The following is a 121896-nucleotide window of genomic DNA, read 5'->3' as shown; positions in this document are numbered from 1 at the left end:
GTTGGCTTGCAAAGCTGCTCACGACAATCAGAAAACCCGCATCAAAAACAGAGCAGCTTCGGTTCGGCGCTCATCAAGGCAACAATTAGTTTCAGTGAGTGGCAAAGTGTTTCTCCGGCACGTCGCATTAAATGTAATTTACTGAACAACATGTCACAAGCTGGATGGGAAGAAATTTTCCAACTGTGAAAGCTGTGGCGAGTGGCAAACGCAATAGCTAAACAGGAAGGTTTAACCGAACAAGATGGGAATATCGAGTGATAACAAAAACACAACACCAAAGGTTCTTTTCAGAACCATTAACATATTCATAAAGAGTAAACAGTAAACTAATCCATTTTTCAGGTAGATAGGTAGGTATTCACGTAGGAGAAGAAAATAAAACAATATATTTAAAATATATATTTAACTAAAGCTGTCCCTTTTGTATAGTCCTACGTCACTCCGGTTATGTCCCCGACATTACCCACCCGTCTTTTTTACTTCTATTCATCTGAACAAAAGTCGAATGACTTTTCCCCTGGCGCCATCAACTTGCTGTTTTCAGCAGAGCCGTCAAATTGAATGTCAACAAACTGTCGGCAAGACGCACTTTTCTACCCATTGCAGCGGCTGCAGCGATATATCGCCATTTTGCGCGTTTTGCATACTGGAAAATGTCAGTATGGTGGATTTTTGGTGGTTTTTGATGAAAAATCAAGCCGCAAAGCATACTAAAAGTGTAGTGAAGTGAAGTGTTCAGTCGGACCAGCAGTGTGAAGTGAATTTTATCAGCTGTGGTCATTATCCTAGTCGAGTAGTGATAGGAATATTGCGTTTCGTGCGTGTGTGGAAAATAGTGCTCGAAGGGGTGGCTAAAAATAATTACATTGAAAAACAATTGAGGAGTTCCCTGATTTTATCGCCGCACCGGTTGCGAAAGGAAAACATTCAAAATGATGTTCACGGTAAGGAGTTTTTCGTGTAAATGTTTTGAGTGTTTAGGTGATTTATCAGAATAAATAAAATAGAAATCATTAAGCATTCGATACTGAGTATTACGTAAATTGTTTTGGAAAAAGTATAGTCTGAGAAAAAATATTTAAACATGATTTTTCTGTTCAATTTATCTTACTACAAGTAGACATTTGAGAATGGAATAGCATTTTTCTAGTGATAAATGTACGTTGTCTTGTTGAACATAATATTTTACCTATCGTTATACAGTGCGCAGGTATCCCATTTCTTGAGAAGAATGAGGGGCTTCCAATTTTTTTTTTGAGAAATGAGATTGAAATCGGTTATTGATTTAGAAAATATATTGCCATTAGTTTGGTTTTTGTACATTGATTTCAGGGGTTACTTTGTCATCATATTTGACTGAAGCTTCCCTTATATCCTGGAGGTAATCTAAATTTGAAGCAATCAAAAGCAATGCTTTCAAAGTTTTTCGTTAGTGATTGTAAATATAAATGAAATTAAATAATCATAATCGTGTTATTTCTTCGTAGGGAACCAATCAGCAGCAGGACACCCGCTTCAGCGATAAGGAGAAGAAGCTCCTTAAACAGATGAAGTTCGGTGATAGCCTCAATAAACGCGTTGACATGTCGAAGGTGAAGTTAGATGTGCTACGACCGTGGATAAGTAAGAAAATTACCGACATGCTTAACATCGAGGATGATGTTATTGTAGAATTTGTTTACAACCAGTTAGAGGAGGAAAAGTTTCCGTGTCCGAAGAAAATGCAGATAAATATGACCGGTTTCCTAAACGGAAAGAACGCGCGTGTTTTCATGGAAGATCTCTGGGCGCTGTTGCTTTCCGCACAGGAGTCTGACTCCGGAATACCGGCTGAGTTTATAGAACAGAAGAAGGAAGAGATAATGAAGAGGGAGGAAGACTCCAAACTTCTAGATGAAGTAAGGTCACGAAGGTCTCGCAGTCGAGGTGGAAGTCGCGACAGGGATGACCATAGAAAAACTAAGAAGGAAGTACGTCCAATGTACAAACCCGAGCCAGAGGAGTACCTCGATGAGGAGGAAAAAATGATTGAAGATTTCATCGAAGCTGATGTTCCAATTTCCAAGGACAAGGAGGCAAAGAAAATCGTCGAGGAAGTAAAGGCTCCCGTTGTGAGAGATGCCTCACCGGAACGTAACTCGAAAAAAACACCGGAAAGATCGAGGGAAAACCACAAGACAACTGATAATTCGGACCGAACTCGGCGTAAGTCTCGTGAGCGTTCGCGTTCCCGTGAGCGACGTAGATCTCGCGATCGGCGTTCATCGAGGGATAGAAAATCTTCCAGGGATCGGCGGCGCTCGAGATCCACTCGACGATCTGCGGATCGTGCAAGGAAGAGGAGTCGTTCACCTAGGGATAAGCGGGACGGACGGTAAGTATTATTTCATTGCTAGCAGACTCAGCACAAAAATGATTTTTCAATTTAAATAACTCCGACCTGACCGATAACAATTATTGTTTGAATGGAACATTTCAAATTCAATTGAATTAAAAGAGTTTGAACGATTTATGTATTATGTCGATTGGCGTGGTAGATTACGTTTTTGCAACTAAATGTACTAAATAAGTCTGAATTTTCGTAATTTTCAAAGTTTCGGTCATTTATACATCATGGTTCTTAGAGATATGCGGACGGGAGAATTGTGAAATGATCAATGTTGGAATTTTCCTCTGAATCTATCGCTTCTCTCAAGTGTACGTACTCTTTGGACCGCAAATTTGTTTGGTTGAATCTGATGAACGATTTATCACAATTTTAGCATACATGTCGAACTGTTGGAACAATCGACGATGTCGCAGCAAATGGTTATCAACATCATCAAACGATTTGCATGTGGCAAATATATGCAACGGCAGTGGTGTTGAACAGATATATATACTTCAACCGTTGATCTGATGTATAAGATTCTTTGTGGATCTCATGTATGATGATGATCTGAGACCTTAGTGGAAGCACAAAAAAGTGCTCCGTTTAAACGAAAACCAGCCGCCCCTGGCTGGGACGAACAAAATAACTTTTAAAAAATCTGATGTCTCTAAAGCGTGGTTTGCATAACTCGAGAACTAATCAGGCAAATTGAACCAAAATTTGCATGTGGAGGTTTTAGGAGGCAATAAATGTTTCTATGGTGATTCGACACACCTACCCCATCTCTAACGGCAAGGGGGGAACTGATCAAGCAAATGGAGCTAAATTTGGGTACGAGAAATTTTTCTATGATGGTATGACACCACTCCCTCCTCTGGAATGGAGAGGGGGTCCCATAATAACAATACACATATCAGAGTGGCCACCCGTTCGGGAAATGTGGGAAAAAGTCGGGAATGAAAATCTATCGGGAAAAATGCGGAAAAAGTCGGGAAATGCTTCATGAAGTCGGGATTTTTCTGCTCAGTGTTTTTTTGCGATCTAAAATGATACTGTATGTTAGCGTATGAAAACGTCCCACAAGATACAACAATTCTCTGTCTTTGATGTACTAAGATGAATAACTCTTTTTTTTTTCATCAAAATTTGTTCCAAAATTTTAAGCGCAGGAACGTAAAAAATGAAGATGTGGGCTGATGCCCAGCAGCCTTGAAAACCCAGAAAATTAGAAAGAAAAAACATAAAACTACCCTATGATCAGAACGTACCGGGAATTTTTAAAATAAAACAAAATAGAGTTAAATATCAGGCAAATTTATTTTATCTCCTTCAAAATGAGGGGCTCAAAATGAAAAGGATGTAAGTGACATCATCCATTTCCCTATATCGACTTAGCTGCAAACACATTCTTAGCAGTATTTGATAATCTGGAAGATAGGTCAGAACCCAATCTGTCGGATTCTATAGCAAACTCAAATTGGAACGTTTTTGCAGTTGAGTTATTAACTAAAGAGAATGTTTGATAAGTGAAATCGATCAAGTCACTTACCCTCCTTTTCTTCTGAGCCCCTCAAATATGATCCATCTGAAGCAACACACATGTGCCAACGCTTGACCCATTCCTCCATGCACTCCTGGTAGTTTTTTTTTTTTTTATTCTTTATGGGCTGGTTCGCCTACATTCCTGGTAGGCAAACGATGGGATGGCCTTTAGTTCCCTCGTCGCATTCTCTTTAATCATCTTGATCGTCTTAAGGTCGTACCAACATAAGAAAAACAAATAAACTGGTTTCCGCACGTTAAACAAAAAAAAATCCAGTACTTTCTGATCATAGTGTTTTAATTCACATTCTTTTCTCTTATGGTTTTCTTATGGTATCCAATAGAAACATTCGTATCTTTGAAAAAATAATGGTTGGTAGTCGAAATGTAGATTCAACATACGGGCCGAAACAAGTTCTTAAAATAAATCAAGGTTCTGGAGTAAAAATGGGACTTTCAGAGAAAAGGGAGTCAGATTCAGTATCATTGAAAAAGTCTCATATGCCCCTATTCCTGCTATTCCTGATAGTTAATGAAATAATTGAGTTCGGGTTATTACTTTAACCCCTTGAACGACAATTTATTTTCAGTCAGCTCTGCTCTGGCAGACGATTTAATTTTCTTAGTTTTAAGAGAAGAGATTGCTATCGAAACTCACGGTTAGTAATTCAATTCAGTTCAAAGCGTTTCAGGTCTTAGATGCATATATTTCAGAAACAATCTAGTCCGTATCTCCTGAACCCTACATCTAACCCAAAGTCTGTTGCTGAATAACGCACCGTCCATTTTTTGTCACAGGCGGACATGCGAAATATTTTCGCAATTCGGCTTTCGAAAATCAATGTTTAACTAATGATACAATACTTTAAAAATTTTATTTTTGAGAATCGGGAATTTCGTGAAAACGTGCTGAAGGAAAATGGAAAAGTTCGGAGAATTCAATTCGCATATGTTCTACAATTACATATTGACAAGCGTTTTTAGTCCATTTGATGTTTGCGCTAACGAAATTGATCTACGTTCGAAAATGGAAATAGTTTTTAATGTAATAAAACACACTCCTATTTCGTCTTCTATCTATATAAATAAAAATGGATCGCCGAATGTGTTGATAAGAGCAAAACTCGAGAGAGGAATTGTCCGATTTAGGGCTGTCTTTATTATATCATATTTTCTGTATCAAAAATTTGTTCCACGTAACGGAGAAACATGTTATTTGCAAGCGGTTGAAAAATCTTGAACGAGAATTGTGTCTGAAAATATTCTGATATTATAATGACGAGTTTTGGTAGAAGTACTAGGAATTTTATAGTCAAAGGTATTTTTTTTCAATCAATGAACAATTCTGTGATTAGAACCATGAACAGCGCTTAGTAAGAAAACGTGGATGTGAAAAATAAATTTTGAACGGGACGAAGTTTTCTGGGTCAGCTAGTATTAGTGTTAGTGTTAAATAAATAAATTTAGGAATTTTAGTCTGTTGAAGTACAAATCACATACAACGTGTTTTTATATACCCAGGTTTTTTTACGCGGATTTTCCAATTAACGCGGTTTTTTTAAGCGGATTTTCGAATTAACGCGGATTTTCCAATTAACGCGGTTTTTTTTACGAAGTACGTATCCCCCGCGTAAAAAAACCAGGGTGTATATACATTTCAAAGAACGATAACGGTTTGGTCATAATCGAGGCTGTGACGCGTGTCATTTGGTACCGAACAAATATTTCGATTTTCCTAATTTTCAAAATCAATGTTGGCCACCAATCGTATTTTCAATGCACAAAATTCTACATGTTCAAAACTCTTCAAAGCTGTGCTGCAGAGTAAATCGAGTTGAAATTTTTCGCTAGATGTCAAAACAAGGCATTGGAAGATGAACTTTACAATAGAAGAATATATTTTTTTTTTTTTTTCTTATTTAGGAATCGTGACGACGCCCGCAAACGTTCCCGCAGTGTAATTCGTGCTAAAAAGGCGGATATTAATGAAAAACCAGCTGGTAAATGCTTCATGAACAGTTCATGAAATGTTGATGGTTTATCAATGAATCGCTTTCGAAATATTTCAGACAATGGATCGATTTCAAAACTGCAGACGAAGCTGATGAACCTAGCTGAAGGTAAAAAGGTTTCCCCGGCAGCAAAACGACGCAGTCGTAGTCGCTCAACTTCGCGCTCACGCTCTCGTTCATCGAGCAAGAAGAAAAGTGTTAGTCGATCCCGATCGAGATCCAGATCAAGATCTAAATCCAAGTAAGAACAAAAAAGTCAGTGAAATAGGGGACGGGTTTTCAAAAACATATTTGCATTTTAGGGGGCGAAAGAACAGAAAGTCGCGTTCGCGCTCAAGGCGCTCTCGGAGTTCCAATTCTTCCGGATCATCATCCAGCAGTCGCAGTGGAGATCGCAAAAAGACAACTAGTAGAAATGCTGGTGGGGCTAAGAAGAGAAATGGAAAAAGTCGTAGTCGTAGTCACAGCCGCAGCCGTCGAGGTACATCACGTTCTAGGAGTCACTCGGGCAGCAGCCGTTCGTCATCTCGACCTGCCAAAGGTAATGATTTCGAGATACAGAAGAAAGAAAACAGCATCCAGAAGAAACGACACTACCGGTCGAATAAGGATTCATCAGAGTCCGAATCCGATCGCGATAGCCGCGCAACCGCGAGGAAAGGCGATCGTGGTGGTCGTGATCGTCGATCTCATTCTCGTGGGAAAGCGAATGCATCGAGAAGCAGGAAGGATCGCTCACGTTCCAAGAATCGCTCCAGGTCACGAAATCGTTCGCGCTCTAGAAATCGTTCCCGTTCGCCGAGACGCTGGTCTCGATCACCCAGAGGCAGAGGAGGGCGTAGCAACCGGTATGTATATTCATTTTCTATTGTAATATGTTGTTGTAAATTGTCTTTTATGATCTCGAGTTGAACACTGCGCATTATCTATTCGCATATGTCTAACTTTAAACTCTCAAATGAACCATCATTTGATCTTGCTCCTCGTTTTTCTTTCTCTTGAAAGTGTTTCCTTAAATGTGCGACCCTCTCACTTTCCTCAGTTAGAAAAGAAAAAGCAGAATTCATGTGTATGCAGAGCGCAGATCGTGCACAGTTGGTTATGGCCGTTTGTCACCATTGCTGGTGTTTTGGGTGTCCATCTGCCAACTGTGGCAAACCGAACGCTTGATTTATATTCATCCCTGCTGGCTGCTGGTATAGCCTTTAGTGGTGGATGACACTTGTTCCGGACTGCTTGAAAGAAAACCTAAAACCATCCGAAAGGAGACCGCATTCCGGGACCGTGTGCCTAACACATGCATGTTCGTGGCGTGTTTGTGACCTCTTGATTTTGGATCCACTTAGGAACATCCGGGACCGCGACCGCTGGTTATGGTTACTGATGACATTATGTTCCGGGATGCTTCCTTTGATGACCAATGCGGTGCCATCGTGGACGTGTACTTTACACACTGCTGCCTGCACGTTATCATATCCGAAAGACAATCCTCCAAACTATCACATCCGGCTCCCAACGATCAGCCACAGCTCTGCCAAAGGTCTACAATCTACGAGCGCGACGATGTTTACGTGGAGCGGCCACGGTTCACCTCCCCCTGCTGGTTCAATTGCTCTGCGATTTTCCACTTGATGATTTTGTTTGAAGATTGAAACCATACGAACAAAATCCTCGCCCCATAATAAAGAGACACAGAACAGATGACGATGAGAAGAGGAAGAGGTAGGCGAGTAAGTTACGCTCCTGAAGGAGCAACATTTTCTTTGTTCTCTTAGACCTAACAAAACGAATGAAACGTACAAATCACATAATTCTTCTGTCGGAGCAGCAACTGTTTGATATCATAAGCTTAACACACGTCGAACATAAATTATTGGTTTAGGTATTTCATCGGAAAATCGTTCATCGGCGATTGACCCCAGCAGGCGAGTTGGCGAGTGGAGTTCAACGCGATCCAGTTGTTGGTCAGAGAAGAAATTATGGTGGAAGTTGAGGGATAATATGGTTTGAATAACGTACCCCGTAATAATGTTGCTGCCGCAAACTTATTGTATTCATTCACCAATAATCAAGTTTTCGGTACATCGAGCATATCAGAATGTAAAGATCACCTTAATGACGAAGGAAACATTCATATATCCAATGACAATTAGTGGAAAATTAACTTGTTTCGATCACATCCTGAAAAGTGATCATATTGTTTCGTGTCATTCTATAGATTCGGAATTTTATCACGTTCCCAAAGCTTCCAGTAATTCGTGTTTACAAGAAGTTCATATTGGCGATCTAACGCAAAACGTAAACGATCGGTGAGACATCTGGATTTTGTTTTTTAACTAAGAAAATGGTGATGAGGTAACCTAAAACTCAAAAACAAATCTCGTATATTTTACTTCCGGCCTTTCCAAGGTAGGTCTCGCATGCAGGAACCATGCATTTTTCAACTTGTTTTTGATTGTGCTCTCGAATTTCCTTCTTTGATTCATCCATTGTCAACATTTATACAATTTTCACTAATGAAAGGTATGGTAAGAAGGTAAGAAAATAACATGTTATATATAAAATTGCGCAGAATTAAATTTCTTCCAAACTCAACGCAGTCAAATAATCTTTTATGATAATAACGTTGTAATTTATGGAAAGAACTACAAACCTCCCATGAACTCACATGGCAAAATTTAAAACCATCATCACTTTCACCGCAGCGTCGCCTAGGTATAGATTTGTACGTTAGATCGCCAATAGAAAACGCAAGTTTATTCATTAAAATAGAATAATCTATTTTTTTCAAAGCCCATCATATTCATATTAGTCATTTCACAGAAATGTATGTATGCCAAAAATTTCCTTTTTTAGAAGCATCAAGTCATTTTCTTGCAATTTTGATTCAACATCAAACCATTTTCCTAGAATTTTGATGCTTGGATTGGCCTATGATCCTCAATGCTTAGGACTCTCGAAATAATTATCTACGACCAACATTCGATGCAGATCTATAGAAGTGTCCCTCAAAAAATTTATTGTTGCAGCAAAACACAACCAACACAAGTACAAAGATCAACGTATTCACGTACTCTTTCTCCTTCATTCCTTGCCTTCATTCTAGATCACTTATCTTTTTATAGTATGGCAGAGTAGCTTTTCAATACTACTTTTTTCGAGCCTTCGTTCATTTCTTCATGATACCCACATCTTCTTTAGGAACACTATGTTCCATTCGAAACTATATGTTTGCACGTACTCTGATTTGTATTTGATTGACAGACCTATGTCAAATGTTTCACCTTGTTGCTTTTCGATATTATATACATGAACAAGATGCTCTTAATTCCGATCTTAATTTATGCAGAAGTACGAGGTCGCGAATTTTGAATTTCCGCGGGTTATTCGTTTTTGATTTTTTTGGTAGCGCTAAGTTGGTACCCATGTCTTTCACTTACAAGACATGTTTCGAATTTTCTGCTTATTTTTTACAGCTGCTTTGCTTGCATGTTTCCATTTGGGCGATTGAGCTTTGATTTCGATGTTATAACCATAAACCCACAATTCGTCGACCCTTATGACCCTCAGGAGTAAATTTTGGTCGTCGCGTCAATGTTTTCATCTATTGTTGACGAGCTCGAGCTTCCGGTACGCAGCTTCATCTTTTGAGAACACTTTGTACCACCGATGAACCTTGCTTCAGTCCGAAGTAGCTTCACCGTATGCAACAGTTGAAATTTAGAATGTGTCCGCCCTCTTAGTTTTTTTTATCTCACTTGTTTATTTGTTTAGGCTCATTAGCACTTTAGATGTAACAGAGCCGGATTTTAATCATGTGATATGTTTTACCGTATCTATAAATTGTACATTACACAGCAGCCATTTTCATGCGCAAGAGTATTCCTTCTGTTCTTCCAAAAATCGAAACACGAGCCAAAACACGTGCGAACAAAACAACTGTCAAAAATTTGCGGAAAATTCAAGATGGCCGAATTTGTTAGCATAAGTGATGAAGTTCATGCGAACTCGACTGGCCATTGGCAGCACCATCTCAGATTGCACTGAAACGTGAGAGAGTCATGTAGGAATATTAAGAAGTGATAGAGCGGATACTGCAGCTAGGTCAGTGGAACACAGAGACACTGCAGAACCATACGGTCTTACCCTAGGTTGCACCTTGTTTGAAGCTGAAAATGAAATTAAACAACAATGGAACATGAATTACAGATAATTTCGTAGAATAAAGGAAGCAAACTTTATGAAATTATAGATAACATTAGCCTAAAACCATGGTTTAAAATTTATCACTTCGGAACCAAAGACAAAACCACACTTTCCAGAATAAGAACCTTCCATACTGCTACGAGAGGAAGAATGTTTCAATGGAACCTAAATAATTCAAGTCTATGCGACATCTGCGACCAAGACGAAGATTTGGGCCATATTTTATATACTTGCTCCAAGTTGAACCAGATTAGAATAAAATATGTCATACTTTATAATAAAGTCTATCTAAAAACATTATTTGCTAGGAAAAATCAGGTGAAATATGAACAGTTAGCCAGTTTAAAGAGTTTGAACTGAACTAGCAAGCGATATTTTTACAATTTAAATAAAATTAAAAAATCGAATACTTGAAATATAACCAAATTAGCCGACAGAATTGTGTTACCTGCTCGCGTAGAATATCTTGATATTTCATTTTGACTTGGCAATTATGGATCAGTAGGAGTGTGCCAACGAGCAAAGAAAAAAAAAATGTGAGTGTAAAGACATTGGTCATTTAAGCAACATTGCATGCTTGAAATCAAGGTGCGTATATATATTTATGTAATTCATCTTAAAAAAATTATATGAATATACATGAATAATATAAATATATATTAATTATATGAATATGAATGGAGGTTCCTGAAAAAAAAGCTTCTGGCCATAACATCTTTGTGTATAAATTTTCGCGTTCGATATGCTCTTGACATGTTTTTGAATGGAAAAAAAAAATTCAGAACATGTCAATCGAGATTTTATCAATTTTTATGAGTAAAACATTAGCAATATCTTTTAAAGAAAACATGAAAAAGACACAGACAAATACCTGTAAAAGTGCCCATCTTTCGATGTGTGGATGACTTGTAGGTAATTTTATGGGTTATTCATATATTTTGACGTAGACTACGTCTTTCATTTCTGTACTAGGGAGTAAATTCAAAGTTTGGGAACAAGAGCGTTACGATTTTTTTTATCCCATTTATTTATTTAAGGTTCATTAGCAATCTAGCTGTAACAGAGCCGAATTTTAATCGTGTACATGTCACATGGTTATCATATCTATAATTAGCACATTACACAGTTGCCATTCGCCAGTATTCCTTCTATACATATGATACATTCACACAGTAGCCATTTAGGCGTAAGAGTATTCTTTCTGTTCTTCCATTATCCAGTTGAACCACCGGACAGCGGAGACAGTTGATTGATCATTGTTGAGTTATTTAAAGAACAGCAGCCCGATGTGTCTTGCAGAGCAGAGCAGTTGTATGGATGAATCGATCTTATTTCGACCGTGGATCGTTCTCCATCGCTGATGATTGTTGCGTGGACGTAGCTATTCTGTAACAACACAAAGATGGTCAATGAGGGCCCTGAGTTTTGAACTCACGATCGATCACTTACTAAGCGAACGCGCTTTGAAGCTTAAACTAGCGAAAACAATGCTTGGATAATATTCGAGATCGATTACGAGCGAATTGTGTCAATAGCGATGAGTCAAATAGCGGTCGATATGGACGGTTTGATTACGGAATGTGATAGATACTATTTTACCATATCGTAGAGTCCACATTATTTCGCTGGTGTACATTACATATTCATATTTCTGAAACCTACACAGTGCGGTGTCATCAGAAGACTATTTTGAGCGCTACTATATCTTTGCTATAGTAGCGCTCTTTGCTTTGCTGACCGAAGTGCGGAAAAAAGAGGAAGACGGGAAGAAGGAGGTTTAATTTGCGCTGGTTATTTTTAAAGAGGAATTGATTCCTGCACCGGAGATTTTGTTGGACCGCTGGTTTGTATATCAACGCTACCGAACACTTCGAGTGGATCCGTGCAAAAGCTTGGAATCTCTGTAATTTTAGAAACATTGTCTTCATGGTTTATCCTCAAATATTCGTACTTGTGAAACCAACACAATTTTATCAAGGGACTTTTTCATGCGTTGATACGGAAACTACTGAAATCCCGAAAATCTAGATCTGTCATGATTGTTCGATGGACCAATTATGCTCGCTCTGGCCAATCGTTGAGAATAGATTCAGGTGCAGTTTCAAACAACGGTAGTCCTACGCCAACATTGTGGTTATTTCACTGGTATAACCAGAATTGCCAATTATAATTTCCAAAAATCAGGGAAAATGAAAATAAAAATCAGAATTCCTTTTTTCATCGCTGGTCACGATTTGGTTCAAAATGTCATTTACTTGCGTTTTTGAAGGGGGTCACAGAATGAGATGTGATCCATTAAAGATTTTGCGGTCAAATTGTGTGGCCGCAATCACTGATTTCTGCCGATCCTCTTCAGAATCGCCTCTTCTTACGAAGGCAACTGATTTGGAGGATTGCCGTGGTTCGTGAATAATGAATGAATTTAGCTTCGAGATCGATTTCTAAAGGTTATGCAGGTACACAAAAATGGTGTATATTTATTACGGATAATTTGCCTTCCGGAAAATTAGAAAGTGCAAAAATCAGGAAAAATTAGGATTATTTGAAAACAGCAGGCAGAACTGAGTGTTTGTCAGGATGTCAAGGTACGTGTCAAAAAGTTTGGGAAATCCTGAAAAATCAGTAAGGAAAATATGTTTTTAAGAGAAATGAATTTTACTTTTCGGAAAAAAATCTTTCGATGTGTGGATGACTTGTTGGTTATTGTAGGGGCTATTAATATATTTTTGTATTAGGATATTTAAAAAATACGTTTTTAAGAAAAATGAATTTCGATTTTTAAAACAATTTTTTGTCTGTTTTTTTTGGGAAATTTTATTATATTTTTTTTCAAAAACAATTAAGTAAACAATTTATTACATTTAATTCTATGATCAGAATTTTGTAGGTCTTATAGTTTTTGAGTTAGGAATTTGGTAAAAATTTAAGAAACTTTGACCTTTTTCCAAAAAGTGGTCATTTTTTATATTTCAAGTATGCAAAGTTGTTTAAATGTTGTTTAAACTCCTAAGTTGGTTTGAAATTCGTTAAGTGAGAAACATGAGAACCAACATAACGCCACAAAAATAAACTAAAATCAATTATGTGTAACCCGTTGGAATTCAAAAGTCGCGATACTTTTTGAGCAGATCTCATATATATAGGAGATACTAGGGTATCATTTAGCCTAGACATATTATTACAACATTATTACATTCAGTATTTTCAAAAAAAACTTTTAACCAGTTGAAGGAAGATTTCATTAAAAATTATTAGTCCAGAAATAGAGAGAAATAACGCTTACAGGGACCTACATTCAAAGTGGGCGCTGCTACACGCGTACTAAACGGAAAACGTGTTTTAGTAAACCGCCAGACGAATGAGTTAGACGAATAATTTGAAAACTGTTCATTATCCACTTTACTAACCACACATTTCTAAATACCTACGTTTACTGTTTATTCTAGGATCCATCGGTGAGACGGTAATTGTTAGCGTTAAGAGATTGCATTTACATAGAACATCAATTATGACATTTATCTGTCACCATCCTTATCGAACTCGTTTGTTCTTGTTTATCGTTACAGTGGCAAATTTGCTGGTGGTGGTAATAGTGGTAGCGGTAGCGGCGGCGCCGTTGGCGGTGGAGGCGGCCAAAGTGGAGCCGCTAGTAGTGGCAATAACACCAGTGGAGGCAGCAGCGGTAACCGCCGTCGATCGCCAGCTCGTGGCGGTCGCGGTGGCTTCTTTCCGCCACGTCGTGGCGAAAGCCCGTCGTCATCCCGTGAGTATAACTACAATCGACGATCGTCCCGGGAACGCCAGGGTCAGTGGCGACGTTCAGATGAGCAACAGCAGCAGCAGCAGCTACAGCAACCTCAACCCGCTAGTCGTCCGCCGATGGGCCCTCCCGCTTCTAGGTTTGATGAAAGACGGCCCGGGAATGCGGCGAACAGTCGCCAGAGTAGGGAACGCAGTAGCAGTAGTGATGTGAGGAAGAAACCCGTGGAAGCTCGTGGTAATTGGGATGAAGATAAAAAGAGCTCCGCATCTAAAAATGGAGATAACACTTTGGATTCTGGAGAATTTTGGGATGATGGTGGCAGTGCCCCACTTCTTTCCGAATTCAAAGGGTCCGAGCGTAAGTCGTCCGACCGCAAAGCGTCTGAGCGTAAGCCATCCGAACGCAAGACATCTGAATACAGGGCATCCGAACATGTTGTTTCGGAACACAAATCTGCCAGAGAAAAGAAACCCGATATTGTTCCTGAAGAAAGCCGCAAAGGAACTAGAAAACAAGAAGTCAAAAAGGTGGTGGAACCGGCGAAAAAAGAAAGCGTTAAGGTTGAGGAAAAAAGACCTATTATAAGATCGAGGTACAGTAGCAGCTTGTCGAGGACTCCCTCGCCATTCTTGAAACCACATGAACGTTTGGCGGCTGCCACTGCTGCTACTTCCTCTAGTACCACTTTGGCGGCAACTTCAAACGCAACTCAAAAGGATGATAAGTCTCTGTCCAGATCTACGGCCACAAATGCTGTACCTAAACCCAAAGCTAAGGTTAGTAATAACAAAAAGTATTCGAGCGATAGTGAGAGCAGTGATAGCAGCAGCGATTCGGACGAGGAGGAGAAATCATCTCGCAAAAAGAAATTGAAAAAGAAGCAGTCGAAAAAACGTCGGCAGTCAACATCCTCCAGCGAAGATGATTCATCGGATGGTAGTGATAATGAGGATGAACCTCCGAAGAGATCTGCCAAACAGGATGCAGAAGAACGCAAGAAAAGCAATGCACTCAAACTGGAAAAAGAAAAGGAGAAAGAAGCTGCGGCGGCAGCTGCCGCGGCCGCTGCTGCTGCTTCTGCTGCCGCCGCTGCTGCTGCAGTAGCGAAGGCTAGAGAGGAAAAGGCGAGAGAAGAGAAGGCAAGAGAGGAAAGTAACAAGAAACGTAAGCGTACAACAAGTTCTGAATCTCACAACGCCGATGAAAAGAAAATCGCTCCGAAAGATGTTAAATTGAAAAAAGTCGTCGAGAAACCATCTTCGTCATCATCTAGTGATTCTGAGACTGACCGGGCGAAGAAAAAACGTCGCAAGGATAGAAAGAAACGGGAAATCTCGGAGGGTAGTTCTTCCGACTCGGACAGTACTAAGAAGAAAAAGCACAAGAAACACAAAAAGCATGGCAAAAAGCACAAGAAGCACAAGAAACACAAGAAGAACAAAAGCAAACATCGCGACAGCAGTTCGTCGTCTGATGATGATGAGGACGTGCGAGGTCCAGGAGGGACGGTTGTCAATGATGATTTGGAGAAACAACTACGTGAGCGGGCACTCAAATCGATGAAGAAACAGCAAAGTATATCGGACTGAATGTATGAAACTCAACACTATATCATGTTGGGTAACAAGTTTCACAATAATTGAATTTCAAACACGATTGGTCACGCTCCCTTACAATTTTGTTAGTTGTAAAATAAGGATAAATTATAGGTTCAAACTACTAGATATTATATTATTATAGTGACTGTCAAAATTTATTGGAAATCCTTCTTGATACAATACATAATACATGAATCCAAGCGCTGAAGAAAAAAAAATCTTGAGCTACGTTACGTATCAAATTCAATTGATCAGTGCATGTTGTTGGTTCAATCTGATAACATTTCGTTGAAAATCCGTAGACGTTATGGTTTTATCATGTATTCATGGACAATGAGCGTTTTGACATAATGAGTTTCGTTTTATGATTTAAAACCCAAATTCAAAACTTGTATCCGAAACAGGAACAGCATATTCTACCAACAAGAGCTGTGCTATATAACAAATGTTTTCACAGAGGTGACATTTCTTCATGAATCCAATAAAATAACCGATTTTTAGCAAACAGTATGATATGATTGCTTAATAAATTCAAAACGTGAAAATAAATGTAGATCATAGGTTTTTTTTATCCGATTGAATTGCCCTCATTCACGCATGCTATCCCTTTTTTGCCGAACATCTATATCTTTTGTCAATTAGGATGCCTGGTTATTTTAGTGATTACATGCATATCATACAGATTCATTTCCCAAGCGAATTTAGGACATGACAACGAAGATGACCCATCGGATAGTAATTGAGCATTTCCTTAACCCATTAACGGCCACGTTGTATATATATATTTTTTTTTACGAGTCATTGGGGTAATTTTGATCATTTTTTGATTTTGATCATATCCTATTCCAGTACACGAGTTTCATTGAAATGTTTTATTTGGTAGACTGAAGAGACTTCTGTCACTTTATGATTAGTAATGTCAGATATGAGGACATGTTTTTATTTTGAGTAAAACAACAAACATTTTTAAAATTGATCAATCGATACTCTTCTTAGTGCCGAAATACTAAAATCATGAAAGAAGGAATGAGATTCATATATATTTTGGTTTCATTGATATTTTTTCTACCAGCATATGGTTTCATCACTCAGACGTTTTGTTATTATGGATTTATTGAAGCCAATGTTTGTAATCAACGATTTATCAAGAAAAGTATCAAATCTATATGCATGTATTTCCATTTACAGATATACAATAAAGTAATCTACGGCCTTATTCTGCGTGGCGTGTGAGGTGAGATGACAATTGTCACTTATGTCACGCGATTCCACCAGGCGTATGCCGTGAGAAATCTCACTTGAATGAACTCTCACTTTATTCCCGCTCTCAAATATACGTGACGATTGTCACATGAACTGGGATTTCTAGGTGACAATCGTCGACATGTCTTGAGGTGTCGACAGTGCATGAAAACAAATGAAAAAAGGAAGAGGAATAATAAGTGTTTTTTTGGGTCGTATAGAATCGATAGTAATGGTATTATATGTATCAATAAATTCAATTTATCTTCAATTTTCACAGTACGAAAGACAAATTGCAAGTAGTTTGTTTTTTTGTGAAAGCGGTAGTGAGTCTGTTATTCCTCAATTGGACGAATAAGCACACCGAAATTATTTTCATTTCATGAAATCTATTTATTTTCTCTAAAATATATCTATCATATGGGTCTTGTGTTTCATCTATCTATCCGCGAGTCATCGTCACCGAACTGCATATCCATTTCAGAAGCCGTGGTATATGCCCGAGCCGGAGCCAGAGCAACAATTTAACACTGAGAGTGCAGAGAGCAGCAGCAACTACGACCAAAACAAACAAAAATGCTAAACTTTACAGGATGCAATCAACTGTTTCACCAAATCTAAATCAAATACCTGCAAATTCGGCAGAATGTCCTGATACACTAACAACAGGCCAGGTTAAATCAGATCTATAGATACGGTACTGACTGCAGCAAAACAAATATCTGACCTCTCTGAGCGAAACAAATAGAATTCTGGGATGCCAGATGTTTTTTCTCAAATATATGCGATAAAAATCTGAAATATTTGTAAATATGTGCTAATGTCTGACATACTGACCAGCTTCGTTTATCATATGGAATCAATAATGTTTTGTCACTATTTTAAATAGCCTGCAGCAGGAATAAAAGGTTATGATAAAAGTTAAATGTCTACAAATTCGTGAACACATGTGCGAATGTGGCATCTCTGATCAGATTTGGCAACCAGCAGAATGAACGCCTTGTCACTTGCTGTTCATCCTCTCACATACATCAAATGAACCTCTCACGGCATCCGAAACGACTGTAGGAATAGAGTGAGGAGAGTTGCGTGATGGTGATGTGACAATTGTCATCTCACCTCACACGCCGCGTAGAATCAGGCCGCTAGTTTTTTCACATTCATAGTAATAAACTTCGAAACATTTAGGTACGACGAATGAAACGCATTGTTGTAAAATGTAAATCAATAGAAAAAAACATTGGCTTATTAAAAATGCACAAAATTTAATTTTGAATTATTCATTTTCGTTCAATATGATGTGAAAAAACTTTTCGTGTCGTGTTTCGTGTTAATTTATTCAAAAGTCATCTGAAATCCCTGGATATGAGTTCAATGTTTACATTTGATTATGTTGTTCGGAAGTGGCCCATTTGAAAGTCTGTAAAATTTTACAATTACTGAATTGAATTTGATTGTAGCAGTTGAAAATATGCATTGCTTATGCAATATTAAGGCGGATTTCGACCTATTCAACATGATACATGCTACAAGTTAAATGTAAACAACAATGGATATGATACTTGCGCGTTTTTTTAAATTTTGTTTTCACCTCAGCCACTACACAGTAATGTGCGATCGCGCACTGCTCCAACATATGTCTTGATGTTATTGTTTTTATAATCAATAATTTTGTTGTTCCATTATTCTGGTGAATTATGATAATCGTCAATAAATGATGTAGTTGCCCCAACATTGTGCTACACACGCCGCACCGATCCGCAAGCCATTGGATAAGGACAACATCGCTCAACAATACCAATTATGTCATAGAATGATACACTTCAATAAGCAAGAAGCATTGACTTGTAGCATGCATCAAATCGAATAGGTGGAATCCCGCCTTTAGTTAAGCCGTGGAACAATTTTTGAAGATAAATGCGTAACAGAAGAATAGCAATGCTTTAAATCAACAAGGTGGACAAACACATCAAACAAACTAGATGATTCTACGACGACATCGGCGAGCGCGGCCAAACGGTCGTCGAGCCAGACGAGCTTCTCGTCTGTTTTTATTCGAGCTTGGCTTCTGGAATATGAAAACAAACGAGATAAGCGCTCGTCTGCTTGTCTCGTCTGCTCTTCTCGTCTTCTGGGATAGGGTCCTATGTTTGTTGGGCGATTTTGGAATTCACGAAGAACACAGTGTGCGTTACGATTAGTTCTCCATTACTACGCATAGAAAACGAAAGGGAAAAAAGCTTAGCCTATAAATAGGGAACTGAGATCAGGCTCAGCCTCCTTTTATCACTATCGGTGATACAATACGCAGCAGCAGCAGAAATAAATTCCGTGTGAAATATCAAAAGTGTTTGAAGTATAAAACGCGTACTTTTCTTCCGTTTGGCACATACGGGTCGCCGAGAGTTCTTTCACCCAGTAACCCGGAAAAGTCCGACACAATGTTTTTTTTCGTATCTGGGTAATCTAAATTTTATATCATCAGGTTTTTGGTAGAAACATTAATAATTTTAAGTAGAATCAAGACACCGATCAGTTCTGCATTGCAAAATGTTTGCCTTTATATACTCGGAAAGTCGTCCGAAGACAAATTTGATGTACAATCTATATAAATATAAATGTAAGGCAAATGTGTTGCTAAGTGCGAAACCCGAGGAAGGAATCGTCCGATTTGAGCCATCTTTATTTTGATGTATTCGTCTCTGCCCGTATATCAATGTTCTGGAGAGAAAAATCGGAAAAAATTCGGAAAACTCTGAAGAAAGGTCGGAATTGAAAGTGGAAATGGATTTTCAGGTGAAATAACGCACTCCTATATCTTCTATCTATCTGTCTGATTCTTAAGGACCCGGAAACTACTGAACCGATCAAACATGAAAACTGGTAGGGGTTTTTGGGGCCGGGGAAGGTATTCGTGATAGTTTGAGACCCCTACACCTTCTCTAAGGGGGGGGCTGCCATACAAATTAAACACACATTTCTAAATTACTCGGGAATTAATCAAGCAAATGAACCGAAATTTGACATATGGAGGTTTTAGGGTGCAATAAATGATTCTATGGTGGTTAGACTCTCCAACCCCCTCTCTAATGGGGGGCTGCCATACAAACGAAACACAAAACTGCATAATTCGAGAACTAATCAAGCATATTTTGGGATGTGAGGGTTTTTGGGTATGATAAATGTTTCTATTATGGTATGACAACCCTCTGGAATGGAGAGGGGGTCCCATAAAAATATTACACATATTTCAACCAAAAATATTCCAACCAAACATGACAATTGATAATTTTCGGAAAACTCTGAAGGGAAAATTCGGAAAATTAAATTCCTCACAGGGTCGATTAGAAGATCAATCAATGAACAGTTTTGCGATTGGACCCATGAACTTGCTCATAGTAAGAAAACGTTAATGTTTGAAGGTATTGACAACAAAAAACAAATTTTGGTCGGGACGAAGTTTGCCGGGTCAGCTAGTATATATATATATATATATATATATATATATATATATATATTCTACCCATAGAACAATGTTATGATAAAAAGTTTAGAAATTTGTTCTAAAGAACTCATATCAAACAATTATTTTGGGCGGGACGAAGTTCGTCGGGTTTAAAATATAAGGATTAGATAAAAACCCGTTTTTTCATGGTCACCTTAATGTAACATAGCAAAAAAACTGATTAAAATACCTGAAGATACAACATTGTCGAACTATGTTTACCTCTATCTATAGAGGTCAACATTAAAATGGGCGCTCCAACATATGTACCAAGTTAGTTTTCGTCTAGACTCCAGAGAATAACGATCTTCGACAATGTTGTTTTTAGAGCTTTCTATCTAAGTTGCATAAGGGTAACCATCATGTAAAAAATGTTTTTTTCATCCAACTTTTATATTTCAAAATGTACATCAAAACTGTCTTCGGACGACTTTCGGAGCTTATCAAGACAAATTTTTATAATGCAGAACTTGTTAATATCTTAATCCTACCCAAAGTTATTGATATTTTTTTTACCCAAAAACTCATGGGGGTCTCCGTAGCCACATTGGTTGCGCATTCGCTTAGTAAGCGATCGATCGTGAGTTCAAAACTCAGGACCCTCATTGACCATCTTTGTGTTGTTACAGAATAGCTTCGTCCACGCAACAATCATCAGCGATGGAGATCGATCCACGGTCGAAATAAGATCGATTCATCCATACAACTGCTCTGCTCTGCAAGACACATCTGGCTGCTGTTCTATAAATAACTCAACAATGATCAATCAACTGTCTCCGCTGTCCGGTGGTCCAACTGGATAATGGAAGAACAGACAGAATACTCTTACGCCTAAATGGCTACTGTGTGAATGTACCATATGTAATGGTATGGTAATGAGCCTTAAATAAATAAATGGGATAGAAAAAAAGACTCATGATTTCGAATTTAGTTTACTAAAATACAAAAAATAACATAGTTTTGAAAATATCACATGTAGAGTCAAATATGCCCTTTCAAATACCGCTAAAGAACATTTTTATGTTTGTCCCAGAAAGAACGACATACAAATTAAGAGCGTATTTTTTAGGGAAACACATCGGAAACATTGAGTAGGATAAAGATATTGACAGTAAGATTTCTTCTGCATCGTAACCCCCAAAAGTCTTCTGAAGGCAGTTTGCATGTAGAATTTTGAATATAAAAGTTAGAGGAAACAATTCGTTTTTTTCATGGTGACCCCACTGCAACTTAGAACAAAAGCGCTAAATCGGTTGTATTAAAAGATAGAAAAAACTTAGTTCTACAAAGTCGATAAAATAACTGGGGCTATAACATTGTCGAACTATATTTACCTCTATCTACAAAGATAAAGGTGCTCATACATTGTTTGGCCGAAGCTAAATATTTGACTCTTCTTGGCAGATAAAATTTGATCAACGTGTACTGATCAAATATCGGTGTCTGGTATCAAAAAATGGTTCGAAGAACGTCTGACTGTTGATCGGTAGCGAAGATCCGGAGAAAAACCGTTAGGTCAACGAGAACGATCACAAACGTGTGGTTGGGGCCTTTAAACGGAAACCGAACGCCGCAGTTCGAGATGTGACTAAAAGTTGCATGTGAGCAAAACTTCTGTGCAGAATACCAAAACTCGAGTTGGACTACGTATGTTTGAGGTTCAGGAGTCCCAAAACTGTGACGAGAAACAGAATACGGTCGCACAAAGCCATGCCCGAAAGTTGTACGACCAGAAGTTAACGAAATCACACTGCTGTGTAATGGATGACGAGACTTATGTGAAGGCGGACTTCGACCAGATTTTAGGAAACCTGTATGTGACTGCCAAGTATAGGTTGGATGTTCTCGAGAACCTCCGGATAAAGAAGATATCGAAGTTTGCCAAGAAGTTCTTAACTTGGCAAGCGATGTGTACTTGCATCTTTTGTTACCGCAAGCACCATGAATGGACAGGTATATTTGGAAGAGTGTATTTAAAATCGGCTTCTCCCTCTCCTGAAGGCTCACTACAGTCCGACGATCTTTTGGCCGGTTTTGACATCATGCCACTACACGAAAGACGTGCCAGAGTGGTCTAAGGCGAATTGTGTAGATTTCGTGCTGAAAGATCTGAATCCCCCAAACACTCCGGAACTGCGCCCAATAGAAAAATACTGGGCCATTCTGAAGGGACACCTTCTAAAATGACCTGAAGTGATGAAGAATGTAGAAGAGATGAGGAAAGCATGGATTAATATGCAAAAAACTGTCGATTCTGGGGTTGTTCAGAACTTATGGCTGGGGTTAAGGACAAGGTTCACGGATTCGGATATAAAGGCGAAATAAATTAAACGAATGATACCAAAACTAACTTTAATTGTTTTTTTTACTCTCAGAAAATTTGGTGATAATCTTGAGCTTGGGCTTGGGTAGACTGTACAATTCGTAGTTGCTCTCCGTGATTGACCTGACCCAATCAAATTGCACAAAGAACACACAGAACGACGCTTAGGACTAGCAAATCATTCTCGTTGTGCGTTTTTCGGCGATTCAAGCTTTAAATGGTCATTAACGACGCCTGCCACGTCCTTACAGTCACCAGGGTAAGGGAAGGAATGTTAGTATGATATTCGCCGTCCGAAGGCCAGAAGGGTCTCCTCTATAGCGTGGTTCCCTAGCGAATATCATGGGAGGGATTATTGCTAGTGGGAAGAGGTATGAATCAAGATTCACTGAGGTAAGTGATGTGATTATGTAAATGCTAACTATCAACCAAACGACGAAACGAAATTGCGAAAATATTATGTTTCACAACATTCATCACGTGTTGAATGCGCATCTTTTTTTTTAGAAAATTATTCTTGGGAAACCTGACAAGGTAACCCAAAAAATTCTTTCAAAATTAATCGAACTGACAATATATTTCGTTATTTGTCGTGCCTACTCTTCATCAAACTCTCATCGGCGGAAATTATTCTTTGGAAACTTCAAAAGGTAACCGGAAAAAACCTTCTAAAATTAATCGATCCGGAGGTTTCGGTTTCGTTATCTATTGTGCCTACTCTTGATGGAACTTCAATCGCGGTGGGAGAAAATTATTCTTGGGAAACCTGACAAGGTAACAGAGAAAATTAATATTAATCGGATCGGGGATATATAATATTTCGATATTTATCGTGCGTGCGTTTCATCAGACTCCAATCGCGACGGCAAAAACTATTCTTGGGAACCTGACAAGCTAACCGAGGAATTATTTCTAAAACTAATCGAACCGACGATACATATCGAAACTTGACTAGGTAACCGAGAAAATTCTTCTAAAATTATTCTGACCGGCAATATATTCCCTATGTTATATTATTTATCGTACCTACTTTATATTGAACTCTAATCGCGACGGCGGTAAAGATTTGAGGAATTAAAATATTTAACAATTAAATAATTTAAATAATGCGTATGGAAAAAAACTAATCTGTCGCCAAAGTTCTAAAGCAGGGAAATAATGGATTTTTATGTGACGGTATTCCGGTATGTTGACTAAGCTTCACTAATTTCTAAAAAAAATTGGTGATAATCGAATAAAAACTCACATTTTGAGAATGGATTTTGTGTGTGCGGATTGTAAACGGTACACCCTTCAGTATCGACAAGGCAGTGGAGGAGAAAATGCTGTTTTTAATGTATTTCTGTATTTCTCTGGCAACAATAATAATTATGGTCCCGGATTCTTTCTGCCGGTTCAGTTCTTACAGCCCGTAATATTCAGTACAGACACAAATGAACTTTGCAGTGCAACCATTTGGAGCATGAAAAGCAATTGTCCCCAATAATCACAATCCTACGTCAAGCTTCTATCCGTGCCTCTAGACCCCACATAAAAACTAAATAAATAAATAAATCTTCAATTAACTGTTTATTATAATTTTTATAAAAAAGTTTTTATACGTAATCTTTCGTAACAACGTTCAATACAAATTTCTCTATTTTCATATGGGCAGTCATAGCGAGTCTACCACAAATAGTGGACATGCACCGTAGATTTTTCAAATGACAATACATTGAAAAAAAAAATCCATCAGATAACCTTCAAGATTCCCATGACAGCTCTGATATTATTGTTCAAAAACATCTGAGTAAAACGGCAATGGTAAGTCCCACATTAAGAATGTACGAATTTCAGGATGATCACCAATCGAAAACAAAAATTTTGGAAAAGTGGTGATTTATTTTTCAACATAGTCTTCTTTTAACTCGATACACTTGATCTAGCAATGTTCCAACTTCTTCAATCCATCTGAAAAATACGTTTCCTCGAGGTCTGCAAAGTAGGCCTCCGTGGCGGCGATGACCTCTGGGTGGCACCACAAGCTCTAATATTAACCTGGCTGATATCGCATGTTATGCCTCACATATCCCAAACATATCCCACCTTTTTTATGCATATACTTGATGCACACACACCCACGTTACCCATATCCAGTCATACAGGAAAAAGCATCGCCCCATTTGACTTACCAACGGCAACGAAAGAGCGTGTTGGGTGATTCCTCCGTAATAGATGTCGCACAACCTCCTTATTCTACTCAAATTTCTGCCTGGCGAGTGACTTTTTTGAGTTTGGAAACAAAAAATAGTCGCACGGGGCCAAATCTGTGGAATACGGTGGATGGGGCAGCAGTTCGTAGTGCAATTCGACCGTGGCGAAGGTGGAGGTGTGAGCCGGTGCGTTGTCATGGTGGAAGAGCACCTTTTTCATCGCCAAATGGGGCCGTTTTTTCTGTAATTCGGCGTCGAATCGGCCCAAAAATTCGGCATAAAGGGTGTGTCACATCAAATTGCATCACGGAAAAAACGCTGTAGAAATTCGCCCAGTAGACCGATCCTTTTGAAAATTTTAGACAGTAAAATAAAAACTATTAAACAACTTTTGGCATTTTCTTTTTATTCATACTTTGAGCCCAAGCCCGTATGCTCGCACCTTCCTCTTTACCCCGTCCATAAGGTTCTGTACAACGTCAGGTTGTAGTTTTTTTTTTAACAGAAATTCATGTTCTCTTGAAGTCCGCCTCCGATTTGACAACTTTTGGGTTCTTCCGGAGGGCCTGCTTCATAATCGCCCAATATCTATTGGGCGAAGCTTCGGCGCGTTGGGCGGGTTCATTTCCTTTGGCACGAAGGTGACCCCGTTGGCTTCGTACCACTCCAACACGTCTCTTGAATAGTGGCACGAAGCGAGATCCGGCCAGAAGATGGTCGGGCCCTCGTGCTGCTTCAATAGTGGTAGTAAGCGCATCTGTAGGCACTCCTTAAGGTAAACATGCCCGTTTACCGTGCCGGTCTTCACGAAGGGGGCGCTCCGCTTTCCGCAAGAGCAGATCGCTTGCCACACCATGTACTTTTTGGCAAACTTGCATAGTTTCTGCTTGCGTATCTCCTCCGGAACGCTGAATTTGTCCTTTGCGGAGAAGAACAAAAGGGCCCGGCAGCTGACGAAAGTCCGCTTTGACGTAGGTTTCGTCGTCCATTACCAGGCAATGCGGCTTCGTCAGCATTTCGGTGTACAGCTTCCGGGCTTGCGTCTTCCCCACCATGTTTTGCCTTTCGTCGCGGTTAGGAGCCTTCTGAACCTTGTATGTACGAAGGTCCTCCCGCTGCTTGGTCCGCTGGACGAATGAACTTGACAAATTCAGCTTATTGGCGACATCCCGGACCGAACTTCTCGGATCACGTCTAAACTGCTTAACTACGCGCTTGTGATCTTTTTCACTGACGGAGCATCCATTTTTGCTGTTCTTCACCTTACGGTCGATGGTTAGGTTCTCGAAGGATCGTTTTAGTACTCTGCTGACCGTGAATTGGACGATTCCCAGCATCTTACCGATGTCCCGATATGACAACTCCGGATTCTCGAAATGAGTGCACAGGATTAATTCACGACGCTCTTTTTCGTTCGACGACATTTTTCTAAATTTACGAAAAATTGACAGTGAAGCATGGCCAACGTGATCTATACACTCTTATCTGATTATAAGCGAAAGCTGAAGATATAATTCCTAAAAATTAAATTTCTACAGCGTTTTTTCCGTGATGCAATTTGATGTGACACCCCCTTTAGTAGAACCCTGTGACCGTTTTGCCCTTCTCGAGGTAGTCGATGTAGATCACACCTTGTGAATCCCAGAAAACGGTGGCCATCACCTTTCCGGCCGATAGGACAGTCTTCGCCTTCTTCGGAGCACGTTCGCCGGGTGAAATCCTTTGTTTCGACTGTTCCTTGGCGTGTATCAGTGGATCCATGTTTCGTCGACGGTTACGAAACGACGCAGAAACTTCTTTGGATTGCGCTTAAACAGCGTCAAACACTGCTCTGAAGTGGTCTCACGGTTGCGGCACCCATTGCTCCGACAGCTTTCTCATTACCAAAATTTCATGCAGGATATGATCCACGCGGTGTTTTGAGATGCCTACTGTTTTAGCTATCTCGCGCAATCGGCGGTCTGCCAATACGAGATTGTGGATTTTTGTCACGTTATCCTTCGTGGTAGCCGTTTTCGGGGCCCCTGGGCGTGGCTGATCAAAAACTGACGTGCGACCACGTTGAAAGTCGTTGTTAACGCGTTACGTAATTTATGGAACTATTACTGCTTGAAATCATTGTTATCGATATTGTATCGCCGGATGTTTCAATAATTGCCTGTGTAGTAGTTTTCCCGCATTACTATAAAAAGCCAAACTGCACAGTAGTCGATCTCTTAGTGGTGAATAAATTCGCATACGCATCACACCGAATATCGTAGTACATACTTATACTCGGCGGAGCAATAAAGCTAAGTATTTTCGCAACGCTAATCTAGAGTACTTATTTCCTATTTCGCAAAACCCGAAGAATCGCGGTTACATTAGTTTTTGGTCCTTCGAACCGGATAAAAGACTCTGTTGGAAATAGTACTCGTGATTAGCTATCGGTCGGTTCGGAGTGATATAGTGATAAATCGTATTCTGTGGATCACATGTGTGATCAAATATCGACTGTCTGAAGAACTGTCTAAAAAAACTAAAGTGATAGAAGTAGAAAGAAAAAATTGAAAAAGTGAACTTGAAAATTGTACAGTTAAAACGAAGTGTTCAACCAGAAAACTGTAAACTGTACCCGTGGTTGTGTATTGCGGAGAATCCTCAAAATTACGGAGTGGCGCGTTCCATCTATATTGCAAAAGTTGTCGTGCAACAGGCGTGTGTATCATCATTTCCCATCTATTGTTACACCCGAACGGCTTGGTTTGGGTAGCGTGGCTGGACAGCGTGCTCAATACCGTAGCGTGTTGCGGTTTGGTTCGACGCGATAATCTGCGAGACTGTAGGTACAATTCTCGCGTAACTTTTGAAAAGGTCCAATGTAACATTTTCGTCAACTCGAGAAAAACGAAGTTGAAGACCCGAACATTAATCTGCGAATTGTATTGAAAGGTATCGATCTCTATCGCTACTTTCACCACTAGCAGTCAAGAATAACTCTGAAAAATCAATCGTAACTGTTGTTCAGTGATTTGAGCTCAAATTTGAAGCCTAGGAACGAAAAATGTTACATTGGACGTTTTGACTGCCGCGTTTGCACATTGGACATATTACGTTGCACGATGCGAATCTGAAACTAACTACTAAACAGCAATTCAAATATCAGTATTTCGTTCTAAAGACATATTATTGTTGTTATCACTCGTTGAATTGCACTGAAATCGCTAACAACGCCTGTAAGAAACAAAAACCCAAAACGACCGAAGTACGACTTTGTGTTGTTTTGACTGCTTTGTTACTTCGGACGTTCCGAGCGTCGGAGGAAAGTGGCGTCCGAAGTAACAGCCGAGTGCTTAAAATACGAATCTGCACATTGGATATTTTTTGTATCGGCGATAAAAAGATGAAGAAGATAGATACATGTATTAGAGGCGAATGAACTGCAAAGTTTAAAGCCTCTTAAAAACAAAGAAAGAAAGAAGATACATGAACTAAGAGCGTGCATCCATTAACTCGATTTGTTTACTTTTGTTACATAGGACCTATTCAAAAGTTAAGCGAGAATTGCATGATTTTTTAAGGAATTACTGAATACTAACCAACCGGCTGGATCACTGATTTTTGCATAACGAATGAAAAAATTAAGGTGAGATTTTTCTGAAAAGGTTGCATAGTTTGGTTGGCATTTGACAGACACGTGGAGTCTATTGTTCTAGCGCTATTGTTGCAGTGGAATCTATTGTTCTAGTGTATTGTATGTAATCCATTGTTCCAGCGATATTGTTGTAGTGAACTCTATTGTTCGATAAAAGCAATGGCTTCCGATTTGAGAAGGCTTACAAAACAAGAGCGTTTTTGTTCAGATTCACTTAAAACGCTTGACCGCGTGATACAAAATTATTCGATAGATACTGATAAGGACAAGCTTGAAGTTTGGAAGGAAAGATTAGAAAATATTTTCCAGCAGTTTGTAGAAATTAAACTTGAATTAGAGCTTTTGGAAGAAGATGATGAAGACGAACAAACGAAAGAGTTAGATGTTATAAAACAGAATGCACGTGCGGAATTCGAGCTCAATTATTTGAAATTGAAGAGTTTTCTTGTTTCTGAAATTGGAAGGATCAAACACTGTGACGAACAAAGAGCCAACAATCAAATTAATCATTCGTCTGTGTTATTACAATCTCGCGTCAAATTGCCCGAGATTAAGCTGCCTCATTTTGACGGTTCAATAAAAGAATGGATGACATTCAGAGATGCATTTATGTCCCTTATCGAATCAAATAATCATCTTACTAACATCGAAAAATTTTCATACCTGATATCCTCATTGTCTAGAGATGCAAAGCGTGTGGTTGAGGCTATAGAAATAACCTCAGACAACTATTCAATAGCATGGGAGCTATTGCAACGTCGGTATGAAAATAAATATCTGATTGTTAAATCATATGTAGAATCTCTTTTCGCTGTGGAGCCTTTGCGAAGGGAATGCTATGAGTCGCTGAATCGTCTCGTCGACGAATACGAAAGAAATCTCAGAATGCTTGAGAAGGCAGGGGAATCTCCAGTTGAGTGGAGTACACTGTTAGTATTTATGCTGTCCTCTCGTCTCGATTCCGCTACATTGCGTTACTGGGAGACGCATAGAAAATCATCTAGCGTTCCAACCTATACAGAACTTATCGATTTTTTACACGACCACATCCTAGTTCTTCAGTCTGTTGCTGCCTCGAAGGCGCGATCAAATGATACGTATCGCCCCAGTGCTACGTCTCGTTCTAGTACTACAACAATTATGAAACCATCATCGGTTAATTCAGCAGTCACTAACCTACACAAATCATGTCCGTTTTGCAAGCAATCGACACATTCTCCCTTCCAATCCGAACTATTTCGAAAAATGTCTCAAACACAACGGTTTGAAGCCACCAAGAAAAATGCTCTTTGCATAAACTGCCTCTCATCGTCACATATCGTCAAAAACTGCACTAGCGGAGCATGTCGGATATGCAACCAAAAACATCATACAATGTTACACTACCAACGTTTACCTATACCGCCAAACCAATCGAATAAATCTCAACCTTCGAAATATATTACGTCTGATACAGTAATTCAGAATAGAAACTTACAACCTTTGCAATTGTACAATCCGCAGTCGCGTACTGAGAACCAAACCCCCACAACACCCGCCATTCCTACACAACCAACTACTTCGACAAGTTATCTTTCGATGCCTTTTGATAATAAACAGCATCCAATTAACTCAACCGTAATACTATCGACGGCACTCGTCAAGGTTCTTGACCCTTCAGGATATTTCGTGATGGCACGCGCTCTCCTGGATTCAGGATCACAATTGAATTTCATTTCGGAACAATTAATTCGGAAACTGCACGTAAAGCGAATCAAGGAATTCGTGCCAATCAGTGGTATTGGTTTATCGTCTACCGCATCCTAATACTCAACAATCGTTCGAGTTCAATCGCATCGAGCAGACGTGGATGCTACCTGGAAATTTAACATCTTACCAAAAATTACGATGGAATTGCCACATCAAAAGATTGATATTTCTCATCTTGATATTCCAACTGATATTGTTCTCGCTGATCCTTTATTTAACGAAAGGAGCAAAATCGATTTAATTATTGGAGTAGAAATATTTTATGACCTATTACGAGATGGTCAAATTAAATTTGGTCCAAACCAACCTCTGCTGCAGAACACCGCTTTAGGTTGGATTGTTTCTGGAAGGGTTAGTAGTCAACACATACAGCCATCTATAGCGAATGTTGCTCATGAGAGTATTCCGTTTATCGAACAACAATTGGTACGATTTTGGGAAATCGAATCGTGTCAAACGAAGAGTGTGTTATCTAGAGAAGAATCTCTCTGCGAAGAACACTTCGCCAAAACGACAGCACGAGACTCTTCTGGTCGTTTCGTCGTAGCTTTACCCAAGAAGGAAGCTGTTATCTCCCGCATTGGAAATTCCAAGAATATTGCCAGTCGTCGCTTTATGTCTCTTGAACGCCGTCTCCTCTCCAATCCCGAATTGAAGGAAGCTTATTCGAAGTTTATCCATGAGTATGCACAGTTGGGTCACATGAAATTGATCGATGATGCTAATGAACCTGGACAATCTATTCTTACCTACTACATTCCCCATCACTGTGTCGTGAAACCTGATAGTATAACGACAAAACTGCGTGTTGTTTTTGACGCTTCCTGTTCGTCAGACACGGGAGTTTCACTCAATGATGCACTTATGGTTGGACCTCAGGTAAAAGACGATTTACTGAGTATTATTTTGAGATTTCGCATACCACAGTTTGCTATTATCGCCGATATTGAGAAGATGTATAGGCAAATTCTCGTAGCAGAAGCTGATCAACCGTTACAACGTATTGTGTGGAGAGATTCGCCAACTCAGCCGCTTCAAACGTATCAATTGACAACGGTCACTTATGGTACCTCTGCAGCTCCATATCTTGCAACAAAATGTCTGCAAAAATTAGGAGAAGATGGATCAATAATTTATCCAGAAGCCGCAGTGATAATTCGCAACGATGTATATATGGATGATTTGCTAAGCGGTGCAGATAGCATCAACAAGGGGAAAGAACTGTGCAGTCAACTAATTGAACTGGCAAATTCTGCTGGTCTTCAGTTTCGCAAATGGGCTTCCAATAGCCACGAAATATTAGAATCAATCCCAATACACCTGAGGGATGAACGCACTCTTTTTGAACTTGATTCTTCATGCGCATCGATAAAGACCCTTGGTCTAAAATGGGACATATTATCAGACAAATTTCTTTTCGAGATTCCAAAGCACAGTCGAAATTTGCCACTTACAAAACGTGTTGTTCTCTCGGACATTGCACGACTGTTCGACCCTCTGGGGCTAGTAGGCCCAGTAGTTATTGAAGCTAAATTATTCATGCAAGAACTTTGGAAGGAAGGGAATGACTGGGACGATTCACTGAATGATAATTACCATCTTCGATGGATAAACTTCTGCAACAATCTTAGTGATCTAGCGAAGCTAGAAATTCCACGTTGGATGAAGACGTCATTTACCAACGAGTGCACGGAATATCATGGATTTTGTGATGCATCAGAACGAGCGTATGGTGCATGTATCTACGTTCGCACAATCTCGTCAGACGGTTCCATATATGTACGCTTATTGACTGCGAAGTCCAAGGTCGCCCCAATTGGAAAAACTAAGAAGGACACAACTGTATGTCTTCCTCGTCTTGAGCTTTGCGCAGCCCTTCTACTTAGTCACCTTTACGAAAAGGTCCAATCTTGCATAAAAATGAAGGTAAAGACCTTCTTCTGGACGGATTCAACAATAGTCCTCCATTGGATATCCGGCAGTCCATCTCGCTGGAAAACATTTGTTGGCAATCGTGTTTCCGAAATCCAGCGAATTACCGTCAACAGTGTTTGGGCACACGTGCCAGGCATAGAAAACCCTGCGGACGTAATTTCCCGCGGAATGTCACCTGAACAATTCTCGCGTAACTTTTGAAAAGGTCCAATGTAACATTTTCGTCAACTCGAGAAAAACGAAGTTGAAGACCCAAACATTATCCCGCGAATTGTCTTAAAAGCTTTCGATCTTTATCGCTTCTTTCACCACTAGCAGTCAAGAATAACTCTGAAAAATCAATCGTAACTGTTGTTCCGTGATTTGAGATTAAAGTTGAAGACTAGGAGCGAAAAATGTTACATTGGACCTTTTGACTGCCCGCATTTGCACATTGGACATATTACGTTGCACGATAAGAATTTGAAAGTAACTACTAAACAACAATCCAAATAACAGCATTTCATTCTAAAGGCAGATTATTATTGATATCACTCGTCGAATTGCACTAAAATCGGTAACAACACCTGTAAGAAACAAAAACTCAACACGACCGAAGTACGACTTCGTATTGTTTTGACTGCTTTGTTACTTCGGACCAAGACGGGTCTATGGTACTAGGTGAGGCCGTTTCGTCACTAAGTTGGTTAGGGGAGCGGTATATGAAAACAGTACGGAAGAAAGCAGAAGGGGAATTATTGGCTTGAAGCGTGAAAGAGACAGACTGATCAGGAACGAGCTTCGGCACTAGCGTATTGTGTTTTGTTTACAAACAAAACACAGTAGACTTCCAAGATGGCTGAAGAGTTTTAGCAAGTTTGCCCACCTTAGGATATACTTCTACGCGCCTTGCTTCGGACGTTTCGGGCGTCGGAGAAAAGAGGCGTCCGAAGTAACAGCCGGGCGCATAAAATCCGAATCTGTACATTGGATATTTTTTGTATCGGCGGTAAAAAGATGAAGAACATAGATACGTGAACGATTGTTTTTGTAATACATTCAATGATTGAAAACTAATAGCGTGCATCTATTAACTCGATTTGTTTACATTTGTTACATAGGACCTTTTCAAAAGTTACGCGAGAATTGAAGGAATTCACTATTTGGTGGAACGGTCCTCCATGGCTTTCGCAATCGCCTCGTTTTTGGCCTCCGCTCACTCGTCAAACTGGAGACAACTTCCCTCCAAATGAATTGGAGGAACGATGTGTATTTCTTTACGCCCAAACGAAACCTCCAAATGAGATTTTTTCGTTGTATTCGTCATTCACAAAATTGACACGTGTGGTTGCATTGTTGCAAAGATTTATTCATAATATTCATAATATTCAAAACATATTATCGACTTCCGAGATAAATAATGCCACCCACTTACTCGTAAAAATTGCTCAATCTGAATGTTTCGCTCAAGATATCGCTCAAATCAGACGCTATGGACAAGTTAAAGCTAACTCCTGTCTGAAATCACTCTATCCAATAATTGTAGATGGAATATTGCGTGTTGGTGGCCGGCTGCGCAATGCTCCAGTCTCTTATAATCAACGACATCCGATGGTGCTCCCAGCTAAACACCCTCTCACTGCAATTGTGATGGCATATTATCATAAAAAATTTCTACACGCGGGACCACAATTGCTCACAGCCGTTGTTCGTCAGAGATTTTGGCCGCTTCGTATTCGGAATACAGCTCGTCAAATTGTTCACAGTTGCATCAATTGCTTCCGGAGCAAGCCAAAGATTTTAGAACAACTGATGGGAGAATTACCCCCTGAGCGTGTAACGCCAACGTTTCCATTCATAAGAACGGGAGTGGACTTATGTGGACCTTTTCATTATCGCCCAAATCGGAGAGCCACTCCGATAAAATGTTATGTAGCAGTGTTTGTCTGCCTTGTTACCAAGGCAATTCACATTGAATGTGTCGCGGATCTGTCCACCAATGCATTTATCGCCGCCTTAAAGCGCTTCGTAGCTCGAAGAGGGAAACCGGAAACAATCGAATGCGACAATGCACTCAATTTCAAAGGCGCACAGCGAGAACTCCAGGAGCTTAACAAATTATTTATGTCCCAACAACACCGAGAGCTCGTAGTCAACACTTGCGTAAACGACAACATAAATTTTAAATTCATTCCTCCTAGATCGCCAAATTTTGGTGGGATCTGGGAAGCGGCTGTGAAATCCCTGAAAAAACATCTTCGAAGTACTATAGGCAACATAATTCTCTCAATGGACGAATTGCTTACCATACTTGCTCAAATTAAGAGTTGCTTCAATTCTCGGCCACTTACACAGCTCACTACAGATCCAAATGACTTGGAAGTTCTTACTCCTGGGCATTTTTTAGTACATCGCAATCTGACAGCCATACAAGAACCTAGTCTTGAGACCGAACCATCAAATCGACTAGACCGTTGGCAACAAACCCAAGAGTATGTTCGCAGAATATGGAAGCAGTGGCAGGCGGAATATTTATCCGGTTTACAACCACGAACGCGATGGACACGTCAACGTAACAACATTGAGCAAAACACCATGGTATTGCTGAAGGACGACAATCTTCCTCCACTCAAATGGAGATATGGACGAGTTCTACATGTTTTCAAGGGAACGGACAACAATGTGCGTGTTGTAACAGTACGCACGAAGGATGGTGAATTTCGCCGAAGCATCTCCAAGATCTGCATCTTACCTATACAACAGCCTACGCAGTCATCGAGTGGCAAGGCCACTGAATCAGACGCAGAAATATAAAACGTCAACGATCGCAGGATACCACTGCGCAACGCTGGGAGGTCTGAGGGCCTTCCATCCGTGTAAGTCTTGTTAATTTAATAAATTATGAAAAAACTAATAGAATGTTCCATCTTCCATCGGTCGACGATCGTTTGCTCCAACCCACAACCAAGAGCAACCCCCCAATTGAGAACCAGGCAATAAGGTGCTGCCCTGCTGAGGTGGAACTGTTGCAATATCATCAGAGTAAACTGGAGCAGATACACTTTTCAATCTTCATTCGCACAAATCAGGATCATCGTCCTAAGGTTTAGGACCCGTGGAGGCCGGTTGCCTCCATCCAGTTAAGTGTTGTTTTAATGCTTCATTACTGTTTAAAAAGCCGCCCATGTTTTATTCCAGTATAATCCAGCAACGACGAGCGATGGTACCAAGGGCTCCAGCGTTAATGGTCCAGGACGAAGAAAATCCACCGCTTGATGAATCCCGCTAACCAAACTGCCAAGGTCCATTCATAGGCAACCGAGTGTTCGGAGAAGGAGCCACACCCAGGAGACACACACGATTTGAAGAAGGAGTCAAACCCAGAAGACGATGAACCGATGGAACCCGAAATCACTTGCAAGCAGTAACCAGAATACGAAGAAAGGAGGAGAAGCAGAATTTTAAAAGAAACGTTTACACTCAGTTACTAGAAATGAATTAAGTGGAACTGAAGTATACCGTGAATTTAGACAGATAGATAATTTATAATTGAATTGTTAAAAAGACGCCTTTTTAACGGTGGCCGGCATGTTAACGCGTTACGTAATTTATGGAACTATTACTGCTCGAAATCATTGTTATCGATATTGTATCGCTGGATGTTTCAATAATTGCCTGTGTAGTAGTTTTCCCGCATTACTATAAAAAGCCAAACTGCACAGTAGTCGATCTCTTAGTGGTGAATAAATTCGTATACGCATCACACCGAATATCGTAGTACATACTTATACTCGGCGGAGCAATAAAGCTAAGTATTTTCGCAACGCTAATCTAGAGTACTTATTTCCTATTTCGCAAAACCCGAAGAATCGCGGTTACAGTCGTTAAGCCAATTTTTGACGGTCGCCATCGAAGGGGAAGAGTCACCGTATGTAGCATCCACGCGCTTCTTGATTCCGCTGCGCGATTTCCCTTCCAAAAACAAGAATCGTATCACCGACCGATATTGCTCTTTTTCCATTTTTCTAGAACCCGCGGACACAGTCTCTTGCTTCATTCTGGAAGTCATCTTACTGTTAACTCCTAAAGCCTGTTTCAGTTATAATTTGGTCGCACATTTCTCAGCATAGAAATAAATAATTTCCCTATATCGACCCTCTCTTTTGGTCATTACTTAGCTGTAAGCACATTCCCAGCTGTATTTAACAATGTGGAAGATAGATTTGAACCTGATCTATCGGATTTCATAGCAAACTCGAATTGGAACGTTTTTACAGTTGAGTCATTAACTAAAGAGAAAGTTGATGAAGAGAAATCGATCAAATCACTTAAACCCCTTTCCTTCTAAGCCCCTTAATTTGTTAATTTGCAGATAAATTTGCCCGTAGGTTGATGATTTGTCATGGGATCTGTAGTTGTGGAGAGAAGACAAAGCTTTTCACCACTGAGGCAACAATGAATGGAAAAGTTTACAAGGAGGAGTGTCTTCAGAACAGGATTTTGCCATTCATCCGATTACACAAAGGTCCGGTGAGGTTCTGGCTTGACTTGACAGGTTGTCATTACATTACAGTGGTAATATCTGAAACAGGCTGGTATAATAGAACAGGACACGACTTCGACTTCAAATGACAAACTATAGCCACGCAAAACGACTTCGGAGATACTGTGACTCGAGCCATCTGACGTCATTCGTCGTGCAGAATAAAAGCCAAAGTGTGGTGTATATGTATTCCAATGTCAGGTAAATAATAATTAATAAAAAAAAGTATATGCTGACGTATTTTTCTATTATACTTTTATTTCATTCTCGTTGTTTAGACAAATACAGATTATGTTTTATGACACGTTTATCACATTGAAATCATGCGTTTTCCATTCAGTGATCCAATAGAAGATGTTCGTTACGCTTGCTGGCATTTTGATATATAAAAGTCGATTGTAAACAAAATGATAAGTATATGAACAAAGGTTTGCGGGCGATGTAAGGATAAAGATAACGAAAAAAATAAAAAATAAACAAAATCACAAATCGCGTTGCTATAACTTCGATGAGAATTAGTATATACAACAAATTATACAATAAAAAAATGGGACTAATGGCAGAATGTGGCTAGTAAAAATAATTCAAAACAAAATGTTCGATTGGAATGTTTGCGTTTACACTTACTTTCGCGCTATTGCTGACATATTGTTTCGGTCAATAAATAATTTGCTTGTTTTTCCTCATTACTTACTTCCTAATAACTAAGAAAACATTTATACAAGGTTTTGTCGTCGTGGCTCAGTAGGTAGCAAATGTTAGCCGCTTTCCTTATGCCTTAACAACGGCACGTTTTCCTATAACTTTAGTTGCATGAACTTGATCCCGACTGTTGGTCACGGTGGCGTGGAATCCGGTGGCCCAGTCAGCGTAGTAATCGACCGTGCGCACGTTACCATCGGGTTCCACCAGCGAGTACTGACCTCGTACAACATCACCGTCGCGTTCCTCTTTCTGGTGTTTATGGTCACCGGTCAGCGGATCGTTGACGCCATATTCGAACGCATATCGTGGATGGTCATCCTAGAATAGAAACATACAATTAGGTCAAGCACCTGGAACACATATAATAAAACATTACGTAGTATTCTAGATGTTTCTCAGCTACTGTTTTCACGATGGTTGCAGGTACAGCAGATTTGACGATTGTGGCGGCTGGTGCGGAGATATAGCTAGAGGTGATGGCTGGTGTAGCCGCAGCGTAACGAATTCCTCCGTAATGGGCGGAAGAGAGCCCTGCTCCAGCGTAATATCCATGGGCGGCCCCGGTTGAAGCATAGCTGGCAATGGCGGGAGCAGCAGCATACTTGGCAATAGCAGGTCCAACGGAATAGCCGGAATACGCTGGACCGGCACTGTAGGCTGCTATGGCTGGCGTTGACACGACTTTAGAGATAGATGGAGAACTGACATAGCCGGAATAAGCTGGACCACTGATTACTTTCTCAAAGGCACCAGAAGAACTGTACGCGGATACTGCGGGAGTGACAGCTAACTTCGATATAGCTGGGCCGGCACTGTAAGCAGCGTATGCTGGACCGGTGGTGTACTTGGTAACAGCTGGTGATACGTAAGCAGAAGAAATAGCTGGAGAGGCGTAGGAAGTTGACACTGCTGGTGCAACATAGGATGCGGAATAAGCAGGAACGGATGCAACCTTTGTTACGGCTGGTGAGACATAGGATGATGTCAGGGCTGGAGCAGCATACGATGCTGACACAGCTGGTACGGTAGAGTACTTGGCTACAGCAGGGGCAGCGTAATATGAGGAGACAGCTGGTGTAGAAACGTATTTAGCTAATGCTGGTGATGCAGAGGCATATGACACTGCTGGTGAAGCAGAGGCGTATGATACCGCTGGTGTAGCAACGTATTTTGCCACGGCTGGAGTTGCGGAAGCGTACGAAACCGCTGGGGAAGCAACGTACTTGGCAACCGCTGGTGTTGCGGAAGCGTATGACACCGCTGGTGAAGAAACATACCTAGCGACAGCTGGTGCTGCAGATACATAAGATACCGCCGGTGAAGAAACGTATTTAGCCACGGCTGGGGTTGCGGCGGCATACGAAACTGCTGGTGCAGCATACGCTACTTTAGCGGCTGGAGTATATGAAGCATATGTGGCAGGGGCAGCGTAGGATGCATATTTAGCAGCTGATCCATATGAGGCATAACCATAGGAAGGAGAGGCTACCTTCGCTACGACTGGCGCGGCGTATGATGATGATACTGCAGGGGCAACATAGGATGCGGAGTAGGCTGGATAGGAAGCAACCTTGGCAACAGCTGGAGCTGCAACATATGACGAGTAAGCTGGAGATGATACTACTTTAGAAACCGCTGGAGCAGAGTAGTAGGATGAAATGGCAGGTGCTGCGGAATAGGCAGCAACTGCTGGACTCGAGACGTATTTTGCTACAGCTGGAGCTGCATACGCGACCTTCGATACCACCGGCTGTGCAACGTAGGCAGATGATACTGCTGGAGCATAGGCTTGAGCTGAATATGGAGCATATTTTGTTACTGCTGCCACAGGTGATGAAACGTATGAACTGGAGATGGCAGGAGAGGCAGCATACTTAGTAATAGCAGGAGAGCTATAATATGAAGACACGGCTGGTGTAGCAGCGGCATAAGATACAGCTGGGGCAGCATATGCTACTTTGGTGGCTGGAGTGTATGAAGCATACGCGGCTGGTGCAGCGTATGATGCAACCTTGGCCGTGGAGATCACGCTTGCAACTGGGGCAGAATAAGTAGCAACCTTTGCAATTGGAGCAGCAGCATAGCTGACCGCTGGAGCGCTAACATATTTGCTAACCGCCGGCGTAGAAACATAAGAAGATATGGCAGGGGCTGCCGAGTAGGTCGAAATGGCTGGAGCTGATGCGTAGGATGCTATCGCTGGTCCGGTGGAATACACAGCCTTTACCGGTGGCAGATATTCCTTGGAAACATAAGCTGGTGCAGATGCAACGATTGCAGGAGCTGCCGCTACTTTGGCATAGGAAACCGACTGAGATTTATCAGCATACACAACTCCTGGCGTCGCTGAGACTGATTTTACGGCTGGAACATAACTGGAGAGTTTCAGATCGGAAGTAGTTCCGAAAGCAGAGTAGGCTGGAGATGCTTCGTACGAGCTGTATGAAGGACCAACCGAGGAGTACTTGACAGCACCATCTACCGCATAGGACGAAAAACCAGGTGTAACGCTAACGCTGTTGATTGCTTTTCCTACAGACAATTGTACTTCCGGTGCAGGATAGGAATAGTCATGGCCACCCGGAGGACAGTCTGGGGCGGGATTTCCTAAACTTGGCGCTGCTAAAGCCACAATCAAGATTGCAGCAAAGAGCTGTGGAATAAGGAAAAAAACAATAAGAAATAATGATCACATTTTCAAATGCACAATTATGAAACCGCGTGGAAGGATCCATATTAAGCCTATTACGAGGGGAAAAGGTATATCACGTTTCGAACTTAACTTATCTAACATGAGAAATGTAGACAACCTTGTGTCGATTGCATCATACAGGTGACCGTGCGAGACCCACTGGAAGCGGGTGACAGTGGCATGTTCTGTACTGGTGCACACTGTGGAGCTGTATATTTTTTTCCTGCTGAATGTAAGAATAATACATACCCATCTGTGTGTTGCTAGACTTGGCGATACGAGTTTATGCAGTTTAATGTTTGACATATTTATTAAATCCTGTAGGTGCTGTTTTGTAATTTATAGTTAAATACTTCTCGTTTCATTTAAACTACCTACGTTCTCTGCAATAGTTTCTGCGATCTGTGCATAACAACTCTATATTGTACGTAAGACAGTTTGTCATGCTTTGGGAAACATATGCAGCTACTGTCTCAAAATAAACTTAATAGTTTTTTACAGATGGATCCGTTGATGCCATGTATGGTAATCTATTTCCGTTAATAAATACGGCTTTTGTACGCCTTTCTCATTGGACCGACAGTGGACTTTTCGTTCGGAGAGAGTCGGTACTAGGAGTAACAACAACAATGTTAGAAAACGATTTTGAGAGACCATTCAAAAGAGGCAGGGAAGATGTATAAACATTAAATCATCCAAATTCGTCAAAATTTCCATCGATCTGAAATCGAATCGAATCGAGTTAATTTCGAAGAAATGGAGCTTGACATAACACGTATTTATACAAAAATCGAATACACCACGTGCTAGTGAGAGACAAACCCCTGTGTGTTTTGTTCTCTTTTTTATGGACGTTGTTCGCGCTAAGTGTGTTCTCGTTTGTTTACGATGAAGGTCGCGGAACGGAGTTTTTACCGAGCGCGCGTCTTTCGGATGTTTGGACAGCATCCGAAAAATTGTGTACATGTCACATGATTATCATATCTATAATTAGCACATTAATACAGTTGTCATTTTTCGGTTAGAATTAATTTCAGTGGCATTCAAATGACTACGCAATTTTGGTATGGCTGTGGCTCAGAAAAATTTCTCAGCGTTTAGTTGAACTTCGAAAAACGAGTAAATAGATTGAACAGTTCCAAAAATGTCACACACCGCAGATTCTTAGCAAAATCATGTTGTCTTCATAAGCCCAAAGAGCTGTCCACAAACCCTATGGATATGTTTTTTTTTGTTTTGTTTCCTTAACAAAACCTGAACTCCTGGTGCGGTCGATAGCCTGCGAATGGGACTTCATGAAAACTAAACCCTGGCCTTCCAGTTGATAAAGGATATCATTATTCAAATCTGCAGCTTCTCACCCAAAACGAAAAATCTTGGAATGGGCTATATCTGTGATATACCCGCAAGGTATCCTACGTTAACCTGAGTTAACGAGTTGTATAGGATTAAGATATTGATAAGTTCTGCATCGCAAAATGTTAACCTTGAAAAACTCTGAAAGTCGTTCGAAGACAATTTTGATGTAGGATTTGAAATATAACTTACTGTGTATTAGAGATAGGAAATTGCGTTACGTTGAGAGGGAGTCGAAAATCCGGATTTTTAGCGTTACGTGATTCGTGCACGACACCTAAGTTGCGTTATGGTCTTGGGACAACTTTCAGAGCTTATCAAGACAAACATTTAGCGATGCAGAACTTGTCAATCTTAATCCTATTCAAAGTTATCGATGTTTTTTTCCTAGAAACTCATGATTTCAAATTTAATTTACTCAAATATTACATAGTTTTGGAAATGTCACATTACGTAGAGTCAAATATGGTCTTTCAAATGCCACATTTTTTATGTTTACTTCAGAAAGAACAACAAACAAACGAATTTTTTGGGAAGAAATATCAAGAACTTTGAGTAGAGTTGAGATATTGACATAATCTGCATCGCGAAATGTTTGTCTTAGTAAGCTCTTGAAGTCTTCTCTGGAGACAGTTTGCATGTAAAGTTTCAAATATAAAAGTTAGAGAAAAAACCGCAATTTAGAAAAAGCGCTACATCAGTTATTTGAAAAGATAAAAAAATTGTCCTATAAAGTTACTTACAATAACTTGGGCTACAACAATGTCGAGTTTTGTTTGCCTCTATCTATAAAACTAAGAAAGTTATCTTTTTTATTCCATCGATAAATTTGGTCACTCTATTTTTCACAACACGAAAATGAGCGTTCTATCATATGTAACAATTTTGTTGAAGACAGCTTTCGTCTAGAGAATAACTGTGGAACTCTACATGCTAATTTCCACTCAAATGCACTTCCTGGACCATTGTGCTATGGAACCACAATCGAATAATACTTTTTTATGTTATTTCATAGCTCGTTATACTTTCATGAATAATATTCAGTTGCTTATTTTCAATTAATAACAGAAAAGAAGTCGAATTTCGTTATTTGTGTTGGGGTGTCAAAAATTGCTCTGTTTTGAAGAGGCTGAATTAGATGACTATTAAAACTGAATGAAGATGAAGAAAACACGTTTTTTCATTCAATTATACCCTCTTTTTTAAAAACAACACCAATAAATCCTTAAAAATAGACTACACAATAGCAATATTACAGAGAAGTTCAACTTTCGGTCTAACACCGTGCGCGAGTATACGAGTTATGATTTTGCGCGCGAGTACAGGAGAGTTAATTGAACTTGAAAACTACCGTTCTGAATCATATTTCGGACACTTTGTAATAATATCTTGAAATACCGTTCTGAATCATATTTCGGACTTTAAGGCATATGATGCAGAAAACAGATCTAAGCTTTATGCACAGGTATTATTTGGTTGATAATTTCAATAAATTAGTTCAATATGCTTGTAAACTTTCTACTTTGGTACCTGTTTGATTGAAAACATAAAAAAATCAACGAATAAAATGCTTTTTAAACGAAGCGAATAAGAATCAAACTTCGGACACTAAATCAAATTTCGGACAGATTGAATTCAAATTTCGGACACTTTATTTTGTTATTTTTTCGACGAAAATTACATTACACTTGATTATATTTTAGAATCAACTGCGAAACACTTACCAAGCAATCACAGTAAACTGTTAACGATGATGAGAACTGATGAAACACGGGAGAAATTTAAATATTTATGAACGGGTAAATTCTACGTGCTCACGCTAAGCAAATGTCAAACACAAACGATAATGAGCAGTGTTGTCAGATTTTTGACGATTATGTAATAATTCAAATGTAGTTCTCATTTGAAATGAAAGTGAAACCAGGGGATTACTCTAAAGAAGAAGTTGTGATATTAATTTCATAGTTATATCATCAGTGAATTATGCATTTCAAGATATTAGAGCAAAGTGTCCGAAATATGATTCAGAACGGTATTAAATTATAAAAACTATAAAATTAATGTCACAATTGATTCTCTAGAGTAACCCCTAGCATTTTATATAAGCACTACATTTGAATTATAACATTATCGGCAAAAATCTAACAACACCACTGATTATCTTTTGTGATTGACGTTCGCTTAGCGTGAGCATGTAGAATTTAACCGTTCATCAAAATTCAAATTTCTCTCGTGTTTCATCAGTTCTCATCGCCTTCAACAGTTTACTGTGGTTGTTTGGCATTTGTTTCGCAGTTGACAATAAAACATAATCAACTATAATGTAAATTTCTTAAAAAAAATTACAAAATAAAGTGTCCGAAATTTGAATCGAACTTTTTCCCTACGATTCATATTCCGGACAGTTGAAATTGGTGATACCACAATGTGAGCTTTCAGGCTTATTATGGATGCAAAGCGTAGATTCACATAACGCACCAATTTTTTAAAAATCTTGACCAACGGATAGATATGAAGGAAGCAGAATAATTAGTGTACAACGTGCAACTTCTAACAAAAGAAACGTTGAACCCTCCCTATGTTGACGTATATTCTGGCAACTCATCAACTCAGGGTAAAAGTAAGCATCATGTTACACCTGCAGTGGCCACAAGCGAGTCCTGGGATATTTTCCATACAGAAGTAGCACCTGCGAAGAAGTTGATTGACGAAGCGCCAAAACCTTGAGGAAAGGAAAACAGAAAACTCAGTTTAAAAGGAAAGAAAAAATCCAAACATAAGCTGAGTTAAGGAAGCAGGAAGAACGGATGAAGCAGATAGAAAAGCTTGAAGCATTGAAAATGGCAGAAAATCTGCAAATTCACGAATCAAGAAAGCGAAATTGGCCCAAAAGAAAAATGACAATATTAATGAAACTATGTAAGAATGTTGAAATTGAGAATCAAGATTCAAGCTCTTTAGGTAACCTTGAATTATGTTAGTTCTTTTAACAACAAATAGCTTGAATACAAATATATAATTATCATTTAAGCAATATAACCCTTACCCTATGCTATGAAGCTACAACATTAAGAAACATCAATAAACGACAAGCATTTTGGGGGAAAATAGGGGAAAGGGTCAATGCTTGAAGATATCGTAAAAGAGGCTGTTGAAAGTTATTTCAAGTTAAATGAAAAGAAAACAAGTGGTAAAAGTTTTATTGCAAGTTTACAAGCCATCAATGGTTGCAGACAATTTTCAAATAGGTACCAAAGTGGAAACCTTAAAAGCACATTGAACTAATTTATTCAAAATATCAACCAAATAATACCTGTGCATTAAGTTTAGATCTGTTTTCTGCATCAAATGCCTTAAGCGTACGAAATATGATTCAGAACGGTAATTATTTGTTCGGTATTATTTTTTTTAGGTAACGTCATCAAAAACACCGTGTAACGAGATAACTTATTATCCTCGTTCATGTTTTACTTTCCCACACAATTATTTACCCACATCATAAATCCACATTCCCTCAAGTGCAACCTAACACCTCACCGTCCCAAAATAATAAAACACGGACACCAAACATAACTAACAACATTAGTCACTCAGCGACAAGTCTGTTTATTACTTCCAACGCCTTGCGTAAGCAAAGCGGAAAAGCAATCCAAACATGACCCAGCAGGAAATCATTGCATGCTCTCTCTCTCTTGTTTAATTTTCTTTGCTTATTGTTTGAGCCACGCCTAGAGGCGTGTATAGAATTAACTTGTGTATACTTTATGTTAAAAGGTAAACTAGTATTTAAGACTTAGAGGCCAAGGGGGCAGTGTTGAATAAAATGTACATATGACTGGTCACACGACGTTTTGATTTAATGTTCGAATCCGAAATTCCGCCGAGTGTAAGTTAAAAGTGAGAATTTACTACATGGCGACCGGTGGCAGCGGCTCGATACCCTGCCGAGTGTTTGTTCGCGCGGTATCGAGGAAGTGAATTACCATAAGTGAAGACAATGAGCGGGACTGTTAAACGCAATGAATTAATAAAGTGATTGAAAGAAGACTATTCGCAAAATTTGGAGTTGCGACCCTCTGTGAGGTGAAAGAGTAACATTGAACAGTGGAGAACTAAGCAAATAGCTAAAAGTGATAATGCAGCAAACCAAAAAGTTCGGCGAGAATGCGAATACGAGCCTAACGACAAATTAAAACCCATAGTGCGTGTCTTTTGTGCATTGTGCATAGTGCATAGTAAATGAGAATAAAACTTAAATGCGTGCCTTAAACCCAAACGGAGATAAGAACAAAATTGAACCAAGTTCGTGATCAAGGTGGGCCAATCCACGAAATATAACGGAGAGTGTAACACCAACGAGATGCAATTACCCCAGGCTGCTGACGGCCACTAGCGAATCGGAGCGGAAGATGAGCAGAAGAACAACTGAGGGACAACAGGAAACCGAGAGTGGATAAGTCAAAACTCTCATTTTCAACATATATATATATTTTTTTATTGTATTACGTTTTTAAAATTAACCAAGCTTAGATTAAATTCAAAATTATATGTGTATGGAGGAGTCAGAAATGGGATTATTTAATTCAAAGAAAACCCAGAATAGTGGTGACCCTCAAGTTAACATAGAGAACCATTTGGAGCAACATAACACGCTCCATGAATCGCAGGAAATACTATTAATAATAATACTAATTATTGTGAGCATTCTTGCCTTACTGAAAATCTATAAATTATACCGATTATGTGCGGAAAAAGAAGCACTTAAAGCTGCGCGCTCAATAGCCGCAACGCAAAATTTATGAAAATTGTACACAGTGAATGTTTTTTTTCTTCTCTCCCTCTTTTCTCCTGTATACAGAAATAAAGTAAATCAAATGAATAAATAAACCCAGAGGTCATAGCCCCAAAAATTAAAGAAAAACTTACGAAGCTAAGTGCAATAGAAAAGTCAGTACAGCAGGAAGCTATACTAAAACTTAGGAAAAACACCCAAACACAAAAATTAAAAGAAGCGGAGAGCTTCTACAAGGAAATAAAATCTCTTGCATATGCCTTTCTGGAAGGAAACTTAGCTCCCGATTTTAACAAACTCTTAGACGACGCTAGAACATTCTATATGTCAATTAAATCAACTCTCGAAGCGGCTCAATCTGATACTATGGCAAATTTTGATTATAAAGAGGCTTCGGCCATGGTCCCCATATATGACGGGGCACCTGATGGCCTCGATCGATTCGTTAGGTCAGCTGAACTTTTAAACGACATAACACCAAACGCCAATAAAGCATTGGTCTCAGTTGGTCACACGACGTTTTGATTTAATGTTCGAATCCGAAATTCCGCCGAGTGTAAGTTAATAGTGAGAATTTACTACACCGGGGGTCGGGGGTTTTCGTAGCCTAATTGGTTGCGTGTCCGCTACTAAGCGAACAATCCTGAGCTTATAACTCAGGCCCCTAAACTGACCATCTTTGTGTGTTATTCTAACCTGAGAGAGAGGAGCCAGCTCACGTTTGTTGTGATCACCCTTATGTCAACGCGAACCAGTCACGATGAACCAAGGGGAAGTATTGAAATATGTAGAAAATTTTAACATGAAATTTTTTGGCAAGACATTTTGTGTCAAAATAATTTTGACGTCGGACTACATCTTTCATTTGTATACTGAAATATAAGTTCAAAGCTTCAAAAACGAGAGTGTTACATTGGAGAAACAGGATTTTGAGCAATAAAACCGCTTCGCCGATTGAAAGAAATGGTATGATAACCGCTTCATTCGAAATATAAAATGTCTACGCGTTATAAGTGTGATACTTATTGATCCAAAAACTTGTTTCAATAGCTCAAAAATTGTTTCGAAAGCAAGCTATTGAAATCACAAAAATCTGTATATAAGCAGGTATAGCATGGTAAATATGACGAGAGACTGGTAGGATAATTCTCATTTTCATCCGAATCGTGATCACTACCTGTTAAAAATGCAGACACAGCATCCGTTTTAGTCAACCTATTATTATTTCCATCGGACACAAACAAAATCCCCTCAAAATGCACCAGAGAGAAATCAATGTTAACTCTTTTCATTGGAAGATTAGCACTTATTTAATATATTCCACATACGCTGCATATTCAAATTGCATCATATACAATCATCGCCCACATTGCAAAAATCGATTCATTGAGCTTACAGCAATAGGTCAACCTGGAACCAGTAAAAGAATGAAAGAATGAAAGAATTCGCGAAAACTGAACGAACGATCGGAAAAAGTCACAAATGAGCCAAAAACATCCATAAATTCACACAAGAACTCCACCGACAAACAAATCATAAAAATCAGTTTGCTTCTTATTTGTTTTCTTATTGTTTTAGAAATCATCGAAATAATTCGTTAGGACAACTATATCGAAATTATCAAAGTGAAAAAAAACTTGTTTGAATGGGCCGATGTTGCTGGCAGCCATGATGTGGGCTTACCTGGTACATCTTTTATTATTTCCTACATGATCAGTGTTCAAATTTTTTACCCCTCATATATTTCTGTTAGACGCAGTCCTACGTCAAAAATCAAATCGGGGATAAAAACGCACAAATGTCCTCACAAACAAAGGTTCACGTCAAGTTTGAATACTTTTCTCGTAAATGAATGACAACAACTTGCTTGATTGAAATTGTCAGATTGGAATTTTCTTGATGAGAATGCATAAAAAGAATAAGAAGAAAACAAACTATCTGTCATTCAGCTGGCTCCTCTCTCTCAGATTCTAACTACTACGTCTCATGCATCAATCATCATGGGATGGTGATCCCAGCCTCTCACTCCACATACGAACGATCTGCAGCATCGGTAATTGGTGCTATTTATAAACACAACAATGGAAGCCTCATATCAACAGTCCCGCTGTGTCCAACTGTGAACATTCGAACAATAGGAATATTCTTACGCCGAAAAATGCGTCATATCGATAGAATAGGAATTCTCTAACGCCTAAACGGCTAAAGTTGTAATAGATAAAAATGTGTATCGATGAGATAGGAAAATTATTACGCCTAAATGGCTACTGTGTAATATACAACATGAGGAAAATGTACACGATGAATTCGGCTCTGTAACAGCTGAACTGCTAGATGAGCCTAATAATAAAATAAACAGATGGGATAAAAAAAATCAACACCGTTAGTGTTGGGAAAACGCATTTTTGTTGGTTTTTGACCTAAAAGCATGACCATGCACATTTCCAATGGAATAATCTGTCCAGTTAATGAATATTATCGGTAAAAAGAGGGGCTAGGAGATTTTACGAATTAAAGCATATTTGTTCCATTTGGAAAATGCTTATGTCAATTTTTGCGGACAATCAATCGCTTTCATGAACATTCGTTCGCATAGTCTGACGTGAGCACCAGGTTGCTTCTTCTGTAATTTTAACATTTACATTTCCGATAATAGTCAAAACGTCTCCGTCGATAGTTTCAGTAATTGTCGGATAAAAACAAGTAAGTTTGGCAGAACATTCATGGAATGTGTGGAAGAGGAGATCTGGGTTTGTCGCGAGTCTATGAAGGTTTTGGCACGAAAAGTAAAAATTGAATCCGGTTCAAAGGCCACGATAATATTTTTTTGATTTCTTTACTAATCTGAATATTTTCATAATCACCTTGAAGTTCCAAATGTAGAAACAACATAAAACACAATATTCCTTCTCCAGGTACATCGAGGTGATGTGAACAGAGAATAATAATTATATCAGTAGCGTTTTTTATAGTTTCTTATATTCCCGTGGCCGAGTGGTTAGCGTCTCACATTATCATGCCGGGGGTTCGGGTTCGATTCCCGTTCTGGCCGGGGGATTTTTCGTCAAAGAAATTTCCTTCGACTTGCACTGTGGTCACGCGTATTTTTAGAGCTTGCCCCTCGGAATACATTCAAGGCGTGTTATTTGGCTTATGAAATCTCAGCTAAGTATTAATAAAATGACGCTAGTTAATGCATACGTTGGGACGGCAAAAGTTCCACAGGGAACGTTAACGCTATTCAAGAAGAAGTTATATTCATCTATTAGAAAACGCTAAATAATATGACACTATCATGAAAAGAGCATGTTTGGTGGAAGCTGTATGGAATGCTGTATGTTCAAATTGTGATTATTTGAAAAAGTTTTTTTTTTCAAAATTGCTCAAATGTTTACGAACAAAAAAATGTTTGCTTGCATGTTGAACATACCGTGTTAAGTTGTATAAGATGCGTAGCAACCAAAAAGTCGATTTTGTTCATTTTATTTCTTACGTCACCTGTACAAATATAGGCAGTTCAGTTGATGGTTTGTACACTAATAGAATCGAAAATTCTTTGAGGTTTGTTTGAAATGCTATGCATTGCAATTCTCTTATCGAAAAATGGCTTAACCCTTCGCGGTCGCATTGAATTTAGACATGGGTATCGGAATTATTTTTATACGAGTAGTGATGATTTTGAAAGATAAACAAAATTCATTTATTTTTTTGTAAACTTAAAATAAGTATTTACTAAACAATATGTTTTAATGGGTTATTACACGAATGAGGATTATGACATACAATTTTTATATGAAAACATCTTTCGAAACAGTCCCCAAGATGCAGTCCTGGATTTCGCATGTATCACAAAAATATTTAGTTTGGCCTTTTCAGTGTTTTATATTTCTGTTTTGATACAGAAATAATTTTAATACAGAGCAACGATCTTTGCATCTACACGGTGACACCATACATGGAGTTTTCCATTGCCTATCCTCAAGCATGGGTGACAACTTTTGTTTATACTGAGTACCGTTATTTATTATTTACAGGAGCACCGGTTTGATTCATTAGACATCAAAATTCGTTTAGAAAAAGTCTAAAATGATACATCATTGAACTAAGTATGAGATTGGTATAGTTCCTTGCTGTGGTGGCTGAGAGCAGACAAAAGACCGGAACGGTAAAACAGGTATGGCGGAGCAGACATACGACCACAAAGAGTTAGATTAAAAAGAATTTTAACCACTCCCATTCTCTCATACATTTGTTTTGCGCTTTTGTGTGTTCCTACTCACGGGCAACTAATGTAGTGACGAGGCATAACCTTTTTCTTAAGTCGATGAGCCACTAGTCAACAGTTTTACATTAATCGCTAGCGGTATATTGAGGGCGAATTAACTTTGTAATTTAACCCTTTCCCGTACAACATCGAGTCTCACTCGTGGTGTACTTGCAAAACATTGAGCGCTAGAACGCTCAGCAGAGTAGTAAAATCACTTGATGGGTGACGTATTAAATAATACGGGAAGGGGTTGAAGTTTATCAAAAAGATAGCAAGATAGCAGTAATGGGAGCAGCCGTAGTCCAAATGGCTGCTCGTCCGCTTACCAAGCGAATGATTGTGGGTTTAATCCTAAAACCTCCATTGATTGATGTCCTTTTTTCATTGCTTTCTAGCCTAGCGAATAACCTTTTCCCCACACGATCACGTTGTCCACATAACCACTGGTGCTGTCATAGGGGAAGTGGGAGCATAGTAGTCACTCTAAGGAATATGCCAATTTCCAGCGTTCACATACCGTTTCAATACCCCACAACAGGAAATGCTGTTACTGCTTAGTCATTAATGAATTAGAATGTAGATGAAGAGAATCTATCAGAGGAGATAAGCACATTTGACATGTTGAACTAGAAATAGTACATTTCTCGTCATCAGAAAAAAAGTGAAAAATCGAACATTTTTCTGATCTGGAGTGGTCATCTGATGGAGGTAAAGTGGTCACTCGCATATGAAAATGGTCATCTCGAATTTCAAAACGTTACCCCATAGAAATATTCACAACCTTAAGGGACTTAAGGGAGAGTGGCGTAAAGTGGAGTCTTTTGAAAATCTGTGCTTGTCGGGTCTAGTGTACATGAGAATTGTGTTTTTGAATTGTTTTTTTGATGCCAAATTGCATGAAACAATGTACTTTTTTTTTGACAAAAATCGACACACTGGAATTTTTTTTCGGAATACGAGGCAATACGTATGGTTTAGTCAATCTCGATTTTTCTTATGGAACTTCGCGCGAAATGTTGATTTACACGATAAAATACCCAATGCAAAATCTTAGCTTTATTAGCCCAATACAAAATATTAGCTTTTAGACTTGATTCACTAGCTTCGCAGACGTTAAAGTTTAATTTTTTTTTGAAAACCGAAGAATTACCGGGAATCATCTTTCCAATGCCAAATGTCTTATAATTGCATAAAACGTTGAGATTTACTATTATCTTGATTTTTTTTGTAAAAAAAAATTTTTTGCCCTCGGTCATTTTTCCGTCTGAAAAGTCGATTTTTGACAATTTTTTTTAGATAACTGTAAATCTCGACGTGTCATGCAATTTTAAGACATTTGGCATTAATTTTTTAAAAACCCCGATTTTCGATGATTTTACGGTTTTCAAAAAACTCAAATATAAGCGGAGTCATAATAAACGGATTCTACTGTACATCGGATTATAAAATAAAGTTAGATCTCCAAAGTATTTTCAGAAAGTGTTGTCTGAGCGTAAAACGGAGAGCGATACAGCGTGAACTATCAATCATTTCGCGGTGGGTGTCATGTATATACAGCAGTCACTACCCAGCAAACATTAAATCGTATAATTTTGCACGTGCCAAGTCTTACAAGAAATCCGAATAAATCATAATCGCATATAATATCAATCAAAGTATGTATCGTGTATATTTGAAATCGCATAAAATGTAAAAACTCTATTTTATATACCAAATCAAATTAAGTCGCAATTCGATATAATAAACATCAATTTCATGATGTACATTGTCGTAAAATATATTTAATCCGCATCATATGCGTATATTACGCTGATGCAGTTTGTGTGTCGTATAAGCGTATAATTTAAATCGATTCAGTACTGTAGTAAATCTTGTTGCATGCTGAAGAAAATCATGAAACAGTAAATCATATTCGATCCTAATAAAGAACATATTACATCATATTGAAATGTCGATGATTTTTCTATGCCTGTAATAAATCGTATACGAGTATGTCAAAAGTCGTATTTGGTGCTTTGACAATTCATGAATATATTCATATTAGATCGCAATTCAATTTCAACATAATCGCTATTATAGCCGGTCAAAGTTGCATATTCATCCAAACAAATTCGGTAAGCATTTGCCATGTATGTATATGGCCTCCACTTTTGCATGCATATGCCAGTTAGGCGCATTATATGCCAACCAAATTTTAGGGCATATGATGTTATATATACGCTTGTTATGCGATTTAATGTTTGCTGGGTAGGTGCATCACAGCGGTTGACGCCGTCTAAATGTTTAAAGTGCGCTACACATACAGCGTCACCGTCATCGTCCTGTCAACTATTCTCTAGGACTTATTTTGCGGACGTCAAAGATGCCGGTGATGGTGTATGTGAATGCTACCATACGATTTCCATGGGAGAATATTTGACATTTCATTCCTTTACGTTGACTTTTCTGTGACGGGACGTTGTATGTGTAGCGCACTTAATGCGTATTTCTCAATTTACTCTCTCATATTGCTCCTATATTGCTGTGACATATTTACTATACACAAACTTGCCTCTCGCTTGAGAAAAATTAATTTTGGGTGTATCATATCAAATGAGCTTTCGCACCTAGGGTGGAACGGTCGATTTTATAGGACGTAAATACAGATGTTAGGTTACTCAGAGCAAATATTTCAAATTACGAATTTCACTCCACTATACCGACGCCGGCATAACTTCGAGCTCTGAGCAAATGTCACAAGTAATATTTTAAATTTTCATTATTTCATTTTTTGTTTATTTATTTTTTAAGGATACAAAAATAATTTAACGAAAAAAACTAGCTGACCTGGCAAACCGTCCCACCAAAAATTGATTTTTCAATATTAACACTTTCGTACATTCACGTTTTCTTACTAAGCGATCGTTCGTGGGTTCAATCTCAGAAATATTCATTGATTGATCTTCATGGCTAGAGACGAATGAGCTTTGTAATCGGAAGCTTCAATAAAAGAAAAATCAATCAATCAACAAATTCGCGATGACGAGTGTAAAATGTCGACATCTACGGTGGTGTGGAGCTTGTAACTTTATCAGATTAGCAAGCCTAAACAGTTTCAAATAGTTAAACTTGAAATGAAAATTCTTACTGGATGTTGTGGTATCGTAACCCTACTGAATGTAATACCTCCCTTAGAAATACCTTAGTATCGAGCTTTGAGATTCGTAGGTTTTATGTGTCAATCGTCGGACTCGTCAATAAATGATTTATTCGTGTCAATACTGTTAATGTGATCAAATGTATTTTACTGACTGAGTCTTCGATTATTTTTACAATTTTTTTCAATAAGTTTTCTATGATTTCTTCAAAAAAAGTGACATATTAATATATCATTGGTTTCGGACACAATTCTCGTCCAAGATTCTTCAATCAACACAAAGCTCAGTTTCCTCAATGAAAAAGTTTCCGATTTTTCTCGCCGTAACATTGGTCTACGGGCAGAGACGAATACATCGAAATGAAGACAGTTCAAATCGGACGATTCCTTCCTCGTGTTTTGCGCTCAGCAACACATCTGGCGATCCATTTTTTTATATACATAAAAAAATAACAAGTGTGCCCTGCGTACACGACTTGATCCCTTCTGGTTATTCGAAACAAAAAAAAATGGGTGGATTATATCTATGATATAACCGCAATGTTGACGTGGGACAACCTTAGCTTAGTAATAATTTGTTTGTATTTATTAAACTTTTGATTGAATGAAACAATTTCCGAATTCAATTGAATTCAATATATTTGCGTTGTGAGACCGTGTTAGGGAAACGCACTCTAGTCTACACGAAGGCAAGCGAGTACAAAAGTATCCACAGTTTGCATGTAATTGCAATGCCGATTTCCCCAGACACCTTGGTTTAGAAGTCTTTATAGGTAAACAGATTTCAGTCGGAACAAAAATACTCCCGACCTGCATGAACTTGCAATCCCAATTTCCCTAGACAACTTGGTTCTGAAGCCTGTGTTGAGGAAACATTTTTTAGTCGGAACAAAAATGCCCCCGATTTGCATGAATTTGCAATGCCAATTTTCCCAAGCTTCTTGGATTTGAAGTCTGTGTTAAGGAAACACATTTCAGTTGGAGCAAAAATGCCCCAACTTGCATGTATTTGCAATGCCAACTTCCCCACGCTCGTTGGATTTGAAGTCTGTGTTAGGGAAACACATTTCGGTGGGAACAAATGCTTCCCCTACTTTCATGTATTTGCAATGTCGATTTCTCCAACGCTGCTTGGTTTTGAAGTCTGTGTTGGGGAAACCGTAAAGCGGGCCAATCAAAACGAGGCAGCTAGGGCGTTCAGATAACGCTTAACATTTTACAGTTATTCAATTATTTTACTAATGAAAAATAACATTTTGTTAATTGTGATAGATGCGTAGAAATATTCCCTATCAATTGATGCAAACATCTTTCCGATCCAGTAGAAAATGTTCGAGTTATAAGCACTCGAAATCTTGCATTTTTTCCTGCGTGTTCAGTTTTCATATTACCCCCATATACTCCGGTTAGACGTAGTCCCACGTCAAAATAAACAAAAGTTTCGTAATCAATAAAGACGCCCCTATTATACGAACCTCGGACAAGCAATGCTTCATACGATAGATGAACGTACAAAGAATGTTCGTACCAAATCGGATCAGTAGAACTTAAGATATCGTGTAGGCCAGTTCGGAGAACGTAGTTTCTACACCCAAAATTGATTTTTAGCTCATGTTTTGTCATCCCAATTTATGACAATAAATGAGACATAACATAACAGAAAATGTTATGACTCACAAATACTGGTAAGCATTTGTATAATATACATGGTACAGCAATATAAAATTAATACGAGCGAGCGAAACAAAAGACAAATAAGCTTTGCCACATACACGGCCCAGACCGAGATAGATATTGTTCTCCTTCGTGCGCTCCTTTTTTACTCTTATAGCGAATTCGTTTTTAAAACTGAGTCAGTGCCAAACTGACTCTGTAATAAAAAAACGTTTTCAGTTTCACGAATGCGGTGGTTTGTTGGTGTGCGTTATATAGTTTGATTTGTTTATATTTGCTACGACAAATGTGCAGTATCGACATCTGGTGACGATATTCGTGCTTGGGAGGTAAATTATTCTCTATCAGATCAGAAGGACCAAGTGCAGTGTAAAAATATAAAAGTTTTAATGAAAATTTTTACTTCATATTGTTTGATTCCCTAACACATGTAGTTCTAACACTCACTTAACCATTTGTCAATGCATTTCCTGTTTGATCCACAAATAATTACTATTATAATATAAAATCATCATTAGATCATGATTTTGAAAGCAGATTTATTCCACCTGAATATCCATCATTATTTCCGCCTCCCAATGAAAGAACACGTAGCTTAATGCTGTCTACTCGAGTATACTCTTCAAAATCAGAATCCGAATTGGATTACGATTCCAAAAATACAAAAGCAAAAGCAGCAGGTTTTCCATTTTCATAGTCTTTATTTTCAGATTTTCCAAAACAATACTCGGAACTTGACAATTCAGTATAGTTGTATTGGTGAACCCGAGTGCCAACCCGTGAAACATCTCAGTGCGAAACTAACAGCTTTCGGGGCGAACTAGTGCGACACTGAGTGCGAAACTGAGTGAATAAAAAAACGTTTTGACAGCAGTTAGTGCGGCACTAGGGTTGAAACTGAACAAAAACGAATTCGCTATTAGAAAACACTTTCCAACTTCATTATATAATCAGGTGCAATATTATTACGTATTCGCTGAACAACTACTGAAGCATCATTAGCCATGTGGATAGCGTGGTCGTGTAAAATAGCTTTGCATTCCAGCCGGCCCTGGTTCGATCCCTATTGAAGTCGCATAGACTTTTTTTAGGCAATCCCAAATGAAATGAGAAAAGAAAGCAGAAAAAGATGTCTGCACGCTTACATACAAAACAATTTTTAAGCTTTCAAAATAGCTCATTATTTGCACATTTGACTCAACAGCACACGGAATGGCATCATTTCTGCCAAAGATGACATGTTTTCTGCCAATGCTAGTTTGGGTGTAGATAAACGCCTTCAAAGTTTTGAATCAAGGACGTAATAGATCAGATTCCGAAAAATCCATCCAAAGACATATTTTGGAGTGTCTAAACTTCAGCAATATGAAGAGAAAAATTTGTTTTCGAGTTTTTGGACTAGAACAAATCATTAATAAGTTTACTAACTCTGTCTGATTTGATCATATGCATAAAACATTTTCCTCGAATATAACCATCTACACTGCGTTTCACAACTATAGAACCACTTATTTTTTCTAAGTTTCCAGAGATATGTAAGAAGTTGGATGAATTAAAGTATATAGTGTAGGATATAACAACTATCTTCATTCAAAAGACTGGCCATTTGAACTTTATTGTTGTGTTCAGGCGCGAAACATTCAAAAAACTAAAATTCCAGTGTTTCATAACTATAGAACCAGATGGAAAAACTCTCACTCCTTTAGAAAATTAACGTCAACTTCACATGAATCACAATGAGTTTCTAATTCGTAGGTCATCTTTAGTTCTCAAGCAGTTCAAATGACCCATTCGGGGTGGTTTTGACAAAACTGCGTCATGTTGTAGTGTGTATCTCGTTTTGCGCAGAGGATACTGGTCCTTTAAGCTCTTCAAATCACTCATACTGCTTGTAAACTGCATCTACTATTCGTACGATCACTCCTCATAAGTTCTTGATAGGGTTTTTATATGGTAATTAAGCTGACCAGTCCAGAATCTGAAGCCCCTATTCAATAAACCAAGCCATGACTTTCCGGATTTTATGAATTGATGCCAAATCACCCAATTATCACATTGTTGTTGATGTAAAAACAGCATTGAATTACTCTGAAGTACTTCTTTGCACTTTTGACTGTTCATTCGTGTTGATGGTAAGCTATCTAAACCAGGACATTCTGAGAAAATTCTCCCCAAACCATAAAAATGCAATCTCCAAAGCTGTGGGTCCAAAAACTAATGTGGAAGCTAATGTCATGGGTTTCACTATTTCAGGAGAACTTCTAAAAGAAATCCAACTTGAATAGAATTTCTTCATGCTGAAAGGACTTACGGAACGTGTCGTGCAACTCTTCAACTCGTAATTTTGCAGGCGGCAGTTTGATGGTTTGAGGGAAAAATCTTCAAAACGGCCTGGTTCAGATAGCTTTTCATCAACACCAATGTACAGTCAGAAGTGCAGTGAGGTACTTCAGGATCATTTACTTCTGTTTTTGCATCAAAAACATCGTGATAATTGGGTAATTTGGCATCAATTCATAACATCCGGAAAGTCAAGGGATGGTTTATTGAATAGGGGCTTCAGATTCTGGACTGGTCAGCTTGTTTACCAGATCAAAACCCTATCAAGAACTTATTAGGAGTGATCGTTCGAATAGTAGATGCAGCTTATGAGCAGTATGAGTGATTTGGAGAGCTTAAACGAGTAATATCCTCTGCGTAGAACGAGATACACACTACAACATGGCGCAGTTTGATGAAAACCACCCTGAATGGGTTATTTGAACTGATTGAGAACTAAAAATGACCTACGAATTAGAAACTTACTGTAATTCATGTGTGGTTGACGTTAATTTTGTAAAGGAGTGAGAGTTTTTCCATCTGGTTCTATAGTTATGAAAGACTGGAATTTTTGTTTTTTGAATGGTTCGCGCCTGAACAAAACAATAAAGTTCAAATGGCCAGTCCTTAAAATTAAGATAGTTATTATTATTGTGTCACATTTACTCGAAACCCACTCACCCGAATGACAGTTACCCGAATTCCACTCACCCGAATGTAACATCTACCCGAATTGACACTTACCCGAATGCGACATTTATCCGAATGCAACAATTACCCGAATGTAACATTTACCCGAATGTAACATTTACCCGAATGCGACAGTTACCCTAATGTAACAATTACCCGAATGTAACATCTACCCGAAAGCGACACTTACCCAAAAGAAGGATATATTCAAATAATACACAAATTTTACTATATTTGTATTTGTATTTGTATATTTAATTCTGATCAGTGTTATATAAAGATCATATTTGTCTCATACTTTCATTTCCATTCAAAAAGTATTTTTCGTGGGAAGTACAATTCGAGAAATACTGGCATTGAATAAAATCCTATTCAAAATAATGAAAAGTGAAAGAATGCTGTTTTATAACGTATTATTAAGTCCATCCATTCTTATGGATGACGCAGCCTGTTTACGAGCGTCGGACGCCATACGTTTATCTGGTGCATCACGTTTGCAACCAGGCAATCAAAATGCATGACATGCATAATTAACCGGGCAAACGTAATGCACCAGGTAAACGTATGCAGTCCGGACCTGACTAAAGGATCGTCTCCTATGTTTCAAACAAACCGGGCAATCGGTGGAACACAGGTTTGCTTGCGAGAGACCGCCGCTTCCGACGGCGGGTTGGCGGCCTACTCGGATTGCGTCACCTCGGCGGCTTGGTGCCGTCTCGATTCCTTATCCTCGTTAAATGGGGACCTCGCCCCCATTACATAGATCTCAAAATAAATTTCATCACGAAATAATAAACTCATGATAAAAATTGCGCTGCGGTGGCAAATACGTAAGTACCATTTTTTCTTATTTGTTCCTTTCACATTTTCATTAAAAAAATTTATGTTAAAGTTACCTGTTTAATTTTCGGAATATTTCATAACCCATGCTCATTTCTGAATGATCTCTTGGTTTTAAAGAGCAATACGGAACGGAAAGAAGACAGCATGTCAATTGTGTCTACACTAATTTCTAAAAATGACACAGCGAAGTCTCCAACATCTTTTTCGAATTTTCTCATTACAATTTCTCAGTTTACTTCGTAACTTCCTAACAGCAGATTCGACAAAACTCATGAACTGATTTGTCGGAATTTTTCCTTCTTCATTCGGGTAAACATCCCATTCGGGTAAATGTCGCATTCGGGTAAACGTTGAATTCGGGTAAATGTTCATTCGGGTAAATGTCCATTCGGGTATATGTTGCATTCGGGTATTTGTTATATTCGGGTGAATGTCATTCGGGTAGGCGTTACATTCGGGTAAATGTGCTTCGGGTAAACGTGTTTCGGGTGAATGGGACACAACCAGTTATTATATCCTACACTATATACTTCAATTCAATCGACTTCTTACATATCTCTGGAAACTCAGAAAAAATGAGTGGTTCTATAGTTGTGAAATGCAGTGTATAACACCTTCAAATATTCGCACTGAATAATTTAACACTATGTATAATTATATTCAGATTTTTAAGTACATTTGACTTATCGTGGAATTGTTATTTTCTCTTCTGAATTCCTTTTTCTTGTGAATGAGCGGCATGCAACTTTTTCCGGAAACTAAAACTTACCACCAGCTAATAGCTTCTCATGCGTTAGTCATGTTAAGTCGAATAATTTACATTCTGTATTGTTCTCTTCGACACCGTTTTAATCGTTCTACAATCTCCCATCGAATCACTCGGTAATCACCAATAAGACTAGGCTGTTTTGCGGCAGTTCTCACGGTAGCAGTAGTTCAATTATACAAAAGTGCATGTAATTTATTCATTTATCTGTATGTCACCACGTACTATTAGATCACACTTGAATGGGTGGTAAGTAAAAGGCGCCGTCAATACGACTCATTCGCGTATTATTATTTTTCATTGACTTCGATCCCGAGTTGGATTCTGCAGGCGGAATATATTACTGTGCCAACTTGCTGCAACAAATTTGCGGCAGTATGATTTGCATTTCCCGTTGCAGTCCGTTCTCGTACCTGTTTCAGGCAGGTTCTAGAATCGCCGCAGGGCGTGTGCTTGCTACACCAAACTTCTCGTATGGTTACGGGGCCTATTATAATCATACCGACTGCGTTAGAACCTCGGAGCCATACGTGAAGCGGCGTTTGCGATTCCGAGATTGGTCACAGATCACTGTAGCGCATTCTCGTTGGGCATGTGTCCGAACCGCGGCATGCTTGAAGCACACAGGCACACATACATACACACATACAACACACAAGCACACCATACGACGTTCTCTTTTGTGTCTGTCGGTCACTGGGTCGCTCTATTTATGGTCTCTTCATTGCATATTGATACGCCTGGTCACCCAGCTGGTTTCCGAACGATAATCTTAAATGGGTTGTCAGCATTGGATGGGTCGGATGCCAGGGTGGCGCGCATAGATCAACAATCACTTTGATTTTATTTCGTTGCCTTGCACCGATATGCTAGGCGACCTCAGAAGTTCACTCGTGCGGTTCACTTGTTCAGATGTTCCTTCATTATGTAGATCATTTTGCTGAGTCACTACCATGTTATCTCCAAAGTTGTTCGTGCCACTTATTTAATGTAGTCCACTTATCACACTTTTGGCCCCAAATTATTCAGGGTGTTGAATGTTAAAGTTGAAGGTTCTATAACCATTGTTTTTATATTCACAGCGCGTGGCAATCGTTTCTATATCCACATAATGTATGAACAAGCGTTTGCACTAGTAATGTTCCGAGTATAGTTCCTTCTGCATTGTCCTTGATTACTATCACTGAATCCTTCCATTCTGCCCGAACAAATTCTTAGTGCCGGTATTCCTTGACACTCACCTTCATTTTAAATTTTCGAAAAATTCACTAAATTTTCCGCCGAAATGAGAGCAACACGCACTTTGCACGCACGGTAGTAAAACTTCACAAAAAGGATACAACCGATCGGGTCACGCAACGAGCGATGAAATTGCTCTACATTAACGTAAAGCGACCTAAAACTACTACTGATGGCTCAGCCTAGCCCTCTAGTCTCTTATATATGCTGTAAACCGTCGCCGGTTCGTAGTCGAAATATGCCGCCAACTGTGCGCAACGCCTCGCAGTCTGCCATCCGCCCAGAATGTCCCCTTTGCGCACACACGCACACGAGATCACCCTTCTCACGCGGGATACTCCGAGGACCTCCGCAACTCTCGGAGATTGCATCTTTTTGCTATGCTCTAGTTGCTCGGGTTTTCACGCGCAACGCGATCATTCTACACTACACCACTTGTTTACCCCGATCACACGCCAAATAGATCACGAGCCACACGAAGGAGGTATCCTTCTCTCTTTTCTCCCATTAGACGCAGAATTCTGCTGCACCGGCAGCGCCGCTCGCGGTGGTATGACAACACCCCGTGCTACGAACACCAACGGCGCAAAGAATGTCCCCACCTTACGTGTTGAGAGCGCGAGATTTGATACACTTAATAAGTGCTGCTGCTGCTGCTGCTGTTGCTACTACCCTTCTTACCGCACTTGAGAGAGCTCAAACGAGAGTGAAAAGGAGAACGCGTTGCAAACCACAGAAGTTGCACTGTGGACGTGAAAAAGGGTAACAGATACACCACTGAGACGCAGCATCAGTAGTAGCAAGTAGCACAAGAACGATCGGAACCGACGCTTTGTGGAAAAAAAAGATTTTTCTACTGAACTGATCGATTGGAAATTGAAACGGCGAAAAAGCAGTTGATTTTCTTCGCTATCGCCGGTTTATTTTTGATGGGAGGATCCCCAATTTTGCATAGCTTGTTATTTACTGAAAGCTGGTACAAAAGCTGTGATATTCCGCTAACGACTTAATTTTAGATAAGAAAAAAATGCATTCCAAATTAGTCATCTCAAGAGAGTACAAAAAACAAAACTATTTGTTGGGTAGCAATAAATTGAGTTCAATGCTAATTTTTTTTTAATCAGCACTTTTATTTTTTTCTTTCACCACTCATTTGGTTGCTTTTTTTCTTTGATCAGAGCAAAAACTTGATCATGTCGCGACCATTTCGCAGTAACTTTCGCAGTAGAGTTCTCTGTGCTTTGCTCGTGGAATATAAATAATAGCTTGCCAGATTTTTTTTTCGTCGTAAACAGCTATCTTCGGATTTGACCCCGTGGCCGATTGGGAACAATATTTTGCACAACTATTCTGTAAATATCGTACGTAGTTTTCTCGCTAACATTCAGTCATGTTTACCAGAGCGTCATTTGTGAGAAGAAATAAATGATTTTCGTTCATCGTTCATCGTTCTTCAATTCATCGAAGTTTTGTATTTACAAAATAAAGTTAAAATTTGTAAATCAGTTAGCTCTATTCCATGATAGCATTAATAGAACAAATTTGTTTGTTGTTTGACGCGTGGATGAACACATACAACAAAACTTAGTATACTATAAGTAAAAAATGAAAATGTGTATAATTGAGGTTCACAATACCATATCAATTACATAGTATACTATTGTGAACCTCAATTATACTGTTTAAAAAAATATTCCAGTATTTCATTTTTCAATACCTGAACTAAGCAAATAAAATTTTCAAAATCTCTTCGCACTCTGACATCAATTGATATTTTGTGTTTGGTTCTTTCTGTTGTTGTTTCTCGGCAATAGTTGTTATTCGCTTTTTTATTCGAGACTAGCTGACCCGGCAAGCTTTGTCTCACCCAAAATGGTTTTTTGTTATAGATACTTTCAAACATTCACGTTTTCTTACTTAGCGAACGTCCATGGGTTTAATCGCAGAACTGTTCATTGATTCCTTCCTCGAGTTTTACCCTGACCCTTTGCTTCATTAGTTCTCGAGTTATGCAGAAATTTGTATTTCATTTGTATGGTAGTCTCCCCATAAAGTCGTATCACAATGATAACATTTCTTGTCCCCTAAAACCTCCACATGCCAAATTTGGTCCAGTTTGCTTGATTAGTTCTCGAGTTAAGGAGAAATTAGTGTTTCATTTGTATGTCAGTCCCCGCTTAGAGAGGGGGGAGGGGTCTCGAGTTATCATAGAAACATTTATTGCCCTCTAGAACCTCCACATGCCAAATTTGGTTCCGTTTGCTTGATTAGTTCTCGAGTTATGTAGAAATTTGTGTTTCATTTGTATGGCGGCCTCCCCTTAGAGAGGGGGAGGAGTGTCGTACCACAATAAAAACATTTTTTGTCCCCTACACCTCCACATGCCAAATTTGGTTCCCTTTGCTTAATTGGTTCTCAAGTTAAGCAGAAATTTTTGTTTCATTTGTATGGGAGCCACTCCCTCCCCCCATTTAAAGAGAGACTCAAACTATCATAAACACCTTCCCCGGTTTAGCTATCGTCAGCAATTGCCCCTTCCATGAGATTAAGCAATACCGAGTTTCAAATCACGTTACAGGAAAAAATTCCTAACTATTACTATTACTATTACTATTACTATTACTATTACTATTACTATTACTATTACTATTACTATTACTATTACTATTACTATTACTATTACTATTACTATTACTATTACTATTACTATTACTATTACTATTACTATTACTATTACTATTACTATTACTATTACTATTACTATTACTATTACTATTACTATTACTATTACTATTACTATTACTATTACTATTACTATTACTATTACTATTACTATTACTATTACTATTACTATTACTATTACTATTACTATTACTATTACTATTACTATTACTATTACTATTACTATTACTATTACTATTACTATTACTATTACTATTACTATTACTATTACTATTACTATTACTATTACTATTACTATTACTATTACTATTACTATTACTATTACTATTACTATTACTATTACTATTACTATTACTATTACTATTACTATTACTAGAGGACGCTCCATATTATTTAAATATTTTTTATATTTATATATTTTCTTGAAAGCTGAGGTTTTGTTTACAAAACATCCAGAAAGTCGAAGAAAGTCCCATTTTTTTACCAAAAATGAGTTTTCTAAAACATTCATAATGAGCAATTACCTCCTTTGATAAAATATTACGCTTTCAAAAACATTGAATTCTAGTTGCATAGGAATATTGAATGAAGACCGAAAACATGCTTGCTTTCAAAAAAGACTGAAAACATGCTAACTAGTTTAATAATGGTACCGTGTTTAATGTGGATTCGTGGAGAAATCGGCGAACAATAAGTATTTCATTCAATTCATCAGTGATCGCCGAGGTTATCGAAGTGACCCAATAGCATCCGAACTAGAGATTCGTTCGAAGTGGTACATTCTAGCTTAAATGGTAGTTTAAGTTCCCCTAGTAACAATAGTCCGACCAACATTTTTGAGACTGATTTTTGAATGGTGAATAGTACACGCCCCGTTGGTGCGTTCAGGGTTCATGTTGTTTCATCCATTGTGTCAAACTTAGTCGTCATGGGTAACCATTAACTCAAAATAGATTTGATGAAAAAACTGCTATCATGCGACCCGCAGAGTATACACGAAAATAGCTCAATCTGTCAATAATCAATTGGTTCATGACAAAATTCTTCACGGTTTGAGCGGGAAACACTTTAGAGGATTTAAAATCTTTGTCTGGATGCCCCAGATAAAAGGCTTGAGGCGATCACGAATTGCTGATACTCGCCCGTTTAAAAAGTCAAACAAAGTTAACAGAAAAAGAACACTCGCTCCTTTTCGAAGCCGTGTTCATTTTTTTCTTCTGTTTGACTATAGCTAATTTGAGTGTTATGATTTACTACTGAAACGCCTTGATTGGGATATTGCTTAATCTCCTTTCTTCGTTTGGGGGTGATACGGTTATTAATGACAGCGATTGGCACCGGCGATTTGTATGTAAGCTTCAAGATCACGACTGGGAACAGAAAAGTAGCTAGCACAATGATTTTCCACCGGTGAACATTCGTCTGAGCTCGTCTGAACTGTTGGAAACCGCCCGAGGTGCAGACTAATGTGTGTTGATCAATTCGTTTAAAACCGCAGGCTGCGTTTCTGTTTATCCCCTCGAAAAAGGTTGTGCACTTATCAAGCCCCACAACGCACTGGCAGTCAATCAGCTTAAGCCAATTGTATCTTTTCAATTTTAACAGGCTTTCGTACAATGAGAAGCATAAATACCGACGCGGTTTGCTACCTTTTTGCACGCCTTGATTTTTCTAGCGCACCTAATTTACGGTTCCGCCGAAAGGACACTCCGTGAAAAATCGACGCTAATAATTACCGTCATTCCATGTAAATTAGACGGTGTAAAATTATAGTCAGCATGTGCGTTTACATTAGATCATCACTTATGAAGCTTTAACGAAAAGTAAATTGTATGGCTACGCCGGATTATGTGCCTAATATGGTCGTGGTTTATGGAATAGTAATTTAATAGGGTGCAACTCCATCCACTACTGGATTCTCTGTGGGCTTCAACATGCTACGTTCCATTCCAGACGGACAGCGATTAATTTCATGCTGAGATACCCCCTTTTCAGGTAACAAACGGAATGGGTTCAGATATTATGATGCGTATCGTCGATATGGGTATCGACAGAGATCAGTCGGTGGCAATGTGGCTTTTGAGCTGAACAACCAGCACTATGGTCGGATTGGATTGCTTCTCGCTTTGATGTTTTTCATTTAGTGATTTTTATGAAGATTGAAATCCTTAGAAAAAGGTCGTATTTGGGTATTTCGGAATTTTCGAAAGCCAAGACACGTTCATAAATGATCACTCTATACCAAAAAATTGGGATTGTCATCGAAAACCAGAGAAGCGAGTCGTAATGAACATATTTGAACGATTGTAATATTTTTCATTCATAAATTGTCTAAATAAATCATACCCCCAGAATGTTTGATCAGTACTAGTAGTTTGTATACACGTTTACTATAATGTACTTGAATTGGCGGACCCCAGTACTATATCTACGATTACAGATTCGTTTAGTTATTGCGAAAAAAACATATGCTTCCGTTTTCATTGTGCCTTGACCAACGATATTGTTCCATTCGTTGAGTTTATTTCACTGATCATTTAGCTTGAACCGTCATCATACGTGTCTTACCATATAAGGTGTAACTTCAAAAATGATCCTCATTTAGTACAAACACAGATCGGCATTGATCGAAATCTGCTGCCGTGATTATTTGCACGATGGCTGTATGCATTATTCATAGATGTTTCAAATGTAAAATATATGTAATTTAATTATACACTATCAGGCGCAGTTTATCGCGTTAGAAGAACATAAAATATACATGTGCTCGACTGCAATGAATTGAACAGCATTCGCACGATGGCTGCTGAAGTGGCAGCGAGATCGAAAGTTAATGATAGGTGATTGCGCACGCTAAGTTTCAGTACCCTAGGGTACATTTGCTCACCGTTCTGAAGCTTTATCCACTTTGGCAGAGATTAACTTGGCATCAAAGTCAATATTTCGTGGCGTTTTGGTTGCCAGAACGTAGAACGTATATCGGCAATCAAGCTAGCTAACAGATTGCTAAGGTTCGATGTGAATTATTTGCTAAGTATGTGAAAATACCTACAGAAAAAACCACGCTTATCCGTTTCCCTGTTGTCCACGTGGGCTTTCTTTTTCTGTTTCCGACGTAAAACTACAAATATCTTCACGGGTGGGGAATCAGGAAACATGCCACGTTTTCATGCAATAGTTTCAACATTACTAACTTTTCATGTGGCGAGGGGATTTTCATGTTTTGATATACCCATCGTATCGGATTCTCTAAGATTCTCTCAGACTTTCAAGTATGTAAATAGTTTATTTCAAGAATAATTGGCTCTGCTGTCTCGAAATCGGGTAATCAACGTTGTGGTGAGGCACAATGTTTATATACCAATATAAAAATTGTAGCCAACTATAGTGTATCATCATATCCAAGCGATAAAATAATAAGAAATGCAAGCCTTCACCGTGATAATTTGTCAGTTGTTGTTCTGCTGCCGTGTGGATCGTCCTCACCCTAATCGAGAATACACAGTGCATGCTCATTGCCGGGCTTCCCTTCGTTCCAATTACAACTTAAGGATATAAAGAGATATCATTTCTATTTTAGTTCTTAAGCATGAGGGTTAACTTTAAAATTTTCAGTTGGAATTTTGGATGGCTTTGAGATAGTTAGTTTTGGGGTAGCATTCCGCATTTCGAAACGAGTGATTTTTGTTTGCTTCGACCACTTTTGCCATTATGGATCTCGAAGCGAGTGAAACGAATAAAGTAGTAGTAGAGTTTCGAGCAAAGTCGGGAATTACGTAACATTGTGTAAGTCAAGGTCACAGCTGATAGCATCAACCTAGAACTGAACGAGCTGCAACAACAACAACAAGCGGTGGCTTCATCTTTACACGCGCTAGAACGGGCGCTGACGGTGTCATCGAAATCGGAAGCCTAGTCTCGGCGAACGACATAAACGACCGGTGTCATCACAACGGACGGCGGCAAAAGTAACTCGAGAACCCGCGGACGCAGCAAATAGCTGAGAACTGGTAGCTAGTAAGGCAACGATAGGGAAAATATGAATTGAAATAAATCACTTTTTGTCAGAAGATCAAACTGGTAAGTCGTAATCTTTTGTAAACCTTTTCTTTCCCTTTTTTAAAAACTCCCTCCCGTTCATCAAGAACGTATTTTGTATACTAATATTTCCATTGATGTAATAATGTATCAGTTCACACTTTTTCTAAACGAATTTTAATGTCTTTATGAACTTATTCACGAACCAAAACGGTGCTACTATGAATAATTTATAAAGGTACTCAGCATAAACAAAAGTTGTCATCCATGCTTGAGGAAAGGATTAATGGAAAACTCCATGTATTGCGGCACTGGGTAGATGTAAAGAGCATTGTTCTGTATGTTCAAAGAGAAAGATAAAGAGCGAAAGACGCCAAACTAATTATTTTTGTAATACATGCGAAAAATATCATTCGAAGAAGAATTACAGCTAATATTTTTAAACATAAACATAAAAACATTATTTAGTAAATACTTATCAGAAGTTTACAAAAAAAATTATAGGAGGTTGTGTCCAAGATACGACCGCATTGTTGACGTAGAACTACGCTGTTATATTATAAAAGTCGCTTGTTTAAACCTTGGATATTATTCTACAATGCTGTGAAATTTTAGAAACAACTGCTTAGTAGAATAATCTCTGAAATGTTTTTTTCATTGTAGAATCAGTTGACGATAATTGACTGATGATTCATTCTTGCCTTCGCAGAACAATATACTAGCTGATCGTATGTCGCAATTTATTTCATGTCAATGCATTGAAAATTTACCTCGAACGCTATTCCAGTGGCCTTTTTTGCAATTGACATAGACTTGCCTTGAAACTACAAAGAATATAAACACTTCTCATCATTTTGCGCTATTCTCAAAAGAAACACTTCTGTTTATATTACTGGCCTCGAAAAAAGTTGCATTACTTTCTCATACTCGAGATAAGCGCAGCTGTCACCCTTAGTGGAGGAAGTTTTGCTACTGGCAAGCGAAACCTAATCACATACAACATTCCAGAACGACATTCACTTTCTTGGTGATTAAACAAGCCAAATAAACGTTTTTTTTTAATATCAACAACCTCGAAAACAGTAGCATTGCTTCATTATGATCAAGACTAGTGCAAATGCAATCCTAGTTGAAGGCAGTTTTTCGACTGGCACGCGAACCTGAATAACTTATAACATTCCAGTACGACATTCAAGATGCTTGGCATTCCCCAAATGATTTTTTGGCGTACAACCTTAACGCCTGCTTCGCCATAACATCAGTTTAATGCATTCATGCAATGTCAAAAGCACCAACGAAGCCCTTATGATGACGGAAAACAAACAATGTTAACTGCTTGGAAAAAGACTGAATTATGCCACACAGCTTGTACTCTGCTGTAACACCCATCGATGTGAATTCGCTGATGAGTTTGTCAAGAGCAACCACCTTCACCACCAGCGGGGGTAGCTTGATTTTGGTTGCTGCCTGGGTAACGACGTTTACATTTTCGACCGACGCGCCGAAGTCGCCTACTTCGCTGTTGTTCGATTCGAAGGCTCGATTCAGTGCGAGCGCTTTCACTGCACCAACATCGTGTGCTTCACTAGATGACGCTTGCCTCGAAATTTTATTGCCCCTGGCAATGCGTTCGTTTTTTGCAGGGCTCGAGCCTGCCTTCCTCTTCTTCTTGCTCATCACACACTATGCGAAGCATCCAATTTATGAAGCGGAAAGAAAAACACACGATACGAATAACGCGAAAAACGACGATATCCAAGTTGAATTACCACTGGTGGGGTCCAATCTTAGATCGAAGCGCAGCGAAAGCAAAGTGAACTGGATTGCTCAACAGTCCGATGCCGAATGAAAGTTTGCCTCAGCGAGATCCACTGTTTATACTCTATACAAAAATTCCCCTTCATTCTTCTTCTTTTCCTTTGTTCACGGAGACTTTAAATCCTACGATTTCCCCTCCGTTGGTCGTCGATAAGTTGATCGTTATTGACAGATCTGTTCGCGAAAGCACACAAATGGACAGAACAAATGTATGGGAAAATGGAAACGCTTAAAGTTTTCATGAAATTTAACCATTTACAAACCAAGGGATTCTAATGTATAGCATATTAAACAAATCTTAGGGAATTTCCGATTCGTTTAATGTGTAAATCGCCAAAATCCGTTCGCGGCCAAAATAGTTATTAACGTTAACTTTATTTCATAAAAACGTGACCTGTTTTCTGATTTGGCACCCTTAATGAAAGACGTAGTTCTACGTCAAAAGATTGTATAATTACATATAAGGTAAATTCATGCATTGTGATAGATTATGTTCTTCAGTACAAGTAAATTTTATGACAGTCTTTTTACGTTTGGTATGATACCTAGGACAAAATATGTGAACGGAAGAATTATCAAACGATTATTTCATTTTACGTTTCCTTCTGAAGTTTTCATCTCTCAAGTGTACGTACTTCTCGGAAGACCATGTTAAGGAAACATATTCTAGTTTGCACAAAGGTAAGCGAGTACAAAAGTACTCACAGCTTGCATTTATTTGCTGAGACTATTTTCCCACGCTCCATAGATTTGAAGTCTGTATTAGGGAAACACATTTCAGTCGGAACAAAAAGCCCCCGACATACATGTATTTGGAATGTCAATTTTCTCACGCTCCATGTATTTAAAATCTGTATTAGGGAAACATATTTCAGTCAGAACCCCCGACTTTCATGTATTTGCAATGCCGATTTCCCCAAGGCTGCTTGGTTTTGAAGTCTTTGTTAGGGAACACATTTCGGTGAGAGCAAATGTTCCCATACTTTCATGTATTTGCAATGCCGATTTCCCCAAGGCTGCTTGGTTTTGATGGCTGTGTTAGGGAAACCGTAGATCGGGCCAATCAAAATGAGGCAGTAAGGGCGTTTAGATAACGCTTAACATTTCACAGCTATTCAATTGATCATCTAATGAAAAATAACATTTTATTAAATGCGATAGAAGCGTAGAAACATTCCCTATCAATTGATGCAATCATCTTTCCGATCCAGTAAGAAATGTTCGAGTTATAAGCATTCGGAATCTTTCATTTTTTCCTGCATGCTCTGTATTTAGGTTTTCATATTACCCCCCATATACTCCGGTTAGACGTAGTCCTACGTCAAAAAAAAAAAAGAACTGGATAACTAGCAACGAATGGAAAAGAGAACTTGAAGTTGTTTTTGAGACATGTGCTCAGGATACGGGTAGATTCTGAGAGAATTTTTTCATTCAAAATAAATTAATTGGGTATGTTTTTCATCCAAATTTATATTCTTTAAACATTCGTCGTTTAACCATTTTACGTGTAGAGTTTTTTTTGTGCTGAGCATTACTGTCGAAAAATGGTATACGAAAACTTACTCTCAAGCATTTTGACAGTGTGATTCTAAAACCCCCTCACGATCTGAAATGTACAATTAGGTTTCAGGATCGTATCAACAGTTTTCGAATCTAGCCATTTCCGCACTTTTGGTTCGTTTACGTTCAATGTGGAAAAATATCTTTCCGCAGTTTTCGAAAAATGTGTTTATGAAGAAATTGGCGAAACTCCTCAAGGATTTGCTCTATTTTTATTAAAAAGTTTCGCCCAGCTTTCTTGGGTTTTCAGTGTGGCATTTATATCAAAGTCTCCGCTAGGAGTTCTAGAGTTGATTTCCCGGATCTCGTTTTCCAACTCCTGCTGATTTCAAGTTTTTTTTGTTTAAAGAATGGGAACTTCATGCAAAGACGAAAATCCTTGATTCCAATACATCAGTTTTCAGAACATTGTCTTCAATATTGAACCGCTTTCCGATTTGCCTAATAAGTTGCACATAAAACATGCACCCGGATAGTCCAAAAAGTGGTTTGGTTTGCAAACAAATTTGAGCGAATTCGGGTGTTTTCGTATGGAATGTTTTATTCAACTCATTAGTCAATGGCACAACGTAGTGAAAAAAAAAACCGTAGAACAGGTTTTGTAATCGAATTGCTCAAATGATTCATGATTTGTTTCGCTATTTGGTTTCGGTCGTAGTTGACTCAGATATCGAAGAACAGTTTCAGTTTCGTTGGGCCTCTCTGGTTTACGTTACGTTTTCCCTGTATTGAAAAATCTGTAAATTCTGTATAAAACACAAAAAATCTGTAATCTGTAACTACAGATTCTTGGTTTTGAACAGGCTGAAAAATCTATATAAATACAGATAATTCTGTAGATATGGTAACCCTGTCAAGCGATCGGGTTTTGGGTAGATCAATTTGTGGCGAAGTTACAAAAATGCTTGTAACCAAAGGTTACACGGACTAACACTGCCTTTAATTTTTTTGACCTGCACCGAACGTTCTTCAAATCCATCGCAGGCTCGACTCCCATCATGTTTTGTCCCAAATTCGGAGGATGACGCCTCTGAACTGGCCAGAAGTAGACACATTTTTCTCGTTTTTCTCCGACAACATGTGGTGAACTAGGAGGAGGCCATTCACTTTTGATCGCCAAAAAGTCGGTCAAATTTTCCCGACAGCAGTTCTGAGCCAGATTCGCAGTATGAGAAGACGATCCGTTCTGCTGTAAAACTTAATGATAATTCCCGTATAATTTTCCATTATTGTCTTTACGAAATTCTCCGAAAACATCCGTTTTAAAATATAAAGCATTAATTTGAACGCATTTTATATTAAAAACAAGTGAATTAATGCTTTATTCTGCAAAAATGGTTACAAGTTTAATATTCAAAGTATTGCCCATCGCTAGTCACAACTTTTTCCCATCTTTCTGGAAATTCACGGATCCCTTTGCGGAAATAATCGTCCGGTTTGTCGGCTAACCACGAATCGCATCCAATTTTTGACTTCATCAAAATTGGAGAAGTGCTGGTCAACTAGGCCATGTTGCATCGATCGAAAAAGCTAATAATCGGATGGAACAATGTCTGGAGAATACGGCGGGTGGGATAGGACCTTCCATTTCAGCGTTTCCAAGTATGTTATGACCGGTTTCGCGACAAGCGGCCGAACATTATCGGGCTGCAAAATAACTTTATCGTGTCTTTGCTCGTATTGTGGCCGTTTTTCCTTCAGTGCACGGCTCAAATGAATCAATTGTCGTCGGTAGGTCCACCGTAATGGTTTCATTCGGTTTTGGCAGCTCATAGTACACCACACCCAGCTGATCCCACCAAAAAGACAGCATAACCTTCTGGTGGGGGTATCCATACGTTGCCCGACGTTTAGGATTGTCGTAATGGACCCACTTTTCATCGCCTCGACAACGATTCGACGCAAAAAACCCTTTCTTTTATGCCGTTGGAGCAGTTGTTCGCACGCGAAAAAACGGCGTTCAACGTCTCGTGGCTTCAATTCATACGGCACCCAATGTCCTAACTTTCAGGCAATGGGAATCCATTGCTTTTAAACGATCGGATATGGCTTGCTAAGCTACTCCAAGTGTATCTACAAGTTCTTGTTGCGTTTGTGGCGGATCTTGATCGAGTAAAGCCTCTAATTCATCATCTTTATTTTTTTTAACGATCTGGAACGTTATTTGTCTTCTAAGTCAAAATTACCACTTTTAAAGCGTGTAAACCACGTCTGACACGTTCGCTCAATTGGAGCATGGTCACCACAAACTCCCACCAAAATGCGATGACTTTCCGTAGCTTTTTTCTTCATATTGATGTAATGAAGTAACACTCCCCGCAAAAACACTCTCGTTGGTACGAAATTCGACATATTCGAAGTGGCAAAAAACTATTTTGTTTACGCTTAAACTTTTTGACATATACTGAAAAAGACGCTCAATGACAGTAGCTTTTCAACGAATGTCTGGAAATTTGACTCACTGGAATAATAATCAAGATACGCCATCTGTTGTAAAACCGAAGAAACTTACCGGTACACCTAATAATATTTCGGAATTTACGAGAACCTAGATAAATATTCAGCGTTTTACTACAAAATAAAATTGTCTACCTGCCCATTTGAAATTTCTGTTACTGGGCTTTTAAATAGGACAACGCATCAATTGTAGTCGATAACGATCATTCGTGATGGTTCCGTTCGTTTTCAGTAGTGAGGAAAAACGATTTAGAGCCAATCCGTGCATACTGTTCGCGACAGAGTTCGGCCGTCGAAAGTCATAATAAATGTGAATCATAAGTGACTCTGTGTGCTTCAGTGGCAGTTTTTTTTAAAATAAAGAAGCACACATCGTTTCTTCTCACAATACACGATTTGGTTAATCTCATAAAAAGCTTATATCAACACATTGAGCCCGGAATCTTTTTTTGTTGCGCTTTCCAATCAGCACGCATCAAGCATTTGCACAACATCAGTGTCGGTCCCAGCTCCCAAGGAAACCTATTGTATAAATAAAAAATAATCATAAATTCGACTAGAAAGTAGTTACATTTTGTAATACATCCTATCGCCATCAACATGGCGATAATTGATTCAATTATTGTCATAGAATGCCGAACGCCAGGATGCTTCTTTTGGGGTAAAATTTTATCCCAAAAAGGTATGACATTAGTTTTGCTTATCCCAAATTAATAAAAATAATTTCAACATTCTTGATTCTGCCGAATTCTTCAGCAAACGTTGACCGATTTTTTTCAGTATACAATTTGAACAAACTCAAACTAGGAAGTAGAACAGGAGCTAGAATTATGTCAGGAATTCCGGCTCTCAAAAATTATGCAGAAATAAAAAATAATGAAGAAAAATAAAGCAAAGTCAGAATTAGTTACAATGTCTACAGTCTACATGAGTCTACTAATGTTCCATCGGAAAAGTCGTTAGCGTTGATCGCACGCACGTTCTTTCAGAAGGAAGATACACTGCATGTTAAAGACTGCTTTCTCGGCTTGATAGAGGTTATCGAAGCTCCAAAACGCCATCTCAAACTATAAATCGAAGTTCTCCCAACGTTATCTGCTGAAAACAACGAGTTCAACGATTCCAGCTTCACCTATCCGGCAAAACGATCCAACACTCTATGTTTTTCAAATACCTTGGAGTATATTTTGACTCTAAATGTACCTGGGGGAGACACATTGCGTATTTGAAACAGAAATGCCAGCAAAGAATAAATTTTCTCCAAACAATAACCGGAACATGGTGGGGTGCCCATCCAGGAGACCTCATTCAGTTGTACAAAACAACGATATTGTCAGTGTTAGAATATGACAGTTTTTGCTTCCGATCAGCTGCCAGGATTCATATTCTCAAGCTGGAGAGGATACAATATCGTTGCTTGCGTATAGCCATGGGGTGTTTGCATTCGACACATACGATGAGTCTCGAAGTTTTGGCAGGAGTACCCCCGCTTACTCTTCGGTTCACAGAATTATCCTACAGATTTCTCATCCGTTGCAAGATCATGAATCCATTGGTGATTGATAACTTCGAAAATCTACTACAACTGACTCCTCAGTCAAGTTTTATGTCTTTGTACCATGATTTCCTTACCCATGAAGTGCACCCTTCACCAGGCATCTCCAACCAAGTTTGCTTCCCATACTTTTGCAATTCCTCTGTCATTTTTGATCTGTCCATGCGACAAAAAATCCATGGAATCCCAGATCACCTACGCTCCAATGTTATTCCGTCGATATTTTCGGAAAAATATGGGAAAGTTGGATCTGATAAAATGTTCTTTACTGACGGTTCATACATAAACGGGTCCACTGGCTTCGGCATCTTCAATGAAAACTACAGTGCCTATTTCAAACTCAAAGATCCTTGTTCCGTGTATGTCGCAGAAATGGGTGCGATATACTATGCTCTAGGGATCATTGAAACACTGCCCATCGACCATTATTTTATTTTTTCAGACAGTCTCAGCTCAATAGAGGCAATCCGCTCAATGAAAGTTGATAAACGCTCATCTTATTCCCTAACAAGAATAAGACATCTATTGAGTGTTTTGGTCGAAAAATTATTCAAGATTACCTTAGCATGGGTTCCCTCTCATTGCTCGATTCCGGGGAATGAGAAAGCGGACTCGCTAGCTAAGGTGGGCGCTTCAGAAGGCACACTTTTTGAAAGGCAAATTGCCTATAATGAATTTTGTCACATTCCTCGTCAGGACACACTCGTTAGTTGGCAGCGCATGTGGAGTGAAGATGAGTTCGGTCGTTGGTTACACACGATTATCCCTAAGGTCTCGACGAGTGCATGGTTCAAGGGATTGAATGTAGGTCGTGATTTCATTCGCGTGATATCTCGTCTTATGTCCAATCACTACAACCTAAACGCGCATCTCTATCACATTGGGCTCGCAGCAAACAATCTTTGTGATTGTGGCGATGGCTACCACGACATCGAGCATGTTGTCTGGTCGTGTATCCGGTTCCATGCTGCTCGCTCTCAGCTCTCTAGAGCACTGAGAGCACAAGGCAGACAATCGGATATCCCCGTTCGGGATATCTTAGGTAGCCGTGATCCTGATCTTCTGCTTCATCTATACCTGTTCCTCAGAAACGCCGATGTCAACGTTTAATGATGTTTCCTTCGTTGTGTCCCCGTTTCATATCCCTCCTATCCGATCGATAAACTTTTACTTAGTCGCGGCAATACATACACACATTCTTTACAGATGCACGGGCCGAAGGTTGTGCAGTCCACTGATCATTCAACAAGAGCCAAAGGTTGTACCGCTCATGACAACTCTACACGAGCTGATGATTGCGCCGGCTAGTGACCATTCTATCCTGGATTCCTCGAGTCGAGAAAGACGCACCACACTATTAATGGTCAGCTGCATCCTAATAGGAAGTATCCCGTGTCGGGCACACGTACAGAGCATAGAAGACTGCAACATACCAATTATGAGAACACTTGTAATACTAACCTCGAGCCAACCGCGAGTAATCGGTTACATATTACTAACATAGTTGTAAGACAAAAATTGTCAAAATATTGGACTCCCGGCCCCGTCAGGCTAACGCCACATGTGCCTTAACAAAAAATATATTTTGGGAAAAAAAAACGAGTAGGGGAAAAGGGGGAATTTGGACCACCTAAGCAAATCGCCTAATATTTCCAAACCAATACGGTCTGAATAAAAAATGTCACATTGTATACTGAGCTACACTTGTTTTCTCTCAATAAATAATGTTTAATCATTATATAAAGCTTCAATCTACCATATATATCATAAAATAAAAGAGATAATTTTTGGACATTAAAATTTGATGCCGGGTGATTTGGATCGTCTGTGGGGTGATTTGGTCCAGTGTGTGTTTTATTGAAAAAAACATACTTATGTTTATGTAAAGTATTTTGGTATAATGTTACAATCAGTAACAATGTTTTGGGATCGATACCAGGTGTCTTGGCCAGATTCCAGACCAGAAAAGTTGAATTGACACCATCCCGACTTCTGCATGAATCTTTTCATCTTTTGGTCGAGCATTTTGAAATACTTTTGATGCTTGGACAAAGAAAATCCGTTCTCGATGGCCTACGTTGCTCTTTCAAACTTCTCCTTCCTCCAACGTTGTCTGCCCATCCTCTTTTTGTAATTCAGCGGCATCTATAACCAATTAGACCAAAGAAAAGTATCAAACCTGTAGGACCAATTCACCCCACACCAGAAACGTGTCTATGTCACCCCACATAACACGCAAAAACTAAAATGCAATTAATTCATTTATTGTAATCAAACTTACAGTTTCGCTACATCAAATTGTTCCTCGTCTGTAGGCGAACAGAACTTTACTGCACAATACACGAAAAGTTTGTTTAATTAGCGTGAAAAACCTTAAAACCACGATCGGAAAACTCACATTTTTTGACGATCAAAGTGCTTGCTGCGTTCATGCTACCGTTTCCCTCTAGTTGTGAAGTTTTACCAAAGTTTTTTTTAATTTTAGGTACATACGGTTCAACAATAGAAGGAAAGGACATTATAAAAAATCCAAGTTGAGCCGTACTTTTTGAGATAAAGGGGTGGTCCAAATCACCCCATAAGACCAAATCACCCCGTGTTACCCTACATATCCAACGTCCCAACAGTATAATTGATGTATACAATGTTCTATTTTATTTTATTTTTTGAGTCACCCAATACTATGTATGATTTTGAGCAGAACTGTTTGCAGTAGTGTTTTGGTCTGGTGAAAATTTTACATAGATCCACAAACGCGTACCATCATCCTTTACGTCTATCGGAAATTTCCATCATTATCGAAAACATGACTATTAACGTTACACAACATAATAAACAACTCAACTGTGTATTGATGAATGCTATCTCACAACCCGAAATCCACAACTAGCCGTCCTTAATCTCAAGCTTATCAGGCGCAGACCTTACTGAATGTTGGCAGCCCGGCGCTGTGCGTTCGCGCGGTGACAATTTAGTCACATTATTAGCAGCAAAAATGCAACTAAGACTCGTTTGTATTCATTCCAAACCGGCCTCTGTGCTGCAGCCACTGTGGTAGCTGCATCTATTCAGGTGCTGCTGCTGCTACTCGAGCTACCTCAAGAGAGTGCGTAGTTCAACTGTAGCAACAGTGACATACATATACTAATGGCATAATTAATTAGATTTATTATTTATTCATTAATCATTAAAGCTCTAGGGATTTTCCAGCAAAGCAGCGGTATGAAAAAACTAGATCAAACTGTTTGGAACGATATCAGAAACACACGTCACGATTTGATTTTGCAAAATTTCGAACAACTTGGCTTTGTCTTTGCAACGAATTCGCTAATGCTTAGTCACCTCCGATGGCCAAGAGAAGGATGGCATTGCCGTGGACAAAGTACAACGACTCGTGACGACTTTGTGGCAAGGCGACTTGCTTTTTATGAGCGTATAATTTGTTTTTGGATTAAACTTGTCGCAATTCAAGCTAGATTAGAGGTGATTGATTTGGTCTGTTTGAGAGAAAAAAAAATAATAACATTGCTGTTTGGTGACAAAGTTTTTTTTTCTCAGTGGAAGAAGGACGTTTGGTTATGCGTTGGTTGGTATTCGCAAATATTTTGTCTGTCGCGAAAAATATTGTACAACAAATGTATCTGACAAAATCATGTATCTGAAATCAAACCAACGATTTCCGCTGATGTCATTAGTTCCAGAATTGCGTGCTTGTTCGTTTCTTACCTGGATGTTGGTGGGATTATAATGTAATAGGAAAACGTCGAATAAATCATTATAGCAAGTAAACAAAACCGTATGAGGACGTGTGAATCCAAATGATCGCCTAAAGTGTTTCGTGACTAGTATTTAATTAAATAACTACATCATGGAAAGACTTCTATGTTTCTTGATGTATGTGAGGCAATTTCTTGTGCAGCTTCACAAGTTTGAACCCGATTTGGTAGCATTAGCTTCATCAAAAAGTTTTGGTAGACTGAAAAAGCGTCCTTGAAATATCTTGCAATACACTGAGAATTGTGCATTTAGCTTTGGTTGCCGATTTAAGAAATCTTCCACAGATTACATGTTACAGTTTCGGTTAATGGTTTTTTGCCCGAACGAATATAACATTTTACAATCATTGAGCCAATTTCGCAGGCAAACATAAGTGAGCAGTAATAACAGATGTCTAACAGTTGCCATTGGCAATTGCACAGATTGCGATATTGCATGCGCCGCATCAGCACATAATTTTATATGTTGCAAATGTCAAGAACTGTTCCGCTTGCTGATAGTTTCAAATCCACATAGAGCATGATAATTGATATGAATTTCAAATTGGTGCACCCTTTTCGAGCTTGTCGAAAAAGGTCTCTTTATTATACCTGTTAACCACACCAACTTGTAGACAACATAGTAAAAAATCCTCCTATACAAATCAATGCTGATGACGCCGATAACAAATATTTCAGGTACTTTTTGTCATACTTGGAATATTATTTCAATATTTTGCTTAACCAAAGACTTCTAAAATTATCTGGCAATACTTCAATTTTTTGAGGCTGCTAAAAATCTATATATATATAAAAATGGATTTCTGTCTGTCTGTCTGATTCTTATGGACTCCGAACCTACTGAACCGATCGACATGCAAATTGGTATATAGGGGTTTTTGGGGCCAGGGAAAGTTTTCATGATAGTTTGAGACCCCTCCCCCCTCTCTAAGGGGTGACGGCCATACAAATGAAACCTTACAATTACAAGCCTTACAATTGAACCACACATTTTTGCATTACTCGAGAATTAATTAAGCAAACGAAACCAAATTTGGCATGTAGATGTTTTAGGGTGCAATAAATGATTCTACAGTGGTTAGACACTCTTCCCCCCTCTCTAAGGGGGGCTGCCATACAAATGAAACACAAATTTCTACATTACTCGAGAATTAATCAAGCGAATGAAACGAAATTTGGCGTGTGGAGGTTTTAGGGTGCAATAAATGTTTTCACGGTGGTTAGACACTCCACCCCCTCTCTAAGGGGGGGCTGCCATACAATTGAACCACATTTTTTTCTTATCTCGTAGCGTTTGCATGAACTCATTTGTGAAAAAATATTCAATACCGTGCTGAAAAGTCGTGAAATGCTCGAATGAAGAATCGGTAAAACACTCACTTTGAAATAGATTGTTCATGTTGTTAATCAATATGAGTATGTATGACAAAAATGTCAAATAAATATTAGTCTACCCCTTTGGCGTTCTCAACATGAATAATTTGTTTCACAAATTAAAAGTAGATTTGGAGTGGTTCATATCTGTCAAGCACTCTTTGCACTACTGTTCCAGTGAAAGCCATCTAATCGCGCATGGATGCAGCAATTTTAAGGGTTCTAATTCAAGAATTTTTTGAATCTACTCACACTTACTAGTCCGCTAGGGACTGCTGCTATTGGATTACTCAATTTCATCTGGAATATGCCTATACGCATACGAAAGGCATAAGGTAGAACTATAGCAAATACAATCCATAATGAAAAGCGATGGACAATCTCTTTTAAGCAAAGCGTCAAATGAGTTGCCTGGTGAAGTCATGGTCCTTGTTCCATCAGCCCCATAACCAATCAAATAAATTTGGTATGCAATTTTGTCTCTCTTGAACAACGAAACCATCTCGTCATACAACGTTCTAGATTCCGTTTTGGTAATCTGTATAAGGTCATAAAACCAATCATTCACGAACAGTATACAATCCTTTCTATAGTTAGTTCCGATCACTAAGGGTGCTCATACACTGTTTGACCGAAGCCAAATATCTGACTCTTTTTGACAGATAAAATTTGATCAACGTATACTGATCAAATATATTCGATACAAAACACAACAAGAGAATATTCAGTTATGCCTTAACTATTTTTTTTTGGTCTGTTCGTAAAAACCTGTCGGTATATGGTTAAGTAGCCTAGAATATTTTAGTCTAATTAGTCGAACAATCAAACTGAACGGATTGCTTCACAAATGATCGATGGTATTCTCGTGGTGATCGTGGTGACAAAGGACGGTCTGGATATCTGGATACTTTACCAAAGTCTGGTAGATTCCATATAAATCTGGAAGTCTGCCAACCGTTGGTTAAGCGAGTAAACTTGACATTATTTCTCATTAACGAACGACTCTTGTAACTCCATGGCAATCTCCGAAGTGCATATCGCACGAACCGTCGTTGAACTGATTCCATCATTCCGACACCGACACTGTTTAAATGAGAGTTACGTTTCCAAAATTCTTAACTTCTCTAACGCGCTCGACTACCGTGTCGAACAAGACATATTTGTATAATAAAGGGTGTGTCACATCAAATTGCATCACGGAAAAAACGCTGTAGAAATTTAATTTTTAGGAATTATATCTTCAGCTTTCGCTTATAATCAGATAAGAGTGTATAGATCACGTTGGCCATGCTTCACTGTCAATTTTTCGTAAATTTGGAAAAATGTCGTCGAACGAAAAAGAGCGTCGTGAATTAATCCTGTGCACTCATTTCGAGAATCCGGAGTTGTCACATCGGGACATCGGTAAGATGCTGGGAATCGTCCAATCCACGGTCAGCAGAGTACTAAAACGATACTTCGAGAACCTAACCATCGACCGGAAGGTGAAGAACGGCAAAAATGGATGCTCCGTCAGTGAAAAAGATCTCAAGCGCGTAGTTAAGCAGTTTAGACGTGATCCGAGAAGTTCGGTCCGGGATGTCGCCAATAAGCTGAATTTGTCAAGTTCATTCGTCCAGCGGACCAAGCAGCGGGAGGGCCTGCGTACATACAAGGTTCAGAAGGCTCCTAACCGCGACGAAAGGCAAAACATGGTGGGGAAGACGCGAGCCCGGAAGCTGTACACCGAAATGCTGACGAAGCCGCATTGCCTGGTAATGGACGACGAAACCTACGTCAAAGCGGACTTTCGTCAGCTGCTGGGCCTGTTGTTCTTCTCCGCAGAGGACAAATTCAGCGTTCCGGAGGAGATTCGCAAGCAGAAACTATCCAAGTTTGCCAAAAAGTACATGGTGTGGCAAGCGATCTGCTCTTGCGGAAAGCGGAGCGCCCCCTTCGTGATGACCGGCACGGTAAACGGGCAGGTTTACCTTAAGGAGTGCCTAGAGAAGCGCTTACTACCACTATTGAAGCAGCACGAGGGCCCGACCATCTTCTGGCCGGATCTCGCTTCGTGCCACTTTTCAAAGGACGTGTTGGAGTGGTACGAAGCCAACGGGGTCACCTTCGTGCCAAAGGAAATGAACCCGCCCAACGCACCGGAGCTTCGCCCAATAGAGAAATATTGGGCGATTATGAAGCAGGCCCTCCGGAAGAACCCAAACGTTGTCAAATCGGAGGCGGACTTCAAGAGAAAATGGATTTCTGTTCAAAAAAAAACTACAACCTGATGTTGTACAGAACCTTATGGACGGGGTAAAGAGGAAGGTGCGAGCATACGGGCTTGGGCTCGAAGTATGAATAAAAAGAAAATGCCAAAAGTTGTTTAATAGTTTTAATTTTACTGTCTAAAATTTTCAAAAGGATCGGTCTACTGGGCGAATTTCTACAGCGTTTTTTCCGTGATGCAATTTGATGTGACACACCCTTTATGGTCTGTCTCGTACGCGCAAACGAGATAACAGAACATTTGACGGGGTTTACATCCATTCGGTTAGTAGTGTACAATCAGCTAAAGCATCCAGCTGTCGTCGAAGGAAGCGACAGTCTTCTATTGAGCAGATCCGATGGTAAATTTTCAAGTCATCTGCATATGATAGTCGTGGTCTTTCAATTACAAGATTTACGTCATTGAAGTAAATCAGAAAAATTAACGGACCCAGATGGCTACCTTGTGGTATGCCGGACGTAGCAGCAAAAAGAGAGGTTTGGCAATCACTAATGACGACGGCTAGTGAGGTATGATTGGAAACATTGCAGATAGTTGCCGTTGATCCCGAGTCTGTCCAGTTTCGCGATTGCTATATGGTGGTTCAATTTATCGAAGGCTGCTGTCAAATCAGTATAGGTGGCGTCCGTTTGAGCATGCTTCAACATACTATCGGTAATGTAAGAAGTTAGGCACACCAAATTTGTGGTAGTAGACCGACCTGTCGTGAATCCGTTTAATTGTAAATATTTTAACCTTCAATGAACGAGCGTATTTTCCTAGAACGATGACCAGTTGGTCGACGGATTTTTAAGAAATTAAGTGCTTTATTTCCAGAGCGAGAAACGTGCATAATTAAAATCGCTTTATTGGATACTATGGAAACTTTCAGTAATAATAGGTAGATATGAACAGGTATGTTCATACAAAAGGATTATTAAATGAAAATTTCAGAAAAATAATGGGAGTTGAAATAAAGGAATAGATGTGTGTATGTAATGTATTTATTTGTACAAATTTATAACCTACCAGAATTCCTGAAATATAACGAAATGCTTGGAAAGGAATGCTCCAGATCACGTTGCATGCATAAAAAAAGGCATAACCTAACAGAATTCTTGAAATATAACGGAATGCCGCCTGTATGGCGTCATTCGATATTTTTAGAATAAAAAAAATTCGCTCACGAAAAAAAATTTAGAATAAAAAAAATCATTTGAGCGGCTCGTGAGCGCTCGTCCATCTCTACTACCAATAAGTGAAAAAATGTATCATAGGTCTAAAAAACCGAAAAAAACGAATTTCTCAAACTTGTGGAGTTGGCCGGTTTTGCAACTAGGCGACACATTTGCAATGTCGCGATTATGGCGGCATTCGTTCGCTGAGGGTTAAAACAAATTACTCACAGATACTGGAGTAGGCACTTATTTTTGAAAAAAAAAATCGCACGTTATTGATAAATATTTAAAAAAAAAATCAGTGTTCTGTGATGAACCTGGTGACTTTCTTTCATTTTACTAATGTAATTTTTTGAATCAGATTAGTAAATGAGTCTTTTTAAGTTCTAACAAATTCAAAACGCAAATGCCCAATGCACTTGCCAAAGGTTTCATCTTATACGAAGTTATGTGCACTCATCTATTTGTTGTGCTTTTGAAAAGTACAACAATAATACTTTCTACTAGAAATCAAGTTTTCCGTTCATGTTGACCCCTGAAAACCATATATAGACCCCAAGTGGTCCACTCTGACAACCCCTGATCTAGTGCATCGGTTTTGGACCACACTTCTGTACGCCAAAAAGACGGTTTTATACCATCAGACACGTAAAGTATCAGAAACGACACGGGTCGGTCCGACAGATTCCTAGTATATTTCTTTTTTCAGACATAGCGGGTTCATCGTACGGACCGGGAACACAGACAAAGCGGAGATATTTGTTTTTGGAGTTGAACAGTAAATTCGCGTTGACGACATTGAGTTGTGTTTCACGGGTTTGGGAAGTGGAAATGACAATAATAGATTTTCAGATGAAATAAAAACACTTTCAAAGTAAAAATTATGAATGAGAAATAGTTTTTCTTTTTTAATTCTTTCATTTTGATTTATTCATTAGTTTATACTTGTAGAGTAAGGGTTCACTCTTATAAATATTCTACAATCGGATACATTGTTGCTCACACCACACTCAATTGAAAACAATCCAGCTTCAACAAAAAAAAAAAAAAAATAGGTTGAGGCTTCCTCCGTTGTTTGTACTAGAAAACGATCGCATTAGCAGACCGTTGTTCTAGATACCCGTTACCAAGTAAAAAGCAGGAATTTCTTTGTGAATTAACGACTAATACCGATATAGTTATTGAATAAAATTCCTGAGGAAGCTTCCGGAAAATGTGTGAAAAGCACATCTCAACACAGGACCGAAATTTGATTGTGCGTATCATCCAGTGTAAGGAGACTAAACGAAACATAGCTGGGAAGTATGGGGTAGGCCGTGGTGGGGTCCAGCCGTTCATTCAGGAGCATCAGATGCTCGGCAGCGTGGCCGATCGACTGAGAAGAGTACCGGAATGTAAGACTGATACAAAACGGACACACTAGTCATCCGGGATTTAAAGGGTAATCCACGAACGACCACGAAGGTTGGATCTGGACCTTTACAATCGCACCATTTGAAGACGCTTCGTGGAACCGGACCTGTAGCGCTACTTCGCCAAAATGCGACCGATGATCAGCAACACCAATAAAAAAAATATAGGGGCTGTGTCCAACACACGACCGCATTGCTGAGGTAGAACTACCCTGTTATGTTATCCAATTCGCTTGTTTATAACTTCATATGTTATTTTAGAATGCAGCAAAATTTTAAGAAATAAGTGTTTAGTAAAAAAGTTTGATCGATTTATTTCATAAAAACGTGACCTGTTTTCTGATTTGGCAACCTTAATGATAGACGTAGTTCTATTTCAAAAACGATTTCAGATTGCGAGGGACCATGCCAACAAGTCGCTGAAGTTCTGGAAGCGCGTAATTTGGTCGGACGAATCCAAGTTCGAGCTGTTGAACAAAAAAAAAGGCGACACCGATTATGGCGGAAGAGCGACATGGGCCTCCAGGACCGGTATCTACAACCGACTGTGAAGCACGGTGAAAGAAGCATTATGGTGTGGGGCTGTTTCTCTTGTGCTGGGGTGGGAAACGCAGGTCAACGTTTCGATGGTTACATCGAAATTTCGTGCGAGAACCTTCCAGCAAGATAAGAACCTGAAGCATACTGCGAAGAAAACCGCAGCATTCTTCCAATTGGCTCGGATCGAACCAATGGTGTGACCACTTCAAATCTTCGACTTGAATCCCATTGAAAATTTATGGACAAAGTGGACAAAACTGACGTTACGAACAAGATAAACTATTTTGCTTCATTGAAGAAGGCTTGGAATGAGATGGACCCCCCAACACCTCCAGAACCACGTGGAGAGTGTGCAGAAGCGTTGTCAGTTGGTTATCGAAATTATTTTATTTTTTTTTTTTTTTTTATTTTTCTCTCGGTAGCATTCAGCTGTAGTTTGATGCGTTTCAAATCTAACGAATTTCTAGTGAAATGGTGGCGATCCTGTAGTGAGCGGGCGATGAACGAGGTGAAAGTGACGAGGTTCGTACAAGTAGATCGTTTTGGCATGAAACCATGCTGATATTCCGAAATAAGAATGCGTTAGAAATTCGAGGACAATGAGTTCAAACAGTTTGGATACAGCACACAGACATGCAATCCCCCCATAGTTTGATACTTCGCATTTGGAACCTTCTTTATAAACCGGAAAAATGTATAATGTTTTCCATATGACGCCGGACCATAGAGACATGTTGAAAATTACCGATGAAGGTGAGCATAAGGTAGACGAACACTTGATTATTAAAGAAGGAATTCCGTCCGGCCCTGGATTAGTAGAGCATTTTAATTTCGAACACGCAATTTGTAGCGGGATCAATAGTAGGATGAGGTCCAACTGCAGGCATACAGGGGATATTGTATGCTGCAGCAGATACTTGTTCATTACTGAGGATTTCGTTGGTAAAAATGCTACTGAACTGAATAGAAAATAGTTCACAAACTTCCCGCATTGAAGTGGATTCCTTGTTATCGAGCAACATTGAAGAAGGAAATCCAGCCTCACGTCTCTGACTTTTATTATTTTTTTAAAATAAATCAAGAAGTGTATTTTTTATGTCATACCCTAAAAGTGCCAATTTAGAAATAAAAGATTTTTTTTTTAATAAATCATCGATACTAAAGAGAGTCTCGTGATAGCAGCCGAAGAGTGCAGACGCGCTTTTCGGCCGCTCCGTCTTTTTTGTTTCGTTTTTTAAACGGTTTTATTTCGCTTGCCCTGTAATCTGTTTGTATGTTTGTATGTTTGTATGTTTGTATGTTTGTATGTTTGTATGTTTGTATGTTTGTATGTTTGTATGTTTGTATGTTTGTATGTTTGTATGTTTGTATGTTTGTATGTTTGTATGTTTGTATGTTTGTATGTTTGTATGTTTGTATGTTTGTATGTTTGTATGTTTGTATGTTTGTATGTTTGTATGTTTGTATGTTTGTATGTTTGTATGTTTGTATGTTTGTATGTTTGTATGTTTGTATGTTTGTATGTTTGTATGTTTGTATGTTTGTATGTTTGTATGTTTGTATGTTTGTATGTTTGTATGTTTGTATGTTTGTATGTTTGTATGTTTGTATGTTTGTATGTTTGTATGTTTGTATGTTTGTTTTTATCGGCAGACTTATCTCACTTCTTAACTAGGCGAACCTAGCCAGAATTTTCACCTGCCCCCGGGCTTCTGAATGCCAAAGGGGGACTAGGCTCTGCGGAATGCACGTATCTGCATGCTCGTGCTGTTTCAGTCCTGACCGAGAAATTGTCGGACAATCGCGCAGGTGCTAAGGATGACCGACTTTTGGATGCCGGCCAATTCCTTCTCCATATTCAACACCTTTAGCGCTTCCAGAAGTGTCTTCGGGACAATTCCAGTTCCAGAGAGAACGACTGGAACAATTCTTGGGACCTCCCTTAGCCCCCACAGTTCCTTGAGCTCCACGGCCAATGGTCGGTACTTGCAGATTTTGCGACCGTGGGTCTCCTCCAGATTCTGGTTCAGTGGAATAGCGACATCGATGATGGTGACTTTGCGGTCGCTCTTGTCGTAAACCATTATATCTGGTCGGTTGTGGTGGATCGAGAGGTCGGTCAGAACAGTGCGATCCCAGTACAGCTTGAAACGGTCATTTTCCAGGACAGGTGCAGGCAGGTACCGGTAGTTTGGTACGTTGTCTTCCAGTAGAGCACATTGGAGCGCCAGTTGTCGATGAACAATACGGGCCACGTTGTTGTGGCGCTCGGTGTAGGCTGCGTTGGCCAAAACGGGACAGCCTCCCATAATGTGCTCTATGTTTTCACCTGGTTGATGGCACATCCGGCAAATGTCATCAACGTCTTGATGCCAGACGTACCGCCTGCAGTTTCTCGTCGGCATTATCCTGTCCTGGATGGCTATCATGTCGGCTTCTACTACTGAAGAGAGTTCACCACGCGTTAGCCACAGATTAGATGCGGCCTTGTCGACGTGTGGCCGATCCAGTTGATGGGGGTGGGCACCATGCACTGCCTTCTGCTTCCAAGCTGCAATCTTCTCCTCCACTGTCTGCAGATTGCAGTTGAGTTGGTACTCCGCTTGCGCCAAGTGCAGAGCGCTGTATCCTCTGTCGGCGGCGCAGACAGCCCGGTATAGCGCGTTTTGGTTGGGGCGTTCTGCGAAGTACTCGCGCAGTTGTCGTACCTGGGCAACACACAGTGCAGATATGTCGACTATTCCAAGTCCCCCTTCTTTGCGTGGCAGTGAAACTCTCTCCAGTGCCGATTGAGGATGGTGCATTCCGGCCTCTTTAAATGCTTTCCTCATCCTCCTCTCAAGGTCCTCTAGGTCAGTTTTGCTCCATTTGACTACACCAAAACTGAAGGTCAGCAGGGGAACCGCGAATGTGTTGATCGCGCGTACCTTGTTCCCCGCGTTGAGGAAAGTCCTCAGGACACAGTTCACTCGACTCAAGAACTTGTCTCGCAGCTCCGTCTTGATGTCGGAGTGGCGAATCCCGGTGAGCTGTCGGAATCCAAGATATTTATAGGATTCGCCACGAACCATGTCTCTTATGAACTCGCCGTCATAGACCTCGTAACCTCCGGATTCGGTAAGCTGCCCTTTCAGCAGATGGACACAGCGGCACTTGTCGAGGCCGAACTCCATGCAGATGTCCCTGCTTATGTCTTCGACAACCCGGATAGCTACACCTAGACGCTGACGTGAATCAGCGTAGACCTTGAGTTCATCCATGTAGAAGGTATGGGTCACTTCTTCGTGGGCGCCGTCGCCATACCTTATTTTATAGCCATGACCGTTTCTATTGAGCGTCCTACTGAGGGGGTTCAGTGCCAGACAAAACCAAAGCGGGCTGAAAGAGTCGCCTTGGAATATCCCCCTCTTTATCTGCAGCGTTCTAGACTGCAACACATTTTCCTCATCACTGAGGTGCAGAGACGTACTCCACTGCCTCATCGCATGCTGCAGGAACCTAACGACGACGGGATCAATTTTGTAGAGCTCCAATACCCGGACGAGAAACGAGTGAGGTATGGAGTCATAAGCCTTCCTGTAATCGATGTAGGCCATGCTTAGGTTCCGCTGGTTATAAACCGCCTGGCCGACTATGGCTGCGTCGATGATGGCCTGGTCTTTGCAGCCATGCGTATTTTTCCTGCATCCTTTCTGCTCTTCTGCGATGATGTGATGCTGTTCGCAGTGAGCAGAAACTTTGGCGGTAATTATGCTGCTCAGTATTTTGTACAGACTCGATAGGCACGTTATCGGTCTGTACTTTGATGGGTTCAATGTGTTGCTGTCTTTCGGGAGGAGGAAGGTGACGCCACGGGTGGCGAATTCAGGAAGGTTGTGTGGGTCACGTAGCACCTTGTTGAAGCACTCAGCTATCTTTGGATGTGCGACGGTCAGCTTCTTGTGCCAAAAGTTCTGGACACCATCGGGGCCCGGTGCTGCCCAGTTCCTCAGGTACCGCGAGGCTTCGCGGACATCGTTCTCTCCGACGATGATAGCTGGCATCTCTCCAATTTCACCACAACTCTCCTCCTCCCGTCTTAACCACATTTGCCCGTCGCGATGTTCTACTGGGGTCTCCCAAATACCAGCCCAGAAGTTCGTCACATCGCTAATATCTGGCAAACCTTCGCGGTAGTCGGGCTTCTCGTCGCTAATGTGGTCGTAGAACGCTTTCTCGTTATCTCTGAACATCCGATTTTGTTCCTGGCGCTTTGCAGAGTCAGAGTAACGTTTCAGCCGTTTTGTAAGGACGCTCAATTGCTGTACCAGTGTGTCGAGTTTTTCCGTCAGCTGGTGAGCTCCCAGCTGGCGAAGTTCAGTAGGCCGCACGATCACAGCAACTTGGCGACATAATTTCACCGATCTGCTGCCTCTTTTGTACGCCATCAGTCTTCCAATTGCGGCGCGCTTGTTTAGGATCCGTTGCTCCAATCTCCTTCGCCATGGAGGCTCACGCCTTTCACGGAGATGTTGGAGCAGTCCGCCTCTTGGCCTAATACGGTATCCTAAACTTTTGGCGGTCGCCACAGCAGCGCAGTAAACTTTCAGTTGCAGCTCCTCCATGTTCTCAGCATCAACCAAGTGCAGCGGAAGAACGTGCTCGTTCATGAGCTTTACTGCACTTGTCAGCCTGCGGGAATGCTGCAACTTCGGGATCCTGGGGCGCGACAAAGGGTCCGTGTCGCGGAACTGTGAGATCGCCTCGTCGTAGTGGAAGACCAGATCGCGTAGTAGTTGTTGATCTGGCTGTGGATCTTCCGGCTCAGGGGGTTGTTGTACTGTGGCCTCCACTGGTGCTGATTCGCGTGCCCCACTCGCGAATGAATTGCTCAGCCGTACTGAACTTCGTCTCGACACATCGCTTGCTCTGCTTGTTCTGGAGCTTAGTTCTCTCTGCACCTGCTGCTTGATCTCGTCGACTTGCGTTTGGGAGAGCATATTGTTGCGTACAATCGCTCTACGCCTCGCGTTCATCGCGTTTTGGTCAAGCCTCCCGACGAACTCTGGATACGCTTCCTCGAACATTGCGAGTATTCGAGGGCGACCGCTCATGTCCGTCTCCAAAGCAGTGCAGATGTAATAGGCGCGGATCACGAATTCGTTCATTTCGTGTGTCCACATGATCCGTCGCCTAGTAGTACCCACAAGTGTGGACGACTGTCGTCTGACAGTCGCAACACGCCTCGTAGGCGCAGCGTTTCGTTGGTGATGTCGATGGCTGCTGTTTCCGTGTGGCGGTAGCTCTTCGGGTTGAACCCGGCTGGTGGCCCGCTCTTGCACATCGCCCTCCAGCCGCTGGCCGCTCGCTCTTACGCCCGTTCCAGGACCAGCTCCAGTTCGGGGACCCTCCTCGGGTGATCGCATTCGTAGTATTCGTCTTGACCTTAGCTCCATTGTCTGGGTGTATCTCCTTTGCCCGGGAGACAGCGGGTTGGCAAGGCCTCCATGACCCGGGAGGCCTTCCCCGGGAGAGATATAGCGCTCTGACTCGCTCGCACCCCCTCACTTAGCCACTTTCGACACCCGTTCTCGGAGCCAAGACCAGGTGTGTGTTTCCAGTTCACGCCCGATCTAAAAATGTCGTCATATGATCTTCGTGGAGGCGTGAGATAGGAACATTTGAGACCAACAGGTAGGCTCCTACCCTAGTGTTGATCCCCATTTGAGAACCAATCTCAAAAAATCTCTGCTCTAGCTCTCCAGGATTGCTGCTCACGATCAGCTGCTGCAAGCGCTGATTTGATTTTTATCGTGAGGTTTCTTATCACGGCGTGTACATTACTGCGAGGCTTGATATATTCGTAAAGTTCCTCGCATGCTCTCTTGGCTTCACTAAGCTTCGATTTTTCATGGTGTAGTTGAACGTCGATGGATTTCGGTTTTTGTGCTGGAGATTGGGTCAATATTGGTGATCTCATCACTTGACCCCTTCTGGCAAAGATGCCTACCTCTTCAATTTCGTTTTTTTTTTTTTTTTTTTGTGAAGAAGGTGGAGATCTTCATAGACACCCAGTCGTCATGTTGACTGGGTAGTGTGAGATTCTTACTCACTAAAACCACCTCCTATGCGCTGTGCCTTTTTTCCCCCCCGGAACCACCCATTGGTATTACTTCAGGGGGAGGCAGTGCTCACGCACTCATTTCATTGGGCCATTCTCTGGTCTTCTCTCCATTTGCGTTGAAGCTCTGACATTATCAGCGTAATCGCTTTTGTTACTGCATTCCACGTACTCTCGTCGCGGCACATTTTTTGGGTCACATTACTCTCGTTGATTTCGACATCAGATGCGAGCATTTCAGAACGTTCTTGGACGAATCGAGGACATTCGAACACTACGTGGAACGGAGTTTCCACTATGTGTGCACACTGGGGGCAGTGGGGCGAATTCGCATGTCCGAATCTGTGGAGATATTCCCGAAAGCAACCATGACCTGACAGGAACTGCGTCAGCTGGAAGTTCGTTTCTCCGTGATTTCTGGTAATCCACTTGGTTATGTCTGGAATCAGCCTGTGGGTCCATCTTCCTTTTGAGGTGTTTTTCCACTCTTGCTGCCACTTCCTCAACGAGTCACTTCTTGCTCGTTTTCGAGCATCTCTGGTATTCCGTCCAGTTGAAGCACGCTCTTTATAGCACGCATTGTCTTCCGCCAGAACAATATCGATGGGAATCATTCTCGCTATGACACATACAGCTTCCATGGATATGGTCCTATATGCACTCGCTACTCTCATCGCCATAGCTCTGTAGGTTCTGTTCAGCAGCGTTCTGTTTTGTTTATTGTTGATCGCTGCCACCCAGGCTGGACCAGCATATCTGAGTATCGATGTGGATACGCAAGCCAGAAGTCGCCTTTTACTGCTACTATTCCAGTCATTATTCGGCATGATTCTGGCTATCGCCGTTATGGCCTTTGCCGCCTTCTTGCAGGCGTAGCTGACATGACTCCTGAAGTTAAGTCGGTCGTCTATGATCACACCCAAGTACTTAAGTTCCCGTTTGGAGGTAATGGTGTGGTCCCCCACTGTGATATCCGCTCTTTGTACAGCCCTGCAGTTGCTGACCAGTATAATTTCCGTCTTGTGATGCGCTATCTGCAGTTTTGCCTCGAGCATCCAGCTCTCTATCGTTCTTATCGCCTCGGTAGCCAGCATTTCCACCTCCTCCAGTGTCTCGCCCGTTACTGTTAGAGAGATGTCATCTGCGAACCCAATGATGTTGACGCCTTTTGGCAATTTTAGCTTTAACACTCCATCGTACATCCCGTTCCAAAGAGTTGGGCCCAGAATGGAGCCCTGGGGGACACCTGCAGTTATATTGAACACTTTTTCTGCCTTTCCTGCGTTGTAGAGCAGGATTCTGTTCTCAAAGTAACTTCAGGATCGCGCACAGGTAGTTCGGTACCAACATCCTGTGTAACGCCTTTGCAATGGCTTCCCAGCTGGCACTATTGAACGCGTTTTTTACGTCCACTGTTACTACGGCGCAGAACCGGTCGCCCCGTATTTTTTGTTTCAGAGCTTTCTCGGCTATTTCTATGACGCGCATAATAGCATCCACAGTCGATCTACCCTTCCGGAAGCCGAACTGCGACGATGAGAGTCCATGTTCGCTCTCTGTACACTTCGTCAGCCTGTTTAGTATAATTCTCTCCAGCAGCTTACCAAGTGTATCTAGGAGACAAATAGGCCTGTATGATGACGGCTCTCCTGGTGTTTTTCCCGGCTTCGGCAGTAGTATGAGTTTCTGCCTCTTCCATATATCGGGGAAGACTCCTTCATTCAGACAATTTTGCAGAGTTTCTCTGAACATATTCGGGTTCGCTTGTATGGCCGCTTTTAACGCCACATTGGGGATTCCGTCAGGGCCTGGGGATTTATTTCCCTTCAATCTTTTTGCTGCAGCTAATAGTTCTTCCGTGGTTACTATTTCGACTCCTTCTCGTTCTTGGCTGTATGGTGGACGTGGCCAACTCGTCGGTGCATGCTGCGGGAAGAGCCCATCAATAATGCTATTTATCCTTTCCGAACACTGTTCGGTGAGGGTCGACGGGCCTTTGATTTTTGCCATCACAACTCTATACGCGTTTCCCCAAGGGTTTGCATCAACGTCATGGCAGAGTTCTTTAAAACATCGTCTCTTGTTGAGCCTGATTTCACGTTTTAGTGAAGATTTCACCACTCTAAGTGCTTCCCTGCGTTCTTCTCTGTCTGCGGGAGACCTAGCTCTTTGCATGCTCCGCCTAGCTCGAAGACAGCTAGCGCGTAGAGAGTTAATCTCTTCGCTCCACCAGTAAACTGATTGGCGTACGTTTTTTGGTTGTAGCATTCGTGGCATGGCAGTGTCACAGGCTCTTGTCACAGTATCGGTCAGTTCGCTTGCATTCATGTTGGGCGGAGTTTGTACACGAAGTGCTTCGATGAAGAGATCTTTGTCAAAATTCTTAATCTTCCACCTCCGTTCTCTGGGCCTTGGCCTTCGAGTTGATGATGACTTTCGACTGCCGAGATTATATCTAATGGCTTGGTGATCACTGTGAGTGTAGTCGTCGCACACCCTCCAATTCATATTCACCGCTAGCATCGGACTACAGAAAGTGACGTCGATGATCGATTCTCGACCATTCCTGTGGAAAGTGCTGGTTGTGCCTTCGTTGGCTAGTTTCACTTCTAGTTTCGCAAGAGCTTCTATTAGATCAAAACCTCTCGTATTGGTGAGTCTACTCCCCCACTCCACTGCCCAGGCGTTGAAGTCTCCGCCGATGACGAGGGGCTTTCGACCAATGAGCTCTTCTGTTAACTTGTCGAGCATCAGGTCAAATTGTTCTATCGTCCACCTCGGGGGTGCGTAGCAGCTGCACACAAAGACTCCATTGATTTTGGCAATCACGAACCCCTCATGTGCCCTGGAGATCTTTTCTTGAATGGGGTATTTTCCCGTAGTCATTATAGCTGACAGTCCCGCCTTATCGGCCAGCCAGTTTCTGTCATCGGGGGGCACCCTGTACGGTTCGGCTATGATTGCTAGGTCGCACTTCGTTTCCACTACGGCTTGCCAAAGCAATTGTTGTGCCGTGTCACAGTGGTTAAGGTTGATTTGGATTACTTCCATTTTCTTCTGTCAACCAGTGCCTCTTTGAAGACCGGGCATCTTGGGCCTCCTGTAAAGTGGTCATTCCTTTCTTCAGCATTGCAGAGCATACATTTCGGTGGCCTGCTACAGTCTTTAGCTACATGTTCCGTTCCGCCGCATCTTAGGCAAAGCTTCGATCTATCGGGGCCATTGCACTTTGTCGCGAGATGACCGAAGCTCAAGCAGTTAAAGCACCTTACAATTCGTTGGACAACTTTAAGGGGGCATATTGTCCACCCTACTTTCACCTTGCCAACCTCCAGAATCTTAGTTGCTGCCCTCCTTGGCAGTCTTATCGTAGCCATTTGCGTACCTCCGAAAGCCTTCCTCAGGCGTATTGATAGGGAAGTGTCTGTCAGCTCGAACTGGCCATACAAGGCTTCTCTCAGTTCGTCTACCGTCGTGATTTCATCCAGATTTCTACATTCGATCACGGTTTCTTGTGATAGTGCTCTAACTTTTGCCGTTTCCCCTAGCGATTTCTCTACCAGATCTTTATAGGCTGAGCTCTTAATCGTCGGATCTCCTTTCAACTCGAACAACATATCACCGTTCTGGGTGCGCCTCACTTTAGCCACATTCTCACCCAGATTTTTCAAGGTAGGATCGCCTTTCACTTTCTTCAGGATATCAGCGTAGGTTGTAGCGCCTGCTGCTGAAACAATCAGAGCATCTGGTTTCTGCCTCTCTTTTCGGGGTTTCGGCTTCTCTTTCGCTTTCTCTCCTTTTGTTTTTTTCTCAACTTTCTGCCACTCGTTAGGATTTTGGTTGTTGTCACTATTTTCTCTACTAGTACCTTCGCAGGCATCTTTCTGTTTCTTTACTTGTCTTTTTTCTTCTGGGGTTTGCCTTCTTCGTTTTGTGGTTAATGGGGTAGAATCTCCCATTGGGGTCGAAACCGCTTCCTTCGGTCTACTCTGCGCAGCCTCGTTCAGTGCGTTCTCCGCCTTCTCTGCTCTAGCTCTCCAGGATTGCTGCTCACGATCAGCTGCTGCAAGCGCTGATTTGATTTTTATCGTGAGGTTTCTTATCACGGCGTGTACATTACTGCGAGGCTTGATATATTCGTAAAGTTCCTCGCATGCTCTCTTGGCTTCACTAAGCTTCGATTTTTCATGGTGTAGTTGAACGTCGATGGATTTCGGTTTTTGTGCTGGAGATTGGGTCAATATTGGTGATCTCATCACTTGACCCCTTCTGGCAAAGATGCCTACCTCTTCAATTTCGTTCTCGAATTCTGTGGAATTTGTTTGTAAATTCATATTTTGTTGGGTCCCCACTTCGGGCCGCTATCTCCGCTCGTTGTACATAGTCGCTTTTTTGTGATCCCATGGTTATCTATGCAAGCAGTGAGGCCATGCAAAGGGTTGACACGGTCCTTCATGGGGACCGTGTTCAGAGCCAGATCAGCGCAAGTCAGGAATGTGACATCTGATGCCTAGTACCTAGTGCCTGAGCCTAGACGAGCATCGAACGTACCCGAAGGCCTGCCAAGGATTTTATCGGGACGGGGGCAATCGCGCCATTGACCCACACGCCATTTCAGGAAGGTTTCACCCTTCCTTACTGAGGGAGCAGGATGGCACGAATGTCAGCCTTTAGCGTCAAATCTCACTCGTTTCCATATCATGTCCGTTTTCCATATAATAACCAGTTTGTTGTAATCAGGATCTTACTGGCGTCGATCCTGATGTGCTTAGCACTCCTTCCATTGCTCCTGCTCACGGTATTTCCCCCGTGCAATCTCCATAGGCTTTACCGCGCCCTTACTCGCGTTGTCACCCGATTAGCCGCCTCTTACGACAGGGACAGGGACCAAGACCCGAAGTGCTATTCTAGGCCGGCAACTCCACGGCGAATGTTTGTATGTTTGTATGTTTGTATGTTTGTATGTTTGTATGTTTGTATGTTTGTATGTTTGTATGTTTGTATGTTTGTATGTTTGTATGTTTGTATGTTTGTATGTTTGTATGTTTGTATGTTTGTATGTTTGTATGTTTGTATGTTTGTATGTTTGTATGTTTGTATGTTTGTATGTTTGTATGTTTGTATGTTTGTATGTTTGTATGTTTGTATGTTTGTATGTTTGTATGTTTGTATGTTTGTATGTTTGTATGTTTGTATGTTTGTATGTTTGTATGTTTGTATGTTTGTATGTTTGTATGTTTGTATGTTTGTATGTTTGTATGTTTGTATGTTTGTATGTTTGTATGTTTGTATGTTTGTATGTTTGTATGTTTGTATGTTTGTATGTTTGTATGTTTGTAACATGTTTGTCTGTAGCGCTGACCCAGATTAATAGAAATTTGACCCTCTTTTTGTTGACCGATTGATCTGAAATTTGGAACACACCTTTATCTTTGTAGTCATTAAACTGCGTATTTCATGGTCTTGAAAATCCAAGATGGCGGCCGCTACAAAATGGCGGATCACATATTTTCTCAAACCCTCATCGATATGGGTTTTCCAAAAACCCCATCAATATGGGTATCAAATGAAAGGGCTTGACTAGTAGAATACGGTTATCTATGAAAAATGCAAACCCAAGATGGCTGCCACTACAAAATGGCTGACTATATATTATCTCAAAACTTCATTAATATGGGTATCAAATAAAAGGGCTTGACTAGTAGAATACGGTTATTTATAAAAAATGCAAATCCAAAATGGTCGCCGCCACAAAATGGCGCCATATATATATATATTTTTTCAAAACTCTATCAATGTGGGTATCAAATGAGAGCCTCATTAATATGGGTATCAATTGAAAGGGCTTCACTAGTAGAATACTATTACAGGTCGGACTCGATTATATATAATGGCAATTTCACTTTCAACGTTAATTTTCGAATCCAATACATAATCGAATCACAAAAAAGCTATTTTTCTATTAATATTTGAATGAATGTCACATTAATGAAAAAAATGTTTTCATGAGATTCGGTTATGTATAGGATTTGGAAATAATTGTTGAAAAAAAATGGTCGACTATATAAATATAATCGAGTCCGACCTGTATTTAAAAAAAATGTAAATCCAAGATGGCAGCCACTACCAAATGGCGGACTACATATTATGTCAAAACCCCGTTGATATGAGTATCAAGTGAAGGGGTTTAATAGTACATCACAGTAGATCATGAAAAATCCAAGATGGCCGCGATCACAAAATTGCAAATTACTTTATCAAACGGTTTTATTTAGCTTGAACTGTTTGTATGTATATTTGTGTGTCTGTAGGGTTGTCCCACATTAATAGAAATTTGACCAATAGGAACTGACCGAATTTATAAAACACCTTTATCTCTGCTGTCATTTTAAAACTGCTTATGTTGAAAAATCTAATTTGGCCGCCGCTACAAAATGGCTGATTCTATATCATCTCATAAAAAAGGTAGATTGAGATATGTGTATAAAACGAACGAATTTAACTTGGAGAACACACTATGAATTTTCTGCAATCCACTCAATATCGGTATCAAATGAAGTTATTTGACTGATAGAATACAGTACAATGGTTTTATTGTAGAGAAATATTTGATTTTAGTTTTATCAATGTCCTAGACTAATGAAGGAGAGGTGTGATAACTGCTTTCTGCTACTTGCCTAATTATTTTCTAGCTTTAAGTACATTATTATGTTTAATCACAATTAAACCGTTTAACTTAAAAAGTTTTTTTTACTTATTTTATTTTTTCTCAAGCGTCTGTAGTGTGAAAAAGTATGTTGTTTCGAAAACACTCCGAAATGTTTGGCCGAAGAAATTTCATTAAAATAGCTTAGATAGATTGTGAATATTGTATTGAGCTCTGTGTGTTAGATAGATTTCACTTTTATTTTGCATTAGAGAAACAAGCAAATCTAAGTTTAACGTTTCGGTGTGCTGATTGAATGATATTTCCCAAAGATAACCATCCGTCGTCGCGATCAGGATTAAGCGGGTATTCTAGTGTAGAGACAGCAATTTGGACCCTTTTTCGAGCTCCGTAAAAATTAAACAAAGAATATTGAGGAATAAGAATCCTGATTCTTATCTCTTCCCAATAATGAATATCCCTTCCATGATACTCGCTAGTGAACCATGCTATAGAGGCGACCCTCCTGGCCTTCGGTCGGTGAATATCATACTAACATTCCCTTGGTGACTCTAAGGACGTGGTCGGCGTCCTTATTGACTATTTAACCCTTTCTTTACGGCAGTGTGCTCCGCCGAAGTGCTTCCCCTGTATGGAGTACTGCGCCGAAAAGTATGCACATCGCGCTGGTGTGATCGAAGAGCAGTATGAATTTCATGTCGTCTAAAGAAGACGCTCGTACACACAGCTCGTCGCGCAGATGTCGTCTATAGACGATGCTCGTAATGAAAGGGTTAAAGCTCGAATCACCGAAACTTGCACAATGAGAATGATTTGCTACTCTAAAGCGTCATTCAGTGTGTTCTTTGTGTAATTTAGCTGACTTAGGTCAATCACGGAGAGAAATTTCGAAATGTACAGTCTATCCTAGCTCAGGCTTAAGCTCAAGCTCAAAATAAATCATCGATACTAAAATGACAAAATGGTCTTCTAATTATCTACTTTCACATAGTATTGACTGGAATACCGAAAAGTTTGAAAAAACTTTTAATATTGGAACACTTTGATTTCAAATAGGGGTGGATTTTTTTTTGCGTACATTACTTGTCCAAATTGGAAGAACTTTCTTTGACAAAACTAATGTAAGGAAAATTTGAGCCGATGAGTTCATCAATATCAAATACTCATAACTCACAACAGTGTTGGTTCTGACTAGCATTGATCAATGCTTCAACCTTCCAAAGATCCTGATGACATAATCCCTGGATCACGAGAACTACATTCCATGCTATAACGACACAGCTCACGACTCATCTTAGAACGAGGCAATAACCTCAGCATGGCCGTTCCTACGGAGTGCCTTGTAGTTTGTATGGAAGTTGATTGCTCCCGGTGAGCAATAAACCATGGTTTGTCTGAGTGGGTGAATGCATTATTTCACCACTGGCGACATCCATAGTCGATCTAGAACCCTACTGCTAGACATGTTCTGAAACGATTATATTTAAACGTTTTGAAATGGATCTACCGTCCTCGAAAGATTGTCGATTGCTGGGTCTTCAGACCCACAAAGCGAATTCAGAGTGAAAAAAGTGCGGAACCAAATGATGCGGAGTCAGAGAATTGGTACTAATCATTTCGCGCTCCAGTTGACACCACTTTGAAATGCGTTGACTGCTGTAAACTTTTGCTCATTTTTATGGCTGCTCTTGTAAATTCGCACAGGCAAATAAATTTTCATGTTTATTTTATTGGACCGGATTGAGGCTTTTGTATGGCCTTCAGTTATTAAGGCTTTTGATAAAGTTAAGCTGCTTTTTTGGAGAATGTGCATAGAGTCAATAATGCGTTGATATCTCGATTATTGGTAAAATTATACTTTATGAATATTACAGTCCCACGTTTCTGTCATTTCGACAAAACTCAACGGACTACAGTAATTATTAGTTTATCAGCTGTGAAAAACGGTTTCGAAAATGGTTTGTATCGTTTTTGTATGTTATAAAATTATTTTGTTGAAATTTCATTACAACTTGTCGATAAGTTATTCTTATACACGTGCTTGTGCACTGCATCAATATTCCCATTTACAGTTTTTTGCGAATTTCGCTTGCATTCAGATTCCAGTTTGTTTCCAGTGCTAATATTTTTTGCGCGGGCTTATTCAAAGGTCATCGCAATCTGCAAACTGTCAACGAGACAAATTAGAGCAACAAAATTTCTTGTTTCTTTTGTCAACACAACCGTTCTACTGTTGTTGTTTCGACTGACAGTGACTTATTGGCCGATCTCGCCATGCAACAAAAGTGACCGATCGTTTGCGTGTCTCCGCACGAGACTGACAGCGTGCCCGAGAGAGGCGAGTGAAAAGGCATCGGCGCGACCCGAGCTCATATTGCTACTCAATCACGGGTTTTAACTGTCTTGGTGATCTCGTTTAAGTCACCATTTGTATTGCGGTGCGTCAACTAACTGATCGGGGTTTAGGTCTAGATCTAGTCTGTCCTGAACTCCTTTCACTTTCAATCCATATTTTTCGTTCTGTATGTATCTCTCGCTCTGTTGTTGTGGTCAATCCCGACCATGACGCGCCGCGACCCGTAGCGATCTATCGGTACAGGTTAGCGCGTGCGGCATGCGTTCGAAATTGCCCACTTTTCTTATAAGTGGCGTGCCTAGCCCAGGTTTTACTGCGTGTCGCTTCCAAGCATTGCACCGCGGTTGCATGCAGGCATGTTCTAATCGCGAAATATTGCTCTATAGATTAGCTCGAACGTCAGATTTGTTTCTTCAGCAAATTAACATGCTTCGAACTCGGTGTTATCGGATATTCTTAATAGGCAGTATTAGGCAGGGTCTTTTACTGCGTTGAAAATTTCTTTCACGACAGGCTGAGCGTTGGATTTCCCCAGGTGTAAATATGAAGTTGGTTAAACTGGATTACCAATTCCACAAATTCCACCGTGCCTATGAGCCAATATCCATAACACATGTCACTCAACATGATAGATATGCTTAAAATTCTGTCCGGTGATATCGTAAGATCCACCGAGTGCACTTAAGCTTCCTACGGTAAACGGCCTGCCAGCACCTAAGTAGTGAGATCATGTCGAATTTTGCTTTAGGCGAACTTATTACGCCACATGTGTTTGTGTGCGGACAGCATTTGATAGATCGTATTACTGCTGGGTACCATTTCAAATCGACTCGATCGGTCAGGATGTGTTCTGAGCCTCCCCATGCATACCATATTATTAATGGTTAGGAAATTATAATTTATATTGGTTGCAAAATAATTGTGTGGTAGGGAATTCAGCGTTGTTTGGATAGGTGCGAGTTTTATCAGATGATTCGTGTTTCATGATTATAACGAAACATATAATATTATTATGAAAGATTGCAAAAAATGTATTTAAGTGAGATTTTGTCAAAATTTCGATCGTTTCCACAAGAACAGGACTGAGTTTGTACATCTACTCGTATCTACGGATGAGACTTCAATACTTTCATCACTACGGTCCTGAGCGGTGACGATAAGCTGAAAAGTTCACTGAACTCGGATGGTCATCTCCAAAGTAAACAAAGGGATGGGATCATACAAGTTCGACACTTACTCAGCAGACCGTCTCACCTTCAGAAAATATCAAACGACGTTCTTGAAACGGATTTCCGAGCGTGCAAGAGCTTATATACCGATTTTTGTGATTTCAATAGGCTGTTTTCGAAGAAATTTTCAAGCTTTTGAAACAAGTTTTCGGGTCAATAATTAATAAGCATATAACTCTTTGGCATTTCTCTTTCGAATAAAGTGATTGAAATACCACTTCGATTATTAACGCTCAAAGGAGGAATCGATTTCTCTTCGAAAATACCCAGTATAAATAACACCCCCTTCCCGCCAATCAGAATCATTGTGGCATTCATCAACAAATGATAATAAAAATCTTGCTTTGGTTCTTCGATATGGTGGATTATTCTCTATATCATATCAAACATTTCGTATTCTGCACTATTAAATCCATAGTCAATGTCACCATTTGTAAACAATCTGTATCGAATTGTTATCCACACTTCGTTTTTCGCTAAACGCTCCATTCGGTCCGGGTGCAGGAAAGAAATGAAATTGGGAGAGAAGAGTTGAAGAGAGTGAGCGAGACCATCTTCCCGTCGCTTTTCAATCACAACTAAATGAATTTTCGAGGGGGCACCAGCTTATATACAGATTGGAGTGATTTCAATAGCCTGTTTTGGAAGCAATTTTTGAGCTATTGAAACATGTTTTAGGGTCAATAATTAATAAGCATATAACGCGTAGACATTCTATCTTTCGAATGAATTGACTATCATACCATTTCGTTCAGTCGGCAAAAAGGTATTCACGTTCAAAATCTTGTTGTTCTAGCGTAACGCTCTCGTTTTCAAAACTTTGAACTTACCCCCCAGTATAGACATGAAAGGAACATGGTTGTTCGGCATATTAAAAATGTCGGGTTTCGCTCAGAATAAAGCGCATTTGTGGCATCGGACAGAGTGATGCTAACAGCCACTCACGGAGGTTTCGCAAAACGCAAGTCTGCGTTTTTACCATTTTTAAAATTTCTGTTCCCATTCCGAGGTGAAAAAATGCACCGCTTTGTTCATATTATGAGAGCCAAAAAACACGTTGTTTGTTTATTAAGTTGATTGTTGTACAAACTTGTACAATGTTGTACAAGTTGTTTAGTAATAAAATAAAAATGTAACAAAAGCGCTGCAACGTTCGGTTGTGGTTACGCTGATAGTGATATTAACACCTCTTCAAAATGATCGGTCCATTTCAAGGTGAGAGTTATATCTATATAAATAAAAATGAATTGCCAAATGTGTCTATGAGCACGAAACACGGTCTTTATTTTGTTGTAATCACCTCTAAAGACGAAAAATGATTTATGATGATGATGACGATAATAATGATGATGATGGGAAATTTCAAATTGAAATTAAGCATTGTGTTTCGTTCCGTGAATCGAAAAGTCCGATAGAATGACGTAGTTTAAAAATAAAAATTATGAATGAAAAAAAAAAATTCTGTATCAAATATGTATTCTATGTAATTGAGTAAAATGTTTTTTGATAAAAAATAAATAAATGATAAAAGAATCCTGAACAACAATTGTAAGGATTGAGGACTCTATAGTAAAATGATTATCAATAGTTCACTATATTTTTAATAAAAATTTTCCTTGAAACACACATGGAATTTTTAGGGAAACATTAATAACCTATATTTCAATACCGTATAAATTTTCGCCTGAATTTAAGATGCCCGTGTTCTATAGATTCATCTTTCGGTACTTTTCTCCGACAGATTGTTGTTTTATTATACTACATGGGCTGAAATGTACCGGAATTTTTCAACAGATGGCGCCACTAAAAATGAACAAGATTCATTTCGAGAGGTTCATCTGTCACTAGCTTTAGTGTGAGGTTTCATGACATTTCGTTTATTTGTTCACAAACTACAGTTGTTTAAGTTTCCCTAACTGAGCATTCATATAGAAAATGGACAAAGAGGAATATCGTATTTTGATCAAACATTGTTTTTTGATAGGAAAAACTTCTTAACAATCAACGCAGTGGTTGAAGGAATGTTATTCCACTTCTGCTCCTTCGAGAACAACGGTTTATCGGTGGTTTACTGAAATTAAAATGAGCCGTACGAGCATCGCAGATGCACCTTCCTTTGCAAGGCTAAAAGAAGCTACGAATCCAGAAATCGTAAAACAACTGCATCGACTCGTTTTGAACGACCGTAAAGTGAAGTTACGTGAGTTAGCTGAGGCCGTAGGCATTTCAAAAGAATGAGTGGCATACATTTTGCACGGTATTTTGAACATGAAAAAGTTGTCCGCGCGATTGGTGGCGCGTTTGTTGACCATCGACCAAATACAGCGGCGCGTTGAAGATTCAACAGCCAGTTTGGCGTTGTTGAAGCGTAATCGAGTGGACTTCTTTCGACGTTTTGTGACAATGCATGAAACGTGTATTCATCACCACACTGCTGAATTCTATAGGCAGTCTGCAGAGTGGCACTAAGGCATATAAGGCATATTTCGAACGCTTAGACGTTTCGTACTACAGAAAGGGAATCGAAATGTTGGAAACTCGCTATACCAAGTGTATTAACCTCGAAACATACTATGTTGAGGAATAAATTCAGCTTTGCAAAAAAATTATAGGAGGTTGTATCCAATATACGACCGCATTGTTGACGTAGAATTACACTGTTATTTTATATAAGTCGCTCGTTTATACCTTGGGATATTATTCTATAATGCAGTGAAATTTTAGAAACAACTGCATAGTTGAATAATCTCTGAAATGGTTTTTTCATTGTAGAATCAGTTGACGATAATTGATTGATGATTCATTCTTGCCCTCGCAGAACAATACACTAGCTGATATTATGTCGCAATTTATTTCATGTCAATGCATTGAAAATTTAACTCGAACGCTATTCCGGTGGCCTCTTTCGCAATTGACATAAACTCGGCTACAGTCGATTATATATATGTTGTACCAGCACCATTATTCCACATCTCAAACTACATTAATATATCTTTGGCAACGCATGGAAACAACAACAATGACTACACTTGCAAGTATCAAAGTATTGCCTCAGTGGAATCGCACCTCTAGGCATCGTTCGTATAACGTAAACCAAGCGCCAAACAAGCGTTCGCCATAGCATGCATACAGAGCCATACATTGGTGGCTTGAAACTACTAGGAATATAAACACTTCTCATCATTTTGCGCTATTCTCAAAAGAAACGCTTCTGTTAATATTACTGGCCTCGAAAAAAGTTGCATTACTTTCTCATGCTCGAGATGAGCACAGTTGGCACCCTTAGTGGAGGAAGTTTTGCTACTGGCAACCGAAACCTAATCACATACAAAACTCCAGAACGACATTTACTTTTTTGTTGGTGACTAAACATTCAAAATAAACTCTTTTTGTTGATATCAACAAACTCGAAAACAGTAGCATTGCTTTGTTATGATCAATATTAGCGCAATCCTAGTTGAAGGCAGTTTTGCGACTGACACGCGAACCCAAATAACTTATAACATTCCAGTACGACATTCAAGATGCATGGTATTCCCCAAATATTTTTTTGGCACACAACCTTAACGCCTGCTTCGCCATAATGTCAGTTTAATGCATTGATGCAATGTCAAAGGCACCAATGAAGCCCTGCTTGGAAAAATACTGAATTATGCCACACAGCTTGTACTTTGCTGTAACACCCATCGATGCGAGTTCGCTGATGAGTTTGTCAAGAGCGACCGCCTTCACCACCAGCGGGGGGAGCTTGATTTTGGTTGCTGCCTGGGCGTTTACATTTTCGACTGACGCGCCGAAGTCGCCTACTTCGCTGTTGTTCGTTGCGGTGTCACTCGCGAAGGCTCGGTTCAGTGCGCCAATATCACGTGCATCATTAGATGATGCTTCCATTCGTTTTTTGCAGGGCTCGGCCTGCCTTCCTCTTCTTCTTGTTCATCACACATTACGTGAAGCGTCTAATTTATGACGCGGAAAGAAAAACACACGATACGAATAACGCGAAAAACGAACTGAAAAAACCACACGACGATATCCAAGTTGGATTACCACTGGTGGGGTCCAATCTTAGATCGATGCGCAGCGAAAGTAAAGTGATCTGGATTGCTCAACAGTCCGATGCCGAATAAAAGTTTGCCTCAGCGAGATCCACTGTTTATACTCTAGGCAAGTGTTCCCCTTCATTCTTCTTCATTTCCTTTGTTCACGGAGACCTTAAATCATACAATTTCCCCTTCGTTGCTCGTTATTGACAGCTCTGTTCGGGAAAGCACACAAATGGACAGAACAAATGTATGGGAAAATGGAAATGCTTAAAGTTTTCATGAGTTTTAACCATTTACAAACCAGGGGATTCGAATGTATAGCATATTAAACAAATCTTAAGAAATTTCCGATTCCTTTAGTATGTAAATCGCCAAAATCCGTTCGCGGCAAAAATAGTTATGAACGTTAACTTTATTTCATAAAAACGTGACCTGTTTTCTGATTTGGCACACTTAATGATAGACGTAGTTCTACGTCAAAAAAAACTATTGTTTTCATTAAAAATCTTGGGTCTTATAGTATTATAGACTACACGTTCGATAAGTTGAAAAAATATTTTTTTAGATTTAAATCAATTACTTACTTTCACGTTGCAGTCACAGCCAATTTTAGATCTAAAATTGAATGATATTGGTTATTTTTAAGAACGACTTCTGAATTCTTCTCAGTAAGTGCGAAAAATCCAATTAAACTACAAACATCTTAACAAGCGTACGCATATATCAAATAGCATAATAGTAGTAAACTAAAACATGAAGCAATTTAAAGCCATTACAAATATAATGATTGGTAATGTCAGTTCGCTGATGTGATATGATGAATGATCATATTCTATTATATATATATATTTTTACGCAACGCTCGAAAAAATATTGGAATTTCAAACAAATAAAAAGGTTAATGTTTGAATGTTGAATAAACTATTTGCGAAACATACGCAATGTGCTTATTTCTCAGATCTAAGTACCTATCGTGAGCTACATTTTGCAATCGAACCAAGACTGCGTATCGATTGGGACCATTCTATTACGCAATATTGGCAACAAATTGAACTGCAAACAAATCAAATCCAGAGAAAAAAGTAGCGTGCAATAAAAATAATCACTCGCCGGCAGGGAGCCTTTCTTTCCCATAAATTCTACTGCCTTCGAAAACTCGAAAACTGTTAGCAGCTGCGAGCGAATGCTGTGAGCCGCCAAGCCGCTAAACGTAAGTCGAAGTCGGGTTGAGTTTAATTAAAACAAGTTACGCATTGCATTGCTGGTTGAGGCTACAAAGTCCTACAATTTGGCGGCATAAAAAGACAACATTTGTGCGTGCGTATCTGCTGAGGTGCAGAAAGTTCACCACGCTAAAATTAGTACATTTAATGCATTCGAGATTGCCTTTTTCATGTTTCGAATTGGCATGAAAAAGGAAAATAAATAACAGCAGTGGGTTGGGTTCGAGCCTATTCGAATGTATGTAATTTATTTGAATATGTCCAAGCTGGAAATGAACTGTCCTCAAGAACAGTGTCATTCGTTCGTCGTCAAGATTCAATCGGAAATGACCATTTATCGCCATTTGCGGTTTTACCGCTCGTTCTGCGTTGATAATTATGTCTTAATTATAGAGCTAATTTTTTACAGTTGGCTGGCGCTAAGCTTCATCACTTCATAAATTTTATTCCGCAACCTGAAGCGTGCTTATGTTTTGGGTAATGACTTGATGCGAAAAACTATCATTCGCCAGATAATTGATCAACTCTTGTTGGGATTCATTATGATAGAATCCAACCATGGCCCGCGTTGAATCTGGCAATGAAAAGCTTCAACAGATTGGTTGTAATCAAAATCAACGGTTGAATCATGCTGATATGAAGCGGATTGGGTCATGTAAGTCGTAGTTCACTAAACGGGGCCCAACATACAGAGAACTTCTAGAGTGAAGGACTCTCGCAGGCGCATCAATGTTCAGCTACTCAAGAATTCTAGGGCATTTTTTCGATCCAGTAGCACTGGTTGCGAACATTTCCGGGCTTACCTTTCTTCTATGATCAAGTGTTTCAAGATCTGGTAAGGCGTGGTACACAAATTACGTAACGCTAAAAGTGCGTTTTTTGGACCCTTAGATATATCGATCATCTAAATACTAGCTAAATACTAGTTTATCAAAAATAAACCCAATGAGCTAGTATTTCATTAAAAAATATTGAATTCGCAAAAAATGGATTTTATTTTCGTAATTATTAATTGTAGTAGTTTTTCATTGTTTTTATGGCTTTGGACTAGAGGGCGCTATATTTTTTATATTTTTTTCTTGAAAGCTGAGGATTTTTTACATAACATATCTCGATATCAAAGATGCTTTTTTTCGTTATTGAGATATGATTTTTTAAAGTTAATCGATGATTCGAAAAAAGCTCATTGGCTTCAATTGGATATGTCGATCATCTAAATCGGTTTTGCAGTTTAAAAGTTATGAATTTAAAGAAAAGCCATTTTTGGGAAAAAGTGGAAAAGTGGGAAATGATTTTTCGCATCCCCCCTAAAATGGAAATGGGCACCCTAACTGGTTGAGCGAGAGATGAAAATCTTAGATTTCGAGTTAGAGTACCAACATGCGATCCATAAATTATGGAAATAATTTATAATGATCGCGCTATCGTGGTCACTGAATTAGAGATTCTCAGAGAATTTTGTAATCTTTTCTCTGATAACCCAAGCCACCCAAGCCAGTCGAATCAGGTTTCTATACTAGGATTACTAGGTTGTTCCACATATCAGTTAACGATTCCTATGCATACTCTAAATGTTTCGTCTCCAGTTTTGAGTCCCTTGTTTGAGCTTTTCATCCAAGTGAGATCCGTCATGATCAAAGATGCTAACCTTCCTGATTTCCTGATATCCTGATAAAATACTCAATTTTGCCTGATTTTTCTGAAATGATCCTGATTTCACTTTCATTTGATTTTTGGACTTTTTACTTTATAAACATAAAAATTGTTAGTAATAAATACATTTCAATCCCTGTTAAAGTTTTCATGGTTGGAAAATAGAACTGTCATAATAGCCTCCATAAATGAGCTCTTCTGTCTACAAAAGTATAAAAGTATAATGTTCACTTTTTTATTCTTTTATCATTTATCTATTCCGAAACGATTCGCGTTATTGGGGATACAGTGTCGAAATTTATTCAAGTTTGGCAGTAAAGAAGGCAGTTTGCAATTTTGATTTAAAATAATTTTTAACCATTCAAAACACGTAGTCCTGACTTTTATTCCACTGTTTGTCTATACATTTTGTAATATTTCCAAAAAAAAAAAAACTTTATTGTGAGTAACATTCATTTTCAAATTCAGTTTTTGTTTAATAGTTTTCGCAATTCATGCCTTTACACTAGAATACCTCCTTAACAGATCCACTAAAGATATCTAAAATCATCGTTTATGAGCATCTTATAAAGCTTGGTGACCTAAATCGTTACGTTGTGCGGGTTCTACACAATTTTATCGAAGAAGTCTCTTATGGGTTACATTTACATCCGCGACTCGCTTCATGAACGCAACGAAAATGCCGTTTCAAAGCAAATTGTGACGGTGGATGATAGAAATGAAATATGGATACAACAATGTTGAATGACAAAAAACTTGAGGTAAGTGAAGTAATCAACCATTAGATAACTTCTAAACAGGTCTTCACCCGAAAATAGTCATACTCTGTGGTTTAGGGGATTGGGAAGGAATTATGAATTATGGGATTGGAAACGAATTATGCATTATGGGCTTCTTAATAACCTAGCTAATTTAGGATACGAACTCATTGGTTTTGCTGGTGTCATAATCATTTTAGTGAGGGGTAAATGAGAGTATTTGTTTTCCAATAGAATGCAAACAGCCCTTAACTACACACTCAAATGGTGCTATTTGGAAGGACGTAGTGTTAATCCTTCTAGAACAGTCATTATCTATTTACCAGAAAAAGAAAGCATAAGATTCCACCTCTTAGATTGGGAGGTGTACATTTGTGAGCCTTCAAAACGAACCAAAATATAACACCCTAATCTAGCAAGATTAGGATCTTCAACTAAATTCGTCGAGCCTGAGTCATTTCGTGGATTATCTACATCGCGTATGAAATATGAGCTTAAAACCTGGGAAATATCAATGATTGGAGCCAACTCTATCAACTCCAAGACAATCAAAATTATTCATTACACCTTGTTACAGAATAACACGCAACCTACTCAGCTTGAATAAGGCAGATTTGAGTACATTAACCAGTCTATTGACCGGACACTGTCCGAGCAGGTATCACCATAAAAAATCGGAAAACTGACAAATGATAACTGTCGTTTCTGCAATTTCGAAGCTGAAACTTCAGAACATTTACTGTGTCAATGCAGTACACTAATTCAGCGAAGACTGCGGAACGAAGGAACTGAACCCTGCAAAATTTTCTCAAGGACATACACTTTGACTCTATGGACAGCATGAAAATACTCTGAACATTTTTCAACGATTTTAATCTGCGTGAAAAATAGCGAAAGATTGTGGAACAAAACTGTGAATATGAAATTGAATAAATGTATGTTTGCCTAAAAAAATATGTCTTCGTTTTCCCAGAAATCAGTACTAACATCCCGGTAACCTGATATGAGCTACCTTGATTTCTTCCCAATTTTCATTTTCATTCTTCCTGTATTTGGAAATTATAGATGGCAACCCTGGTCATGATCATGAGGAAATATTGAACCTGATAACCACCTAAAAAAAGAAGCCACCCGACCTTCAACTCGGTTGAAAGCACCGCGTCCTGGAATATTAAAGGCTACGAATATTGCGTTTCAACATTATTTATGCATTATGAACTAGCTCTTTATCATTCCTTGATGCCGAATAATCTCGAATTCAGGCAGCTTGCAAACCCTTTTCAAATCGAGCCCACGAGAAAATGTGTTCGAAGAACAGTGCCTTCCTGAAAGTACTGCAACGTACGTTGGACCACTATTTCCAACTGCTTCAGCATGACTAAGCTGCCTTAGCTTCGAATCCTGCAATAGCAGACGGAATATTCATATGTTTAGCCGCCATGACAAAATCGTGATCCGGTTGATTAACGCGACTTTAAGCCAATTGCAACACGTTGTTAAGCTAATTACACACTAAAACCCGTGATTTATCATCTTGGCCCAGGAAACACACCTCATTCGGGTTCAGAATCGTATTCAAGCATATAGGGGCGAGTAAATTTTTTCAGGAATAAAAATTAATTTTGTTACGTAAAGATGATTTGCCCGCTGTTCTCAATAATTGTATGATACACATATTTGCAGATGATGTTAGGCTATACTTTTGCTCTCTCAATACCGCGGTTGAAGAAATGGCTATGTTAATTAACTCTGATCTTGAGAATATCCGTTGGTGGTCGGAACGTAACCTGCTGCCTATTGATACTTCCAAGACCACCCTCTTCACGTTACGTAATTTGAGAATGACGCCTAACTGGTAGCGAATCTCGTACTCAATTTTAACATCATCCATTTAAAATGTTATAACTATCTATATTGCAATAGATTGTCAAAGGTTTTCGCCTCTGTCGATTTGTACACTCCGATAGGGGTAAAAATCTCGCAATCCTATCAATAAACGAATGAGCAATAAGCGCTCAAAATTGAGCAATTTATAATTGTGTGTGTGTTGACTAAATGTTTTCATTGAATGCCAAAATTGAGAAAAACACCGGATGACTTAGTAATGACTATGACTATTGAACTGTTTACAGTGATATGTATAAGAAAGCTCACCTTGGATGTTTAGAAACTTTTCACAATTTCTGGTCTATTTTGACAAAAACATTAAATGTGCAAGGTAGGCTTTTTTATGCCTATCACTGTACATCGCCATCTTTTATTTGCGAACAAAAATTAAGATCCTAATGATGAAGCAAGTGATTTTTTTTTCAAGTATTGACGTCAGAATATCACCACAGATTGTTCAAACACCATGAAGGTTATTCTCGTACATCCTTGACAGAGTTATCAATATCCAATGTTATCGTATGTTTCTCATGACCGCATCCGGAACGCGCGAACACTATATACGAGGGCATATTTTGCCAACTTTTAATGAAGTTGTTGAGCTGGTATTTAAAGTGCCGTAAACATGGCGTCGACCGTGCAAATGTGCGCCGTTCAGTTTCAACCCTCTGTCACCACCGCAGGAAAAGGGCTCAATTTACATAATTTACCTTTCATGATGGTTTTACCCCCTTGGCAGTTTTGCCGAATGATGCAAGTTCTAATTAATTAATTTAAAGCAAATAAATGATTCAACGAGATGCGGAATGATTTGTGAAAATGCGTGCGCGACATTTTTGTCTCAACGCGCTATCCATTTCAATTTTCTGCATAGCTCAAAGTGTCTCGAAGACTGTGCAGTTGATGATCGGTGTGGAGCACATGTGATGTATGCATTATTAACTCATTAGGTGGTTAAATCGACTTGTCAAGCAACATGCGTTGCTAATTTTTTTCGTTTAACTTTGGAGGTGGTATATTATGAAGTGTTGATCACAATTTGATCAGAAAATGTTTCACCCTATTTTGGTATAAGGCAGACTGCGAAAGAAGTTAATTAATTAATTGAATGTTTCTTTTGCTTCAATTCCGAATTCCATAGAAAAAACCCCTGAATTAATTGAATTAACTATTGCGTATCCTATTTTCAATTCACATCCTCATACTTAACGACATGATAATGAAATAACCTAACTGATCAAATTATTCGAATGCAGTCCCCACTATCGTAACGACAGCCCCGTTCGGGGTTGAGTTCACATGAGCCGGTCACCCGGCCGGTGACGTACCCCAGATTTTCCATGTTCGCGAAAATTAGCCTTCTTTTCTGTATCAACCCGGTTTCGCACTCTTTCTCCGCCCCTAACTCACAAATCATGTTCAAAGTTGATATGCTGAACGCGGCTGCACCTTTTGCGAGAAATTCTAGCAACACTACACTACCGAACAGCCATCAGTTCATGACCATACGACAGCGCGCGCGTATACTTTGCACGATCTCTGTTTGCAAAACACACGCAGAAATTTTAATTTGCACTCTAGAGCGTTTATTAAATTACATAATTTATTGAATATTATGCAGATCACTGATAGGATGCAAGGAAAACTGCGTGCCATTCGGGTTGCAGCTGGCTCGGAGAGAACGGCCGAAAGCAGCATCGACTAAAAAAAATCGGAACTGGCACCGGTTGGGAACCATTCGAGTGGGTTGTGCTTTTTTGCAGGGGTTTGTGGGTTGTTTTTTTTATTCTCTTGGAGCTGCTAAATTGCAATTAGTTGATTTTGATTGACAGGTTTGAGAAACATGTTATCTTTAAGAGGAATTTACGATCCGCAAGGAATACAAGAAAAAGTTGTATTTTTTTATCATATTAACGCTTTCATCATTAATTAAAAATAAAAATCATTCCATAAGTGTCTCAATATATGGATGGACATAGAGAAATGATGATTGTATGTCGGTATTTCTTTCTGAATCACGTTTTTGTAGTAGGCATCTGAATTATGTGTATCAATTGGGTTACTGTAATAGTGAGAATAATAAATGCGCGCTTTACGCCAAATTTTTTCAAATTTCTCACACAAAACATATGGTCCAGATGATTGTCAAACTAAAAGGTTGCAAATAATATTTTTAAATATACTTCTACATAGTGCTCTCATGATACATACTTCCGAACTAGTTTCCATGACAAAAAACAACAGAAGCATACAATTCGTTGCAATATATGTAACAATTTTGTACTACTACAACCAAACGTAACTATTCATAGAATATATGATACGAAAAACATATGTTATGGCGTGAAAAAATAATCTTCAGAAACCTTATATCATTCGGAAGCCTGATTAGCATTAGCATGATTAGCAGAATGAAAAATTTGACTAATTTAAATGTGCATCGTTCGCCACCCCAGAGGAATTCTTTTAATCACTTTTTGTGATCGAGCCAAATCAATTTCCTAAAAGAACTGCTTTTTTTATCAGACAAACTGCTAGGTTTGGTGGGTTTACGGCGTGCGAGCCGCTAACTAAGAGTACAATTCGTCAGACCAAACAAGGCAGATGGGAGAAATTCACCTCCGCCATAACTCTTGACAGTATCTCAAGGATCTCTGAGCCAAAATCGTTTCATTTCTGCGTCAAACTATTCATCAATAATGATCTTACAGATAATACTGATAATATCAACCTGAATCGACCTGAGCTGAAAATCTTGCAGACCATTTCTCACAGGATTCATATTTCTTCAACTATTCGCAACAACGTTTAACCCATAAAATAAATTCAAAATTCTCCCCTTCCATCTTCCATCAAAATAATCATTCTATCAGTTACATTTTTTATTTTACACGTTTAATACATTGCATGTCAATTGAAACGCAAAAATGGCCTGACTTCAATCCACCACTACTACTCCACCCTGACATGTACCACGTTGCCCGTGTGTACAATCTTATTTCAGCATCTATATAAAGTTAAACGAAAACTCAATTTCTGCAGCAGAGTTACATTATAATGAACGGCTCCATTGTTTATCCACCATGAGCTCAAACATCGATACATGCAATTGAATGCGGAGGCCGATGGCTCCGTAGTCCCCTGACTATCCTAAGCTGAATATGACTTTACCGAGCCCTGAACCCGCTAATGGAAATTATTTGTTTCCAGCCAGGCTTGTCTTTTAAATCATGAAATATTCCACGCGTTCATTACGCTTCTAAATGGTCCAAACGTTTTCACAAAAAAATCAAGAAGTTTCGTTGCTACATGTGCACATCACGATCAAAACTCGATCAAAACACGAAATTGCCGTAACCGAAGTGAATTAAATCCAAAAATAATTCACCAAGCACCATTGCACCTAGGAGAAGTGGGGGCAAAAGAGTCACACTGAGGAGTATGTCCTTTTCCTACGTTCCCATACCGCTACAATCCTCGTTTTTCGAAGAATATTGTCGTTTAACTTATTGTTGTTTAAGAAAGCAAACGATTGTCATTATAACAAATTAAAATTATACATTTTTCATCATTAAAAAACATGACAAAATCGAACATTTTTCAGTGTGGAGATAAAGTGGTCACTCGCACACATCATGTTAAATGAGATAGATTTATGCGTTTTTTCTGTATTTTAGTGACTTTCAACACTTTTGGCTGGTTCGTCACTCTAACTTCCATTTTTGGAAGAATGTCGGGAGTGAGAATTGAACTCGTGACCTTGAGCGTGAGAGGTATGGATGTTATCACTACGCCAGATCGCCTCCAGATTTATGTGTTGTTTCTTGCCTAAACTTGCTTAAATAATTACAATTCACCTGGAGCAGAAATTGAAAGGTCCTCAATCGTACAAAAATGAGAATTGATTTTGGTTTGGGGTGGCGTATTTTTCCAAGGTCAAAGCCAGAGAAGGGACCCTTTCAAGAACAGAAGGTGGTATGAGATATATTAGCTTTAGTAAACAGAACATTGTTAGTCGTTATCCAAACTGAGCACTCAAGCATCAAAGTAATTTTCAAGTGATTTAATTGATGACATTAGGCAAAATTTCTGTTCATTTCTTTTATAAAATGTAAACAGTCGTCCAAACTGACAATTTGTCGAAAATATCAAGTCGAATAAACTAAATTTCACCATGAAACTACTTCATTGGTAGGTGACAACGCCTCATGAAGATACCGCGGGTTTATTATGTTAATAAGGTTCTTCGAAGCCGATAAGGCGCTACTCAATTTAGAATCTGGAATCACAAAACCAATTGCATCTCAGGATTGGTTCAAGGTACAACCAATTTACAATTTGAAATCAAAATGCAAATAACTTATTGTTCTTTCCAGAAAAAAAATATTAATTAATTCTGTTGCAGCTTTGATGAGCAAAATAAAGTACGACCACTGCAGTTTTATCCTGAAAATCAATCATTGTCATTGGCGCTCCCCTAAACGAAGCTCAATTCCGTCAACGCGAATTGAGCTTCCTTTACGAGTTTAGGGGAGCGTAAAAGATAATAATTGTTCTTCAGTCGGAAGGAATACTTTTGACGTAGAACTACGTCTTTCAGGAAGGGTGCCAAATCAGAAAACAGGTCACCTTTTTATGAAATAAAGTTAACGTTAATAACTATTTTGAACGAATTCTCATGATTTGCATATAAATCGAATCGAAAATTCTCTAAGATTTGTTTGATATGCTATACATTACAATTCGCTAATCTCTAAACGGTTTAAATTCATGAAGACTGGAAGAACTTCCTTTCCTCCTATACATTTGTTCTGCCGTTTTGTGTGCTAACCCTACCCATATTTCGAATGCTTATAACTCGAACATTTCTTAACAGATCGGAAAGATGTTTACATCAATTGATAGGAAATATTTCTACGCATCTATCACAATTAATAAAATATTACTTTTCATGAGATGAACAATTGAATAACTGTAAAATGTCAAGCATTATCTAAACGCCCTATCTGCCAAGTTTTGGTTGGCCCGATTCAGGTTTCCCCAACACAGACTTCAAAATCGACGTGTTTGTGGAAATCCGCAATGCAAATTTACATGCAAGTCGGGGATATTTTTGTGCCCACCGAGCTGTGTTTTCCTAACGCGGACTTCAAAATTAATGTGCCTGGGGGAATCCGCTTTGCAAATACATGCAAGTCGGGGGTGTTTTTGGTGTTGAGTACTTTTGTACTCGCTTGTCGTTGTTGCATACCAGAATATGTTTCCCTTAAAACGTACTTTTAAATTGAGAATCCTGGGAAAATCGTCGTTTCAGATACTAGATGAGATGTGCAATAATTTCAGAGGGAAAATGTAAATTAAATGATCGTTTGACAATTTTTCCGTTCACATGTTTTGGTAGCCTTAGCCATCATATCAAAGGACGTTCATCAAATTTATTTGTAACGAAGAACATAATCTACTACAAAAATTTCAATGCATTCTAAAATAATATTCGAAGTGGTAAACAAGTGGATTTCATAATATAATTGCGTAGTTCTACGTCGAAAATATGCGGTCGTGTGCTAGATACAACCCCTTACATTTTTTTTAATTCCAGATGGCTTTCTAACAAATGAGAAACATTTGTCAAACTAATTATTGCTCTCAGTATGACGATTAATCGATTAATCGATTATTTGGGGCGATTAATCGTATTGAATAACAAACTGTTGAAAAGTATTCGTTTAGTGGATGAACGATTAATTTCAAAAATCAAGGATCACTAGTCCTATGCTCGCGCATAGGTCTGTCAGACCGAAAAATGAATAACTCGTTCATTTCTCAGAAAATATCAACACAACGACTTTGCGATTCTCTCTAGCTTCGTTATTCGTCGTTCGTTACAGTTTAGCGTATCGCATGTGTTGGTTCAAGGGGGATGTGTGTCACTTTTTTAACACTTTCGGTCTGAGATACCGACGCGAGTATAGGAGTAACCTTTTTGGACAAGTGATTTTTTTTCCTATTTTGGAATATTGTTCAATGAAATGTTTAAATAATGTTAGTGGCGTGGAATATTTATTGAATATAATGCATAAGATCATTACCGGACTATTCTTATTTGATTTTAGTCCTTTTTGTCACCGGATTGAACGGATTCATATATTAACTATTCGTCGTTAGATCCATACGTGCAAAAACAAAATACAAAAGTTTGACTTTCGTATAGTTATTCGTTAAAACAATGGTTACACATATACACACAAAGAATTGCACATGTGGAAGAATTTCAAACTGTAAACATTTAACTAATCAGTGGCTTATGGTTATTTTTTACAGTTACAGTTTCGGGGATATTTTCTATAATGAACAATATTGACAAGAAAACAAGAAAAAGAAAAGGAAGTTCCTAAAAATCCTTTCATATAATCTTTTATGCCTCATCTAAAAAAAGAGGATTTCATTCTTAGTTTACCAAGAATACAGAGGAAAAGAATATTAGAAATATGCAAACTTTATATTCCAGAACCTTTATCATCTGGTAATTATCTAGAAGGTCGTTATACATTCTTCTCTTCGATAAAAGACCCAAAAACAAGCTACAACTGCATGAAATGTAAAAAATATGTTTGTTTCGTGCATGCAGTTATGGTATGTTCTGATTCTTACACCAATGAAACCACAATCGATTAATACGTTTTTCTGTTATTTTATAGCTCTTTGTACTTTCATGAATTATATTCAGTTGCTTTCTTTCAATAGATAACTGTAAAAAAGTCAAGTTTCGTTACTTCTCTTGGAATATCAAAAATTACTCTGTTTTGAGGAGGCTGAATTAGATGACTATTAAAACTGAATGCAGACGAAGAAAACATATTTTCTAGCGTTTGTTCATTCAATTACACCTTCTTCTTCAAATAAATACCAATAAAGCCTAAAAAATATACAATAGCAACAGAGAAGCTCAACTTTCGGTCTGTGACACCGCTAGTATACGAGTTAGGATTTTGCACGCGAGTACAGGAGGGTTAATAACAAAACATCTTTCCGGCGAAAGGTGTCGTCGTGGTCATAATGGATGACGAGACGTCCTTCTTGGAGCAGGACGGAAACGACTGGCAGGGGCTGAATGCGGTGAATAGGGAGATATACAGGTGAATAGGGAGATATACAGTGCCTGTCGGAATTTTCCGCCTTCATCAAGAAGTATCACCCGAAGAAGAATATGATATTTTGTCCAAACGAAGATCACGGAGAATTACCGGCTCAAGATAATCGTTGTATCGATGAACAACAACCCTGTCAACGACCCGCAGCTGCGACCGATAGAAAAATGTTGGGGTGATCTCAAACGAGGGTCTACTCAAATAGTTTCGTGGCCAAAAAGGGGGAGAAACAGCTGATCATGAAGGCCACGAAAGAACTGAAGAACATGTTGACAGCCATATTGTAATCGGCCATGGATAAAGTTCCGATCAACATTTTAAGGCCGCACCACAGAGCGTCGAATTATGTTTGAAGAAGACCAAATGAACGTAGGATTGAATATCTTCTTTGGTTTTTTTTTCATCGTCACCCAAAACAGTCCATTCTTATAAATGCATACGTTAGAACCGTGCATGTATTATTTCCGCCATCACTGTAAATCTGGTATGGTAACATAGCTCACTGGATTGTGATTCAATTGAAGCTTAAGGCTGATTTAGACGATGCCAGTCAGCGCTCTAGTTGAAGTATCCAGTGAACAGAGAACAGACACTCTGTTCAAGATACTTGTACCAGTATCGAACAAGTAATTGGCCTCTAACTTGAACAGAGTGTCTGTTCTCTGTTCACTGGATACTTCAACTAGAGCGCTGACTAGCATCGTCTAAATCAGCCTTTAAACAACTTCAACAAGTAGACACTTATGCATGTCAGTACTATGGTTTCCTCTTGATGCCTCACTTTTTGTTCGATAGACTGAACAGTTCGGAGTCAACTGCACACAAGAGGCAAAAAAATAAACAAAGCCGAATGATTTATGATTGACTTTTGCGGGGCTCCTCACCGGCTGACATAATATTTAGTAGCGAAGCCGACCTACCCATCAGCACCGGTAGAGCATGCTCGATGGCTGATGGATGCAAATTGAGCGTCAGGGAGCGAATCATTTACACACAATTGGCTACAAGTTGAACCCACGTTACCATGGCGTCATTATCGCATTATTGACGCTATTATTCACCGATCTTTGCCTTTGAAGCTCCTTCTGTTGCCGAGCCTAAACAAGACACCAATGTTTTTGACAAGCGGGAGCGGCAGTGAGTGCGTGTGCAGGTTATAATTTTGTTTGGTTACACTTCCGTAACGCATGCGAAACACAAGCGGGTGGGCGTTGGCTTGACGTTGGGCTGATTATTTATGACAGTTCGTGAAATGAGAAAGGGTTATTCATGAAATTATTCAAAGCTTTCGGTTTGTGCTAGCGGTTTGAATCATTGCTGTTCTATCATCAAGTAATGTTCCATTTGTAATAATATAATCGAGTTATGTTCTATCTTGTATTTTTTTTCTTTTTTCATGTCATAATCTAAGATCTAAAAGTGTACGTTCTAATCCGATCCATTCGTGATTTTATTGGTTTCAATGTTCATATTTGGTAGCACAAACGTTTTGCCGCGAGTGTTAATGTGCAGTAATTTTCGAAAACGGATCGATTTGTAACAGAAAGATTAATGCTGACAGTATGCGCCGATGATGATGTGGAGGCGAACGAAAAATCGTGGCTTCCCATGCACTGAAAGTGCACAAGTCACTCTGTCGTGTCGCTTACCACAGTGCGTGGTGTTTTGTAGTGCTGGTACCCATTGGACAATAACTGTCAACTGTTATTGACGGCTGTCATTAATCTGCTTCTCTGTACCAGGGATCATTTAGTTTTGAAGGGATCGGCTTTATTTGTACACCTTATTGTTTATGGGTTTTGTGTTGCCTGAAAATGTCTACAATGGATGATCGACAACTAATTTGGGAATGTTATAAAGAGAATTGACACGTGTTTCGACAATTGAAAACATGGTCGCGCACATAACGTCGATTGGCTATAGATTATTCTGTTTTATTGAATCAGAATAAAAAATTTTGGAATTTATATTTTTATTAGAATAAAGGCTTATAAATTAAGTTTATTTCATTATTACATTTTAAAGAAAAAATATTTAAAAAAATATTTATCGATGCCCATAGTCATCGGTTGCTGTTACATACCACTACCCAAAATCAGGCATAAGAAAATTAAGCGTAAGTAAACGTCACACGGAAAATGTCCAACGTTTGTATAAAATAAACATGGCTTTGGCGGCGAATGGGCGGACGACATACAATCGCTTTTCATTTACTCGTACGTAAATCTCAAGTAAGAAATGATAAATCATCGAGGGTGATATGTTAAGCAGCTCAATGTGCATGTAATTGTTGTATTTTATGTCAACTGCCAGATTTATATCTACTTACCGGGTGGCTGATTTGTATGAGTTTGTTATTGATAAACTGTAAGCATCGATTTATCTTGGAATGTTTACAAAAAATTACACATTTAAATCTTGTAGGTCATATAATCTTTTTTATGACAAAGTTGTTTTGAAGTTATTTATTTAGGCTTTTACATTCGGTTATCACTTCTAGAAATTCCAAATCAAACGAATTTGCGAAAATAATTTACTACCCCCAATTTGCAGAAATACACATCATTAGCTTTTGCCACCGGGAATCAGCAACGTCCGGCTCAACATTTTCTTCACCCAGGCTCACTATGAGTCATTGTGATTCACTGAGATTGGCCATCTAATCGTCACCTTCGTAAGGTATAACCTTTGAGATTGCACACTCCTACCCAAATCGCCTCCGGTGGCATTGTTGGATGCAAACACACGCTGTCCTTCGCACGTGATGGCTTCACAGATGCCGTGGAAATGCTCCGCGCGGTGGGTCATTATACAAATAGCGTCCATTCTGGTAACCGAGTGATCGCCTTTGAAATAATTATTAGGCTATTGATATGGGCCTATAATTTCGAAGGCGCTCAATGCTCATTCGGCTGGGTGCTGCCTGCCGTGCGCCTCAAATCTGCTCCCAGGCAATATTTTTTCATCATTTATTATAATCACAGTTTTAACAGAGTTTTGTACTAAATGAAATCGATTAATCAGAACACTGACAGAACATGACTATATATCTAAGCTAATTGTACGGTTATGGCTGCTGGACGCAACAGCTTACGGTCGGTGCCACTGGCTTTTTTTG

The 121896-nt window shown here is 39.5% G+C and overlaps 3 protein-coding genes across 3 annotated transcripts; 2 read left to right on the top strand and 1 right to left on the bottom strand.

Moving 5' to 3' along the window:
• Window positions 1-571: 571 nt before the first annotated feature.
• LOC129765869 (serine/arginine repetitive matrix protein 1) lies at window positions 572-15695 on the top strand. The gene is made up of 6 exons (XM_055766307.1): window positions 572-947; window positions 1491-2377; window positions 5840-5916; window positions 5986-6169; window positions 6231-6776; window positions 13701-15695. The coding sequence occupies exons 1-6, from the start codon at window positions 936-938 to the stop codon at window positions 15484-15486; spliced, it is 3492 nt and encodes a 1163-aa protein (XP_055622282.1). The 5' UTR covers window positions 572-935; the 3' UTR covers window positions 15487-15695.
• A 14583-nt stretch (window positions 15696-30278) lies between these two features.
• LOC129766786 (uncharacterized) lies at window positions 30279-35330 on the top strand. The gene is made up of 3 exons (XM_055767382.1): window positions 30279-31019; window positions 31068-31982; window positions 35253-35330. The coding sequence occupies exons 1-3, from the start codon at window positions 30279-30281 to the stop codon at window positions 35328-35330; spliced, it is 1734 nt and encodes a 577-aa protein (XP_055623357.1).
• A 1505-nt stretch (window positions 35331-36835) lies between these two features.
• On the bottom strand, window positions 36836-61579 carry LOC129769622 (paternally-expressed gene 3 protein). The gene is made up of 3 exons (XM_055772004.1): window positions 61079-61579; window positions 37679-39955; window positions 36836-37620 (listed from the first exon to the last, which is right to left on the bottom strand). The coding sequence occupies exons 1-3, from the start codon at window positions 61082-61084 to the stop codon at window positions 37369-37371; spliced, it is 2535 nt and encodes an 844-aa protein (XP_055627979.1). The 5' UTR covers window positions 61085-61579; the 3' UTR covers window positions 36836-37368.
• Window positions 61580-121896: the final 60317 nt, after the last annotated feature.

The sequence above is a fragment of the Toxorhynchites rutilus genome, chromosome 2 (genome assembly GCF_029784135.1).
Source record: "Toxorhynchites rutilus septentrionalis strain SRP chromosome 2, ASM2978413v1, whole genome shotgun sequence".
In the NCBI taxonomy this organism is placed as follows: domain Eukaryota; kingdom Metazoa; phylum Arthropoda; class Insecta; order Diptera; family Culicidae; genus Toxorhynchites; species Toxorhynchites rutilus.
This window is presented reverse-complemented; position numbering and strand designations above follow the sequence as displayed.

Excerpts from the sequence above, each read along its gene's own strand:
- LOC129769622 (XM_055772004.1), bottom strand. Across the intron at positions 37,621-37,678 it reads AGAAACATCTAGAATACTAC|GATGACCATCCACGATATGC; the intron begins GTAATGTTTTAT and ends TTTCTATTCTAG.
- LOC129765869 (XM_055766307.1), top strand. Across the intron at positions 2,378-5,839 it reads AGGGATAAGCGGGACGGACG|GAATCGTGACGACGCCCGCA; the intron begins GTAAGTATTATT and ends TTTCTTATTTAG. Across the intron at positions 5,917-5,985 it reads TATTAATGAAAAACCAGCTG|ACAATGGATCGATTTCAAAA; the intron begins GTAAATGCTTCA and ends GAAATATTTCAG.
- LOC129766786 (XM_055767382.1), top strand. The coding sequence starts at position 30,279 with ATGGAATTGCCACATCAAAAGATTGATATTTCTCATCTTGATATTCCA. Across the intron at positions 31,020-31,067 it reads CACTTATGGTTGGACCTCAG|TTTGCTATTATCGCCGATAT; the intron begins GTAAAAGACGAT and ends CGCATACCACAG. Across the intron at positions 31,983-35,252 it reads AAACTAAGAAGGACACAACT|TATAATCCAGCAACGACGAG; the intron begins GTATGTCTTCCT and ends GTTTTATTCCAG.